Source organism: Neofelis nebulosa, chromosome 3, assembly GCF_028018385.1.
Source record: "Neofelis nebulosa isolate mNeoNeb1 chromosome 3, mNeoNeb1.pri, whole genome shotgun sequence".
NCBI lineage: Eukaryota > Metazoa > Chordata > Mammalia > Carnivora > Felidae > Neofelis > Neofelis nebulosa.
The window spans coordinates 54,160,783-54,304,961 of record NC_080784.1 but is presented as its reverse complement, the minus strand read 5'-3'; the positions used below and the strand labels follow the sequence as shown (position 1 = coordinate 54,304,961).

At 45.0% G+C, this 144,179-nt stretch overlaps 2 protein-coding genes across 6 annotated transcripts; one reads left to right on the top strand and one right to left on the bottom strand.

The window, feature by feature from the left end:
- The first annotated feature begins 80,535 nt into the window (after positions 1–80,535).
- Positions 80,536–101,069, top strand: CTSB (cathepsin B). Of its 3 annotated transcripts, none has more exons than XM_058720859.1 (10): positions 80,536–80,676; positions 92,610–92,760; positions 93,754–93,839; positions 94,616–94,730; positions 96,418–96,536; positions 97,348–97,433; positions 97,689–97,832; positions 98,356–98,472; positions 99,464–99,592; positions 100,084–101,069. In XM_058720859.1, exons 2-10 carry the CDS (start codon positions 92,635–92,637, stop codon positions 100,179–100,181), a joined length of 1,020 nt encoding a protein of 339 aa, XP_058576842.1. In that variant the 5' UTR covers positions 80,536–80,676; positions 92,610–92,634; the 3' UTR covers positions 100,182–101,069. The 3 variants fall into 3 exon arrangements, with proteins under 3 accessions (XP_058576842.1, XP_058576843.1, XP_058576844.1); XM_058720860.1 differs by lacking the exon at positions 80,536–80,676 and adding an exon at positions 84,820–84,980; XM_058720861.1 differs by lacking the exons at positions 80,536–80,676; positions 92,610–92,760; positions 93,754–93,839; positions 96,418–96,536 and having other exon boundaries at positions 94,657–94,730.
- Positions 101,070–102,133: 1,064 nt separating this feature from the next.
- Positions 102,134–143,817, bottom strand: FDFT1 (farnesyl-diphosphate farnesyltransferase 1). 3 transcript variants are annotated; one of them, XM_058720858.1, is made up of 8 exons: positions 143,614–143,817; positions 133,734–133,831; positions 132,712–132,895; positions 126,479–126,607; positions 123,147–123,338; positions 115,214–115,390; positions 113,987–114,139; positions 102,134–105,891 (listed from the first exon to the last, which is right to left on the bottom strand). In XM_058720858.1, exons 1-8 carry the CDS (start codon positions 143,710–143,712, stop codon positions 105,670–105,672), a joined length of 1,254 nt encoding a protein of 417 aa, XP_058576841.1. In that variant the 5' UTR covers positions 143,713–143,817; the 3' UTR covers positions 102,134–105,669. The 3 variants fall into 3 exon arrangements, with proteins under 3 accessions (XP_058576841.1, XP_058576840.1, XP_058576839.1); XM_058720857.1 differs by lacking the exon at positions 143,614–143,817 and having other exon boundaries at positions 102,134–105,232; positions 105,666–105,891; positions 133,734–134,177; XM_058720856.1 differs by lacking the exon at positions 143,614–143,817 and having other exon boundaries at positions 133,734–134,177.
- Positions 143,818–144,179: the final 362 nt, after the last annotated feature.

Below are 144,179 nucleotides of genomic sequence, written 5' to 3'. Positions count from 1 at the left end.
CTAACTAATTTGGATGTAAATTTTAAAAAATAAAAAATAAAATTTTTAAAAATAAAAATAAAAATAAACTAGTCCATGCAGAGACAGCTAACCCAGCCAGAATAATGGTAGAAAGTACATCGCCCATTCTGGCCTCCCACTTGGGCTGTCTCTCCATAAGTCACATTTTTTTTTAATTTTTTAACATTTTATTTATTTTTGAGAGACAGAGAGAGACAGAGCATGAGCAGGGAAGGGGAAGACAGAGATGGAGACCAAATCTGAAGCAGGCTCCAGGCTCTGAGCTGTCAGCACAGAGCCCATTGCGGGGCTCAAACCCACGAACCGTGAGATCATGACCTGAACCGAAGTCAGAGGGTCTCTCTGACCCTCTCCCGCTCATCCTTTCTCTCTCTCTCTCTCAAAATAAATAAACTTTTAAAAATAAATAAATATGCGATAGTTTTATTGATTCAAAAAAAAATCTTCCTTATAAACACTACTCTTGATCATCCTGTGCAATTCTGAGTTATATTTATTTCCTTCAGGGCAAGAACAAAGCATCCCAAAATGCAAAAATCCGTTCATATTTTTTTTGTATTCACTTATTCATCTAACAAGTAGATAATTCATGGCTACTATGTAAACAGGCACCAAAAGCTGTGGGGGGGGGGGGAGAGGAGGATGTAATCTCTGTACTTTTTGAGTCTATAGCATAGTAGAAGTCATAAACCAAAAGTAAATAAACAACCACATCTATAATCACAAACTGGCAACTGCACTGAAGGGAGGGTGGAGGGTTACACTAATATATATGTATATGTGTGTACATGTATACAGACGTGCATATATGTACTACACAGCCCCGAAAACCACACCCGGATCAAGATATAGGATATTTCCATCGCCCCCAGAAGATTCCCACATGCCCCTTCTCAGTCAATTACCCCATCAGGCAGGAGCACCTAGGTGGCTCAGTTAAGCATCTGACTCTTGGTTTCAGCTCAGGTCATGATCTCATGGTTCACGGGATAGAGCTCTGTGTCAGGCTCCACACTGAGAGGAGTCTGCTTGAGATTCTCTCCCTCTCCCTCTGTCCCTCCCCAGCTCCCTCAGGCTCGCCCTCTCTCTCCCTCTCTCTCAAAATAAATAAATACACTTAAAAATAAATAAATAAAATCCAATTGTTCCCACTGTTTCTATCAGACACTCAAGGCCTTGGCCAGCTCTTCTTTCCCCTTTTGCTCTGTTTTTTGGGGGTTTTGTTTTGGTTTGGTTTTGCTTTTTAGGGTTTTTTGGCAGGCACTGCACAAGCCTTCCTTATGGAGTATGACTCTTTTCTGCCACCAGATGGCAGACTTTGTCTGTTTTTGCTTCTCTGCGGCCTTAAAACTGCGCAGTCCGCGGAGATCACTAGCTGACAGCGCCCCCGTGTCTTCTCCAACGTCCAGCTTGACAATCAGTTCTTTCATTTCCTATGAGCCCCTCATGGTCGGCGCACTGCCCGGCACAGAATCCGCATTCAATAAAAAAACCAAGTTAACAAGGCAGAGCCTTGTGCTGTGCTGTGATTTCTCCACGCCCCTGTCCACTCTCCAGACAGTTCTGTAATCTGTGTTTACAGAACATGAGAGTTTACAGAAATAAGGCTGTGGCCTTAGCCTCACAGCAAGTGGAAGTCAGAGACCACAAGAAAAAAACCAAGGACCACAGCAATTAGTGTCCTGAGCCAGGAGTGGAGGAGGGATCCGGAGCCGGGTGTGGCTATCCCGGGAGGATGCTCCAGCTCTGACCCAAGGAAGGCAGCCCCCTGCGTGGGCCAGTGGACAGGCGGGTCTGCTGCTCGAGGCCGCTCATTATTTGAAAATACATACAAACCAATGCCTGTATCTGGAAAGGCCCTCAGAAATCATCTCTACAGATGGGAAAACTGAGGCTCAGAGAGGGGAAGGAACTTGCCCAAAATCATGCTCCTGGAGAGGCCAGAAACCGGGAAAGGCACCAGGTCTCCATGCTCCACACCACGCGTATTTAGGGAAGAGAGACGGCCAAAATGGTGGGCAACAGTTGAATTTTTTTAAACTTTTTTCACCTGTCCCATTTTGCAAAATGCGCATATGATAACTTGTGTAGGACCAGGAAAAAAATGCAAATTAAAAAAAAAATTAAATGCAATCTGATGATTCAAAGGGACTCAGGTCACTGAAAAGCTAAGAGCCTTTGGAAGCTCTCAGGCCTAGCTCTCCCTCACTCGTCAACACTGCACGAAGCAGAACCCGCAGGTGAGAATGTCAGTGGGGAAGGAAGGGAAGGCCAAGTCTCTAAAGCGCCAGTCTAGTGGTTACAGTTCCTGTTTTCACCACCAGAGGGCGCGGCGTGCCTGTTTTTCACGCTACAGCAGGCGGCGAAATTGTCCACTATTCTCTCTCATCCAGTGGCTCTTTACCGGGCCGAGACGACCACTCTCTCCACTTTTCCATTTACAGTTGGCAGTTTTCAACAACATGTGTAAGAGACAGAAACCTGGAAAAATGTGAATGTGGTTATAAACCTCACATCATACACTAGATGAAAATGTACACGGTTTGGGGTGGGGGGGGGGGGACGGGAAGAGGAACATATTTATTTATTCCAGTTTTGTAAAGGAAATCCACTTCTGACTGTTTAAGAGATGGAAACATTAGCAAAGATAAGCTGATAAGATGTATCAATTGGAGGTGAAGGGCTAACCCTTGTACCTAAAAGTATATAAAAGGAAAGAAACTAATTTGGAAAACAAGGGGTGTGAAAAATGAATATAATGGAGAGTCAGTGAATTGAATAGCCCTGAAAAGTTCAGATTTGGATGTAACTTACTAGCTGACGTGTCACTTACCAGCTGAGTGATATGAGGAAAAGCATTCAAGTGCAGTTACTCATCTGTAAATGGAAAATAATAATCACACAAGAGGCCAGAAATAATGTGGTTAGCACAATGTCTGGCACATCACTAGATTTCGAGAGACGTTGGGTACATCTGAATCTCTTAGTTAATAATAAGAATCCAGGGGCGCCTGGGTGGCTCAGTCGGTTGGGCAGCCGACTTCGGCTCAGGTCATGATCTCGCGGTCCGTGAGTTTGAGCCCCGCGTCGGACTCTGTGCTGACAGCTCAGCGCCTGGAGCCTGTTTCGGATTCTGTGTCTCCCTCTCTCTGACCCTCCCACATTCATGCTCTGTCTCTATCTCAAAAATAAATAAACGTTAAGAAAAAAAAAAAATTAAAAAAAAAAAAAGAATCCATGGCAAAAATCAGGTCTATACCCGGATTCTATTTAACAAGAGGTCAAAGGAGACATGTTCCAAGGTACATGGTGAGTGTTTTTCTCCATAATATTTTTTTTAATAAAAACTTTTTTAATGTTTATTTTTGAGACAGAGAGAGAAACAGAGTGAGTGGGAGAGGGGCAGAGAAAGAGGGAGACACAGAATCTGAAGCAGGCTCCAGGCTCTGAGCTGTCAGCACAGAGCCCGATATGGGGCCCAAACTCACAAACTTCGAGATCATAACCTGAGCCGAAGTCAGATGCTTAACTGACTGAACCACCCAGGCAACCCCTCCATAATATTTCTAATCTTCAAAGCAATCTCGTCAGATGGTTATCTTTTTTTTAAGTTTGCCAGTACAAGCAACAACTAGCTAAAAGATAAAATGAAAGAAAAGACTCTACTTAAAATAGCAAACAAAAAGTAAAATATGTAAAAGTCAACTTAACAAGGAATGAGCAAATACTTACATGAAGTTACAATTGACCCTTGAGCAACAGGGGAGGTGTGAGGGGGGGAAGGTAGGGGTGCCCTCCACCGCGCAGCCAAAAATCTTAGTAGAATTTTTGACTTCCCAAAAATTTAACTGCTAATGGCCTACTGTGGCCCCGAAGCCGTGCCGATGACATAAATGGTTGATTAAAACATATTTTGTATGATGTATGTACCATGTACTGTATTCCCAGAATAAACTAAACTAGAGAAAAGATATTGTGAAGAAAATGATAAGAGGGGCACCTGGGTGGCTCAGTGGGTTAAGCATCCGACTTAGGCTCAGGTTATGATCTCACAGCCTGTGAGTTCAAGCCCAAAATTAGGCTCTGAGCTGTCAGTACAGCCTGCTTCAGATTCTGTGTCTCCCTCTCTCTCTGCCCCTCCCTTGCTCACACTCTGTCTCTCTCTCTCAAAAGTAAATAAACATTAAAAAAAAAAAAAGAAAAGAAAATGATAAGAGAGGGGCGCCTGGGTAGTTCATTGGTTGGGCATCGGACTCTTGGTTTTGGCCCAGGTAAGGATCTCACAGTTCATGGGTTCGAGCTCCCCATCGGGCTCTGTGCTGACCGTGTGGAGCCTGCCTGGGATTCTCTGTCTCTCCCTCTCTCTGCCCCTCCCACATTCTCTCTCTCTCTCTCAAAATAAATAAACTTTTTAAAAAATTTTGTTAAAAAAGATAATGATAAGAGAAAATACATTTATAGTTCTGTATTTATGAAAAAAAAAATCCACATCTAGATGGGCCCACTTGGTTCAAATCCGTGTTGTTCAAGATGGGGGGAGGGTCAAGTGCACTTTAAACCTTTGTGGAGGGATCCAGAAGACTTGAACAAATGGGAAGTTTCACCATGTTCTTAGATAAGAAGTTTCAATAGGACAAACATGGCAATTCTCCCTGTTAACCTATAAATTGAGTGTGACCTTTTACAAAATATCCAAAAGCTTAGAATCAGACAAGCTAGTTGCAAGTCTCATAGGAAAACATTTGAAAGTAAGGATCGCATGAGAAACTCTGAAGGTGAAGAGTATTGACAAGTATCCTTTCTGGATGTTAAAACCTATTTATTACTTAGTCTCAATGATTAAAACAGTGTGATAAGGAAACAAATGACTAGACAGATCACTGAAGTCAAGACACAGACCCAATAAAAATGAGCATTTAGAAAGGATACAGAAGCCATCGAATCAACGGTTATTCAATAGTGTTCGGAAAACTCCATCCTTCCTTCATACACTGTACTAGGATAAATTCCAAACGGATCAAACTTTTAAAGATAATAAGAGAAATCTGGGGCTCCCGGGTGGCTCGGATGGTTAAGTGTCCCACTCTTGACTTCGGCTCAGGTCCTGACCTCACGTTTGTGAGATAGAGCCCAGAGTCTGGTTCTGTGCTGGGCTTGGAGAGAGATTCTCTCTCTCTCCCTCTTTCCCTGTCCCTTTCCGTCAAGCACTCTCTCTCTCTCTCTCTCCCTCCCTCCCTCCCTCCCTCCCTCCGTCCCTCTTTCTCAAAAGAAAAAAAGAGAAAGAGAGAGAAATCCGATACAGAATAATCATTTTATAACCTGTCTACCCGTAATAAAACTCCGGTACTGTTATGAGCTGAATGTTGTACCCCGCCCCAAAATTCGTATGTTGAAATCCCAACCCCCAAGGTGATGGTGTCTGGAAATGGGGACTTTGGGGTGATTAACTCATAAAGGTGGAGCCCTCATGAGTGGGATCAGTGCCTTTATGAATGTCGGAGAGAGCTTGCTCCTTTTTCCATGTGAGGTTACGGCTGCCTGCGAGCCCAGACGTGGTCTGTCACCAGATGCACCTCTGCTCTTGACCTTGGACTTACCAGTCTCCAGGACTGTGAGAGACAAATTTCTGTTGTTTAAGCAACCCAGTCTATAGGATCTTGTTATAGCGACACAGGCAAGATAGACACATGAAAAACAGTGTATGAACTGCATGAAACCAATAATTTCTGCCTGTAAAAGTCAAAACACTAAGCACATAAACTGGGAATGTAATTAGAAAACATAATAACTATGAAATTTTTAGAAGCTGGAGTAAAATTTCCAATTAAAATATTTTAAAATTTTAATAAGACCTTTGAAAGTACTTTTCTGAATATATAGTTTTAATGTCTGTTTTCATATTTCAAACAGTCACAGACACTTAATGATGAGATCCTCAAGTTTTTTTAAAGTCATCATCCATGAGAAACCCTGTTCACAACAAGTGGGTGATAAACAATCGATTTAAACCATGTTTACACTCCGTCAGAAATTTGCAACAATCAAAATTGTGCGTGAAGACTGTATCAGCTCTTCTTTTCTTTAGTTGACAAATATGGTGTGTAACTAGTTTGTAACAGTGAGAGTAGATTTTTGAATCCACATGAGACACTCCAAAAGAATGATGCAGGAGTTGCGGGGTTGGGGGGGTGGGGGGAGGGCGGGGTGCCTGGGTGGCTCAGTCAGTTGAGCGTCCAGCTTCCACTCAGGTCATGATCTCACAGTTTGTGTGTTCGAGCCCCGCATCAGGCTCTGTGCTGACAGCTTAGACCCTGGCGCCTGCTTCGAATTCTGTGTCTCCCTCTGTCTCTGCTCCTCCCCAGCTCATGCTCTCTCTCTCTCCTTCAAAAACAAATAAAAACATTTTTAAAAAATTAAAAAAAAAAAAAGAATGATGCTCAGACCTGTTGAACGTGTGTTTCAAAATAATGCTGAAGCTCTAATGAGAGAATAGTCACCATCAGCTGTCCTGATGCCACTTAAAGAGCATGTCAGCCACAACCAGACAAAAGCAGCTAGAAAACGTGAAGACAGTTCCAGAGCCACTCCCCGGAGGACTGTCCCACCGGGAGCCCTCATCTAAAGCCTTGCTGCCTCATCCTTTAGCAGCCACACCTTGACAAAGTCACCTGGTGCTTGGGGTCCACGCAGCAATCAATGCCGACTCCAGACCGGCCTTCTGGATACAAAGCAACCCTGTCCCCTCTGGGGAAGCCTTCTACCATTTGTGTCAAAAACATTGCCTATCTCTGGCCTTGAAATTTTCTTCACCCAAGAGCGCTGAGCTGCCTTTACAATGCAGTGGAATCTTGAGAATTCCTCCTCCCACCCAAAGAATCCCATTCCTCCCCAGTCCTCCTCCATCCAGCTGCTGGTCAGATCTGGGCTTGGAGTCCTGTTGCTGGATGAGGAAGGCTGCCTGCATTGCAGTCTAGGTCCTCCCCTCTTTTTCCTTCAAGGATCTGAACGCCTTCTTCAAATGTGGCTATATGAATAGCTAAGCTTTCAGGTATAAAAAACTACTATTGTCACAATCTACATAATAAATACCTTTGTAGGGGCGCCTGGGGGGCTCAGTCAGTTAAGCATCTGACTCTTGATTTCAGCTCAGGTCATGACCTTGCTGTTTGTGACACTGAACCCAGCATCGCCTCTGCTGAGTGTGAAGCCTGCTTGGGATTCTCTCTCCTCTCTTTCTGCCCTCCCTCACACATGCACGCACTCTCTCTCTCTCTCTCTCTTTCTCAAAATAAATAAACTTTGAAAAACTGTTTTAAATAAATAAATGAATGCTTTTGTAAATTTTGATATCCAAGAAAATTAAATCAATTCCTAAATTTAAAAAATGACCCTGGGAAATGAGCCGGTCAAATGGCATGAGCAGCTCAGATAGCATGAGTAGGTCAGATGGCTGAGACACGCCTGAAGAGATGCTCAACTTCACGAGTGGTCAGGGAAAGGCAGATTAAAAAACCACAGCGCGGTACCAAGGCAAATCCACCAGAATGGATAGAATTTAAAAGACTGAAAATACCAAGCATTGGTGAAGGATGCAGAGCAACTGATTCTCCTAGTTTTTAAGAAAATGCATAAAGGTGAGGCTCCTGGGTGGCTCAGTTGGTTAAGCAACTGGCTTCAGCTCAGGTCATGATCTCACAGTCCGTGGGTTCAAGCCCTGCATCAGGCTCTGTGCTGACAGCTCATGAGCCTGGAGATGCTTCGGATTCTGTGTCTCCCTCTTTCTCTGCACCAGCACCCCCCCCTCCCCCGGCTCACACACTGTCTCTTCTCTCTCTCAAAAATAAATAAATGTTAAAAAAAATTTTTTTCAAAATAATATATAAAAAGAAAATGCATAAAGGTAAAAAAAATAATTATAATAAATAATACATAAGTTTAAAACACATGCGCACAGTAGAAAACTGGCAGCATCTACTAACTCTAAGACTGATTAATAGAGTAACAGAGTAGAGCATAAAGTATATATATATATATATATATATATATATATATATGTATATATAATATGCATATACGTGTGTATGTGTGTGTATGTGTATGACAGAAATTAGGGCATACATCCACCAGAACACATGTATAGGAATGTTCACAGAAGCTTTATTCTTAACCTGCAAGTACCCATCAACAATTAAGTAGACAAATAATTGTGGAATATTAGAATATTTTTACCACAGAATATCCCCAACACTAAAAAGAATGAACCAGGGAAAGATGGATGAACAGGTGGAGCCAGAGAATTTTCAAGGCAGGAAAATACCCTGTATAATACTGTAATGACAGGGGCTCCTGGGTGGCTCAGTCAGTTAAGCATCCGGCTCTTGGTTTCGGCTCAGGTTCTGATCTCGTGGCTTTGTGGGTTCAAGCCCCGCATCAGGCTCTGCGATGGCTGTGCAGAGTCTGCTTAGGATTGTCTCTTTCTCCCTCTCTCTCTGCCCCTCCCCTACTCATGCTGTCTCTGTCTCAAAATAAACTTTAAAAAAAATACTGTAATGACAGATACATACATGTCTTTATAGATTTATCTAAATCCATAGAATGTATAGTACCCAAGGGTAAACTATATTGTAAACTAGGGACTTGGGGTGATGATGATGTATCAAAGTGGGTTTATCAATTGTAACAAATGTATCCGGCTGGTGGGGGGGGGGGGGGGGATGTGCTGATCACCAGGGAGGCTGTGAGTGTGGGGACAGAGTCCTTGGGAACTCTCTGTACCTTCCACTCAATTTTGCTGTTAAAGTAAAACTGCTCTAAAATTGTTCTTAAAGAAAGAAAAGAATGAACTGTTGCTACTTACACAATACAGAGTGAGTCTCCCAGGAGTGAAGGTGGGGAAGGGAACCAGATACAAAAGATCAGTGCTTCATGACTCCATTTGCATGAATTTCAAGGACACAGCAAACTAGGACGGAGGTCCTGGTCACAGTTGGGGCGGACGGAGACTGGGGAAGAGCAGAGGGACAGGTCTGTGTCTGGAGCTGGGTGTTGGTTACAAGGGTATATCCATTAGTAAGACTGCATCCATCTGTACATGTAAGATTTCTGAACTCTGTGCTAAACTTTTAATTTCAAAAAATGTATTTGACAGGGGCATCTGGGTGGCTCAGTCAGTTGAACATCCGGCGTTGGCTCAGGTCATGATGTCGTGGTTCATATGTTCAAGTCCTGCATCGGGCTCTGTGCTGACAGCTCAGAGCCTGGAGCCTGCTTCGGATTCTGTGTCTGCCTCTCTCTGCCCCTCCCCCACTCACACTCTGTGTCTCTCTCTCTCTCTGTCTCTCAAAAATAAATAAGCATTAAAAAAATTTTTTATATGTGTGTGACGTTAGGAAGCGTGCCCACATCTCTTTTCATAAAAATGAATCTGAAACCCAAGCTTTGCTGAAGTCCAGAGACAAACCTCACACACTCCATGGGGCTCCTTCAAAGACAGTGACACAGAGAACAGTGCCTGGAGAGCAGGGCAAAGCGGTTACAGTTTGGAATGTCCTTTTGGTTATTTTTTTCTTCTGTAGAATGGCAGATGGTCAAGAGGAGTGCTCAGATCAGATGATGGATTAAATCATTCACAGTATCAGCTGGACAGAATTTGCAAGAGACTTACAAATTCCCCAATCTCTGACATTCAACCAAACTCTCATTTTCTCTTCCAGATTTGCTAACAATGCACAGACGCTCCTCACCAGTCCTCTGCCCTCCAGGAGGGAGGGAGGACCCTATTCCCACCCCCCCCACCACTCCCCCATAATGGGCACTCCCCAGATAAGACTCAGGCTTTCCAACCTGTGGCGCCAGCCTGGGAAAGGCAGACAGAGCTCGGGCCCTGTGGCCCCTCCGCCAGCTCCCCTCGGCCCTTCCCTTCCCTGGCACCAAAACAGATGACTTCATCTGCGAGACCCAGCTCCTATCTGCTAGTCAGCCTCTCCGGGACCCGAGGGGGGAGGGATCCTGGAGGCAGAGGACAGCCTGAGCTCTGGTTACTTTGGCACAGGCCGGAGCTCTGTGAAGTGTCAGCAGCAGCCTTCCAGTCGGAAGAGCCTCGAACTCATTCTGGGGGTTCCTACAGCTCTGACCAGCAGTCCCGCTGCATACGGACCCCTCTCCCGGCCCAGCCTCTACCCCCTTCTGTGCCACACATGGGTACAAGGCAGCTGCAACGGGAAAGCCACCACTCAGCCAGGCGCAGAAGGGCAGGGGGAGTCCCCCCTTGTCCCTCCATATAAAAGTTCCATTCTGGGGCACCTGAGTGGCTCAGTCAGTTAAGCATCTGACTCTTCATCTGGTCTCAGGTCACGATCTCACGGTTCCTGGGATCCAGCCCCTCATCAGGCTCTGTGTGGTATTCATGCAGCTCAGGAATTAAAGTCTCAGTCACTGTCCAGTCTCAGTGTCTACTCTCCTGCCCCAGGCTTGTGTGAGCCTATGGGGAGAGCTGTGTGGAGCTCAGGGGAGACCTGCCTGGCCCCAGGAAAATGTCTGTGTCCTCCTGGTCATGTCACTGCGTCGGTGGCTTCACTGCTGGGATCACTGGTCCAGTGCCTCATGGTTGATGCTGGGGATGCTGATTACTTCCCCTGCCCGGGTGAGCCTCGTGTTGTCACCCACAAGGACCGACTGTGGAGCTGAGCTGCTGGCTTCCCACAGCCATATGATCTTAAGCAAAGTAAATTACCTCTCTGACCACAGCTGCCTCATCTGTTAAATGGGGATATAATTGCTACCCTCCCTGACCACTGTTGTAAGGACCAAATAAATTAATAAATTAGTGCTTTGTGCTTGGCGTGTAGCAAACATTCAACACAATGTAATGATACGTTATTACTCGAGTCTGTCTGGTGTTGGTGGTCTCTGATGTGGTGGTCAGCTTCTGCCTTGCTCCTTCAGCCCCCAACGGGCTGGGCCATCTTTTAGGTACATAAACAAAGGCTCTATGACCTCTCTAGGGAGCCCCCAGGCTCTCTCTTAGTGGATCGCAGGACCCATGTGAGCCTTATGCTCTCCCGGGTTCCATCCTCTCCTTCCAGACCAGGACACGTTGTGATTTCTGGCATCTCAACCACCTCCTGACTTCAGAAATTGCTAGATGGAGAAGTGGACTTTGTCAGGCAGACATTTGTCACACATCAGGGGACAATGGCATTGTGCCTCTTCCCCACCTCAGAGGGGAGAGTACCAAAGGGTGGGGAACGTGCCGTCTTAGCAGCTCCCAGATAAATGCTGCACCACCAACCTCCCCCCACCCCCCCCAGGCCCTCTCTCGTTCTGCTCACTTCCTATGCCTTTCTGGAAGCACCAGGCCAGTTTACTCTCTTCAATATTTGGGCAGACTCTGAGTGCCTCTTCTTGGCCAGGAGTCACCTCCAGGATAAACCTCCCTCTGAGAGCTTGGATGTGGGACAAGTATCCAGGGACCAGGAAGGGCCTGGGACTGTAGTTCTCATCCCTTGTGCTCCCAGATTCCACATTCTTAGCCCTCTCCCTATAAATACCTCTGATAGCTTCCTGCATTTTTACAAGGCTTTTTTATCTTTCCATTTCTTGACTTTAACAAACTTCATCTCCCCCACCATAGTTCCCAATATTAGAAGGGTAACTTTTATGTCTCCATCTTGTGTTTGGCAACACTGAGAAAGAGGAGGGTTTGTTGTCACACAGCTTGTTCCAGAATAGAACCTGGACCTTTCAGTTCCGGTTCTGGAGAGCAGGGCCTGTGTCCACCTGGCTGCTCCAAGAGAGGAGTCTGTCTCCCCCGTTTAGGGACAGCTGGGCAGGGCCACAGAGGGCTGGCTTCCAGATTCTGTCTCCAGAAGGCCCAATAGGCACATGTTGGGGTGATAACCATATCACCTAATGCCCACGGAGGGTCTGCCCCATGCTGGGCCCTGTGCAAGCCCTGGGAACACCCAGGCACCTAAATTCCCCCAGGCAGTAAGACCCTCCAGGACCACAGCCTTCGATGAGATACATTTTTTAATTATAATGACAAATGTTATCAAAAGTGCTGGTCAACAGGAAGTGTCACTTTGCTGGCTGCAGTGAAACTGAAACAATATTTTACAGGGCCTTTGGACTCCAAGGTTCAAAACACTTTTTTTTTTTTTTTAAGTCAACTCCGTGCCCCGCATGGAGCTCAACATGGGGCTTGAACTCATGACCCTGAGATCAAGACCTGAGCTGAGATCAAGAGTCTGATGCTTAAGGGGCGCCTGGGTGGCTCGTCGGTTAAGCATCCGACTTCCGCTCAGGTCGTGATCTTGTGGTTTGTGGGTTCAAGTTCCGTGTTGAGCTCTGTGCTGACAGCTCAGAGCCTGAAGCCTGGAGCCAGCTTTGGATTCTGTGTTGCCCTCTCTCTCTGCCCCTCCCATGCTTATGCTCCGTCTGTCTCTCAAAAATAAATAAAACGTTAACAAAAAATAAATTAAAAAAAGAGTCTGATGCTTAACCGATTGAGCCACCCAGGCACCCCCAAGGTTCAAAACACTATAAAACCAGGGCCCAAAAACATTCCAGCTATTCTCCTTGAACCTGACCTCTCATTTCAGACCTCACACCTAGCTTATACTTCTTCTGGATCCAACTCGAATCCCCAGCTCTGTGCTTCGGTTTCTCTCCTGACTTTGGCCCCATTGTTTGCATTCGGCTTTCCCAACATTTGATATTTAACCCTGAATTCCTTTACAGAATTCTGCCTCAGACCCACCTCTCTGACTCTTCCCAGTCCAGACAAGCTCTGGTTAGGACACTCCTAAGCTGTGGCCCCTCACCTCTGAGCACAAGGCCCCAATTATGTGAGTGTTACTGTGGTTAGAATATCAGTGTTCAATAAACAAGAAAGTAAAAGAGTCTGAGGGGTTGAGGTCTCAATCTGACTGGAGAACAAAAGACTCAGACTGTTTCTGTGGAAGAATCCAGTAGCTTTGTCAACTAGTGCTGGCAGTATTAGGCCTCTATACACACACCCAACCCTAAACCTGCCTTCTAGACGAGTTACCCCTCAAGTCCACCCTTAATGTTTCTCTTCCTCTTTTTAACCATATTGCACCCAGATGCTCATCTTGGAAGCTGAATAAGGCATAAATGTGATTTTCCCTGCCTATTCCTTCTGAAGGATGCACACAGGGCCTGGGCCCCATGAGAATGCCCCAGAGAACATCTGGTCTCCTCCACCCAAGGGGCTCTGTCATGTGGTGCCAGCTTGCCAAGCTCCCATGGACATGATGTGCCTGAACCCAGATTTCTCAAGTCCAGAGACCTGGGTTCTTCACTTCCCGGCTGTGTAACCTGGGGTGAGTCATTCAACCTTTGTAGGCTTCAGGCTCCTCCCTTGTAATGGGTAGGAGAAGCCTTGCTCCACTCCTTCCCAGGCTATGAGGACCAACAGAGACCATTGGCATGAGCCACCCTCATACCCTGGACAGCCCAACAAGGTCTTCAGGTACCCAGAGTCTCAAAGGCCCCGTCAGGCCTCTCCTCCCCAGCCCTGAATCTGGAGACATGGGGCAGTCTACTACTCTGGCCTCAGGTCAGCATGGAGCTGCCCGCCATCTTGAGGGAACAGGTACCCCCCTCCCATCGCTGCTGGTCTCCCATGTGCTCTTCTTCATGCCTTAATATGGCATACACAAGAAGTGACTAAAAATGTATACCACCAGCAGCCTAGAGCAGCAGCACCCAGACCATAAATGTCAGACACAGCAGCCAGCAGACATGGAACACACTATACTAATTTTATGACTCCCAGTGGGGAGACATGGCCTAGAATTATAAAGATTATTTTTAACCTTTATTTATTTTTGAGAGAGAGAGAGAGAGAGAGCATGAGTCGGGGAGGAGCAGAGAGAGGGAGACACAGAATCCGAAGCAGGCTCCAGGCTCCAAGCTGTCAGCACAGAGCCCGACGCGGGGCTTGAACTCATGAACCGGGAGATCGTGACCTGAGCCAAAGTTGGATGCCCAACCGACAGAGCCACCCAGGCGCCCCATCATGGTCTAGAATTATAATTATAGTGCCGGACGGATGTGGGACACTCCACTAGACCATGAGGTCCTCAAGGGAAGAAACGGGACTAGCAGAGTGCCCAGCACTTACTGGACTGTGGAAGAAGGATGCCACAGTGTAGACCGGAGACGTGGGAGAAGGGGGTCATTGGCAGGGGAGGGAAGCCTTGTTATCAGGCATCCCACCCAGGGTGCCTTGGGCAGAAAAGGTGAAAGGAGGTTTACAAACGTGTATGTCTGCCTCAAGCTAAGCCACATTGCCATCCTCCCTTCCAGGCCACAGTGATAATGTGGTCCCCTGTGGTTGCTCTGATTACTTCGATTTGCTGACTCCATCGCTGGCGATTCTGGGCACCAATGTATCCCCAGCAACCCCGCAATCATGGGCTTGACCCTTCTTCCTAGGTCACTGTCACCGTCTACCCCTCTGATACGCTCAGAGCTGTTCACCCCATCCCTGTCCTGGGCTTGGCCCCAGGCACAGCCATGGAGGCTGAGGCTTCTCCGGAGGGGCGGGGGAGGGCTGTGGAGAAGCTGTCAAGCTGTGTTTTATTGTCCAGATCTAGGAGGCCACTTATCTGGGACACCCACACCGGGAAGTGAGATAGTCCGGCAGCACTTTTCCCACCAATATTCTTATCTTGACTGGAAAGAAGACTGTGTTTGTATGTGAAGACATGTGTTTTTGCAAACTCCAGTGTATGTCTATTGGAGTGTTTTTCACTCCATGACTTCTGACCATATGGATTATGTTTGTGTAATTTTATGACTTGAACACAAAGCACGCGTCCACGAAGTCCATCTGTGTTTGATATGATGGAGAAGTGGATGTCGCAAAGGGAGACGAGAGGTGGGAGACACTAAAGGAGAAAAATGACAGCAGGGGAAAACATTTAAAAGACTGAAAACCAGGGGCAGCTGGGTGGCTCAGTCGGTTAAGCGTCCGACTTCGGCTCAGGTCACAATCTCACGGTATGTGGGTTCGAGCCCCGTGTCGGGCTCTGTGCTGACTGCTCAGAGCCTGGAGCCTGTTTCAGATTCTGTGTCTCCCTCTCTCTCTGACCCTCCCCCATTCATGCTCTGTCTCTCTCTGTCTCAAAAATAAATAAAAACGTTAAAAAAATTTTTTTTTAAAAATAAAAGACTGAAAACCAGTTTTGGTGAAAGACTGAAAAAATGGGTACTTTCATACAATGATTATGTAACTTGTGGATTGGTAATAGCCCTTTTGGAGAGCAATCTCCAAATGTTAAAATGTTGAAAAGTTAAATGTGTCTTCTCGTCACTGCTAAGTCTATTTTCCATATCTACCCAAGAGAAATACTTGCATATGTACCCAACAAGATGTACATGGGGCACCTGGGTGGCTTAGTTGGTTGAGTGTCCAACTTCAGCTCAGGTCATGATGCTGACGTTCACGAGTTTGAGCCCTGCGTTGGGCTCAGTGCTGACAGCTCAGAGCCTGAAGCCTGCTTCAGATTCTGTGTCTCCCTCTCTCTGTACCCTTTCCTCACTCATGCTCTGTCTCTTTCTCTCAAAAATTAAGAAAAAAATTAAAAGAAGTGTAAAAAATATTCGTTGCTGAATTATTGTAGTAGTAAAAATTATAAACAGCCTAAATGTCAATTGACAGGGGAGTGGTTAAACATATTATAGTTGGTATATCAATACTCTGGAATGCTAAGTATCAGTCAGAAAGAATAAGAAAAATCTTTATACCAAAAAATTCCCTCAAATATATGGGTTTAAAATAAAAACAAATTGTGTAATTTATATGGATTATACTATACAAGGAACAAAAAAGAAATATATGTATTTCTAGAGAAATATAGATATCTATCTATATCTATATCTTATATATATGTTTTATATGTATTCATTGTATATATTCATTATTTATATTCATATGTTCTTATATATATTCATATATTTTACAGAGAGAAAGAATGAAAGAGAGAAGGGCCTGGAAGGCATACATACCAAATGACCACAGTGGTTCTTCTAAAGACAGCTGGAATTGGGGTGTCTGGGTGACTCAGTAGACTTGATTTTGGCTCAGGTCATGATCTCATGGTTGGTGGGTCTGAGCCCCTCATCGGGCTCCTTGCTGACAGTGCAGAGCCTATTTGGGAGTCTCTCTCTCCCTCTCTCCCTCTCTCTCTCTCTGCCCATCCCCTGTTCTGTCTGTCTCACTCTCAAAATAAATAAAGACAGCTGGAATTAAATAAACATTATCTGAATTGTCCTAAAAAGGAAGTATGTTTCTGTACAGTTTGTATGATGATGATAAATATTTTTTACTTTTTTTTAAGAAATCAGCAATACTAGGGGCACCTGAGTGGTTCAGTCAATTAAGCATCTGACTCTTGGTTTCAGTTCAAGTCATGATCTCACGGTTCGTGGGATCGAGCCCCACGTCAGGCTCTACACTGTGTGGAGCCTGCTTGGGATTCTCTCTCTCCCCCACCTCTCTCAAAATGAATAAATAAACATTTTAAAAATTCATCTAAAAGAAGAAAAAAAATCAGCAATATGGAATCTACCCACCATAGACCCTATGATCTAAACAAAAGCAAGAAAGAAAATAAATGCCTTGTTCTCTGTGGCAAATGTGTAATTCAGCCTGACCCTCATCCTCCTGCTGTGGTGGAGGAGGGAACACAGCAGCAGGAATGAGCTGGAGGAAAGGCATCTCAGTCATCACCACACCCAGGCCTGCCTAGTGTAGGTGGCATAGGAGGGGGCTATTTTTACCTGTGTTGCTCTGGAAAGTAGTTGCCACTGCAGAAAACCCAGGGAGGGCAGCCAAAAGTTTCTTCCATAGAGTTAGAGTCAGAAAATGATTCAGTTTGAGCCAGTCTTTTTTTCTCCCCTTCATTTTATCAATACAGAAACTGAGGCTGGAGAGGAAGAACACAAATCCCGGCTGTGCTACAATTAATTCTCCTCCTCTCTCCAGGCAGTGGAGACAATGAGGGGAATTCAATCTGTAGACGCAAGTAAGATGTTTGCTCCCCCACCCAAGGAGAAATGAAGGCAAAGCTCGTAAACAATAACACTCACACATAATGCTACCATCATCCAAAATCTCACTACCTGGGGGGGATGGGAGCCAGGGAGCCTCGGACCAAAGGGTGAAGACTGAAGCTTTCAGGCTGTACTAACTCCCTTCCCAAATCTTTTTGCCCAAGATGGAAGCTCTACTTACACAGGAGGTGACAAGACCAAGCAAAACTAGTAAAGAGATCATCTCTACTTCTCCATCTCAGGTCCAAAGCAGTTGTCTCAAATCATAGTTGGCTGGGTATAAAATTCTGGGTTACCAATCATTGTCCTCAGCAACTGATTCCATTGTCTTCTGGCTTGGGGAGCTGTTGAAAAGTCTGCTTTCAGACTCATGGCTATACCTTGGCATATTAATCCATCTTTTCTCCCTGGTTGCTTTAGAAATGCTTCTCCTTATCTTTCATGTTTTATAATGTGTTTTGGAATAGATTGTCTTTAATCCTGTTTAGGACTGTGTTTATCGAATCTAAGAATATTTGTCTTTCGTTAATTCTGGAAAATTCTCAAATATTACCACTTCAAATATGGCCTCTTCAAATGGTGCATCCTTTGTATTCCCCCCTTTTGCCTTAGTTTTAATTCCCTGAAAGGAGAATCTGAAAGAAGAATTTACATGCAAGTGGTTTATTCAGGAAGTGATCCCAATGACCAGCAGTAGTGAGGTATGGAAAGCAAAATAGGAAATTCCATAAAGTTTGCAATATTGAACAGATTACCCCTGTGACTAACTGGGACTCAGTCCTGTGGCAAATTCTTTGGAGAACTCTACAATGCATGCCTCAGATTCTTTCAACAAAGGACATTGAGCTGAGACATTTATTTCCTTACTTCTCTCCTCCACTGGCTGACGGCTGCTGAAAGTTTTAACACCTTCAGTCTTCCCAACTGTGTTTATGTGCAAGCTGAACTGTCTTTTGCAGTGTTGGTGAAAGCCCAGAGTCAGAACAGAGAGACATTGTGGCATGTGGTTACAAAGAGATGTTGACATTTTGCATGGAATGATCCACCACTACTGCACTGAGTCAGGTGGGGTGAGAGGTTACCACGAGACACCACCAACACCGCCTTCTGATTTACAGTGAAACTTCTCGTCCCATCTTTCATGTCTCCTAACCTCACTCTTTTTTTTCCATTTTATTTAATTTGTTTTTTTAATTTGCATCAAGTTAGTTAGCATATAGTGCAACAATGATTTCAGGAGTAGATTCCTTAATGCCCCTTACCCATTTAGCCCATCCCCCCCCCCCATAACCCCTCCAGTAACCCTCTGTTCGTTTTCCGTATTTTAGAGTCTCTTATATTTTGTCTCCCTTCCTGTTTTTATATTATTTTTGCTTCCCTTCCCTTATGTTCATCTGTTCTGTATCTTAAAGTCCTCACATGAGGAAGTCCTATGATGATCTGACTAATTTCACTTAGCATAATACCCTCTGGTTCCATCCACATAGTTGCAAATGGCAAGATTTCATTCTTTTTGATTGCCGAGTAATACTCCATTGTGTGTGTGTGTGTGTGTGTGTGTGTGTGTATCACATTTTCTTTATCCATTCATCCATCAATGGACATTTGGGCTCTTTCCATACTTTGGCTATTGTGGATAGTGCTGCTATAAACATGGGGGTGCATGTGTCCCTTCGAAACAGCACCCCTGTATCCCGTGGATAAATGCCTAGTAGTGCAATTGCTGGGTCGTAGGGTAGTTTTATTTTTGGTTTTTTTGAGGAACCTCCATACTGTTCTCCAGGGTGGCTGCACCAGCTTGCATTCCCACCTCCTAACCTCACTCTTACGTTCTCCATCTCTTTTTTGTTCTGGGCCTCATTTGTGGCAGTTTCTGTGGATCTGTGTTCTCATTGGCTAATTTTCTCTTTAGCCATATCTAAACTGCTATTCTTTTACATGATATGTTATGTCCTTACAATTTCTAGTTCTTCTTTCCTCTCTAACGTATTTTCTGATTGTCTCACTGTCTTGAGACAATGAGTGGGGTGGTACTCCTGCCGCTCATCATGTCTGCTGACTCTTTCATGATAAGCTATTTTCCTATATGTTTTCGAATTTATTACTATGAGTCTATATTCAGTAAGCATTCACACCACCACCCCCACCCTGTCTCAATGCTCCACAGGACACTTTGGGAAGAGGATTGTTCCTCCAAGCAGTATTTTATTTGATTCTGCCAAACATGCCAGGGGCATCATAAACTTGGGGCCAATTTTTCTTATTATGGTAAAATATACATAACATAAAAGCTACCATTTTTACTCATTGTTAAGTGTTTAGTTTAGTGGCATTAAGTCCATTCAACATTGCTGTGTTCATCCCAAACAGAAACACTGCACTGATTAAACACTAACTCCCCACACTCTCCTCCCCTCAGCCCCTGTATAACCACCATTTTATGTCCATGAATTTGAATATTCTTGGTACCTCATACAAGTGGAATCATATAACATCTGTCCTTTTGTGACTAGCTTATTTCACTTAGCATAATACCTTCAGGGTTCATCCATGATGTAGCCTGTGTCCAGATTTTATTCCTTGTACACCTAAAATGAACGCATTGTTATGTCAATTATATCTCAATTCTGAAAATAAATAAAAAGAATTACATTCCTTTTTAAGGACAAATAATATTTTATTGTATGCATATGCCATATTTTGTTTATCCATTAATCCATCGATGGGGCAATTGGGTTGTTTGGGGCCAAATTTTAAGTGAATTTCTCAATGGATTTTTGGGATATCCCGAGAGATGATTTCCCTACTTAATGCCCCAGGCAATAAAGTTTCCCTGCCCTTTCACTGAGCATGTAGCTTTTCAAGGGCCTTGACTTATGCAGGGATCTCAAATCCAACTTCCCTTCTTTACAGGCCTAGGGCCTCATCACATGTCCCTGTGAGAGTGTTAAAACCAAGCCTCTAGCCAAAAGGACCCATTTCCTGGTCAGAATGCACCCTACCCAGACTCCACCCAGCCCACAGTATCAGTTCTCACACTAACTACTCTCGTTTTCAACTCCCTCTTTATCCCCGGAACCTCAGGATTGCTCTTTCTTGCTTTGAAGAACTGGTTCTCAACCTTGGCACGTATTAGAATCAAGTGGGGACATTTTTTAAAAATCCCAGGACACAACCCAGACTGATCACATTCAAAGCTCTGGTAACCAAAAGCAAGTTTATTTAAATAAAAATATATTACATAAATAATCATATTAGAGGTACCTGGATATATTTTTAAAAATATGAAGGTAAACCTGAATTGTCAAAATCGGGTGAGCCCTGCCTTTGTTAGGCAGATTCTGGGTTATAGTCCTAATCAGGTTGATTTCCTAAATTGTGGTCTGTGATCTTTTCTAGGCTACAAACTTAATCTGGAAATAATATTGACTGTCAACTTGAACTATCAGCTGGCTACATGAAACCTTCCTCCCAAAGTCCAGACTCAGTGTGATTAACATTCTGATGTTCCAGGGCACACCTTCTTATGGGGAATAGACCATTTCTCAACAACAGCAAAGAAGTGAGTCTGTCCAGCATCACACTAGCAAGTACATGTAACTTCTTCATCTTGTCACCCCTGCTGAAGAGCACTATTCCTCCTCAGCCCACACGGACGGAGTCTTTGGTTGCCGTTCAGTTACTTGTATCAACTCCGTTAACCTATTAATGACAATAAGGGCAGCTGGCAAGAATTAATAACTTTCATTATTAATTTTTTTATGTTTATTCATTTTGAGAGAGAGAGAGAGAGAGAGAGAGAGACAGAGTGTGAGTGGGGGAGGGGCAGAGAGAGGGGGAGACAGAATCTGAGGCAGGTTCCAGGCCCTGAGCCATTAGCACAGAGCCCTAGGCGGGACTCAAGCTCACGAACCTTGAGATCATGATCTGAGCTGAAGTTGGAGGCTTCACTGACTGAACCACCCAGGGGCCCCCATAATTTTTGTTACTAAATAACTGCTGCCTGATATCAAGGATAAGAACCTGGACTCCAAACTTTACATTCTTATTTTTTATTGTTCTTACATAAATTTAACTACATAATATATATTGAACATATAACTTACACTTATAACTAACATATAGAATAACAAACATGCTATTTAGTAAATATTACATAATAAATATAATTATAATTATCATAACCTATTTTAAACAAAGAGATAAGTCTGATAAATATCAGACTCCAATATTACCACCTCCAAGATTTAATAGGTGTTAATACTTTGTCATATTAGCTTCAGATCTCTTTAAAAGAAAAAGTAATCATTACAGGCAGAGCTAAAACCTTTATCACACTCTCCACCCCTACCCTCCCCAGAAGTTAACTACTAACTTGAAGTTATGTTTATCATTTGCAAGTATATTTTACACTTTTTCTACATGTGCATATATTCATAAATAACATAGAGAATTGCGTACATTTAAAATGTTTACATAAATTGTATTTAAATGAAAAGGATGATTACACATGCAGCATCTACACTCTCCAGTAGATGGCACTAGTGTTCCAGTCCAAGAGGGCTATTGGGGGTTTTGTGGGTTTGTTGCTGTTTTGATGTTTTGTTTTGTTTTGTTTTCCTGTTCTCAGTGACAAATTTAGTATTTCCTTCTCAGAAGTTTTAACTCTTATTTGCAGTTTGTCTACATGCAAGATACCAGAGCTTTATTTCTCAAACTTAAAGCAGTACTGTAGGCAATGATACTTGAGATGATTTCTTTTAGTCCTTTCCCTAGAGGGAAGGCTCATAAAAGCAGGGTATGGACTAAGGCCTGTGCAGAGAGGAGATCTGCATTCTAGCCTGAGAGCCTCAAGTAAGCAGCTGTGACAACCTCATGGGCAGATTCCCTCCCTGGGCCCCAGTGTTCCCCTCTGTGGAATATAGGAGTTGGACTGTTACAGAGACAGCAAATCATAGCATCTCATGTGCCGACTCTAGTCTACTCTAGTCTACTCTGATAGTGGCTCCCTGGGGGCTGCTCTGGGCAGAAAAAAAAAAAAAAAAAAAAAAGGTTCCACAATCTATAAGCAAGAGGGGGAACTGGCAACGTGCATGCCTACTGTTTGCCAACCCTGGAGGACAATCTCCCAAAGGGAAGTCCCTCCCAGTTCTAAATCTGCCTCCTACTCTCCCCTGCGTGGCTGTGTAGCAGCCCCCAGAGATTGGCAGGCCCTGGGGCCATGACCATCATCCCATCTTGGTAACACACGGATGACACTTTATTCATTTTCTTTTTAAGTGGGTGTGGTTTGTTTTAAGTCCCAGGAAGTCTTAGGAGATTAAACCTCATAGGTGGCCAATTCAGGGTCAGAGAGCACAGAAGTAGAGAAACTGTTTGGACAGTGATCAGGCCTTGGCTTTTCCTGAGAGCACTGGACAGATTAACCCTGGCCACCCCAGATCCATAGCAGGGCCCTGAAAACACACATCTCCTACTTCCCCACTCACTAATATTTGCCAACAGATACAGCAAATTTGATGAAATGAGAAAAAGTCCAGAGAAGGAAGTGCTACCAGTTTGATATTTTTCCAGGAGTTAATGGTGGCCAGTGTCCCCCCATTAGACATCTGTTTGTCCTAACAACTCTGGTCTGGGGGCCAGGGCATGGACCAACAGGGTGGGCCATGAGCCCGACGAGATCTGGGTCCCTCTGTAGCAGGCTCCAGGGGCTCAGAGCAACCTCCCAGTCCGAGTTCCTCCCACTGGCCCCTCCCTGACCTGCCCTCTCTCTGGCCTCAGGGCTCTGGGGGAGGCCTGAAGAGGCCGTGGGAGTTTGGCTACCATTATCCGGCCCTTATCTGAGCCCACTTAGTTCAATGACTAGGAGCCGACCTGAGGGTCACGCCTGTCTCCAGAGAGCCAGTGCTATCTCGGTGACCTGTGGAAACCTTGGCATGAGCTCATGTTTTCTGACGAAAGAGAGGACCCCTGCCATATCGCTGCCCTGTGCCCCCACCCCCAGTGTCTGGCATGAGCCCGGTGAAGGCTCCACCATTACTCACGGAAATAGCAACACTGATAACTGCAGCAGACAGAAATACATTGATGAATTTCCATTCAGAAAAGTACGTCCTCCCTCCCTCCCCTCTGACTTCATGTGGTGCTATTAGAATGGACACTCAGGCACACAGGCAGGGCTTTTCTCAGGCACGGCCTCAAAACTGCCACCACCCCCACTGCCCCCACCACGAGGATATAGTGTCACCATAAATCCCTAGAGAAATCTGTACCCGAAAATTCATGCTAAAACATACTTTCTCTTCGTTCAGGAAAATGCTGCAAAGACAGAAACCTTGTTGCACTCATCTATCCATTGCAAAATCTGACACCACCTGACAAACAGTTGGCTGCTCAAAATAAACGGGCCGTATTGAATGGGATCGGGTAGGGTTGACAGAGCACAGGACTAGGAAGCAGGTCACCCAGTTGCTGGCCCTGACTCAACTCCCTAGAGGACCCTGGGCAGGTTACTTCTCTCCAGCCCATACAGAGTTACTTAACACAGTCTTAAAATCTTTGTCTATGGGGCGCCTGGGTGGCTCAGTCGGTTAAGCAACCACCTCTTGATTTCGGCTCAGGTCACAATCTCACGGTTCATGAGATCAAGCCCCACATCGGGCTCTGCTCTGGCAGTGCAGAGCCTGCTTGGGATTCTCTCTTTCCCTCTCTCTGTCTCTCTCTCAAAATAGATGATGATAGATAGATGATAGATAGATAGATAGATAGATAATAGATATCTTTGTTAAGAGAACTCAGTGCATTTATATTTTATGTAATTACTGACATATTTGAGGTTAAGGCTACCACTTTTGTGACTTTCTTGCCCTCTGGTTGCTCTATGTTTGTTTTTCTTTCTCTTCTTGCCATCACTGAACTTGACGAATTTCATCATGCTCTTTTTTTCCTTCTACTACCTTGGAAGTCATAAGCCCTAATTTTATCATGACTACCCCAGAAATCACAACATGCAACATTAACTTTTGTTCAAAGTCTAAGGTTGAATAAATGTTTATCTTGCTCTGAGATAATATAATGATTTATAGAGCTTTAATTCCACTTACCCTCTAGCTTATATGCTATTGCTATATATTTCAATTTTTCCAGTTTCTCTTTTAAAGCCCACAAATTATTATTGTTGTTGTTTCATACTATGTATGGACAAAATTTAAGTATACCCATATATTTACTCATTTTCTTTGATCTTTATTCCTGTATCTCAGTCCATCCATCTGGGATTGTTTTACTATCTGCTTAAAGCACATCCTGTATAATTCTTATACATGTCTCTAATACTATAAAATTCATTCTGGTTCTATTTATCTGAAAATATCTTTATTTTGCTCTTATCCTTAAAAAATATTTCACTGCATAGAATTCTAGATTAAAACTTATTTTCTTTCAACACATTGAAATACTCACCTTTTTGATTCTATTATTATTGGTATTGCCATCTGCCCTCAGCAACTTTTAAGATTCTTTTCTTTGTCTTTGGTTTTCTGCAGTTTTACTAAGATATGCCTAGTGTTTATTTATCTAGAGACTTACTCTATTATACTTGAACTTGTAGATTGGGGTCTTTTATCAAAATTCTGGAAAATTTATAGCTATTATTCCTCAAATATTGTCTCTATTTTAGTATCTCTTATCTCCTCTAGGACTCTAAGTAAACATACATTAGACTTTCTTATTCTATCTTCTCTATTTTGTGTCCTTTCTTCTCCATTTTCTATTGTTTTGTCTCTCTGTGTTGCAATCTGGGAGATCTTTTTCTGGCCAATTTCCTATTTACTAAGTGTTTCTTTAGTTGTATCTAATCTGCTATTAAAGCCAGCCATTGAGCTTTCTAATTTGGGGTTATTATACATTTTATTTCTAAAAGTTTTATTTGTTTTTTTTTTAAGACCTCTCATGTCACTGTGGAAAGTTTCTTGCATATATTTTCAAGCTTCTCTTTTATTTCTTTAAGCATAGTAAGTACATTTTTTTGTGGGGATATGCTCGAAATAATCAGTCAGAGAGGGATCTCTATTTGATTATTCCAATAATCAAAGTATTTGTAAATCTGCATCTATTGTCTGTTCTTTCTGCTTGTTCTTTTCATGGTAGCTTGTTTTCTTTTGCTGCCAGGTTATCTCTTATTGTGAGCTACTCCTTATCCTTGAGAAAAATATTTAAACCAACAACTTCAGATCCAGTATAAAGACACCTTTCTCCAAGGAGGATTTTGCTTGCTTCTATCAGGTATTTAAGGGCTATGCACCCCCAGAGCTGCCTTAAACCAAGTTCAAAGCTTAGGGTTCCTTGGCCTACCCAGGCAATGAAAACTGCCATTGCCAACCCCCAGTACGACAGATGTATAGTTGGTTCACCCTTATTCTAGGGATGTAGTGCTTTGTGATGCCAGCATATTGTGGGAGAAAGTTGCTGTTTGACTTCCCAACCTACATGCTCTTGGACTTTTATGTCTGTCCCCTACCATCCAATTCATGAGGATGTCAAAGGAAAACCCAAATTTGCCAGGATCAGTAAATGCTCTCAATGCAAAAGTGTTTTCTAGATTCTGCCTACATCTCTAGGTACTTGTTTACCCTCCAGTTTTGACCAGATAATTTGATACTGGTATGCCCATACTTAAATACTTTTAACATCTTTTTTTTTTAGTTCCATAATTTCTTCTTTTCTCCAGGGGTTATTTGGTCAAAATAACCTAACCTTCCATGGTCTGATCTCGTGAGCTTATTTAACATTTATGTTGCCAATGGTTTGGTGGTTTCCCTCAACCCAGGAACATTCTGTCTCAGAGGAATAAAGACAGATAACTGTTGCAGCTTTGAAAGGACAGTTTTTGTGACTTCTACCAAGATGTTTAAAACTAAAAGTATTGTGTTTTGATCTTTAACTCACCTGGATAATATAATTCTCATAGTTTTTTATGTTATTTGATGTCCATGTGTATTGGCTACTTACTTCCACATAACAAATTATCACAAACTTAGAGACTTAAAATAACACATCTTTACGATCTTACAGTTTCTGTTGTTTGGAATCCAGGAATGGTTTGTCTGAGTCCTCTGCTTCCTGTTCCCTCAGAATGCTGCCATCAAGATGTCAGCCTGGGCTGGGGACTCATCCGAGGGCTCAACTGGAGCAGCTCACTTCTGTGGTTCTTGGCAGAATGCAGTTCCTTTTGGATGATGGACTGAAGGCCTCATTTCCTAACTGACTGTTGGATAAAGGGTGACCTCATTTCCTTGCCATGTGGGCCTTCCAAACCTGTTTCATCAAAGCCAGCAAGGGCAAGTCAGCTAGCAAGACCACAGTCAAAACCTTTTGTAATCTAATCACAGGAGCGACATCTCCCCCCGTTGAGGTGTTCAGTTAGTGAGAAGAAAGTTATTCAAAGAGAAGGAATTGCAGAAGTGTGAATACCAGGAAGCAGGCATCAATGAGGACCTTCCCAGAAGCTGTCTACCTAAACATCCTGTCAATAGACTTTCACGTGTGGACACAAGCATGGTGCCGGGAAGTGCTCGGGGTGACATCCCCTCTCCATCTAGAAAACACTTTGCTCCAAAGCCCATGCTTCAAAGTCAGCCAGACAGGTGAGAATCCTGGCTCTACCACATAGTAGTTGACTGATCTGGAACAAATTACTTAAGTTCCCTGTACCTTAGTTTCCTAATCTATAAGCTAAGGTAAGGAATATCTTCAAGGGGCTTATGCAATTTAATATTTAGCCAGCATGCCAACCAGGCCTTCAAATACTAAAATACTTCCAACACAGTTTGTAAAATAGCTGTTCTCCTGTACCTCCTGCAGGCCCATTGACCACGCCAGTATTCCTGATGTTTTCCTTGGAAAGTTCTTGAACCGCACCCAATTCGGCAATCATAGGAACAACATCTGGCACGACAGCAGGCCTCTAAGACCATTTTTTATTTTGTCCCATCCTAAATGTAAAATGCTCTTAACATCACCCTTGGTTGTAGGTACTGTATAAATGTTGAGGTCTCTGAGACAAACTCCATACACAGAACCTCACTTTCTTGTTTGTGTTATGAACTCTTTTGAGAAATAAACAAATAAAATGGGAGATCCTGCTCTGAACCTACTCACCCAGTTGATCTGTAAATGGAACTCCAGGTGAGATGGTCTCACCTGTCCCATCCCAGCCAGCAGTGGGCCAGGGCAGGCCCAGGGGTCACTGAGGGAAAAGCTCTCCTTGTGGAAACCAGGTGTGGGAAAACAGCATTCTTGCTTCCCAAGACCATGCAGGTAAACTGCTTGGCACAGCCCAGAGCATGAGGTAGAGAAGGAAGCTTTAGCATTTGCATCTGAAGGAGAGCGTCTGTACCCCAGCCCCGATTCTGCCAATGACACTAAGAGTCCGACTGCCTGGGTTCAAATCCCAGCTCCACGGTGACTAACCATGTGGCTTGGGCTGGATTTTTCAATATGAGTCAGACTACCTGGTGTGAATCCCAGATCTAACGTCCCTGCTCTGGCCTTAGGGGCTTGTTAACCTTCTCTTGGCCCTCATTTTCTCATGTGGGCTCCCTCTTAGGGTTTTCATGGAGACCAAATGAGTTCGTGTATGCACGGAGCTTAGGACAGTATCTGCACATACTAAGTATTCAATAAACAAAAGCCACTGCTATTAAATAAATAATCCAAATAAAGTATTGGTTACTTCATAAGTGTCCAATTATAATTATTAAGCATGCCTCAGTTGACTCACCTGCAAAGTGGGAACAACAATATCTACCTCAAAATGTATGAGAAAATGCTGATGCTACATGCAAGATAGTCAATTTAATTGTCTCATTTTACAAACATCTTTCATCCCTCCCCTGAGTGATGGTGAGGCTGGAGAGATGAGGGCAGTTACAAAACCAGAGAACCTGTCAAAACTGGGGCCCAGAAGATGGAGAAGCAATGGGGAATGGGAGCCAAACTCCTGCTTCCCAGCACCACCTCCTGGCAGCCCCAGCCAGCTCTGTCACACAGACCCCTTCAAAGGGGACCTTTCAAGGGCAGATGTGAAGAGTGCTTTTTACAAGTCTCCTGAAGAGGCCAGAGGTTTGACCACAGAGCTGCAAGAGACCATGGAAAGCACCTGATCCAAACCAGAAGCCCCACCCCTTATGGAAGGCACCAGCTGACACACCCCTGGAGGCCTCCCTGCACCAGCTGGGTCAATATTTGTCTCTGGGAGGAGGCTGTGCAGAGGGACGAGAAGCTGACAAGAAGGCACCAATGGGGTCCAGGGAAACCCAAGACTGAGCTCGACTCTGGCCAAGAGCAAGTAAGTCACCTCTCTGAGCCTCTCAGAGCAAGTAAGTCACCTCTCTGAGCCTCAGTTTCCCCATCTGTAATGAGCACACCGTCCTTGCCCCGCTTACCTCCCAAGTGGACTGGACCTCGGACTAGATGGTAAATTTGAACTCTCTGTATCTAAAGCATTTCACAAACATAATGCAAGCATTCCCCCAGCTCCCTGACTGCTCCCCGCCGACCCAGGCAGCAGGCACACCCTCCTCGGCCTCCAGAGACTGCATGAAAAACACTGGACCCCCAACAAGGGTCTCTTCCCATGGCACCCTCCTTCACCATTAGATGTTTCATCAGACATACTAAATTTCCAACGAGCATATTCCAAGGGTTCACTTTCTACCCGTTCATCCGCCAAACTAACAGTCTGAACACCTACTGCCCATTCCAGCCCATTCCGGCTCCCGGGGACATAGAATAAGAATGGCCTCTGCCACCAAGGAAAGTTAAGGAGCTTTTGGGGGCCAGGCCAGGAGTGATCAAGGAAGCAAAACAAAGAAGTGTGGGGTCTCTAGGAGTACGGGGGGGGGGGGGGGGGGGAGGGGGTGCCCACGCAGCCTCACTGGCCAGGGCCGGCTGCCCAGAGGAGGAAGGCCTGAGCAGAGTCCTCCATGAGTGGGCGGTGCCTGAACAAAGCAGGGAGGGAAGAGCAGGCTCAGAGGAGCAGCCTGTGAGAAGGGAAGCACTGAAGGCAGACCTGGGGGAGGGGTGTCATCTTCGCGGTTTTGAAAGGGAAGCCACAACTCCTTCCCCCCACCTGGAGCTCCTCCATCTCCGGGGACTGAGGATAGAAGCTCAGAGCAGTGGCAGCAAAGCTCAGAAGCCACCAGCTGAAAATCTGAGACCCAGGCTCTATGTTAAGTTAAAACCTCAGGACCTGTCCCTAAAAATAAAAATAAGGGGACTTTTTTTTTTCCTCTTCCTCTTATCATGTAAATACCCACACTTGTTCCCCTGGGCTAAGACCAGGTCAAGCCTCTGACCTCTGAGTCTTTCCTTCCTCGAGCCCTAACCTCATCCCCTCAGCCAGGGGGGCCTTGGCCACACGCCGCCACCACCCGCTGCCCCCACTCAGCTCTGTGTCTGCAGCCGCATCTGAGACATTGGTGTCCCTGAGGACAGGCAGACGTATGGGGACACCATGGGGGGATCAGGGGTGCCGGCTGGGAGAGGAAAACAGGAAGGTGAAAGTGATAAGGAGAGAGTCTGGAAGGAACTGGGAAAAAACTTTTAAGAACAGCAGGTTTGGGAAAATCCTGGCCTGAAGAGTAGCAGTCCCTGGTCATCAGGATATGAGAGCTGGCCCAGAAATACCCTTTGGCAGAGAGCAGGAAAGGAAGATGCATCTGTGTGCTGTTGGGAGAGGCTCCTCAAGGAAGCTGGTCCATTCATTCATTCATTCATTCAACACGACATTTATGGAGGACCTCTTTCTTCTATGTTTTGCACAAACACAAATGTGGCAGGTCCCCAGGGGCTGAGGTGCCTGGGGAACAGCCAGGCTTACTTTTCCTGAGCATATCAGGCACATTCCTGCCACAGGGCCTTTGCACTTACCTTTTATTCTGCATTGAATACTCTTCCGGAGATATTCACATCATGCCTTTCCTCACCTTTCTCTGGTCTTCAGTAAAATGTCACCTCCTCCATGATGCCTTCCTTGATCCATCCTGTTTAACCCAAGAAAAAGTTCCTATCCTTATCCTCTCAGGTCTGCCCTTAACATTTGTGGAGGCTGGAGCAAGAGTAAAACTGATGGTCCCCCAAATATGGCCCACCTCCCTTTTCCAACCAATACCTCAAGGAGCTTCACACATACATGTGAACATCCCAGCTATGTCCCTCAGGCTTAGAGGGCCATACACGTGTGCTCCACTCTACCCTCTAAGATCAGACCCAAGGCAAACCCATGCAAGCCCTGGCCGTGGATTCAGTGCCATGTGAGAAGGAACTTTTGAGGTCCTAAGTAAACAGAGTGTGTGTCTAGGAAGGAGGTTCAGGCTCCCAGGGGCATAGCCCCTCAGCCTGGTAAACTCATCACCCCGGAAGAGGACCAGGGCAGGCCTCTAAAGTGTGGAGCTTAGGGTAGGGGTCCCTCTTGCCCAGGTCTAAGGATGGGACTGTCCCTTCCCTGTGTAATTTTTCTCCATCTGATATACTATGTATTTTCCTTATTTGTTTAACTTATTGCCTGATTCCCTTCAGTAAACTGCAAGCCCTAAAGAAGGCAAGGATCTGTTTTAATTATTGTTATATTCTCTGTACTTATAACAGTATCTGTCACATAGTAGGTGCTCAATAAATATCTGGTGAATAAATACTGGAATTGGGGCATCGAAATGCCAGAATAGAAGCCAGGCCGGGGGGGCGGGGGGGGGGGCGTCCCTTGTCTTCACAAAGTTTCTTTGTTCTACAGACGGCTTCCAGGACCAGGGAGACACGGTGCATGGTGCAAACTCCTTCTTTCCAAACCAACAAACCCTAGAGAGGAACTAAGAGTTTCGCTTTTTTAGAAGAGAGCTAGAAAGATACACTGGTGTATTTTAATTACGTGCTTGACATTCACTTCAGTATATATGCACTCAGTGAATATGTAGTGTGACAAAAACTCCCTCTTTTCCTGACTTCGGTCAGGCTCCTCTGAGTACTCCTTTCAGTGAGGCCTTGACCTTGGCCCCCAGCCTGTCTTCAGACTACCTAGCTCAATTTAGCAAAAATCCTGCTAAGTCAATTTAGCAAGAATTCCCCACCCTTGAGTATCTGATCATCTTGAATATCTGATCAAGTTCCTCACACAGCACCACTGACATCTAAGTCCTTGGCATGCCTTCAGTAAGAATCCTGTTAGATCAGTTCAGCAAGAATCCCCCTACCCTGATGTTTCTTCTTAGTAATTTTCCATCCACTCGCCCCACCCTGCTCCTTGGCTATGAATCCCCACTTGTGCTTGTCATATTCGGAATTTAGCCCCACCTCTCTCCCCTAGTGCCACAGACCCCCACTGCAATACTCTTGAATCGAGTTTTCCTTACCATTTTAACAACTGTCAGGATCATTTCTTTTTAACAGTTAGGAACACAAAAAATCTATCAGAAGGGCCCTCAGCCTCAAAGACTTCCAATCAAATGGGGAATTCAGATGCATAAACCAATAGCTAAATACAAGATAATAAGTATTGATATAAAAGTATGGTCAAGATGTCATGAACACGGAGATAAGCAGTTACCATTGCCTGGGCCAGTCAGAGTCCTGTGGGGAAGAGTGACATGGGCTGGCCTTTGAAGGGGTGAGTAGGAGTTCCTGCTTTCTCAAAGCTCACTAGCCACCGAAGCATCCCTTTTACACATTAAAAGATGTTTAATATATATGATCTTACGTTTGTAAAATACATGTATTTGCAGAGAAAACAAATTATAAGTCTAGAGGCATATATTAATTAAGATTGATTTTAAATAAATAGTAATTATGTAGGGTAATGGACGATTCTTTTTTCTTTAAACTGTTTCTGTGTAAAACAGCATATATGTATATATTGCCCCTCTGGGTAGAAACCAATAGCATAATTAACCAACTGCATCCACAACCCAACCTGTGCTTTGGGTCTTGGAGCTCAGGTGGCAGACTCCTGTTGGATGCCCCTGATGGCTGGCGGAGCAAGCACGGCTTGTAGCTGGGGTCCACGCCTTCCAGGACAAGAAAATGGTACCGCCCGTGGTGTGGAAGCAGGAAATCATGGGGATGGTTTGTGGCCACAGCGAGCCCATCTGCCTGGGTAGAGAGAGAATAGTTACAGTTAGGCTGGAAGAACAGGGGTCTGGAATTGCAGTCTTTTGTCCTCTAATCTATAGGCCACAGCAGGGTCCCGAGTGTAGGAGCCAATCAAGGAGGCTCTGACTTTATTTTATTTTTTAAGTTTATTTATTTTTGAGACAGAGTGAGCAGGGGAGGAGCAGAGACAGAGGGAGAGAGAGAATCCCAAGCTCTGCAGAGCCTGAGGTGGGGCTGGAACTCATGAACTACGAGATCGTGACCCGAGCCAAAATCAAGAATCCGGCGCTTAACCCCCCCATCCACCCAGGCGCCCCAAAGGAGGCTCTGATTTTAATGGTGAGAAGATGTGGCACAGCTGCATCTGAATCCCAAGTCTCCTGACCCCATGCTTGGTCATCCAGACGCCAGACACCTGGCTGTCCAAAAAAAACGAAGGCGTTTAAAGAAAAAGAGGTAGGACGAAGCTGCAGGAGAGGCAGGAGGAGGGAGGAATTCCCAGGGAGACCTGGGGGGGAAGGGGAAGATGGAAACCTGCATGCACCACCCCGTCTGTAAATGTAGGCACGCGCGAGAGCGCTCCCAAAACAGACCTCAGGAGGGGGCTTCCTCCAGGCACAACCCTGTGCACAGATCTCACTCTCGGGAGCACGAGAAAGGGGGGAAAGCTTCAGTCCCAATAGCAGAAACCACAGAGGTGGCTCCAACTAGCATATGTGTTGCCATCCAGCCTCCGAGGGGAGAAGACACCGTCCTGCCCCGGGTGGTTTCCACCGGATCAGAACCAGACCCGCGCCGGGGTCTGCTCACCCTCTCTGCCCTTGAGCATCTTTCACCGGCTCCTGGGGACGGCTGCTTGTTCGTCAGGCTGGCCGCTGGGTGGCGCTGTCCGCAAGAATGGAGGGCGCCGCCGGGCTGCGCAGCCCCGGGTAAGGATGTCTGAGAAGCTCCCTACGGGGGTCAGGGAAAACCAAGGCTCCGTGACTTCAAGGGGCCCAACTGCCGGCCTGAGTTAGAAACAAATTCCGGCCTGGGCCGCCAGCTCTTGGCTGGTTTCGGAGTGGGGCTCCAGAAGAGGGTCTGTCGAATGTACTAAGATGAGAGGGCAGGAATGGTGACTATCCACTATAAAGTGGAGGAAACTGGTCCCTGGGGGTTACAGGACTTACCCAAGTTTCTTTCGCTCGAAGGTGCAGTAAGCACAGGTGCTTCTCTTTCTGTTGTTTGCTCTGTGAACAGGGCACGATTAAGCAATAAATCATAATGGGAGGCGGGGGGATTGACAGGGAAAAGAGAAGATAGGTCTGTTAAAAAGAAAACCATATGCCCCCAAAGGTGTCACTTCAGCCAAGTTCCCAAACCAGAATTGCAGTGTCAGTACCCAGAAAGGTAGTCTTAACCAGACAGTTGGAATTTTTCAATCAGTGCCAATGAGTCCACCACATGGGCTCTGTTTCCCCCAAAGATGAGGTAAGCTGCAAGATGAGACCTCTTGCTTTTTTCCCTGAAGAAAAGCAGCCTTGCCTGGAAGGATTCTTTTCTTTTGCTGGTAACTTTCTTGCCCTGCCCTCCTTCTACAGAAACCTTACATTTTGTTCCCCTCCTCCAAGGACCTCTACTTGCTAGACGGCATGCTGCCTGATTCATGAATTGTTTAAGAAAAGCAATTAAATCTTTGAAATGTACTTGGTTGAGTTTTTGGTATGCAACGGGCCAGATCTGTGATTTCAGAGCTGGTAAACGTGTGGGAGGTCACCACCAGGTGATGCTAGACACTGCCCTGGGGAAAGACTCCACCCAGGTCTCTGGACTGGAGAAGGAGTCCTGGCTCCACTACTCCCAACTTGGCAAAACCTCAGTTAGTTTCACTGTAAAATGGGTGCACTGACCAATGCTCTGCCCATCACAAAAGGAAGAAGTATGCTAGACAAGGGCACACTTTGTAAAACTGTCACATGCACAGTCAGGGTAGAAAAGGGTAGAGCCGCCATCGTAATCATCATTATCGGCAAAGCCATTGCCCAGTGATCTACAAAACCCCTCTGAGGCAGCAAAGACAACCAAACCTGCACTCCCGGCTGCTTCTACTTCACAGAAACACCAGTTTGGAAATGGGATTAATCTATAGTGTTTATACTTTGCAGCCAAATTCCCTGGTAATTTGTGGTATGAAGGATTTTTGACCTGGAGCCATATGGGGCTGAGACCAAAAAGTAGAAAGAGATGCCCAGACCCAATGAACCTCCCAGTCACACAGGCCCCATCTCAAAGGTTACAGTGCCACAGGTTGCCTGCCAACTTCACCTTTCCCCCTCTTCCACCTGCCCTCCTCCTCTGCTATGTGACCCTCTTTGCTGCATTTGCCCAGGACCTTACAATTCCTTTCCAGGTTCCTGGTCATAGCAGGAGCGCAAGCTATAGGCAGAACTCACTGTCCCTGCGCAAATACCTTATGTGTTTATAACTCTATATACTTTGTGTTTTATACACTCAGAAGATGAACAGCCCAATTTCAAAAGTGGGCAAAAGGCCTATATAAACACTTCAGAAAAGAAGATAAATGAATGGCCAATAAGCACGCGAAAAGATGCCCTGCATCATTAGTCATCAAGGAAATGCAAATTAAAACCACAATGAGATACCACTGCACGCCCACTGGAATAATTACACAAAAAGGCTGACCACACCAAGTGTTTGTGAGAATGGGGGACAGCTGGAATTCTTGTACACTGCTGGTGGTGGGGGGGCGGGGGGGGGGGGAGTAAAATGGTGTGACCACTTTAAAACCAGTTCTGACAGTTTTCTTTAAAAGTCACTTACAGATGATCTGGCCATTCCCCTTTAAGGTATTTACCCAAGAGAAATGAAAATATACAGGGGCGCCTGGGTGACTCAGTCTGTTGAGTGTCCAACTTCAGCTCAGGTCATGATCTCGCGGTTTGTGAGTTCGAGCCCCGCATTGGGCTCTGTGCTGACAACTCAGAGCCTGGAGCCTGTTTCAGATTCTGTGTCTCCCTCTCTCCCTGCTCCTCCCCCGCTTGTGCTCGCACTCTCTCTCTCTCTCTCTCAAAAATAAATAAACATTAAAAACAAAATTAAAAAAAAAGAAATGAAAATATACATTCACACAAGGACTGTACTCAAATTCATGGCACCCTTCTTTATAATAGCCCCCAAAATGGAAACAACCCAAATTTTCACTGATAGATGAATGAATGAACAAATTGTGGTCTATTTATTTAACAAAATACTACTCCACAATTTAAAAAAAAAAAAAGTGAAATATTGACACATGCACCTACATAGATGCAGCTCCAAAAAAAAGAGCTCATACTCTATGATTCCATTTATACACAATTCTAGAAAATATAGTCAAATCTGCAGAGAAAGCAAGATTCATGGTTGTTTGGGGATGGAGACAGAAAAGCAGAAGGGAGGGATGACTAAGGGGCACAAGAAAACTTTAGGGAGTGATGTATGCTTTCATTATCTTGATTCCAGTGAGGGTTTTATGGTGTATATTCATGGTTCAAATTTTATCAAAGTGTACATGTTGAATACATGCAGTTTATTGTATGTCAATTATACCTCAGTAAAGCTGCTAAATTTTTTTAGTTTATTTATCTATTTTGAGAGAGAGAGAGAGAGCATGAGCAGGGAAGGGGCAGAGAGAGGGGGAGAGAAAGAATCCCAAACAGGCTCCACACTGTCTGTGTGGAGCCCAATGCAGGGCTCGGACCCACAAACTGTGAGACCATGACCTGAGCTGAAATCAAGAGTCGAACACTCAACTCACTGACCCATCCAGGTGCCCCGCTGTTTAAATTTTTTTAATTTTCAAAAAGAAAAAAACTAGCATGCCTGGATGGCTCAGTTGGTTAAGCGTCCAACTCTTGGTTTTGGCCCAGGTCATGATCTCACAGTTCATGAGTTCAAGCCCTGCCATTAGGCTCTGTGCTGACAGTGTGGAGGCTGCTTGGGATTCTCTCTCTCTCTCCCTGTCCCTCTGCCTACACACACACACACACACTCTCTCTCTCTCTCTCTCTCTCTCTCTCAAAATAAATAAATAAAACATTAAAAAGGAACAAATTATTGATACACATAACAATATGGATGATTGTCAAAATCCTTACATTGAATGAAAGAAGCCAGACATAAACTAGAAGGCACTGTGTGTTTCCAATTATTTACAATTCTTCGAAATGAAAGGTGCTTGGTGGCTCAGTCAGTTAAGCATTGAACTCTTTTTTTTTTTTTTAATTTTTTTTTTTTTAACGTTTATTTATTTTTGAGACAGAGAGAGACAGAGCATGAACAGGGGAGGAGCAGACAGAGAGGGAGACGCAGAATCTGAAACAGGCTCCAGGCTCTGAGCTGTCAGCACAGAGCCCGATGTGGGGCTCGAACTCACGGACCGTGAGATCATGACCTGAGCCGAAGTCAGACGCTTAACCGACCAAGCCACCCAGGCGCCCCAAGCATTGAACTCTTAATTTCAGCTCAGGTCATGATCTCACAGTTCATGAGTTCTAGCCTTGCGTCAGGCTCTATGCTGACAGTGAGGAACCTGCTTGAGATTCTCTCCCTCTCTCTCTGCCCCTCCCCCACTCATGCCCGCACTTACTCTCTCTCAAAATAAATAAATCAACTTCAAAAATAAAATAAAAATAAAATTCTTAGAAATGAAAACAAATAGTAACAGACAGTATATCAGTGGATCACAAAGGGCGTAGTGAAACTTTTGGGGGTGTTGGAAGTATTCATTATCTTCATTTGGTGATGGTTTCATTGATATGGGCATATGTCAAAATTCATCAAATTGTACACTATATATATGTATGTGTAGTTTACCATCACGCAATTATACTTCAAAATAATTGTTTAAAAATGCATTAGAGCATCAAAAAATTATGAATACAGTTGCTTGAAGCACATGAATTAATAAAAATCCACAAATCCATGATGATGATCCAAGAAGAGTAATCCAAGGCAATAAAAAAAAATTCATTTGTTATGATTTGAGAGGACTATAAAACCAACCCCTTACTTTGAAAATGAGTCATTTAAAGGGAAGGAATTAGCCTTGGTTCTACTTTTCCAGTAAGAACTGTATTTCAGTTGATGACAGAAAGTTCTACCCTCCAGAAAAATGCTGGCTTATAAACATAAGAGGATTAATTGATTTGGGAAAATCATTATTTTCCAATCTTAATAAAACTCCTGATGCCACTGAGGTTTATTCCTTAATGTTGAAACTGTGGCGTGAGTTCTAAGCGGGGAACTGGACTTTGTGTGACAAAGTAACACCCAGTCATTACTGCCGAGCCACAAGAGGAATAGCACAGCTGCCCAGCAGAATGACCAGGCTATCAACCCCTAACCCTGCAGTTTATTATGTGTGTATACGGGACAAGTGGGAAGAGAGAGGATTCTTCACACCAACGAATTCTCCAATTCTCTGCAAACACCAACCGGGTGTCCTATGATTTAATTCGATGCTGACCTAACTCCCCAGAGTTAGCCCAGACCCCACAAGTTATACTGTCCCCACTTAAAAACACCAGTCATAAGTCCAAGTCTCCCATACTTCTGACCAACCATCTATACGTCAGGGGTTCCCACAAAACTCCTTCTCAGGTTCAGTAATTTTCTGGAATGGTTCACAAAACTCAGGAAAAGATGGACTTACATTTACTGGTTTAGTGTAAAGGATATTACAAAGAATACAGATGAAAAGCCAAGTGAAGAGGTGCATAGGGTGAGGACCAGAAGGCTCACTAGTACAGGAGCCTCTGTCCCAGTAGAGTTGGGGTGCATCACCCTCCCAGTACCTGGATGTCTTTATCAACCGGGAAGCTCTTCATACCCCTGGAGGCCAGGGAATGGGGCAGAAAGTTCCAACTCTCTGATCGCATGGTTGATCACTGGCAACCAGCCCCTATGCTGAAGCTATCTAAGGGTCCACCAAGAGTCACCTCATTCGTATAAACCCAGGGAAGGTTGAAAGGGGCTTTTTTATTAATAACAAAAGACAATCCTTTTACCCATACCACTCGGGAAATTCCAAGGGTTTAAGAAGCCCTTGTGCCAGGAGCCAGGGAGAAGACCAAAGATATATTTCTTATTTTATCACAGACCAAATATATATTTCTTATTATATTACAATATCATATACACCAATGGAGGAGCAGACAGATTTAATGTGTTTCTTGAAATGCAGAAACACCAAATCTGTCTCCTATGATGTATTCTAGTTAAGAAAGTTAACTTAAACCTATCAAACCTTTAGACCTAACTTTCAATTATGGGAAATTTAGAAGATAGAGAAACAGGCTAACCTTCACAGCAGTGAAGCAATTAGACAAGCCCGGAAAATGGGACTTTCTGCAGAACTATTGGCTCGGGAACTTCCCAAGTCAGGGTCATGATAAAAGGGCCTACGACATTTGGGAGACTACTTGGGTTGGAGATTAGGCAATATTAAGAAATTATTGTTTTTTTAAGTGTGATCATGTTAACTTGAGTATATTGGGAAACGTTCTTTTTTAAAAAACATATATTGAATGTTTAAAAGTTTTAGGGGTGCCCAGGTAGCTCAGTCAGTTAAGCGTCTGACTGCAGCTCAGGTCATGATCTCACGGTCGTGCTGACAGCCCAGAGCCTGCTCTGTATCTCCCTCTCTCTCTGCCCCTCCCCTGCTCACGCTCTGTCTCTCTGTCAAAAAAAATAAATAAACATTTAAAAAAATTCTTTAATTTGTTTTAATTCATCAAATACCCCCTCCCCCCCCAAATACTATCTATGTTTACATTAATCCTTTCCCATGTTTACATTATCGGTGAGCAAAAGCCCTCGAGTCCAATTTTTATCATAAAATCATGGAAACCTAAAAGTTTCATACTGTCAGATTCTGGAACTCAATTAACATTATGAAAATGCTATCTCCATATTGGGTTTTAACCAACACCAACATTCCATGTTTCTGGGCAATGTCATAGCATTGTACCCAGACTCCAAGATGACTCCCAATAATTCCTACCTCCCAGTATTCTCACCCTTGTGTAGTCCCCTCCCACATTGAATATGGCTGGCCTTTGCAACCAATAGTATATTACAGATATGACAGTTGTGGTTTCTGAGGCAAAGTCATAAAAGACATGGAGGCTCTGTCTTGACTCTTTCATGGGTGTCTCACTTGGGGAAGTGGGCCTCTACGTTGTGGGGACACTCCACAGCACAGAGGCAGAGAAAATAGGCCACCTGCCAATTGCCAGCACCAACTTGCCAGCCATGTGAGTTAGCCAGAAAGGCTGGAGATCCTCCAGGAGGGAGATCCTCCAGATCTTGTCAAGTCTTCAAGTGACCCCTCAGGGGACATCCTAACTGGGATTCCACGAGAGCCCCTGAGCCAGCGCAGCCCAGCTACAACAGCTCCCAAATTCCTAAACCATAGAAACTGTGAGATCATAAGTGATTGCTGTTGTTTTAAACTACTAAGTTTTGGGTTAATCAGTTGCTCAGCAAAGAATAACGTGAGCAGTGATGGGCAAAAGCACTGAACAGGAAACAGAGCTGAGTTTCAGTTCCTGCTTTCCCATTATTGCTGTGTCACTTTATTCTTTGAGCCTGGTGATTGTCCTAGTCCACTCGGGCTATTATAACAAGAAGACCATGGACTAGGTGGCCTAAGCAACAAACATTAATTTCTCATAGTTCTAGAGGCTGGAAGCCCAAGACCTAGGTGCCAGCAGATCCAGTGTCTGGTGGGAGCCTGCTTCCTGACTTGTAGAGAGCTGCCTTCTTGCTATATGCTCACGTGGTGGAGAAACTAATCCCATCCTGGGGGCCCCATTTTCATAACCTCCATAAAACTAGTTACCTCGCAAAGGTCCTACCTCCTAATAACATCCTCCTTGGGGGTTAGGGCTTCAACATATGAATGGGGGGCGGGGAGCAAATATGCAATTCATAACAGTTATCTTAAAAAAAAATAGCATGAAAATACTACTTGCCTCCCAAGTTTGTTCAAAGGATCAAATGTGCATAAAGCACCTAGTACAGCAGGAGGCATGGGCAAGAAACGTAGTACGTGCCCATTGCTTCTTTAACCACACTATTCCTCATTCTCTCCGTTAACATCGGATCTTCTCTGTCCAATGGACCTGAACTGCCCACCTCTGGGGAATGTGTACTTGAAGAGGCTTTATAAACTGTCAAGTATTTCACATATGCTATTATTAGCATTTAAGAGCCTATCTCAGGAGAATCTGCTCAGTGGGGCTTCCTCTATCAGAGGGTCAGATCAGGGGTCCACCAGGAGTCATTGGTGTCATGTGGATGTGGATGGAAAGTCACAGAAAGACTTTTGCCAGCTGCTGACATCAGGCCCACAAGCTATCTATTGCCAAAGAGTTGAGGCTTTATAAGGCTCAAACTCCAAAGTAGAGAAAGGCATGTGACTCCACAGTCAGGAGACACTGAGGTCACTGCATGGACCGAAGACCCAGGGAGGAAGCCAAAATGCCAAAAATGAAAGATCCTTCGTAAGGACTTCCAAGAAACCAGCAGAATTTTGCTGCGTTGGGAAGTCTGTGCCTTGTGTTGAGCTGTCAGGTGTCCCTCAAGCAAGGACTGCGCCCCCCCTTCCCCCCCCCCCCCCCCCCCGCCCTCACCACCTCCTGGAATAGGAACTGGCCTGGGGGTGACATAAATCACGCCTGACAGCAGGCGAGGAAATACGTACAGTGGTGAAGAGAAAGAGAGAAAAAAAAAAACCACCATGACTTGCTCAAATCGTGCCGACAAATTCCTATTTGTGAAAGTTTCACTGTCTGAAAACTTTGCCTCACAATGGATTTTCCCCCCTCCTCCTTTATTTAGACAAAGCTATGAACGAATACATATTAAGACCAGGCTATGTACATCAGGGAAACTGAACGAGGTATAACTCTATAGATCAATACGTATAGATGTTATGTATTTAACACTGGATCAAAAAAGCATGTCACAGAACAAGAACATACAACCATTTTTAATAAACCTCAAAATAAGGAGAACCCACTAGTGATTATTTACATGTGCATAACCCACAATAATACTACCTTTTTCAAGGTAAAATAGGTGCACCTGGCTGACTCAGTTGGTGAAGCATGTGACTCTTGACCTCAGGGTGGTAAGTTCCAGCCCCACCTTGGGTGTAGATGATATAGAGAACAAAGGCAAAAGAAATGTAGATAAAATGAAATTTCCTTATAACCTACAGCCCACTGACAGATACTTGAGGCAGGCAGAGAAGGACATTTCTCCAGGAACTCCCAACGGTCTTAATGTGAATGCTTTGCTAGAGGGAAAAATAACCTTACCTTGACAATAGCTAGGCCTCCAGGATCCTGTGGGTCTTTTTTAACATGTGAAAAACCAAAGGTACCTGGGTGGCTCAGTTGGTTAAGTGTCTGACTTCTACTCAGGTCATGATCTCATGGTTCCTGGGTTTGAGTCCTGTGTTAGGCTCAGAGCCTGGAGCCTGCTTCAGATTCTGTGTTTCCCTCTCTCTCTCTCTGCCTCTCCTCCATTCATGCTCTGTCTACCCTTTCTCTCAAAAATAAATAAACATTAAAAAATATATATATGGAAAGACTTTTGGAAATTTCTCCTGGGCCTTATCTCCCCCAACTCCCAAGTATAAAATCAGTCACTCCTCACAACCCCAGTGCAGCTCTTTCTGCCCAGGGGTCCTGTCCCTGTGCTAGAATAAAAACACCTTTTTGCACCAAAACTGTCTCAAGAACTCTTTCTGGCCGATTGCTCTAAACCCAGCACTTCAAACCACATCATTTTGGCACCCAAATGTGTAGCCTGAGTCTTCTTATCTGGACTCTGAGCTTTGGTACAAACTTGGTGAGTAGTTTGTCTCCTTCCCATTTACTTTCATTTCAGGGGCTTTTCAAGGAGTATGGTCTTGGGACACCTGGGTGGCTCAGTCGGTCAAGTCAGTCCGACTTTGGCTCAGGTCATGATCTTGTGGTCCGTGGGTTCGAGCCCCGCACCAGGCTCTGTGCTGACAGCTCAGAGCCTGGAGCCTACTTCTGATGCTGTGTCTCCCTCTCTCTCTGCCCCTCCCCTGCTCATGCTCTGACTCTCTCTCTCTCAAAAATAAACATTAAAAAAATTTTTTTAAGGAGTATGATCTTCTTGGAACACTTTCATGTTGATTGTTCAGCCTCCAATCCTCTGTCCTGTGTTCACTCTATAAGGAGGAGAAAGCATGCCTTTTAGCTGGAAGTCAGTACCTTGGCTGGAATGGTAATAGACCCAGAAACTTGATGTCCTCTCTTCATTTCTGTCCTTATACAAAGTTGCGTGCCTTGGGCATGGGACAGCCACCTAAGTCACCAAGAGGGCTGCTGATCTTAAGACTCCCATCTGAGATTTCCTCCTCATTGATCTAACATGATCCCCTCCACATCTCTGGTCTAGCTGCCTCTGGCCATGAACCCTCCATTGGGAGCCGGCTGAAACCAGTACCTGAGTGAATTAAAACCCAACCAGGGAAATTGGCTATAAAGATTACAGGTGTTGGAATGTCACTTAGATCATGATGGATTTCTATCTTTACTGTTTTCCATCAGTGTCCCCTACTGACCAGTTAAGTTACAAAATTGGGTAATTTCCCCTTGTAAAACTCTTCTATTGTTTTCCATGGATTTAAAATAGTGGGTTCTTACCGCCTCTACGGCAGGGCAAGGCAAGGCAAGGCACAGTATCTCCATCCAAACACAGGCATCCTTTTGTAGTCTAGAATACAATGGAGAATCAGGAAGGGGGGGCATTGCCAGCAATCCCACCTACAGGATTTTACAGCAGGACGGTGATTAAGGACAATTTCTTCAAGGGAAGTCTCTGGTTATTTAAAAAAAAAAAAAAAATTTAACGTTATTCATTTTTGGTAGGGAGAGACAGAGTGTGAGAGGGGGAGGGGCAGAGAGAGAGGGAGTCACAGAATCAGAAGCAGGCTCCTGGCCCTGAGCTGTCAGCACAGAGCCTGATGTGGGGCTTAAACCCACAAGCTGTGAGATCATGACCTGAGCCAAAGTTGGACACTCAACCAACTGGTGCCCCAGGTCATTTTTGACATCCGGAACCTCTGTGTGGGAGGCCAGTCGGGAGTCAAGGGAGATTTTTGGTAATGGACCTTCTCTAGGCTTCTTTGGTTCCCAAGGACTGTCTTTTGGGATGCCTTTTAACCCACCTGAAACAATTCAGATTGCAAAATTTAAAAAAGGACTGATCTCCTGTAGCACTGCTTGGCCTTAGTAGGATCTATCAGTTAGATCTCTTCTGCAGGAAACAGCAAATGGGCAGAGATACTCTAGGCCCAGGCCTTCTCTAAACCAGAACCCAGATCTAGGGGCTTCTAGACAGAATGTGTTTGGCCATTTAACAAGGCCAGTAAACACCCTCCTGATATGTTGGATGATAATGGTCTAAACAGGCCTCTGAATAAACCCAGGTTGCTGAAGGAAACACAGGCTGTCCCTGACAAAGGGGACACTGACTCTCTCTGTCATAGTTCCTCCTCTGAATAGATGTGGGGGTTTCTCCCTCATTCATTTCTCAAGCTAATGGGTATAGTTGGAGTCAACTGTCTTTGGTAAATCTACCTTGGGATGGGGACTTTAAGAAATATTCCCAAGCAGGTGACAAAACTCATTTTGTTTCAGAGAAGTTCTCGGTCTTCTCCAGCCTGACATGGACTGCATATTTCCACTTCGATGGAAAAAACATGGCATCTGTTCATCTGTCCGAGCTATTGAGGTTTATTTTTTTAAGTTTTTTTCTATATATTTATTTTTGAGAGAAAGAGTGTGAGCACGGGAGGGGCAGAGACAGAGGGAGAGAGAGACTCCTAAGCAGGCTCCACACTGTCAGTGCAGACCCCAATGAGGGGCTTGAACTCAGGAACCGTGAGATCATGACCTGAGCTGAAATGAAGAGTCAGACACTTTACCAACTGAGCCACCCAGGTGCCCCCAAGCTGATGAGGTTTAGAACCAGGAACCCTCTTTCCCTGCCTTCTGGTGGCACCTCATTACTTCTGCCTTCCCTTCCCCCTCTTCCTGTTTCTGTACCACCTTGGGTGAGGCCTGCACAATTGGAGCCCCACTGGCTCCTCCTCCAATCTTCACTGTCAAGGGCAAAGAGCACCCCCTCAGACTTAACACCACCCACTTCAGATTTTCCCACCAGTGTCCTGGGTAAAATTGACAATGGGGAACAAATTGATTGACTTTTAAGTGGGCCCAGGTGGAACATAGTCCATATGTAAACTAACTTAAGCTCTTTAGTTTAATTAAGATAGATGTGTCTTTAGAATTATAAGCATTAAATATGAAACTTTTATTCTACCAAGGTTTGCTGAAGGTCAAACAAGCTCGTGTTATCTCTGTTGCAATTTAACAAAAGGATGACTTAAAATGATTGTTAATTTTGTCTGTCTCTAAGTTTTCATAGGTAATTGTTAAGACGGTCTTTGGTAACCTAAAACCGTAAAAATTTTTAAATGTTTTTATGTATTTTTGAGAGAGAGAGAGACAGAGAGAGAGAAGAGACAGAGCATCAGCTTGGGAGGGGCAGAGAGAGGGAGACACAGGATCCTAAGCAAGCTCCAGGCTGTGAACTGAACTGTCAGCACAGAGCCCAATGCAGGGCTTGAACTCACAAACCATGAGACCATGATCTGAGCAGAAGTCTGACACTCAACCAACTGAGCCACCCAGGCACCCCTAAAACCTTAACATTTTGCTTGGATGATAAATTGGGATCGAATTTGTCAGACATCTAGTACTTTTCCAAATATAATGGAGTGCTAAAGCATGGATTACTAAGCACAAGGTTTATCTTCTTTTGACTTTTTTTTTTTTTTAAGTAGGCTTCAATGCTCAGCACAGAGTCCAATATGGGGCTTGAACTCATAACCCTGAGATCAAGACCTGAGCTGAGATCAAGTGTCACACACTTAACTGACTGAGCCACCAAAATGCCCCTGCTTTTGACTTCTTACTGCAGAGAACCTAAGGATGTTTGAGTCTGTTGGTGAAAATGCTTTGTGCTTTATTGAAAGATGACACGATAGAGAAACATGTTTTTAAAATTATGGAATGTATTTATAAATTTCAGATCTAAAGAATTCTGGTATAACAGTTCACAATTGATTGCTACTTAGTTTTCACTGGAGGTGCAACTAGGGTTTCTAAGAGTTAAAATTCTGCTAAATGTAACCAAGACTGATAGAAATAAGGGACGCAATTCAACATGTAGAAAGGTAGGAGATGTGCAAGAAAGATCTAAGGCATAAGAATACATTTTTGTCGAAGGTAAAAGAAAGTAATTTTGTCCCAAAAGGAAACTGGTTGTTTGGAAAGAAATGGCTTGGGACGAAATCTGAATGCAAAGGAAAGTTATGGAGGGCTTATGAAGGAAATCTTTGGAAAGGAATTTTATGTGTGGTCAGGATGGACTAAAGTTGAAACGCATGGATTTTAATTTTTGTTTAATGTTTATTTATTTTTGAGAGAGAAAGAGACGGAGCACAAGCAGGGAAGGGGCAGAGAGGGAGACAGAATTCGAAGCAGGGTCCAGGCTCTAAGTCAGCACACAGCCGACCCAGGGCTCAAACTCTTGGGCCATGAGATCATGACCTGAGCCGAAGTCAATCGCTTAACTGACTGAGCCACCCAGGCATCCCAAAATAATGGATTTTAAAAGTACACTGGTATAAGATTGAAAGTCTGCTTTCTCTCTGTTAAAAAGACAAAGTTTTCTTGGATTGTTGGTGTGCTCTTGATAAGAAAATATAAACAACATTTTTCTTTTCTTTATCTGCCCAGGAGACCAGTTTCTATGTTTTGTCTTTATCAGGTCCTTGACTACTTCTCAATGTTCAAGGAGCTAAGTTTTGCTAACTATATAACCCTACATATTTGCCTTTGGCATCTCTTATTGTTACCTTGGTTAAATAAATAATTGAGTTTTTTTTTTAATGTTTATTTATTTGGGAATGTTTTACAAGAGAATAAGGACAATAAATAGAAATGATAGAAGACTCAAAATGGATATGGTTAAGGATCTGATGAGAGGTCAGAATAATATAGCTGACAAAGAAATCCAGTTACTTGTGACACACTCCAGTAATCTGAATATTGAGCGAAGACCTCATACCAAAATACATTTAAACTTGAGGAATTGCATATAATCTTTAGAATAGTTAACAGCGTTTACCCAAACATGACCTAAGGCTTATTATTTAACTGTAAGTTAAACAAGTAACTTAACATACCAAATAAACAAGCCTAATTGGTCAAAAAGACTTCCTTTGCAATTTGAATCTCCAGAAAGTTGGTTAAAAAAACTTCAGAAAGTTATAAAACACATGCCTAAATAGGATTACAGACTGTTACAAAAGTTAAAACGTAATTATTCCGAGGCTCCTGGGTGGCTCAGTCAGTTAAGCATCCGACTCTTGATTTCAGCTCAGGTCATGATCTCACGGTTCGTGGGTTCGGAGGCCAGAATCAGGCTCAGCGCTGATGGTGTGGGGCTTGCTTGGGATTCTCTCTCTGCCCCTCTCCCCACTGTGTCTTTCTGTACAGACAGATTATATGCAATTCCTCAAGTTTAAATGTATTTTGGCTAACTCTGGAATGAGGGTAATCATAGAGAAAAAATATGTTTCAATAACACATCTTTGTACTTATTACAGTTGAATACTATTTATTATAAACTAGGCTAGATCCTAAATTCTTCTGGTTTCCTCAAATATTTGACCATGGCTTTCCAACTAAGGTTTCCAATCTTCTTCCATTCACTTGACTTAAAGTCATTAAAAACCAAAACTGCCTTTTTCCTAAAAGCCCTATAAAAATTGACACTGACAACTTACGGTAAATGTCAGAGAAATAGATCATGTATAGATAATCTTGTTGCTTGTTATTCTGTGGGGATACTAACAAAGACTCCATGGGCATGTGATTATTTGAGCAACTGGAAAATGGGACGTATTCCCCTAACAATTGTATATGAAAAGCCTTTTCTCACTGTAGACCTATCAATAAATGAAGACTATAGTGCTTTATTAAATTATTCACTTGAGGCCCGGTTAATTCATCAATCTCTAAATGAATATGCAAACCATATCCTCCCTAAACCTGACTTAACATCACTAGCAACCCAGCCCGTATAAACCCAGTTGACATGGTTTATTCAAAGGATTGAAACTCTAGTACAGCAGGGGATTTAACTCCAAAATGGAAAGGCCCCTACCAGATCATATTATGTACCCCCACAGCCATAAAATTAGGACATTCCTCATGGACTCATATATCAAGAATTAAACCTGTACCTTCTGGTGTGAAGATGTTGGGGTTTGGAGCAAATGGTCAAGAAAGAATTCTTGAAATGTCTTTGGTGCAAAAAGGTGATTTTATTAAAGCACAGGGATGGGACCCATGGGCAGAAAGAGCTGCACTGGGGTTGTGACAGGTGACTGATTATACACTTTCAAGTTAGGAAGGGGTTAGAGATAGCATAAAACTCCAAGGTATTTTAGAAATCTTGAGGGGGCTAGCTATTGTTAGAAACAGGTGATTTATCACTATTTAGTAATAACTTAGTCATGAGACTCTTCCTATGTATATCAGTGGGCCATATACTTGGAGGATGATTGCTAGCATGTATCTTGGGGAGAGATAAAGGAGGTTTCCAAAAAAATATCTACTTGTTCAAGTAGATTTACAGGATTTTCGACCTCGGGATATTAAGCTAAGATTGCCTTTTGCCCTTAGCAAAAGTGTTAATTAACATCAAGGTGGCTGAGTTCCTAGGGCAAGGTCACTGCCTATCTCAAGGACTTGTCAATGGGCTGGAAGTACAAGAAAATTTCATTTCTTCTTTTGCCTTTGTTTCCCACATCACCTTCCTCACAGGAACCCAGTGTGCCAGCTAACATGCCTTCTTATTCCTGTGAACCTGAGGAAGACCTCAAACTTCTCTTCGAACAAACATGATGGCTGTACCTCTCTTTTTCATTCTCCTTTCCCCAACTTATACTGGCAATTCCTTCTTACAATGGGCCATTCAGAAAGTTCACCAGAGATACTTGAATTACAAACTGGAAAAACCCATCATATTCCCGAGGCATGATGGATTCTCACTCCACCTGAGCCTGGCATCTAAAACTCTTCTCACTGGCAGCCCTGGAGACTCAGACACTGGGTTTGTGATTTGTTCTAACCATTAACCTATATTTTTTCTTTTGCTTCTATAGAAGTGCCACTTATTAACTACCTGATTGCTTGCTAACTAAAACAGTACATGACGGCTAACACCACTTGCTACACAAGTAAGGCCTTAAATGACTCTCAAAGCGGCATTAGATATTTTAACTGCTGCACAAGGTGGAACATGTGCTATCATAAAAACAGAATGTTGTGGGGCGCCTGGGTGGCTCAGTCGGTTAAGCGGCCGCCTTCGGCTCGGGTCATGATCTCACGGTCCGTGAGTTCGAGCCCCGCATCGGGCTCTGTGCTGACAGCTCAGAGCCTGGAGCCTGTTTCAGATTCTGTGTCTCCCTCTCTCTGACCCTCCCCCATTCATGCTCTGTCTCTCTCTGTCTCAAAAATAAATAAACGTTAAAAAAAAAAATTCAAAACAAAACAGAATGTTGTGCATATATTCCAGATATCACAAAAATGTAACAGGATTGCTAAAAGATATAAACACTCAAATCAGTACTTTAAACGGTCTCTCGCTTTCTTTTAGTGATTGGTTAAATTCCTGGACTGGATGAAATTTTTGGTCAACCTTCAGAAGTCTTTTTTTCAGAGGGCACCTGGGTGGTTCAGTCAATTAGGCATCCGACTCGATTTCAGCTCAGGTCATGATCTCAGGGTCGTGATCAAGTCTGGTGCCAGGCTCTGTGCTAAGCATGCAGCCTGCTTAAGATTCTCTCTCCCTCTGCTCCTCTCCCGTACTCTCATTCTCTCTCTCGTTCGTTCTCTCTCTCTCTCTCTCTCTGTCAAAAAAAAAAAAAAAAGTCTTTTAAGTCTTTTAATCAGACTTCTCTTTCTCATAATAATATTAACCTTGTCTTTTCTGGTGTCTCCCTGCCTGGTGCTAAGACTCCTTTACTGCCGTAACCTCCAGCTGACAGATGATCCTTTCTCCTCACGGATGTTCATATGTGTTGTCTACCTTGGATTGGCTCCCTCTGCCTTTGGTAATTCCTAAATATAAATTCCCCAACTGACCAATGTTGACGCATAGGTAGGGACATCTCTACAACTTTATTCAGCCAACGAGGTTACAGAAGATAAGACCTATCTACCCTCAACAACCTTAAAGAATGGGTCAAAATTGTTTAAGGGGGAATGATCTGGAGGACAAAGGCAAAAGAAACATAGATAAAATTAAATTTCCTTATAACCTGCAGCCCATTGACAAATACTTGAGATAGGCAGAGAAGGACATTTCTCCAGGAACTCCCAACTGTCTTAATGCTTTGCTAGAGGGAAAAACAACCTCAGCTTGATAATATCTAGTCCTCCAGGATCCTGTAGGTCGTCTTTAACATATGAAAAACGTTTTGGAAATTCCCTTTGTCTTTACCACCCCCAACTCCCAAGTATGTAATCAGTCACTCCTCACAGCCCTTTTTGCCTGTGGGTCCTTTCCCTGTGCTATAACAAAAACACCTTTTTGCACCAAATTCTTTCTTGGCCTTTGGCTCCAAACCCCAACACTTCAAACCACATCATAAAGATGACTTAAAAATAATTTTTAAAATATTTACAATAAAGGGGCGCCTGGGTGGCTCAGTCCGTTGAATGTATGACTCTTGATTTTGGCTCAAGTCATGGTCTCACTTATTTTGGCTCATGTCATGATCTCATGGTCATGGGATCCAGCCCTGTGATGGACTCCGTGCTGAACGTGGAGCCTGCTTGGGATTCTCTCTCTGTCTTCCTCTGCCCCTCTCCCCTGCTTGAGCTCTCTCCCTCTCAAAATAAACAAGCAAATAAATAAATAAATATTTGTTTGTTTGTTTGTTTGTTTGTTTGTTTCACAAGGCAAAACAGCAATACATAGTCAATTTTGAATAGGTGTCACCTCTGGAAGTGGGGGGATAGATAGGGAAGGATACAGGTGATACACTTTGGTGACTAGTGTTGTTATTCTTACATTGGATAGCAGTGTTACTTCATTTCATTATCATGGTCCATAACCTGCATATTTTGCAGATTCTCTCTCAAAATCTACATTTCCTTTATTCACTTTTCCTGTAATCTTAGCTGCAAAAGTGAATACAAACACATTAAAGAATTTTGAGGGGCGCCTGGGTGGTTCAGTCAGTCAAGCGTCTGACTTTGGCTCAGGTCATGATCTCAGGGTACATGGGTTCGAGCCCTGTGTCAGGCTCTGTGCTGACAGTGCAGAGACGGCTTGGCTCTCTCTCCCTCTATCCCTGCCCCTCTGCTCATGCTGTCTCTGTCTCTTTCAAAATAAATAAATAAATTTAAAAAAATTTTTTAAGAATTTTGAAAAATTAAAAGGGAAAAATTCCTCCATAGTCCTACCCCTTTATTTGTATTTCAGCTCACAGCCTCCTCTCTTTCCCTATGTACATGGCTTATTTTTTTAACTAGTTGTAATCATACTGTATATACCTCTGCTTCTGCTCTTAACATTGAATTATAAGCAGTTTTCCAAATTTTCTAAAATCTTCAAAATCGTCCTTTTTCATGGCCACATAATGGGAGCTCTATAATTCTTCGTGAAAATTCTAAGAACCCTAGTGATTCTGTATGGTATATGTGAGTTTAAAAGAAAATAAGTAATGCTGTTTTATTAGTCTCCTAATGTTGGCATAACAAATTACCACAAACCAGGTACCTTACAACAATAGAAATTTATTCTCTCACAGTTCTGAAGGTCAGAAGTCTGAATCAAGGTGTTGGCAGGACCACTCTCCTTTCCAAGTTTATCTAGGAAAACTTCCTTCATTGTCTCTCTCCTTGCTTCTGCCGACTCTGGCAATCCTGGGATTCATTGGCCTGTAGCTGGTCACCCTACTCTCACCTCTGTCTTCATATCTCCTTCTTCTCTGTCTCTGTGTGTCCTCTCCTCTTCTTGTGAGTACATCACTTATTGGGTTTAAGGTCCATCCTAGTCCATGGGGCGCCTGGGTGGCTCAGTTGGTTAAGCGCCAACTTCAGCTCTTGTCATGATCTCAGGGTTCGTGGGTTCGAGCCCCGCATCGGGCTCCGTGCTGACAGCTCAGAGCTTGGAGCCTGCTTCCTGTCCTGTGTCTCTGATCTCTGCCCCTCCCCCACTCATGCTCTGCCTCTCTCTCTCAAAAATAAAATAAACATTAAAAAAAAAAAGGTCCATCCTAGTCCAGTATGATCTCAACTTAATTATATCTGCAAAGATCCTACTTGCAAATTAGGTCGCCCTCTGAGGTTCTAGATGGACATGAATTTTGGGAGACACTATTTGACCCGCTCCAGCTGCCTTTTGCAAAAATCTGAAAACAAAAACTGGCTTTTAAATAAGGTGAAAGGGGAAGGGCGCCTGGGTGGCTCAGCTGGTCAAGCATCTGTCTCTTGATTTCTGCTCAGGTCATGATCTCACAGTCTGTGAGTTCAAGCCCCGTGTGGAACTCTGTGCTGGCAGCACGGAGCCTGCCTAATTGGGATTCTCTCTTTCTGTCCCTCCTCTGTACTCTCTCCCTCTCTGTGTCTCAAAATAAATAAATAAACTTTATAAATAAATAATTAAGGCAAAAGGGGCCACAAGGCAACCAATCCAGGTGTACTGGCTGTGGGCTCTTAATCCAAGTTGTAGAGAGTTTGCACTCAAAGAGATCTTGGAGATCTGTGCAAACTTCTCATTTCACCATAAGGAATTTGAGGGAGTTAGTGGTAAGGAGATCTATCCTAGGAGACTCAAATTTCTGGTTACATTCAAGGAGACCATCTCAGGCCAATGCAACTTGAGCCCAAGAGTATATCTTGGGCCCAGTCTATATCTCAAGGACCTTTCCAAGATTATATTATTTCTCTACCACTGAGGAACAAATTAGCACACATTTAACACTTCAAACAGCATACATCTATTATCACACAGCTTCTATGGGCTGAATCTGGACTCAACTTTGCTGTCTTCTGCTTCAACCTCTTTCGAAAAGCTGAACTCAAGGTGTTGGCCAAGACTGTGTTCTTATCTGAAGGCTCAGCTGGGGAAGAATCTACTTCTAAGCTCACTGATGTGGTTGTCAGCGGGATTCAATTCCTTTTGGGCTGTTGGGCTGGGGGCCTCTGTTCCTAGCTGGATTGTGGCTGGAGGTGACCCTCAGTTTCTTGCCTTATGGGCCCCTCTACAGATTGGGTGACTTGAAATGAGGAAATGTATTTTCTTATGGTTTTGGAGGCTGGAACTCCAAGATCAAGGTATTAGAAATGTTGGTTTCTTCTGAGACTTCTCTTTGGTTTGCAGACTGTCACCTTCTCACTGTGTCCTCATATGGTCACCTCTTTGTGTGCTTGTCTGGTATCACATTTCCTCTTATAAAGACAACAGTCAGACTGGATTAGGGCCCACCCTAATGGCTTTATTTAATTCATTCATTCATTCATTCATTCATTCATTGATTTATTTTGCGAGAGAGAGAACACATGAGCAGGGGAGGGGCCGAGGGAGAGGGAGAGAGAGAATCTTAAGCAGGCTCCGTGCCCAGTGCAGAACCTGACACAGGGCTCAATCTCATGATCATGAGATCATGACCTGAACTGAAATCAAGAGTCAGATGCTTAACCAACTGAGCCACCCGGATGTCCCGAGGCTTCATTTTAACTCAATCACCTCTTCAAAGAACTTATCTCCAAATACAGTCATACTCTGAGATACTGGGGGTTAGGGAAACTGGGGTTGGGGAGGGACATAATTAAGCCCATAACATAGACCTGACCTTATTTTAGCAGCTTTTACTCTCCTTGGCTCTCACCATCACACTGGTAGCCTCTGAGTGCATCTGACTGAGGATAGTTCCACCAGCAGCCTCAGAGTTCATTGGAGACCCTTCTTTTTTTTTTTTTTTTTAATTTTTTTTTTTAACGTTTATTTATTTTTGAGACAGAGAGAGACAGAGCATCAACGGGGGAGGGTCAGAGAGAGGGAGACACAGAATCGGAAACAGGCTCCAGGCTCCGAGCTGTCAGCACGGAGCCCGACGCGGGGCTGGAACTCACAGACCGCGAGATCATGACCTGAGCCAAAGTCGGCCGCTCAACCGACTGAGCCACCCAGGTGCCCCCATTGGAGACCCTTCTTACGGGGGGAAGGTCCAGGGCCCTCAGGGATTGCTGTGTTCCCATGTCTTGCCACCAACCCAGTCTCCTTACTCTGGGGCTCAACCTCAGCATCTGGAGCCCACAATGGATGTTTCTGGACAGCTGTTTTTCCCTAATCCATAAATTCTTCTCACTCCTCAAAGCCCTCTAACCCCACACCCTGGCCCTCCCTGAAATGTGCCTCAATCCCCTTTCCTAAATGCTGAGTCATAAACTCCACTCCTTGACCTACCAGTGGCCCTCACACTCAACAAGTTTGTGGACATATCTCATCAAGAACAAACCACCACTGATTCTGCTCCTTGGAGCAGATTCTTCACTAGAATTCCACAAAGATACACTATCCTGGTTGTCCTTCTCTAGCTGCTTCTCTTCATTTTTCCTCTTGACTCCTCCTTGTATCCCTGACCTCCTAACCTTGGAGACTCTTCAAGTTCACTCCCAGGACTTGTTTTTTGGGGCTATTCTTTCCACTTTGGTAAATTCAATCAGTCTATGGCATTAGACACCATCTATACACTGCTCACTTGCAAATCTTGACCTTCAGTTTGGTGGCTGTGAACTCCAGACTCAGCTCTCTATACAACATCTCAGCTTGAACATTTAATAAGGTATCTCATTCTGGACATGTCCGAAAGTGAGCTCCTGATCTCCACCTTCCCCCCCAAACTTCCTCCTCTGAAGTCTTCCCCACCTAACTTTATAGCATATTCCAGCTTTTTTTTTTTAATTTTTTTGAATGTTTATTTATTTTTGAGAGAGAGAGAGAGACAGAGCATGAGCGGGAGAAGGGCAGAGAGAAAGGGAGACACAGAATCTGAAGCAGGCTCCAGGCTCCGAGCTGTCAGCACAGAGCCCAACTTGTCAGCACAGAGCCCGACGTGGGGCTTGAACTCACAAGCCCTGAGATCATGACCTGAGCCGAAGTCGGATGCCCAACCGACTGAGCCACCCAAGAACCCCAACATCTTCCAGCTTTTTAAGCCAAAAAATCTTGCAGTCATCCGTGACTTCTCTTTTTCTCTCATAGTCCACATAAAATCCATCCAAAGTCTTGGGGGCTCTGCCTTGAGAATATTTCCACTTCTCACCACCTCCGCCACAACCACCCTGATTCAAGGCACTGTCTCTCCCACTTAACTAGCCTCCCTGCTTCTGTCCCTCCTCCCCTTCAATCACTCTCAACACAGCGGCCAGATATGCCTGTTGAAACCTAAGTCAAATCACAGCACTTCTGTGTCAAAACCCACCAGTAGTTTGCATAACACTCAAAGTAAAAGCCAAGGTGCAGGAAGTAGAATGGGAGCTGCCAGGAACTGGGTGAAGGGGGAGAGGGACGTAGTGTTTCACGAGTACAGAGTTTCAGTTTGGGATGATTGAAAGTTCTGGAGGTGGATGGTGGTGCTGGTTGCCCAGCGATCTAACAAAAGATAGATAGCCTAAAAAGAAAAAAAGGCAAGGCCCTACACATTCTGACTCCCTTTTATTTTCCTGACTTTATCTCCTACCATTTCCCATCTCATACATTCCACTTTGCTCACATAGACCTCCTGACTGTTCTCCAAACACACAGGGCATTCACCACATTTTGCCCTCATTAATCTCTCCGTCAAAAATGCTCTTCCCTGGGGCGCTTGGCTGGCTCAGTCAGCAGAGCATGAGACTCTTGATCTCGGGGTTGTAAGTTGGAGCCCCACATTGGGCATAGAGACTACTTAAAAATAAAAGCTTAAGGAAAAATGCTTTTCCCCAAATATGTGGATGGCTCAACTTCCCACCTCCTCATCCTCTCGTGGGGAGACAACATTTCCACACCATCCTATCTAAAATTGCAAGCCACACCCTGCACTCCATTGGTACTTACCATCCACCTTCTCTGTTTTATTTTTCTCCATCGCTTATCATCAAGGGACACAATATATCATTATTTATTTGTATTTTTTAGTTTCTGTCTTCTACCGCTGCAGCGTGAGTTTTGCGGGCTTGAGATTTTGGTCTGCTTTCACTTACTCCTGCACCCCCAGCTCCTAGAACAGTGCCTGGCACATAGCAGGTGCCCAATAAAATGTTTGATTTCATATTTATGGTGGCCTTGGCAATATTTTTTAAACCAGAAATATTACAAATTCATGAAAAACTTACGGTCTTTCTCCGCAAATCTTCTGTAAACAGTAACAAAAGTGAGATCATGAAAGCTATATAGAAACAAAGGGAAATGTTTATGATCAAAACGGTGGCTACGCACATTATGACTGCAAGGATCTAGAACATGAATCCACGTGGGCAAGAGTGGAAAGAAAGGTGTAAAATGAGAATTGTTGTTAGACAAATGGGAGCACGTTTTTCCTCAAAAAAACCAAATGGCATTATTATTAATGAGGATATTCAGAACATATCATGTGCCAGATCACACTCGAAGCAAATGACACATGTTGCCTCATTCAATCTTTGCAAAAATAAGCTCTAGGCTATGGTCGTGAGAAGTTAAGTAACTTGGTCAGGATTGCACATGTGGAGGCAGAAGCCAAGCCAAACTCCTGTCTGACTCATGTCAAAATATTAACCAACTCCTGTGTGAGTCACATTTTCTGTATGTCAATACAGTCACAACGATGCCGCATAACAAACCACCCCAAACCTGGGTGACTTGTCACGACCATTTGGTCTCCTGCTTACTGGTTTTCAGGTTGACTACTTTGGCAGGTCTAGACCTGGCAATCCAGAAGTTTCCGCTGGGCGACTTGTTTCAAGGAGCAGGCTGCACGTGTTGTTCAGGTAACCTCCATGTTCATTCGGAGGCCCCTGTGGAAGAGGCAGAGACTCCCAGGGGCATGTTCTTTATCAGGGTCTTACTCTCCTGGAGGCCCTTCTCATGTGCACACCGCGCCCTTTCCGACCTGTGTCCTTTCACTCAGAGCAGTGCTCCTTTGCCTTTTGTGAGGACCTAAGTACTACACTGGTCTTTGAAATTTCAAACGCAAAGCTGTTAAATATCTGAAAGTCATGTGGTCTCTTGAAGAGAGAGCCAAAGTAAGACCCGAACTGATGATCTAGTCCTACCATTCACCAGGCAGGAGGTTATGGGCCACACTGAGAAAACCTCTAGATTTTCCTTCTCAGTCTAAGAATAGAAACCATGTGGATAATATTCAAAATATTTAGTGACCAACATGGTGCCTGGAGGTTTCCTGCTGTGCTAGTTGTTAACTCTTTAGTACTCGTTAGTTTAAAGCATTCCAAACAGACCCTGAAACCTGGGGAGGCACTCCGGGGGACCCTTCACCACTACAATTTATGTCGCTGTTTTATGACCAGTAAGGGCACACCACTCTATCCAAACTGACTGTCATCCCTGGAGATCAAATGTCTCCGCCTTGCCATAATGACAAAGAAGTGTTCATCGGGAAATTATGGAACCAAGGTGAGTGAGGTGCCATCATAAGAGGAAAATCCTGCAGATCCCCAAGGCACTACCCGGTCAGATAGCCTTCAAGACTGCAAAATGCTGCCCAAAAGAAAGTCTCCAGCACTTGAGGCAGAACCTCTGATAACAGTTTTCCTTCTCTGCCATAATTTTGCCTTTTGGGATGCAAAGCAGAAATTACTACTATCTGCAGCCTGTAGGACAAACACAGTTCACAATCGTTTTTGTTTGGTCCCACCTGGTATTGGTTCCTCATTTGAGCCAGCATTTAAAGCTGGAGGATTCCTCTAAAAATTCAGATTTCTCTCACTCTCATGGGCAAAGCAGTTAGCCACACAGCCCAAAGCAGTCAGCACCATATTCTGGGTAAACTGTGCCTCTCCCCCCCACCTCCCCAACTAAAATTTGGGAGCTCTTCCTTTTTCGCCTGGTTGCATCCAAGAAGGGGGGGGGTGGGGTCACCAGCAGCTCTGCTGTAGCCGCATGAGAAAAGTCAGCTAGGGTTGTCGTTCTTGCCTCGTCTGCTCATACCAGCACGGTCTGATCCAGAAATACAGCCTCCACGTATGCCTCTGGTGTTTCTGTCAGTATGCAAAGGATAGAGGCTCCCTTAAGTTGGGCTAAGTGAACTGCCTTCAGTGGGTCATCCAAGATTTCTACCTTAATGCTGATGCCTCTTTGTACATAAAATAAAAATCTTCAATTTAAAAATAAATAAATAAAATAGTAAAAATAGAAAAATCCAGATTTCTTCTTTTTTTTAATTCTGTTTATTTATTTTACATAATGTCTACACCCAGTGTGGGGCTTGAATGCATGACCCAGAGATCAAGAGTCCTAGGCTCTGCCCACTGAGCCAGCCAGGCACCCCTAAAACTCCAGATTTCTACTTCTATCAAATAAACCAGAAGATACAGCAACATTCTGTTGGCATCCCCTGCATGGCAAGAATCTGCTAGAACTGAGTAGAAGTTATCCCTTTATGTAAGGCCTATGTGCTCCATGGTTCTCCTCTCTTCACCATTCCCCAAGCTTCTCCCTAATACTAAGACACACAAAAATTACCATTCATCATAATGAACTTTTTTCCCTGATAATAGAGAAATATTTCTCTGGGCAAGACTCTCAAAAATGGGGAAAGGAACTCAGAGCTGCCGACTCCAGGAAGCCTCTGATGGACTCTGACATGACAAAAGCAGTGTGTGAAGGATGGAGGGGGCCCACGGAGCCGTTTTGTACCATTGTGCAATTCGTCTCATTGCCTCTGTGAATGGTGCCCCCTAAGGTTGTGCAGTGAGCAATCTGCACAGCTGTTCAGTACATTCTGGAGGCATGAGAAAGGTACAGATATGGCACAGACTGGTGAGAATAAGGCAGGCAGGGTATGGCCCCAAATGGGGTGGGAGAGCACACTAAGTCCACAGAAGGAGCCCTTTCAGCTTTACTAAAAGAGAGAAGAGAAATGACGAAGGCTTGGGATTGATTATGATGGCAGACCTCAGAAGAACATGGACACACTTAACTCTTCCTGCTTTCACCTTCAGGAAAGTACATGATCCCCAAAGGCAAGAACACAAAGCAAACATGAGGAGGCCTCTGTAGTCCAAGGTTAGCAATATGCACCTTGCCCTTGTCAGATGGGCTGGAAGCTGGGACTTACAGAGGACTCCCATCTCAGGGGCAAACAAGGCATAACTGACCTCTCTAGATTTGGTCTCAACTTGATGTTTTTTATTGTAGTAAACAAGAAGTTTCTAGACACTAAGAGACAGAGACTAGACAAAATATTTTGTGTTCCTTTTATTTCCTCACCACTGGGCGGCCCTCCCTTAGCCACGGGACCTTTGATGGGTCCTGCAGCCAAGTCTGGGAAAGCCACCAGGTAGTGGCTTTAAGCCTCCTTTTCCCTCCCCTAGGGATGAATGTGGGCTCACAAGACCTGCGATCACAAGTCACTTACTTCATTTATAATAATGAGGGGCAAGTGCTTTGATTTTTTCTAAACACAAACTGCAACATTAAAAAGCAAGCCTACTTTATAGACTCAAAATGTTCTGCAGGTTCAAGACTTTCTCCTTTCTCTACCTGGCATATTTTCTGAGAGAAGGGCATATAAACCTTCGTGAGCGGTCAAGACTAGACTATGGCCCCAGCTTAGTTCCACCTCCTCCCCAGAGTATAATGAATTTATTGCCCAGTGAGTGCCAAGGCCTCTTGAGACTGGCTGAGGGGCTGAGAGGGCAAGACTAAGTATGAATTTAGCAGGAGGGGTCTGGGAAGAAGGACTGAAGCTGGAGGCTGCCATGAGCTGCACTGAGATGCCCATGTGCAAGGTCAGAAACAGGGCCCAGAAAAGGGGCAGAGATGAGCCTCTCCCTCCTGGGGCTCCCCAGGATGCTTACCACCAAATAACCACAAGGCAGCCGGCAAGGTGACTACAGAGAACTGAGAACTGACTCCAGCAGCTGCAGGAGAGGGAGAGTGCACTTCCCGCCACGGTGATCAATAAACATTTCAGGGGAAAGATGCATTTATTCTTAGCCTGGAACTCCAAGGTGGAAGAGGAGAGAAGGAGAGCATATAAAGCACAGGGCACCGCAAAAACAAATTTCACAAGGCTGCAGAGTCTATTATTACCTCTTCCGGGTGCTTAACCCCCTCCCACAGGTCCAACATTCTGGCCACATCCAGCCATCTTCAGGGTTGTGCCTGCCATGTCCTTCCTCCCCAAGTGTTCATGCTGATTCCTGGCTTAGAAGGATCTGAGGCATTTGCTGCCCACTCTTCCTCCTGTTGATATTCTACTGTCTTTAGAGGTCCGAATTCAGAGGTCTTTGGTGAAGCCTCCCCTGATTCTCCAAGTCACAATTCCAATTATGCCTTCTTTCTCCCCATCCTTTGTCTGACGGTGTGTGTGTATTTGTGTGTGTGTGTGTGTGTGCGCGCGCGCGTGCATGTGTGGAGTATGTGTGTCTGTATGTGTGCTGAAGTGTGACTCATGTGGTTCCCCAGGTAGAATACCCCCCTGGGCTGGGCACTGGGGGTCCCTCTGCTTTCTGCACCCCCCCCCCCACAACCCCACTCAGTTGGTCTTGATTACCGCTCCTGACTGATTTGCTGAATCCTGGCCAGATGAACTCCGTCTGTATCCTGGTTTTACTGCTGACTGACTATGGGTGCTTGAACAGATTACCTCAATCCCCATGCCTCAGTTTCCTCATCCATTAAGAGGTCTTGTAAGGTTGATGTAAAGAATGAATGACATTGTACACTGAAAGTAGCATAATGACTATTACTACCATTTACACTTATGTGTTATGTATATATCACATATATTTTTAAATCTCTCTGAGAATTCCAAGGTCCTTTTCACCTTGAGTCCAGAGATAAGAATTTCCTTCAATGACTGAAAATGAGCAAAAGAGACTGACTTGTCCTTGAGCTCACAGCGACCTGGGACTATTATGGAAAGACAAAGGAATTCCTGTCATCCTCTTTGCAGCTCAAACCATGGGTCAGGCTTCTAGAAATCCATCAATATTTAGGACGGGGCTTTTGTGACACCCAACTTTCCCTAGCTGGTCAACATTTTTATAAATAAATGAACACTATTGTTCACAATAATAACGAAGGTGAGAGACAGTGGCTTCGTTATGTTACCCTAATGTGGGGAAGAGAGAAGTCAGGTGATTTAATGAAGAGTCTGAACATTAGAAAACTGAGAAAAAAGACTCTTGCCCTTAGAAAAACTGTCTGTAACTTCACTGCTCCCAGAGGAAGTAGCACTTCGGTCCTAGTGGGGAGTGCTATCCTCATTCCACCCCCAGCTGCTGTACTCTTCCAGGGTTGGGTCCCTTCTAGAGGCTCTGCTTTTAGGAAGATAGGGGCAAATGGTAAGAGGCCCAGCCAGAATGATATCAGGTCTGGGAACTGTATCCCAGGAGCATGAGCTAATGGAACTAAAGCCATTTGGCTCTACACCAAAGGATATGGCAGCCTTGCCTGGGCAGAAAGTGATATCTGAAGCTGAGGAGTAGGGAAGGTAGGGCGGAGATCCAACTTCATGTCAGGAAATTCCACAATCAGAGAGGATTTGTGAGGTTGCAAGGATTCCAGCATCCCATATGTGCAAGCACTGGGCCAGGGATCACTGGCTTGGGTTCATCTTATGTATGGAAAGTGCTACGTAAACTTTTAATAAGCTATGTGTGGGATATTGTTGATCTCTTTGGGGCACATAGATGGCTCAGCTGGTTAAGTGACTGACTCTTGGTTTCAGTTCAGGTCATGATCTCAGGGTTCATGAGTTCGAGTCCTGCATCAGGCTCTATGCTGACATCGGGCTCTATGCCTGCTTGGGATTGCCCCCCCACCCCCTCTGCTCCTCCTGTACGCTCTCTCTCAAAAATAAATAAATGAAAGAAAGAAAGAAAGAAAGAAAGAAAGAAAGAAAGAAAGAAAGAAAGAAAAGTTGATCTCTTTGAGAGCAGAGAGCCTGTCAAGACACAATCTTATCCCCAATATCCAGTATGGTACCTGGCACCTACAATCATGTTTGAAGTACCTTTCAATTTTAAGATTATTTAGATTCTTTCAAGGACTATAACAAAATAATAATGCTACGGAGAGAGACCTTCTCACCAAAGAGGGTCCACTTATGTGGGTATATAAATATCCACTAAACACCCTTTCTTCACTCATGCAGGGAACAAGAGGTGGGTGGTGACCACAATCATGTTTTTGAGCTGGTCACAACACTTCTGAATATTCCAGAACTAGCCAATGATTTCTCAGTAATACATCCCAAGAAAAGTACCTGAGGGTAGACTCTTTGCTTAAAGAGCAATGCTGAATGCTGAGGAGGTTTTTTGTGATTCTCTTCCTGCCACTAATTAGCTTTTACTATTGAACTCTGTGCAAAATATTACTATCACTCCTGCATAATTACCAACTCCCAAACCACAGAAACATTCCAAAACGGGAGCCAGGAGAAAGAGACTGGGAACGAGATGTCGAGTCTCATCACAGTGAGCATCTATGGGAGCTGGTACTTAGCTAGAAGCTTCACCAGGTGTTATGGGCTAAATGTGTCCCCACAAAATTCATAAGTGGAATGAATGAATGAAAATACAGTACCTTAGAATGTGATTGTATTTGGGAGATAGGGTCTTGAAGGAGGTGATCTAGTTAAAATGAGGTCATTAGGGTGAGCCCTGATCCAAGATGGCCAGTGTCCTTATAATCCCAGGAAATTGGAAACTGAGAAACCTCAGTGGTGCTCAAGAACACAAGAGGACAGAGAGAGAACATGGCCATCACAAGCCAAGGAGGGGGATCTCAGGGCAAACCAAACCTGCTGACATCTTGACCTCAGACTTCTAGCTTCCAGGGGCGCCTGGGTGGCGCAGTCGGTTAAGCGTCCGACTTCAGCCAGGTCACGATCTCGCGGTCCGTGAGTTCGAGCCCCGCGTCAGGCTCTGGGCTGATGGCTCGGAGCCTGGATCCTGTTTCCGATTCTGTGTCTCCCTCTCTCTCTGCCCCTCCCCCGTTCATGCTCTGTCTCTCTCTGTCCCAAAAATAAATTAAAAAAAAAAAACGTTGAAAAAAAAAAAAATTTAAAAAAGACTTCTAGCTTCCAGAACTGCGAGAAAAGTAATTTCTGCTCTTTAAGCTCCCCAATCTGCAGTATACTGCTATGGTAGCCCTAGCAAACCATTTGTACCTGGGATATTTCGTTTCACCCTTAGAACTACTCAACTTATTTTCTTTATTTTGCAGAAGAAATCGAGGCTCAGAGAAGTCACTTAATTTTCCCCAATTCTTACAGTGGGTGAGTGGCAGAGCCAGGATTTTGTATCAGGTTTGTGGGTTGCAAAACCCACATTGTCTCTATCGCATCAAGTTGTCTAGTAAAATTAATGTTTTACTGAAAACACTCTACAACCAGTCCTGTAACCAGACCAATCAAAGCAAGATGCTCCGGTGGAAGGGATTTCTTGCCGGTACCATAGGGACATTGGGCTCTCCTCAACTTGACCTCCTGGACGCGCTCTGCCACCACCCATGGCAAAGGTCACGTGCACCCACAGAGCTGAGGACAACCTGACAGGAGAGCTCTGTGGGCTCCTCTCATGGTATTAGAGCCACGTGGTGTCCAACAGGATCTGATGGGAAGCAAGTTGGGAGAGGGGAAGGCTCCTTTGTACTCTCTCAAAGAGACATTATTCTACAAACCCTGACCTCAGCCCCCTTCTCTGATGGGTAGCAGAGTCAGGCCCCTTCCCTACCAATTAGGATGATGACCACCACCTACAACTTCCATCTCCCAAGCACTATGCTAGGCACTTGGCATCCGTATTATGAGGTGAATACTATCCCCTATTACAGAGCGCACAGAGGATGTAACTGAGGCTTAGAAAGCTGAGTAGCTTGCCCAAGGAGGCACCGACTAGAAAGGCACAGAGCCCACGTCACAGTTTCCAAAAACTTGTCCTTCCTCTCCACCACCCTGCCTCATGCTGACAGAAGCCAAAGGACATGTGGAGACACACTTATGCTCCCATGAGTGCTGGTCCCAAGACCCCTAAGAAGACACACTCAAAAGCCCACAGAAGCCTCTTCTTGTAGCCTCACCACAAGAGACAGGAGACCTCCACAGATGGCAACCTCATCATCCACCTAATAAAGTGGGAATTCAGCCAGGAGGAGACCAAAGATGGTTTATAGACAGCACGTTCCCACCAAGCCGTATCCCTAGCTTCTAGCACCCTGTGTCTCTCTGCCCCATGCCCTTGACCCACACTGCAGGAGACAGCCATGAGGGCGGGGAAGCAGCCAGCATCCACACTATAATCTTTGTGTTTGTTAACTCCGGCTCTGGAAACACCAGCACAATGATGATCCCTATCAGGTGAATGCCTACGTCCTGTTTGTTGACATCTGGGTCAAGGGGTGCCATCATCTGTGTGTGTCCGGAAGAATGGACAGCGGATTCACATTCACAGTGCCTCCCAGGAACTCAGGTGCTTATCTGTTCTACCTCGGATAGTTTCATGTCTGTGTTATTTCTCTACATCTTATCCTCCTCAAGCCCCAATTAAGGGGTTAAGCTAAATCATCTCAGAAGATAAATACATACACAAATACATATACATATACATATACATATACATATACATATACATATACATACACATACACATATACATGTACATGTACATATATCTCAGTAGATCATCAAAGCACCAGAGTTTTGGGATTTCATTCCCTGGATTTCATCTCTATCCCAGTCTGGCTGTACCAAGCTCTTTATTATTAGCCAGGATTTTATATATATATATATATATATATATATATATATATATATATATATACATATATATATATATATATAGAGAGAGAGAGAGAGAGAGAGAGATAAAAAGGAGATTTATCCTAGGAGTTGGTTCATGCAGTTATGAAGGACAAAAAGTCTCACAATCTGCTATAAGCTGGATACCCAGGAAATCCTGTGGTATAATTCAGTCCATGTGCAAAAGCCTGAGAACCAGGGGAGCGAGCCTGCAGTATAATTCCTAGTCTGTGGTCAAAGGCCCAAGAATCAAGGAGCTACTGGTATAAGTCCGGGAGTCCAAAGAGTAAGAACCAGTAGCTCTGATGTCTGAGAGCAGGAGAAGATGGTCATCCCGGCTCAACAAGAAAGAAAATATTTACCCTACCTTTGCCTTTTTCTATTTGGGCCCCCAGTGGATTAGATGATACCCACTTGCATTGATGAGGGCTGATCTCCACTCAGTCAACTGAATCAAATGCTAACTGTCTCCAGAAACACCCTCACAGACACACCCAGAAATAATGTTTTGCCAGTTACCTGGACATCCCTCAGGACAGTCCAATTAACACATAAAATTAACCATCACACTCCTAGATAAGAATCAGAGTCAAACTTTATAATCCATACATTTATCCCTTCATTCAATCATTCAAACAACATCTACTAAGTGCTTTCTGTGAGCCATCCGTTGGAATAGCTACAGAAAATCATTGGAAAAGAGTAAAATAGCACTTGGTAACCTGGCTTACCAGACCCCAAAAAATATGCAGCCTCTAGATAAAAACCACAGCCATGGTGTTTTTTTGTTGGGGGACTGACTGATTAACATCTGTTTCTCCACTTAGGTCCTAAGTTATGCACAAGTCATGCTTGCCACTCAATGCCCAATGCCCAGTACAGTGCCTGGCTCATGGTAGGCACAATAAATACCTAATAAACAGTGCAAGCCTGAAGAATACATTTTTTTTTTAATTTTTTTTTTCAACGTTGTTTATTTATTTTTGGGACAGAGAGAGACAGAGCATGAACGGGGGAGGGGCAGAGAGAGAGGGAGACACAGAATCTGAAACAGGCTCCAGGCTCCGAGCCATCAGCCCAGAGCCTGACGCAGGGCTCGAACTCACGGACCGCGAGATCGTGACCTGGCTGAAGTCGGACGCTTAACCGACTGCGCCACCCAGGCGCCCCAAGAATACATTATTTTTATACTAATACAAACATGAATATGAAATTACAGATGCAAGTCAAATTTTACATGCATTTTTTTTTAATATTTTTTTTAACATTTATTTATTTTTGAGACAGAGAGAGACAAAGCATGAACGGGGGAGGGTCAGGGAGAGGGAGACACAGAATCTGAAACAGGCTCCAGGCTCTGAGCTGTCAGCACAGACCCCGGCGCGGGGCTCGAACTCACGGACCGCGAGATCATGACCTGAGCCGAAGTCGGCTGCTTAACCAACTGAGCCACCCAGGCGCCCCTACGTGCATTTTTAAGATGAAAATTTGGGGGCAAAAGTGATGGAGGCACGGACAGGTGGAGCATAGAGTTTTTTTTAGGGCAGCAAAACTCCTCTGTGTAATGGTGGATACATGTCATTGTAAATTTGCCCAAAACCATAAAATGTACAAAGTCAAAAGTAAACCCTAATGTAAATCCTGGAATCTGGGTGATAATGATGTGTCAATGTAGATTCATCGATTGTAACAAATGTACCACTCCGGGGGAGGTGTTGATAGTAGGGGAGGCTGTGCATGTGTGGGAGCAGGGGGTATATGGGAAATGTCTTTATCCTCCTCTCAATTCAGCTGTGAACCCAAAATGGCTCTAAAACACAAACACAAAAAAACTTCCGGGCAAGTCTGTGGTCTGGGTAGGTGTGTCTAGAACATGTTCCCTCTCCCAGGAGAGTTTCTGGAGCACCAGCAAAGCCATTATACCAACTGGGAAGGACTTGCACCCCTACCCCCACCCTCAGCCCAGTGGCTGGGCCCCCTGCTAGCCATCTCGTCCTCTCCATCCTCTCCATAGCCAGACCCCAGAACTGGGAGACCAGCACAACACTGGGTTTCCAGGCACATACAATCCCACCAGCAATCCTGCCCTGACACAGTTAGTTCAACTGAGCAAGTTTGGAGTTTCCTAAAGGAAATTTTGCAGAGAAGTGAAATTGAAAAGATAGCATGAGACTGGTCCCAGAGCTCTAACTGGTACAGGACCTCCTGAGGCCAGGTTGGGGTAGATAAGCCTTGAGGGACTTCAGAGAATGGGGAGGCTGCTGTGCATGAGGAGAGAGGGAAGAAATGAGTTGTTTGGCTACTGAAAGAAAAGGGGAGAGATATGTAAAGGAGCAAGAGAGCCCAAAAGATGGAGAGGTGGGGACTAAATGGAACCCAGCACAGGTGGGGTCACTAAAGAACATTATCTGAAAGGAGATGCCTCATGTTCTGGACACCCTTCTGCAAAGTAATGTTTACTTATTTATGAGAGAGAGAGAGACAGAACATGAGCAGAGGTGGGGCAGAGAGAGAGGAAGACACAGAATCCGAAGCAGGCTCCAGGCTCTGAGATATCAGTACAGAGCCCGACATGGGGCTCGGGCCCACGAACCGTGAGATCATGACCTGAGCTGCAGTCGGGCGCTTAACCGACTGAGCCACCCAGGAGCCCCTCTTCGGCCAAGTAAAACCCTCCTCCACCTCTTGGCCGCCTCTGGCCCACCTCACTGCGCACTCCCAAATCTCCAGGAGGGTCTACGAAACTCCCCAGGATTTGGGCAGATGTGTACGAAAATCAAGCATGGCGTGGAGTTTTATGTCCTCAGAAAGCAAGCACACCCCTCCCCCAGTGTGCTTCCTCCACCCACAGATAGGCAAACATGAAAGGGACAGCTTTAAACATCCAAAGGGCCATGAAAATGGAAGGTTTCCATCCATATTACCTGGCTCTAAAGAAAGGGGAAGCCCCCAGTTGAAAACCTAAAGCAAAAGCACCAAAATAGAAAAGCATAAAAGGAACAAGTTGACAGAACACAGATGTTTTTGCTTTGACTGACTCAGGTTAATCTTAGATACACAGACCATGCTTCCCCTCCTGTCCCATGGTCTTGAGCTGATGTGCTGGTTCACTGTGAAGGCTGGCTTCAGGCTTGAGCAAAGACTGTCCTCCTGCCCTAGGCTACCTGACCCACATCTGGCTCAGTGCTACAAGCACCCTCTGATGACGGGTCTGGTCACGTTACAACCCTGCCTCCTACATGTCAACTCCCCTCTGTTGGCGGGAGGCTCCATTCTTTTACAGATTCACAGCCCATAAGTCCAGATGACCTTCCAGGAAGCTCCTTTCCAGGACCGAAGGCCATGTCTGGCTGAGTGAAAGGCAGCAAATGGAGTTTGGAGTAAGCTGTACCCTGCCTCCATTGAATGTCCAACCCCTTCTCAGCCCTTGGTACAAAATTCACCAACTTCCCCCACCTGATCCATGACTGATCTACCACTTCCCTTCACACACACAAATGAGATGATTAACAATTAAAAAATGCTTTCTACGTTTAGTCACAAACACACACATCAATTAGAGGAGGTCTTCTCATCCACACATAACTCTAGATAAACAAACACAGATGAAAAGCGCACACGCGTAAACATCTGGAGGAAACAAAGGATTTCATGCCTTACCATAGATCTCTAAAATCTGAAGGCGTTCTCAAGCAAATGCAGAATTTATGAAAAATAAAAACACTTCTTTAAAGGTTAGTTAATTTTTGAAAATTGCTCACCGGCTATCGATAGCAAATGAGCCAATGTTTCTAAATTGATAGAGAAATTAGACCATTCTCCATGGCCCATCTCAGTGATATTAAAATGAGCCCGAGCAACGAGTATGCATTTAAATGGGAACAGTTTACTCTTCTCCTTCCCTTCATTTGGATTATGGCCGATGATTGAGAAACCCTAAATTGGGGTATGTCCCTATTGTCACTCTTCCTATTGGACAGTGAGTATTCACTGCTGGTGGCATAGGGCTGCCTTTTCACAGAGACCTAAGTCAGTAAGTCTGCCCGGAGGGGAAATTTAGCACCTAAGACAAAAATGCCCTGAAACATTCCATGAGAGCCCAAAGTCTGAGACCCGAAGTAGACTCATCAATTCTCCTACCTCAGACCCTCTTTGCGAGCTTCTCAGCAGCCTTGGAGTAAGTCCAGGGGACCATGTGGCGCTGAAGGTGATGACTATAATCTCAGAAAACGAGACAGGAAGAACACTGGACTGAGTCAGGAGGCTTAGCTGCTTACGCGCATGTGAGTTTGGAAAACTGCCCAGCCTTTCCTTGGTTTTGTCATCCGGAAAAAGCCTACCTCACAGGGCTGCTAAGAGGCTCCAAGTAGAAAACGTTGAGGGTGAGAATATGTTGTAAACTGTAAGAAGCCATATGAGTGCAAACATGCTTACGTGTATTGCCAGTGCTTTGATTTGGAGCAGGTTGTTTACTGAGCTTGCTCTGTGTTGGGCACTCAATGCTGTACAGGTACTAACTCCCTAACATGGATGGAATTGTGTCCCCCCAAATTTCATACGTTGAAGCCCTAATACCCAGTGGCACAGTATTTGGAGATGGAGCCTTTGGGAAGTAATTAGCTTTAAATGAGGTCACTCATGAAATAAGAAGAGACACTAGTGAGGTTGCCTCTTGTCTCTCTCCACCTGTCCTTACAGAGGAAAGGCCATGTGAGGACACAACAAGAAGGCAAAAGCATTTGCAACCCACTGAGAAAGCCCTCACCAGACGCCAACCCTGCAGGCACCTTGAGCTTGGACTTTCAGCCTCCAGAACTGTGAGAAGCAAAGTCCTGTTCTTTAAGCCACCCTGTCTATCGTGTTTTTTTACGGCAGCTCAAGCTGACTAAGACATTCCCTTGATCTCCTAACAACCCTGAGATCACCTCTATCATCACTGCCATTCTACAGATGAGGGAAAAGGAACCTAGAGAATTGAATAAACTTGTCCAAGGCCAAGGCTACCAACTGGGAAGTGGTGGAACCAGGATTATGAATTCATGGCAGAGACTACCCGGAGCTCACCGAAACCATTTCTTCTTCCTGGGCACACAGCTAAACCATGTTTCCCAGCCTTGGTACCGGGAGAGTTCTCCTCAGTGGAATGTATGTGAAAGCATTGTATACTGCTCATAAGCCAGGGTGGTGTAGAGGACATGGACATTTCCACCATTTTCTCCCTTTCCTTTGGCAGGGAACTCAGAGTCCATGTGTAGGAGATGGCCCTGCGACAAGAAGGGAGCAGCCTGGGTCCCTCAGTGACATCATGGAGAGCACCTTCCCCCAACCAACCCTCACTGGTCTCCAACTGTAATAGGAGATGAACTAATGTTAGAAGAAGAAGAAGAAGAAGAAGAAGAAGAAGAAGAAGAAGAAGAAGAAGAAGAAGGGGAAGACAGGGAAGAAGGGGAAGAAAGAGAAAGAGAGAAAGAGGAAGAAAGAAAGAAAGAAAGAAAGAAAGAAAGAAAGAAAGAAAGAAAGAAAGAAAGAAAGAAAGAAAGAAAGAAAGAAAGAAAGAAAGAAAGAAATGGCTGTTGGGATAGGTCTATTTGTTATAGAAGCTCATATTACCTCAGGTGAATTCTAATTATATAAGGTGAATTCTAAACACCAAGGTAACTAAACCAGTATTTTATATAAAAATGATGAAGATACTCGTTTGTAATGTAAAAACCTGAATACCACCTCTGATTGTAAACCAGGAAACAACACAAAGATACTTTTTTTTTAATATTTAAATTTTATTTAAATCCAAGTTAATTAACACATAGTGTAATAATGATTTCAGGAGTAGAATTTAGTGATTCATCACTTACATATAACACCCAGTGCACATCCCAACAAATGCCCTCCTTAATATCCCTTGCCCATCTAGCCCATCCCCCCAGCCAACACCCCTCCAGCAACCTTCTGTTTGTTCTCTGGGTTTAAAAGCCTCTCATGGTTTGCTCCCTTTCTCTTTATCTTATTTTTCCTTCCCTTCCCCTACGTCCCCATGTTTTGTTCCTTAAATTCTACATATGAGTGAAATCATATGATACTTTTAAAAGGAATATAGGAAAGCTCATTCACTGTGGCATTTGTCTTCAAGGAAATTTATTCTGATTACCAACACTCGTGCAACCTAATCCACTACGCTCTACAGCAAAGTTTCCTTTTAACTTTCAGGAGCCAGCGTAGCCCCTGTCCCTTAAGAGACTGTCAATTAACATTTGTTGAGAATGACTGGCCTTTGCTCCCTCATTGCTTTCTGCTCACTACACATACAGTCCAGAATGTCCCCAGGTTTTTCTCTGGGGACTCTTCTGGGAAAGTCCAAAGCAGCCCTGTACACTACGACAGTGTTACAGGCTGGCCTGTATCCCTCCAAAATTCCTGTGTTGAAGTCCTAACACCCAGGACCTCAGAATGTGACTGTGTTTGGAGACAGGGCCTTTAAAGAGGTGATTATGTTAAATGATTCTATTAGGGAAGGGCCTAATCCAACATGACTGTTGTCCTTGTAAGAAAAGGAGATTAGGACACAAAAAGAGACACCAGGGATTGTGTGTGCAAAGAAAAAAAAAAAAAAAAGATGTATTTGAACCCATTGTTTAAGTATAGTTTTTGTGGAGTTGTTTTCAACTTAGATTATGTTTTGGTTCATATAGTTCTAAGACCAGAACTTTATTCCAATGTGATATTAAGAAAAATTTCAAAAACAACAAAACTGGAAGAATTTTACAGTGAATTTTATGATGAACACTGATATGTATACCCAGTATACTACCATTAATATTTTACTGCATTCACACACGTTTATCCATTTTTGCTCCCCTCCTTCAATTTCTCCATCCTTCCATCATCCTAATGCATTTCAAAGTAAGTTGCAGGTATCTGTAACTTCCCTTTCAGCATCTACATCACTAACCAGAATCCAGTATTTGTTTTCAGTGGTTTCTTTTCATGTAAAATGTATCAACAATGAGGAAACTCACAAAGCTGAAGTGTATATTCCCCCAGTGTTGACAAGGATATACATCTGCTGTTCTGTGAAAAGGAAGTATGTTCAAAAAGACTTCCAAAGGCCAAAGGATCCCCGTGACCAAAGAAAAAGGCTGACAAATTTATTGAGGCAAGAAATGATCTGTTTAGGGAACTTAGGAAAGACACATGTCTTGCGTGGATTCAAGACTAGTAGACTTCTGCAATCCCACCTCCCTGAAAATCTACTTTTTATAGCCCTTAGAAGCTGGGAGCCCTTCCTGGGGGACCACTCAAAAAGAGAATGTTTAGGAATAGGTGTGTGTCACAGTCTTCTCTCCAGAGAAGAACATGGATATTATGCCCTGACGGTGTGCTTGAGGGTGTGCTTAAGGGTGTGGTTAAACAAAAAGAAAAAATGGGGGGAGGGCGGGTTGAGCTCGAGAAGGTTTCAAGGTCAAGAAGGTGGCAGATTTGTCCAAGATGGCGTCAGTCTTGCTCACACACCTGTGTGACCCAAACCCCTCTCAAGCTGTAGAACATAACCATCACTCCAGAAAGTGGTCAAGCCTCTTCTCAGTCAATTCCACTCTCACTATCCCCAGAGGCAACTACTGTAACTTTCATTCCACTATAGATTAGTTTTGCTTGCCTTAGAACTTCATTTGAAAGGAATCATACAGTATGCATTCTTTTGCTTACAGGTTCTTTCAGTCAGCATAATGCTTTCAAGACTGATCCTGTGGTTGGTTGAGTGTAACAATAAGTTGACCTCTTTTTCTGCTTGGGAAGTATGGTTAAATATACTGGGGCTTGTTGATTCATCCTCCTACAGATGCACACTTGGTCTGGTTCCAGTTTGGGGCTATTATGAATAAAACCACTATAAACACTCTTGTATGAGCATTTTTGTGGCCACGTATCTTCATTTCTCTTGAGTAAATACATAAAAATGGAATCATCGGGTCATAGGATTAGGGCATGTTTAGTTTTGTTTAAAAAAAAAAAAAAGTGTCAGAGTGTTTCTTAAACCAAGGTGCCTGCACCGTTTTACCTTCCCACTAACGATGTCCAATTACCCCATTGCTCCGCGTCCTTGCCAACATTTGGTGTTGTCAATGTTTTTGAGAAAACTAGACCTTCCTATATATCTGGCTCTGGACATTAGGACATGGGAGGGGCTTGCCATCCCTAAGTATGTGTCAGTGGGCGCTGGGGTTGGTGCACTGTACAGGATCTAATTTAAATTTACTCCTCATAGCAACTTATTCAGAGGCTGAGAGAAGTGGAATAATTGTAGAACTGGGCTTCAAACCCAGGTTTTTCTGGCTCTTTCCCCGCCCCCACCCCCAAGCTTCGTTAGAAACAAGAAGGTGTTGAAAAGGGAGACTCCTGTGCAAAGGAGTGTTTGTCAACCTTTTCCCATTAGTCAGAGCCCATCAGGAAGCTCAGAAGATTCTGGTTCACGTTGGAAGCTGATGCTTCTGGCCCTGTAGGTTTGGATGACTTGGGGACAGAGAATAAGGGGGGAAAGAAATCCTTCTCCAAACACTCACTTCCTTCCACCTGCTAGAGGTCTTAGGAAATCAAGCTCTCAGGCTCATAAAAGGCCTGAAGGAAGAATAAGGGGCCTAGAGAGACCTTCCAAAAGTCTTTTCTACATCCCTAAGCCTCTGGCAGAAGGAACCTCTGGGGCTACAGGGTTCTGGTTGCAGCTCTAATCCCAGTTAAAGTTCTGCCTTGCTTATATAATATCCTCCAAAATGGACTGGTTGACCCAGTGGGAGCCAATTATGTCCCTGGGGAGCTTCCAGTTTTGAGGAAATATGTCATTGCTGGGATTTGGGATACAAATGGAGAGGAAATGGAATGCATGGAGCCCTGTCTATCCAGTCCCAACAATGGTATGAGGTAAATATAAATATCTTCATTAAGCCAGATGAAAAATCTGAGGGTCAGAGGCTCTGAGTCACTTATCTAAAGTCATACATGGCAGATTCCAAACGTCTTCCACCTCCCAGAGGAAAGGATTGATGCAGGGGCTGTAGAATCACAGATCTGGAGCTGAAGGACTGACAGAACCCTCTCCATAACCCGCCAGACTGCCCATAAGAATCCATACTATGGTGAAATTCTCAACAAGACGGCCTCAGCTTCTGCTGCACCCGCTCTGTGTTGAGACCCCCACCTCTGAGACAGAATGCTGAAGCGTGGGGATCTTGAGGGAAGGCAGTGCCTTCCAAGTGGTCTTAGTAGGGACTAGAGCCTGAAGCTGGCGGGGGAAGGAAGTTCCCCAGCAGACCCAGTAAAGGGAGAGTAATTCTTAGTAGAAAGTGTGCCATGGGATCCTGGGCACTTATTTCTACAGATTACCTATTTGCATTTTAGCAGCAATCTCCTAAGGACACAGTACCTTGGCCAGTAAAAAAGCCACTCTTTGTCCCTTCCTAAAATCCCATCACAGACTCTGTGGCTCACAGGTGTGTGAGTTGTGGCCTCTCTTATTGCCTGTTGAAGCAGGAGAAAGGCTGAGTCTGCGGGTTCACAAAGTGCTGTTATAAATGCTGCTCTGCTCCCAATAAATTGTCTCAAGTTGTCTTTGAGTCCCTTTTTCTTCATCTGTAAAAACTGTTCCTTTCATCACGCGGTGGTTGAGAATATTCTTTAAAAGGCATGTATTGTATAATAGAGTGTACTACAGAATAGACAATTAACTGTTTTTTATTCTCCTTTCCTCTAGTCTTTGGCCAAATAGATGGTTAAAAAGAAAGTTAACTTGTTCTATTGTGTTAAATATGATCCTATTCCTTTGGGGATTGTGAAAAGACTTCCATGCTGTCACACTTTTGCCTTGGGCCTATGACCTTCTTGTCCAGCTGCTCTCCTTTTAAGTCCATTTGGGCAGGAAGGTTGGTCTGATCTTGGAAGACCCTTGCAACTCTAAGCCTGCAGGCGAATTTGAACTAACAGGTTTGAGCACTAACTGGGAGGAAAGGAAAGATAGGGAGGGGATTCACTCATCACTGTTGAGCCAACACCTGGGAGAAGGAACTGAGACCATGACCACTGCTAAAATTGTTACCCGAACCTGGTTTCTCCCCTTGGTGGATTTTGGGCAAGTCACAACCAAGCCAAAGAATAGGAAAAGGAAGGGTCTTGCTTGCAACAAATACAGAAGAACACCTAGGATCTTTCCCAAATCAGTGTCTGCTCGAACAACAGTTCTGGGGAAGTGTTTGTTTTTGTTTTTGGGTTTTTTTTTTTTTTTTTAATGTTTATTTCTTTCTGAGAGAGAGAGAGAGAGAGAGAGAGAGAGAGTGAGAGACAGAGCATGAGCGGGGGAGAGCAGAGAGAGAGAGGGAGACACAGAATCTGAAGCAGCCTCCAGGCTCCGAGCTGTCAGCACAGAGTCCGATGCAGGGCTTGAACTCACAAACCTCAAGATCATGACTTGAGCCAAAGTCAGAGGCTTAACCGACTGAAACACCCAGACACCCCCAGACCTGGGGAAGTTTTAAGCTAAGGGTGCATACATATTCACAAATGGGTTTGTGTAATGGGAATACAGCATGAGGCTGGGCCAAAGGTCATCTTAAAGCTAAGGAGTCCATGTCAAAATCACTAGGGCCAGCAAGGGTCAGCATTATCAGTTCTCTGACTCCAGTTGGTCTGGTATTTGAGTGCTCACAGGGGTTTAGATCCTGTGAAGATAACTCACCAGTGCTCAGTGTGTGTCAGGTCAATTTTCACTTCTGAATATGATTAGGCTACCTGCTGACCTGCCAGTGGCTGTTTGTTCTTACATTCTTTCACAAGACAGCTGGAGGCCTAAAATGATTTTTCTTATGTCAAGAGAGCTATGTCTGTCTTTCTTCTTCTGGGGAACCCTAACTCTTTCTGCTTGCAATACCACCAGAAACCATTGCCAACTACTAAAGAACCCACTGAATAGCAACAGACCATTGGTGAAAAATCTTTCCACTACAGAGTCTAACTCCCCAGGGATTTAGAAGCCGGCAGAGAGAAGCCAGAGGAAAACAAGTTTACAAGCACTTACAAATAAAATGAAAATAAATCAGGCATTTCTTCAGAAAAAGGACTTCTTAAAAGACAGCCCAAAGGGCTGTTAAGCATCCAACTCTTTTTTTTTATGAATATAATTTATCGTCAAATTGGCTTACATACAACACTCAGTGCTCATCCCAAGTGCCCTCCTCCGTGCCCATCACTCATTTTCCCCTCTTTCCCCATCCCCCTCCTATCAGGTTGTTCTCTGTATTTAAGAGTCTCTTGTGGTTTGCCTCCCTCCCTCTCTGTTTGTAACTATTTGTTTCCCCTTCCCCTCCCCCATGGTCTTCTGTTAAATTTCTCAAGATGAATACATGAGTGAAAACATATGCTATCTGTCCTCTGACTGACTTATTTCACTCAGCATAATACCCTCCAGTTCCATTCACGTTGCTGCAAATGGCCAGAGTTCATTCTTTCTCGTTGCTAAGTAGTATTCCATTGTATATATAAACCACATCTTCTTTATCCATTCGTCAGTTGATGGACATTTAGGTTCTTTCCATAACTTGGCTATTGGTGAAAGTGCCGCTATAAACACTGGGGTACATGTGCCCTTAAAGCATCTAACTCTTGATCTCAGATCTGGTCATGATGTCATAGTTTGTGAGACAGATCCCCATGTCAGCACAGGGCTTGTTTGGGAGTCTCTCTCCTTCTCTCTCTGCCCCTTCCCACCCTCAAAATAAAGACATAAATAAAAACATTTTTTAAAAGGGGTGGCACCTGGATGGCTCAGTTGGTTAAGCTTCTAACTTTAGCTCAGGGCATGATCTCACAGATCGTGAGTTCGAGCCCCACATTGGGCTCTGCACTGGCAGTGCAGATCCCGCTTTGGATCCTCTGTACCCCTCTCTCTGCCCCTCCCCTGCTCGCTCTCTCAAAAATAAATAACATTAAAAAAAAAGAATAGGGGCGCCTGGGTGGCTCAGTCGGTTAAGCGCCCGACTTCAGCTCAGGTCATGATCTCGCGGTCCCTGAGTTCGAGTCCCGCATCGGGCTCTGTGCTGACAGCTCAGAGCCTGGAGCCTGTTTCAGATTCTGTGTCTCCCTCTCTCTCTCTGCCCCTTCCCCACTCATGCTCTGTCTCTCTCTGTCTCAAAAATAAATTAAAAAAATTAAAAAAAAGAAATTATTAAAAAAAAAGAATAGTTAAAAAAAAAAAAGGACAGTCCCAAAAAGAAAAAATAAATTATTGCTACCTTAGCCTTTTCCTGTACTTCTCTCCTCAATTTTCTTTTATTTGGTAATAGGTGTACTGAGATATAAGTGACATACTATAATATTTATCCATTTGAAGGGTACAATTCAATAGCTTATATATAATTTTATAAGATATTATAAATATAAATGTAAATTTGTATTTATATATAACATAACTTATATAACATATTTATAAATCACATATATATTTATAAATATATTATTTATTATAATAATATAATAATATAAATAGGGGCACCTGGGTGGCTCAGTCGGTTAAACGTCCAACTCTTGATTTCATCTCAGGTCATGATTTCACGGTTCATGAGCTTGAACCCCATATTGGGCTTCACACTGACAGTGTAGAGCCTGCTTCAGATTCTCTCTCTCTGTCTCTTTCTCTCTCTCTCCCTCTGTCCCTCCTCCACTCACTTTCTCAAAATAAATAAACTTAAAAATGTATAAATACTATCTATAAATAGATAAACATAATAAATAAAAGTATAAAACCATCATGACAATTTTAGAACACTTTTATCACTCTGAAAAGAAATCCTGTATTTTTTATCTTTCACCTCCCAAATCTCCTATTTCAGCCTCAATCACGAATCTGTCTACTCTATATATAGAGTGGCCTATTCTGGACATTTCATATAAATAGAATTAATAACTATGTGGCCTTTGTGACTGGTTTCTTTCACTTAGCATAAATGTTTTGAAAGTTTATTCATGTTGTAGCATACACAAGTGTTTCATTCCTTTTTGTGAATGAAAAATGTTCCATTGTATGTGTGTATGACATTTTGCTCATCAGTGGATGGACATTGGATTTTTCCATCTTTTGACTACTGTATATAATGCCGCAATTAACACCGAGCACAAATTTTTGTGAAGACATATGTTTTCATGTCTTTTGAGTATATACCTAGGCCTCTTTTCCAGAGGTTCAGCAGGCGAATGGCTTCTCCCTATACAGGCCCAGGCCCTTATAAGCTCTGAGGGGTATTCCCTGAGCCTGACCTCAAACCTGGCAGATTAAGATTCAAGGCCCACTTCATTCACTGATATAGTCACTCAGTAAATATTTATTGATTCTGTACCAGGTGCCAGGCACTCTGTGACATGCTGGGGATGCAGAAAGAACAACATAGCATTAAACAGCAAAATTCAACCAAGTTAATGTAAAGATCTAATTGGCTTTATTAAGCAATTTGTGAATTGACCAGCACCCCCCATGTAGCAAGTAAGGAGGGCTCCAAGGAGCTGTACAAAATGGAAAGTGTTTGTGGGAAAGAGGTTGAGGCAAAAAGTTATAGCAAAAGAAGACGGTTCCAGGCACCGCTGCCTTCCCTTAGACCCCCTGCCTTCCCTTAGGCAGGGGGTCTTATTAGGTGGGTAATGTCATCTTCCCAGGGGAGGGGAGGGGGCACGGAAAGGGCCCGTGGGACAGATGACCTCATTGATGCTGACCAGAAATTCCAGATAGATTAGTTTAAAATTCCACTCTTGGGTAGGTGGAACCTGCAGTTAAGTCTTGGTTTGCTGTCCTTGGGGCAAATGACTCCACTGTGGCCCTGTGGCTTTCTTTTTAACTATAGGCAAAAATGTTTGTCCTCATGGAGTTAAGATCCAGTGAGGGCGGCGGGGAGAATAAACAAGTAAGTTATGTGCTGTGCTCCTTTCCCCGTGAAGCATTCCCAGATGTGGTAGGAAGGGTCAAATTCTACTCTGGTAGTCCTTGTTTACCTCTTTTTTATTTCAAAAGTGATTTCTAGCTCTATAATGGCACCATTCAAAACATCATACAAATGAGACAGTGTAAAGAACTGAGCACTCCTGTTACGATGAGAGATTTTTCATATTTATCTGCGTGTCACCCCCATGTGGGCTTCCTTTTATGAGCTCCATTATGGGTTTTGAAAATGACTGACACCATGTGGAAAGTGACATGTCAAAATGATGAGGGAGCATAAAGCAGGCTGAGAGCAAAGCACAAGCCAGCACACCTGCCGCCCCCAGGTGGGATATGTATGATATTCCCTGGACACTCCCAGCTACCCAAAAAGGACAAAAAACAAAAAAAACGACAGCAACAAAAAAACCCTACAAATGGTTAAACTGAAAAAAATCTCCACTAGTTTACCAGAAAAAGGCTATCTCATCAATAGCCTACTGTCCGGAGCGCCTGGGTGGCTCAGTCGGTTGGGCATCCGACTTCGGCTCAGGTCATGATCTCACGGTTTGTGAGTTCGAGTCCTGCGTCCGGCTCTGTGCTGATAGCTCGGAGCCCAGAGCCTGCTTCGGATTCTGTGTCTCCCTCTCCCTCTGCCCCTCCCCTGCTCATGCTCTGTCTCTCTCTGTCTCAAAAAAAAAAAAAAAAAAACCATTAAAAAAAAATTAATAGCCTACTGTCCAGGAACTCCATACTGTCTTGATGTTAATGCTTTGCTAGAGGGAAAAACAACCTTAGCTAGACAATAGCTAGGCCTCCAGTAATCTGTGGGTCTTTAGCATAAGAAAATCTCTTCGGAAACTTCCGTTTTGACTTTGCCCCACCTCCATAGTATATAACCAGCCACTCCTCACAACCCCGGTGCAACTCTTTCTGCCCACAGGTCCTGTCCCTGTGCTTTAATAAAATCACCTTTTTGCACCAAATATGTCTTCAAGAATTCTTTCTTGACCATCAGCTTCAAACAGCACCATCACCCCCAAACCCCATCAAAAACACTGATTTGCAGTCTAGAGTCCCTGGTTCTCAAGATATGACTGGGGAAGCTTGCAGTGGGACCACCTTGGTGGCCAGTCTTCTTCCCCACTATTGTGAGTTCCTCAGCTATCCCACTCAATTGAAGGTTTAGTAACCGTGGGTGGACCCTGAGACTTCCTTCCTTCCACTCCGATCTTTAATGGGGACCAAACAGGTAGAAGTATATGTGTCCAGATGGTTCTCTCTGATGGGCCGTGGCAGGCACAGGGACTGACAGCTGGAGGCCAGGCATCTCCAAGATGCGGCAGCTATCAGCTAGGACCTCTTGGGGACAAGATCTACAGACCTAGAGTTTTCTAATTATCAGAAGCACCTAGATAGCTTTCCTGAGCCTCTCGAATAAAATCGAGACAATACCGACCTAGCAAAGTCATCAAAAGGATGAGAAGCACTGGGATTCATGGAGGGGGTGGGTCTTGAGTCACCCCACCTTCTACATCAGCCTCCCTAGGCACTCTCCAAATAAATTCCAAATAAAATAGCGTACTTGCTGTGCGTGTCCCCTTTAGGAAAGGTCTCCTGGCACCCCTCTTTCAAACATTTCTGCCCCTTCTCTTCCATGGACATCCTGACGCAGGTCCTGAAATTCATACCCATTTATTATTACACAGCCGGAGTATTTTACAGGCACGTTCTCAGAATATCAACGCCAAAAGAGCCTTTTAAGGCTCTTCTGGGAGGCCTACTATCATGATATCCCCCACTCATTCTGAATGAATGAAATGAAGGACAGTTACCCCTCCCCCCAGCGGGGATCCATCAGGCTTTGAATGGCTGCTTTCAGGCTCCGGCGGCCCCTGGGGAGTTTCTCCCGGCTGGATGGAGGCCCTTAGGGCCACCTGCATCTCCCCTCGGCTCCCCACCGGCCCCCATCCGTAAGCTCCCCCTACCCACCAGCCGCGGGATCTCCCGGAGCCGAGTCGGGTGTAGGGCCCACTGGGGGGCGGGGGGGGAGGCGGATGCGGGTGGCTGGCCGGGGTGGGGGAGGCGGTGGGGGAGCAGGCCGGGGTGGGGGAGGGGGTGGAGAGGCGGGCCCGGGGCTCGCAGCGGTCACGTGGCGAGTCAGCTGGGCGCGCAGGGCGTGGCGAGTCAGCCGGGCGCTGTAAATAGGCGCTGGGGCCGGCTCGGGGAAGCTCCGGCGGCGGCTTGGGCATCGGCACCCCAGCTCGCAGGCTGCAGGCCCAGGCTTTCGGCTGCGGAGTCGGTGAGTGCGGGCGGGCGGTGGAGACGCGGCGCCGGCGCGATGGAAGTGACCTTGGCGATGGGACGGGGACACCGGGTCCCTCTGCACCCCCGCCAGGCCCAGGCCGGGTCCCGAGATATCCCGGGGCGGGCGGGAAGTGGAGGGGGGGAACCCTCGGGCTGTCACAGCTGGGCGGGCAGGGATAGCAGCCCGCACACTTCTCAAAGTCCGTGCGGGGAGAGATGCAAAAAATCCCACGAGGGCAACCTGGCACCCGCCCCAACTCCGGCCAGAGAGCACCCGCCGGCCCGTCCCCTAGGACTGTGCTCGCGGCCCCGGGTCGGCTCAGCCAGACCCCACGATCCGCCCGGCTCCAGGGTCGAGCCTGGGGAGCAGCCCGGGCGGAGCTGGGGAGTTTGCGGGGGAGATCCGGGGGAGGAGCTTGCGGGGAAGCGCTTGGCCTGGGTTCTGGTGACTTTCCGGGTAGGATCTACCTCCCCAACCCCTTGTGAGCTTCTGGGCCTCAGTTTCCTCAGGAAATTGCTGATAAAATAGTGTCTCCCTGCAGGTGTTTTCTTGTTCCAAAGGGTTTGCTTGGGCAACTTTTCTGCACAGGACCACACACTATTCCAGGGACCCCAGAAGATAGAAACCAGAACACGAGCCTGGAACTGGGTGGAGTCGGGTGGAGGCCACATGTTGAGCTAATTCCACCATGGAAGGGGACATTAAGCTGAGAGAAGGTTGGGAGACTGGGTGAAGGGCATGGGGGCTCCAGTCCACCTCTCCCTGGGAGGCTGGGGGTGGAGGGGAAGATGCCACTCCCTACTGCAGTGGTGCGAAGGCGGTGCCTTCCACAGGCCAGGGTTGTGTGCAAGAGGAGAAAGCAGGCCAGAGTCTCTGGGGCATCACCTCTTCCCTCAGCTAGTGACCCTGGAGGCCTGGGCGAGGGAGTCGGAGGGTAGCAGCAGCCCGTCCTGGTAGATGTAAATTGGATTTGCCTTCTTAGTGGGCCTAGAGCATTCTCTTCCACAGGCTGGAGGAGGCCAACAGGCTGGGGGTGGGGGGTGGGGGTGGGGAATGGGGACGGGGACAGGACAATTACTTAGGCCCACATCCTACCAGACCCTCATCCCAAGTGGGAGGGGAGGAAGTGGGGTTCAAATGCAGACCTAGCTCCTTTTGTTACCTTGGGAAACAAATCCTCAAGTGCCTCCGCCAGAGGCAAACACAGCTGAGATACATGCGTTCAGTTGACTTTATAATAGATTCAGAACGATAAGAATGTGACAGATGACGAGGCTTAGAAGGGTGTCTGTTTTAGTAAGGGCTGCTTTTCGGCCCTAACATCCTTAATTTAATGGAGAATTGTTTCCTGTTGGCACAGTTGATGGTGACCCAGAGCCCTTGAACTTATGGGAAAAGGGGACTGAGCCACACCCTGCCCCCACCCCCCAGGCAGTGGCTTTCCCAAAGAACAACCCTGAAGGTGCCCTGGGGAAAGGTTCTGCTCAGATCTTTCTGGGCATCTGTCCCACAGCTGGGATACTGCCGCTCAGCAGTGGAAAGCTGTAGATCCCTTATCTGGGGGCTTCGAAGGCCAGTCCAGCCCTGGCTCTAGTAACTAACTGCCCTGCTGTTGGGTCAGGACAACTCTGTTTCTGAACTGGTCAAGCGGTGAGGCCTTTTGGCTCCAGGATGAACCCTCCGGTGTGCTGCTGATTCTGCAGCTTGAGCTGAGGCCTTTTCTTCTAGACTGGCTCTTTCTTTTCCCAGTTACGGGACCTGGGAATTGGAGTAGGAAGCTGCACACATTTTAGGGATAAGAGATTTTGTGTTGCTATTGGCTGTTGGATTGAGAGGCAATGGAGAGCATATCCAGAGGAGCTGTCGAGCATCTGTCGGGTCATTTTCTTAAATGTGGTCATGACTTGTGGTTGTGTAGACTTTCCCTGTCCTAGGGAGAGAAAAACTGAAGTATTTCAGAGGGAGGGCTCATGACATGACGTCTGCCGCCTATTTTAGATAGTTTCACATAAGGAAGGTGTTAAAGAAATGGGAATTTTTCTGGATCAAGAAGGATTGAAATTGGGCACTTTCGCAGGGTTCAGCCTCACCTGCGGAGAGATGGTGGGGGTTGACATGGGGATGAATCTAGGTGAGGCAATGCAGGTATGTATTGTATATACGGGATAGAGAGCAGTGTCTGCGTCTGGTCCCATATATAGCGTCACCTCTTGGTTTAAGCTCAGCACACACTCCCGAGGCTGCCTAAGGAAGGGTGTGTGGGCGATAAAGCCTCCTTCCGTGGTTGTTAATTAATGTTCCTATTCCACCCTCGTTTGGATAGGGAAGGGGACCTAGGAACCAAATGCCATTATATATTTAGACTTCAACTAGTCTCATTTTTAACCTCAAGCCTCATGCCCACACCCTTCCCACAGCCCCTGCGGCCTCCAAGTCTCAGGCTTGTGTGGGGTTCCTAGGGTGAGTGCACTTCTTGGTTACAGCTCCCCTTTGAAGGAGGCAGGTTGCAGCTTGTTGGCTCTGCAAATCCATTACCCACCGGGGCCTGCCTCTGATCTTCCTGGGAGACATCCTGGCTCCTGTCCGTTCTGTTCTTTAGAATTCTCCTGCACACTTTTTTTTTTTTTTTTTTTTGGTAATTTTAATACTTTATATCAATCTGTGAACAATGTTATTAAAAGTGATATTACTGTAGTTGTGCTGCGGTGTATCCCTTCCCGCTAGTGTTTGTGGGATTTATTTATGTTGATACATGAAGATCTAGTTCCTCTCCAAAGCACGGAGTATTTACCAAGGTTACAGTTAGTTTTCACTTTTGCATTATTCACCATTGCACTACAGTAAACCCTCGGCGTCTCAGGCACTTGCAAGAGTTTCTCGAGGGCAAGAGCAGGAGAAGTCGCATTAATTGCTGGGTCATAAGGTGTGTGTGCACTTCCGTTTTGCTAGATGCTGATAGAGAGCGCTGTCCAGTAAGTGTTATCAGTATGTGTTACTAGCGGGGTTGAGAGTTCCTGTTCCTCATTTACCACCACTAGCTATCACCAGACTTTAATTTTTACCAAACTGATGGGCTTGAAATGGTGTCGCTGATTTAATTTTTATTTCCAGGAATTCAAATTAATTCCTTGCCCAAGAAACCATTGACCTAGTGAGGTTTTCTATTTTCGTTGTTGATCCCTGACAGTGTTTGTAGTTTCAGTGTGTCTGTTAACAGCGAGAGCGTACTAAGGTTTCTCTACATCCTAACAGGTATCTGGACTTCTCTGTAATTAGGTAGCATTTTCTAATTTTTTTTTTTTAAACTTTCAGAATGCATGTGTGTTTAGGGTACTGTAGTTTGACGCTTCCCCTTTACAGATGAGAAAACTGAGGCTCCTGCAAGTTGGTGACATGACAGGGGTCACTAAAATAACTGAGGTGGAATTTCTCCTAGAGTTTGATCTCTTGCCAGTTGTCTGTCCCTACTCAGATATACTCCTCAGGGCTTGCTTGTTTTCTCAAGCACCAGTTTCCCTCACATGGGATAAAACAAAGGTTTCATACAAGACCAAAGGTCCCTTTCCAGCGCTACTGTCTTATGAATGCTGGACACCGAGAAAGATGCATGCCTACAGTCTTGACTGTTGTAATCTGTCTCCACCAGGCCAGTAACTCACTTTGGTCTGGTCATCAAGATAACCTAGTTACCAGGAAGGATGAGGGGAGGAGGGTGGGATAGATCCCACCAAAATAGGAAACCGATCCAGTGTAAGGCACCTAGATACTCTGCCAAAAGACCCAGCAGGGGCTGGGCTTCCCCATGACCCTCTGACCTGCTGACCTGGACTTGGGCAGGATGTGCTCACACATGTGTAAGTCACGCGGCTTCCAGGCTTGTGCAAGACCTGGGAAGGCCGTGCCAGCCAAAGGCCTCCGCCACTCCAGAGCGGAGGCCTTGTCAGACATCAGCCGGGAGCCACCTTCTCAGTCACTTAACCTGGTTGGTGTTTGGGAGTGCTTTGTTCTGGTGGTCAAGAGAGCAGAATGAACCAGTGTTTGGGGACCCGTTGCTGCAAGTAGGGCGATCATAATTTTTCATCCCATTTTTTCATTTACTTCTGAGAGTAAAAAGAGTGAGCCTGGGACATCAAGAGTTAACTGGCCTGTGACTAGAGAGATGTGTACTCCCCTCACTAGTGAGCCCACAGCCGTTTCCTGGTGGCAGTTCGTTATAAGGGCTGCCCGCTCCGAGCCAGGCTGCATGGAAGGCGCTTTGAAAAAGACCATCTCCTTACATCTCCCAACAGCCTTGTGAGGTGAGTATGTTTTCCTGGAGCCTTGAGAGAAACCCGGATCAAGCAGAGAGGCAAGACCTTTCTGTCGCTTGTGTTTGGCACTGCCGAAGTCTTAGCCACCTCCGTACCCAGCCGGCAGAGAGATGTGATCTAGCCTGCAATCGAATTACGGAGCTGCTGTGCCCCTGCAGGCTGGGGAGGCACAGAACCCTAATCTCATTTAAATCTCCGAGGATTTCTGAAAGCTTTTGCAAAGCGGTCCTGAGGTCCTTCAGAATCCAGGCAGTATGTCCATGGGAGAAACAGAGACATGAGAATGCAGTGCCCCCTTTAGCATCTCAGCAAGTCAGTATCAGGGCTGTGGAGCAAAGCTGGTGAGCAAAAGCTTCCAGAACTTTCTAGGACTTTGCCCAAACTCTCTTGGTTCTCAGCGATACAAGTTTTTTCAGCTGCTGAGGGCCTTCCTGGGGTCCATTGTTTTAAGCCTAAGGTAGTAATTCTCTTCTTCTGTTTGCAGGATGTGGGCTGCCGTGGCCGATCTTAAGCGATGTTCCATCGTGGGCCGTGTAGCTAGATGGTTTCCAGGCCCTGTGGGAGACTAGCGTTGAGCAGGCCCGCCCTGCTCAACCTGGTGGGAATTAGTCACTGATTTTGGACAGATGGTTGGCAGGTGGGCTGCAAGGGAAGTACCTGTGAGTGGCCTAAACTGTTTAGGTGGGTGAGGCAGCTGGGGCCTTCTCGCTGCTTCCCCTCGACCCTGCAGGGCTGTTAGCTGCACAGCTGGTGGCTGACTGGAATGGACCCCCTTTCTGGGTCACCCAGGAGTTGCTTTGGGGCATTCAGCTACAGAGCCTGGCTCTAGAGGACAGATTGCCAACTGCTGCCTGCTCACCCGCACAGCTTTAAGGAGACGGATGGCGACTAGGAGCCCTTTTTGTTGTGTTATTTTTAATTTAAAGATCGTAAGCCATGAAGTAGTTGACCGTGTTTCCATCAGGAGCAAAGACATGAAACACGAAAGACACATCAAGGCTGTGATTCAGACTCAAAGGCAAGGTCCGAGCGTATCTGAGATGAAGGCACGTTGTGTCAGCATCACAGCCGCTCCAACGCTGAGGTGTGACTGGGCAAGTTGAAGTCAGAGGAAATGAAGAGCTGTCTGGTTTTGATGTGTAGGTGTACCGAAGCGGTCGAAACTTCAGGAACAACCGTCCGTGGTGATGGCAGGAGGCAAGATAAGTCTTTGTGGGAGAGAAAGAAGCTTGACGAAGTTCTCTAGCAAGGTGCCACTCAGTCTTCATATCCCTCCTGCCTGTCCACCTTCCCCCTAATCTGTAGCCAGGGTACAACTTTAGTTTGTGACTGTTGGTAAAATCTAGGCGCACTCAGTTTTTGATTCTTTAGAGCCCACTGTGCAAGAGGTTGGCAGTATACGAACAGCAGCGGTGGTCAGGCACGAGCCACGTATGGGAAGGAAGGCGTGCTAGGCACGCGTTCCTCCTCTGTGTGGCCACAAGATTGCCGCTGGCTTACGTGGAAATTGCAGACCTGTCTCCTTAGATTCAGTACAGATTTCGAATCCAGTCTACCTGAGGGGCTCTACAGTCACATGAGAAAGCTTTTTTAAAAATCAAGCTTGGTGACAATCCAAACTAATTGCATGTCCTTAGGGATATCAGGACTCTCAGCCTTCTGTGACTTGGCATCAGCTCCTCTCCTGTGTTTATTCCAGCACCTTCCAGAGTCCCAAGGTCTGCATTAGTCCCAGGAATGGCTTCAAAGGAGTCTGGGGAATGGTTCTGCTATAAGAGGGTGGGGGGTGGCTAACGGGATCAGCTGGCCCCAGGCCCCTCTGTGCCCATGTCGACATTCTATAGACCCTCAGTGGGATGTGCTTTCATGTAAACCGTTAAGTGCCGCAGGGTTTGGAGAGGAAAGAAATGTGAGAGTCTGCCCTTTTTTAGCCGGAGTTTGTCTTGGCAAAATGGCAGAGGGGTGTAGTGGAACCCCAGGTCTACCCAGGAGGACCAGCCCGCAGCTGTTCCCTCTACCAGCCCACGCCCTGAGAGGGAGTCTGGTGACTTGGAAGTGCTTATCCACTTCGGGCCCCTCTTTTCTCACAGAATAAGGACTTGCTGTTCGTTCTCTGCTGTAATTAAAAAAAAAAAAAAAAAAAAGAAGACCACAGAACTGAGAAATTAAAAGGGAAGTATTTGCCCAAAAGAGGGGAAGTGAAAGCTGGCTCTGTTTCATGCAAAGGCCAGGGAACCCATGACCAACATGTTAACAAGCTTATTTTATTTATTTATGTTTTAATTTTGTTTTAATGTTTATTTTTGAGAGAGAGAGAGAGAGAGAGAGAGAGAGAGAGAGAGAGAGAGAATGAGTGGGGGAGGGGCAGAGAGAGGGGGAGACACAGAATCCGAAGCAGGCTCCAGGCTCCCAGCTGTCAGCACAGAGCCGGACGTTAACAAGCTTATTTTAACCATTTGCACATAGGTTGTCCAGTGTGCATGATTTGTGTGGATGCAGAGAGAGATGCCTGGCGCTCACTGAAGTCAAATCGCCACTGCTCTCAGGACATCTGTGTCCCCTTCAAGGAGGAGAAAGTTGACTTAATGGTCTTTGGGCTCAACACTCTCCAGACTCTCAAAATGGAAACCCACTTGGAGGTTCATTGAGGTTAAAACCTCATTTTAATTCAGACTCTTTGTGATAGAGGGGTATTGTGGACAGGTTTGGAGTGAACCGGAATTCTCTGGCATAGGCTAGAAGTAGGGGGAAGAAGGGAAGACGGAGGAGGGAAGGAAGCAGGGCAGTGAGTTGGACCTGGGCATTAAGCGTGCCCACGTGAGCAGCCCTTTATTGCTTTCTTACCGTAGAGCAGGCGCTGTACCAGGGGCTTCTGCCCACCCTCATGACACTCTTGATTTCCACCTGGAGCAATGAATGGTCATTAGCCCCGTCTTACAGGTGGTGAAACTGAGGCTCAGTACAGGTTGGTACTCAAGGGTGCACAGTTAGTAAGTGGAAGATCTGAATCCAGGTCTCCTGACTCCAAGCCCCGTGCTCCTCCGCCCCACAGGCTACCGCAGCTATTAACCACTTCAACCCCGACTTTCCGCCAAATGCCACAGCCCTGTGCCTGGAGGGCTGGGCTGAAAAGAGGAGTTTCCCAAGTGCTCAGTCCTAGTGGGGCTGGGAATCTGGTTCAAGATGAGCTCCCGCCCTCCAGACTCACATCTCTGAAGTTCACTGGGGCCCCTGGTTCTTCCTGACGCAGGGTTGTGAGTAGGGAGAATGAAGTTAACAGGAAATTTGGAGGAGGGCCTGTGGAACTGAAAGAAAAGGGCAGGTGCACCAAAGCGTCACATCTGGGGGGCCTGGCAGACCTCAGGAATTGGGCCCGGGTATGGCCATGGCAGCCGTCAGTGCAGGAACTGAGAACCGTCCGATAAATGGGTCGTGGCTGTGGTCTCTGCCACCAGAAAAACCAGAGGAATCTTGTGTAAAGTCCAAGCTACCATGGAATTGCTCCCATTCTCCACTTGCCTATGATGCGATATCTCAGCAGATGGCTAAGCCCCGGGGGCCACCTGGAGACATATAGGGAGCATTCACCTGGGCCCGGCTCAGGACCCAGCCACGTTCCCGTCACCCCTGCCTGACAGGTCACGGTGAAAGCCGAGGACAGGGTGTGATTCTGATGGGCTCTTCAGCCAGGTCTCAACCTGCTGGCATGGGTCTCAATGCCCACATGCCCAGAGTGTATACTCCAGTGTTTGTGTGCCAGGTTCTTACATCTGGGGAAAATGTGAAGGTACCGGCTGTAATTCAGAGGGTGCCGTGAAAAAGAAAGGAATCTGACTGCTTTGCTTCTTTGCCCAGAAGTTCTAAAAGAGACCTCAGGGGCGCCTGGGTGGCTCAGTCGGTTAAGCATCCGTCTCTTGATTTTGACTCAGGTCGTGATCTTGAGGTTGGTGTGTCTGAGCCTCGCATCAGGCTCTGAACTGATGGCATGGAGCCTGCTTGCGATTCTCTCTCTCCCTCTCTCTCTTTTTCAAATTAAACTTAAAAAAAAAAAAAATTAAAAAAGACCTCGGCTCCCTTGCCCCTTCCGCCATGTGAGGACATAGACATTCATCTAACAGTTGGAGGTCACGTGGGTCCCTGATGTGGTCTGGTGAACACCAGCCTCCCTGTGAGTCACTGGAAAGAAGGTGTTCTGTGTTTTGAGCAGAAAGTCACTAGGGAGAAGGCCTCACTGTTGACTGGAAATCAACTGGAAGTGCCTTTGGGCTCAGGGGTTTTGGTAGCTCCGGCTACTCTTCCTAAAAGACCAAAACTTTGAATATAATATGTTAATTTAATTTAAAAAAAAAAAGGGGGGGGTTAGTGGAAAATAAATCTCCCCGCCACAGATATTGCTTTCATATGTTTTTCCCTATGTTTTATATGTGGTAACGGTAATGTGAATGTATATTGCTTCATGGTCTCACATGCTTACCATGACTCACCGGCTGCTTGCTTTTTTCCACTTACGGGTATCTTGGGCTTATTTGCTTATCAGTACAATGTGATTCTCGCTTCAGCTAGTTCCTATCTTAATGGTTACTTTGTATTCTATTAATCATTTACTGTAACTTCACAGTTGCGGTTAGTAGACACTTGCTTTGTTTCTGGTCTTCTGTGATACAAAGAATATTCAGTAAACATCTGTATACCTATATCTGTGAATTTGAAGCTCGTAGGATACATTTCTGAATGTCAAATTGTTGAGTCAAAGCGTGTGCAGATCGCCAAATTAATAGAAATGGTCGGGGGTGGGGGCGCCTGGGTGGTATCGCTTAAGCATCGACTTGGGCTCAGGTCATGATCTCATGGCTCATGAGTTCGAGGGCCGCTTCGGGCTCTGTGCTGACAGTTTAGAGACTGGAGTCTGCCTTGGATTCTCTGTCTCCCCTTCTCTGTGTCCCTCTCCTGCTCATGCTCTCTCTCTCAAAAATAAACATTTAAAAAAAACAAAAAGCCAGGCCATCGTCTCCATGGGGTTCATAAGCGCAGCACCTCTGCCTCCCCACACCTAATCCACCCCCCAGGAGCTGTCCAGCTGTCTGCCTTTGCCAGTCCTTAATTTTATCTGTACCTCCCTGTGGTGGAGCATCTTTTAATATCTGCTGGCCATTTGTAGTTCTTTTTCCTATATACTTCATTGTGTGTGTCCATTTGCCACTTTTTTTATTCTGCTTTTTCAGGTTTTTTTTCAAGTTTACTAAGTTTTTTATTTTGTGAGAGACAGAAGCAGAGAAGGAGGGGGAGAGAGGAAGCATGAGCGGGATAGGGGCAGAGAGAGGGAGAGACAGAATCCCCGCGTGGAGCCCAACATGGGGCTCAAACCCACAAAACATGAGATCATGACTTGAGCTGAAGTCAGAGTCAGATGCTCAACCGACTGAGCCATCCCTGTTTTTATTCAGATTTTTAGGCGCCTTTTGCATATTAAGGAAATGAAGCTTTGCGTATATGTAAGTACTATTTTGTAGTTGGTCACTTTTTATTTTGTTTTCTAGAAGAGTGGCTTTATTTTTACGTAAGCAAGCCTTGTCCCTTGGTTTTATGTCAGTCTTAAGTATCTTACTCTGATAATAGGTTGTTTAAACTGCGTTTATTTTCTTCATACAGTTTCTGTTTTAATTCAAGAACTTTGTTCCGTGTAGCGCTTCTCGTGTGTGAGAAACCAAGTGTAAACGTTCAGCCTTACTATTTTTTCCAAGATGCAGATGTGCAAGCACCATTTATGACATGTGCTATTTCCTCACCCACCTATACCACATACGCTGAGCACCCACACATAGGAGATGCTTCTGAATGGTCTGTTTTGTTGACCAGACTGTTCCCAGGCAGGAGTCACCCAGGGTTTTATTATATACCGACTATCTCAGAAAGCAAGCCTCCATCAGTGCTCTTTTCCAGAATCGTTTGCTGCCATCATAGTTATTCGTTGGGATGAATTGTTGCTGAGGCAGCCGTCAAGTTTAAATCTTCCCTCGGACGTACTTCACTGTGGGAGGCGGCATGTTCAGTGCATCTTCCTGTAACCCCATGACCCCGGAGGAGATGGGTCATTCTGGAAGCCCCAGAGGTCAGGGACAGGAAATCCTCCCCCTCTTTCCACCGCTGCCACTCCCCACTGTGTGGGCATCTCACAAGGCCCCATGGTACTGTGACACCCAGAAGAGCATTTCTTGCTTTCATTAGAGCTGCTTGCCTAAGAGCGTGATTCAGAGGTCGAGCGGGAAACTGCCCGTCTCCTGACTTGCAAGCCAGTCCAAGATCTAAGGACTGTGGTTGTAATGGGATGATTTCCCTTCTCAGGAGCTCCCGCTTTGAACCAGGAAATAGAGCCCTTGGCCGACTGGAAAAACCAGAGAAAAATCTCAGACTTGTGCCACTGGCCAAACCAGCCCTGCTTCCCTGGTTCTGCTGAGTTTGGCACACGCTGGGCTTGGCTCGCTTGTGTTTTGCTTGTTCTATATCCAGAATGTGGCTCATGAAATGTATTTTCTTTTGTAGTTTTCTTTTCTCATTGGGCCTCTACTTGGGACCTAATCTCAGAGGCTGTTGACTCTTTCAGAGCACTGACTTGGAAAAAAGTCTCCAAGACTGGGTTCTACAGACCCATGGAGAGGCAGTTTGGCAATAGTAGGGAGGGCACTGAACTCAATTTAGCCTTAATATCTGCGTTCATTGATTTGTTTCGTGGAGTCACCGATCCTGCTTTGTGGCCTGGGCCCCGGGGTTATGACAGGCAGCGGGTCAGTGTGCGCCCCATCCTCTCAGCTCCCAAGCTATCAAGCCACAGACCATCCAGGGAACAGCAGTGACTCAGACACAGCTTGAGGACAGCCCCTGAGACCCAGGCCACATGCATCACCAGGACGCAGCTGCAAAAGGGCCTCGCCGCTTGCAATGCAGCCATGTGGTTTTCTCTGTCCTGTCTCCCAGGCATCTGGAGGAGAAGCAAATACAGTCCGTCTTAGCCCGTGGGCTGCTATGACACATACTGCACGTTGGGTGGCTTCTGAACGGAAATTTGTTTCTTGGTTCTGGATGATGGGGGGATGTCAGGGTTCCGGGATGGTCAGATGAGGGCCCTCTTCCAGGTCACCACACTTCTTGTGGAGTCCTCACATGGCCGAAGGGAAGGGGAGCTCTCTGGGGTGTCTTATAAGAAACTAGTTCCATCACAAGGGTTCCATCCTCCTGACTGATCACCCCCCACAGGCTCTACCTCGTAATCCCACCACATTGGGGTTAGAATTTCACCATGAATTTGGGGGCCTGGGGGGCACGGACGTTCAGTCCACGGCACGGCCCTGTGATGTGGGCATAGGTTGGGATTTTGATGATACGAGGCCTGGGAGCCCATGGGCCTTGAGGGCTGTCTGCCACCACACCCAAGCTTTCCAGGAGAGGACACTGAGGAACAGAAGGGGGCAGAGATGGCAGAGCCAGGGAGGGAACGTGGGTGTTTTGACTACTGGGTTGCTTCTGGCCCTGGAACCATGCCATCAGAGATGGCACCCTTGTGTATGTTAAGCACTTGAACTGAAAGAAGTGTCCTGATGTCTTGTGTGTTTTCTTTTCTAGGTGACTCTAAGATCCAGCATCCAAAATGTGGCAGCTCCTGGCCACTCTTAGCTGCCTGGTGGTGCTGACCAATGCCCAGAGCAGACCGCCTCTCCAGCTCCTGTCGGATGAGCTGGTCGACTATGTTAACAAGCGTAACACTACATGGAAGGTGGGCTGTGGGGACTTCTGTGCATGTCCCTTTTGGGGATCGGTCTGTGCATTCTGACTCCCAAGGGAGGTGGCTGCAGCTGTGGCCCACAGGACACTCTGTCCTGGACAGTTGGTCTGATTGAGAGTCCTGGCCACTCAGGCCCATGCCTACCTGCTCCCTTCCCTCTGTGTATGTGTGTGTGTGTGTGTGTGTGTGTGTGTGCATCCATAGAAGTGCACTGGGTGATAAACGAGCTTTGGAAGGGTTCACAATCAGGAAGACCCTGAACCCCACCGTGGTAGGTGTTAGTGCTCATCAGTAGTGGCAGCACCTCGATTCTTGCCGGTCCGCAGCCCTGGGGCTGCAGGAATTAAGAAATGAGGAATAAGCCACGTTCAGGGCTGCAGAGCATCTCTCTTGACATCGGTAAATGTAGCAGATCAGAGGAGACACCCACTGGCCTCGGAGCTGTGCGCTGCCCGTGTGGCTCGCTCTGGGCTGATCGTGGCCTGCTCGCAGGGTGCCTGTCTTGTCCTTTCAGGCTGCTGTAACAAAATACCACAGACTGGGTGGCTTATAAATAGAAAAGTATTGCTTGTGGTTCTGGAGGCTGGAAGTACAATTTCAGGGCGCCAGCATGGTTGGGCTCTAGGGAGGGCACTCTTATATTGTAGATGGGTGACTGCTCATTGTGTCCTCGCTTAGTGGGAGGGGCAGGCCAGCTCTCTGAGGTCTCCTTTATAAGGACACTAATCTCATTCATGAAGTCTCCACCCTCATGACCTAATCATCTCCCAAAGGCCTCACTTCCAGGTGCCATCAAGGGTTAGGTTTCACCATGAATTTGGGGACACGTGTTGTCTAAGAGGGCCCCAACCCCCCTTGCTCTGCTGAGCTGGATGGGAGCCCTGGCCTTGTCAGGCGTTGCATGTGGGCGGTGTGCATACTTCCATCCACCCGCATCCCTAGACACCCCCTCTGTTAACTGCTGTGGGCGGGGCTCTCTTCCAGGCTGGACACAACTTCTACCATGTGGAGCCGAGCTACCTGAGGAGGCTGTGCGGCACCATCCTGGGTGGGCCCAAGTTGCCCCAGAGGTGAGTGCCTGCTCCCTGGGGGATAGATACTCTGTTGCGCCTGCCCCGCTGCCATGGGAACCGCAGGTGTGTGTTTGGCACATCGGGAAGGAGGGAAGAAAGGAGGCCTTGGCACCCACAGGTCTCCCCCTCCCAGAGCCGCAAGGACGCCACCTGACAGGGCTCAGCCCCCGGTGCCCGTGTTTTGTGCTGCTGCAGGTGTCTCAGGGCCCCAGTGGAAAAGGCCCCACGTCTGGTTCTGCATGACCGGGATGGACCCAGTCTTAAATGGTTTAAGGAGAATTTTTAAAAAGTCATACGATCTCCATTAATGTTCCATTTTTTTCTAGAGAACTCTGCAGTGGGCATTTTCATGTAGACATTACTCTTGTAAGAAGCATTAGAAATCTCTGACAACACAGATGGAATAGCTATGAGACTTAACACGGTGGTGAAGATACTAAAATTGATGCAAGGACCCTGGGCAGACCCTGTGCGGGGTGGGTTAGGGGAGGGCGAAACACAGTTATGTGGACTTTGTGGCCAAAACTCTTGAAAGATACCCCAGAAAATAAGACTGGAAAACAGCATAGGGAATGAGAAGCTGTGTTGAGCAGTAGAATTCCTGGTTTGGTGCTACAGAATTCCCAGGGAACAGCCCTGCAGCCATCATCTTGGGCTTGGCTCCCTTGTGTCTCCTTGCCAGGCGGCGGCCTGGCCCGAAGTCACTGGCCTCTTTAGGGGTGGGGGTGGTTTGTGACATGCGAGCTTGTCACGGAGGCCTTCCTTTTATCTAGAGTTTCGTTTGCCGAGGACATGGTTCTGCCTGAAAACTTCGATGCCCGGGAACACTGGCCTAACTGCCCGACCATCAAAGAGATCCGAGACCAGGGTTCCTGTGGTTCCTGCTGGGTGAGAGGGGCTGGAGTGAGGCGGGGGGACAGCTGTCAGATCAGCCGTGACTAGGCAAGTTATGGGAACTTGCTGAGCCTTCGTTTCTGTCAACATAAAAGTTACGAAGATCTGTGGTGGAAGAATAGATAGATAGATACGCAAAGTGCCCTGGGTGGCCCGTGTGTGTGCTGTGAGGCTGTCTGTTTTTCTGTTTGATGCGCTGTCCCAGGCCATCAGCAAGCACCATTAGACTCCTACTCTGCTTCGTGGAGAAACATCCATCTCTGTCAATGAGCTGTCTTAATTTTGTTTAACTGTGGTAAAGTGCACGTGGTATATTAACCATCTTAGGCATTTTTGGTCGGCAATTTTTTTTAACGCTTATTCATTTTTGAGAGACAGAGACAGAGCACAAGCCAGCAAGGGGCAGAGAGACACAGAGTCCAAAGCAGGTTCCAGGCACTGAGCCGTCAGCACAGAGCCTGAGCTGGGGCTCAAAACCATGAACTGTGAGATCATGACCTGAGCTACCTTAGCCATTTTTTTAATTAAAAATTTTTTTCTTTTAATCATTTATTTTTTAGAGAGAGAGAGTGTGAGCAGGGGAGGGGCAGAGAGAGAGGGAGACACAGAATCTGAAGCAGGCTCCAGGCTCTGAGCTGTCAGCACAGAGCCCAATGTGGGGCTTGAACTCACAGACCGCGAGATCATGACCTGAGCTGAAGCAGATGCTTAACTGAGCCACCCAGGCGCCCCTATCCTAGCCATTTTTTTTTTTTTAATGTTTTTTATTTATTTTTGGGACAGAGAGAGACAGAGCATGAACGGGGGAGGGGCAGAGAGAGAGGGAGACACAGAATCGGAAACAGGCTCCAGGCTCCGAGCCATCAGCCCAGAGCCTGACGCGGGGCTCGAACTCACGGACCGCGAGATCGTGACCTGGCTGAAGTCGGACGCTTAACCGACTGCGCCACCCAGGCGCCCCTATCCTAGCCATTTTTAAGTGTACTGTTCACTGGCGTTAAGTACATTCACGTTATTGTGAACGCATCACCATCGTCCATCCATAGAACTCTTGTCATCTGTAAGCGTGGAAATTAAACACTGCCCCTCCGTTCCCTGCCCCCCAACAACCACCCCTCTACTTTCTGTCTCTTACTGACCAGCCTAGATACCTTGTATTAGTGAAATCATACAGTATTTGTCCTTTGTGTGAGCTGTTTTTTCTGTTAACAGAAACCACATTTTAGGGGCGCCTGGGTGGCTCAGTCGGTTAAGCGGCCGACTTCGGCTCAGGTCACGATCTCGTGGTCCGTGAGTTCGAGCCCCGCGTCGGGCTCTGTGCTGACTGCTCAGAGCCTGGAGCCTGTTTAAGATTCTGTGTCTCCCTCTCTCTCTGACCCTCCCCCGTTCATGCTCTGTCTCTCTCTGTCTCAAAAATAAATAAACGTTAAAAAAAAAAAAAAATTAAAAAAAAAAAAAAAAGAAACCACATTTTAGAAATGAGCTGAGTGACCAGATAGAGATGTGGGGTGGATGGGTCTCCTAACTTTAAAGACCAGCTTGAGCACCAAGACCCTCACTGACCTTGGGAGAGACTAGTCAGCAAGGTCTGAGCCTCCTGCTGTGGTCCTCTGACGCGGTGGCCGGTGGGGCCCACAGTCCAGGAGTGGGGCTCACCTGCGTGGGGCTTGTTTTCCTGCAGGCATTTGGGGCTGTGGAAGCCATTTCTGACCGGATCTGCATCCTCACCAATGGCCACGTCAATGTGGAGGTGTCCGCCGAGGACATGCTCACCTGCTGTGGTGACCAGTGTGGGGATGGGTGAGTCTGAAGCAGCATCCTCCACTGTGGGAGCCGGGCCCCTGGGAATGGCACTGGGAGCCCCCAGGCCGAGGCCTCCTGGACGGCGGCTGAGGGCTCCCTGAGGACAGGAGTGGTACTTCCAGGTCAGATAACGGTCCTTTGCTGGGACATCTTGGGGACCTGGGGAGTCCAGAAGCAGGCCTGGCGTGACTGCTCTTTTCTGGGAGCCGCCTAAGACCAGGCTGACCCCACAGTGCTGGGTGTGGGTGGTGGGGTCCAGGCACAACACAGATGGTCTTGGAATATGTGATTAAGTTTCAGATCTCAGGCCTGGTTTTTGTCGTCTTTGTTCCCTCTTCTTGCTGAAGGAAATGTAATAGCCTTGGGGTCTGTTTTCTGTAATTAAGAATGATGGGTGCCTGCCTTTTTGCCAGCTCTGGCCTTGGTTTTATAACGTGGTTCTCAGATGTGGCTGCAGATTAGAAATACCTGGGAGTTTAAAAAACAGTGCCAAGGCCTCACCTCACACCAGTCCTTGGCCTTCGCATTTTCTGTATTAAAACACCAGGGAATTGCAATGTGCATTCCGTGTTCCAGGAAGGACACAGCCTGGTTTGGGGTAGACAGGAAGAAGAGAGTCGTTCCGACTTGTGGAGGATGGTGGTGGTGATTCCCTGGAAGAAGTGACTAGCCAAGGAGGGGATGAAGTGGGGTTGGCTGGGACCCAGGAGAGCTGCTGGGCCAGTTGCAACCCTGGGGCCCCAGGCAGTGGTCTGGGAGCAGCTACAACTTCTCTCACAGTGAATTTAATGAATGGCTCTTTTCTCAGCTGTAATGGGGGCTTTCCTGCCGAAGCTTGGAACTTCTGGACAAAACAAGGCCTGGTCTCTGGTGGCCTCTATGATTCCCATGTAGGTGAGTGTCTGCCATCAGCGTGTATCTGGCTAGATGGATTTTATATCAAAGAACAATAACAGGCTCATTGTGCATTACAAAGTGACGGTTGAGGGTGGAGGGCAGGAGGATGGAGAAGAAGGCAGAGTTAGCACAGTGTGGGGAGTGCTGTGTATTTGACCTACTGCTCCTGTCGCCCCAGCTCTGCCCTCTGCTTCAAGGGGCTTCTGAAGAAGCTGTCGGCTGACACCCTCCTTTCCACTTGGTCCCCCCCAGGCTGCAGACCCTACTCCATCCCTCCCTGTGAGCACCACGTGAATGGCTCCCGGCCCCCATGCACAGGAGAGGGGGACACCCCCAAGTGCAGCAAGATCTGTGAGCCCGGCTACACCCCATCCTACAAAGAAGACAAGCACTACGGTAAGGTGGGGCCCGGGCTACTACCCAGCACCCCGGGCCCGGGGACCTGCCGACACCCTTCCCAGGCCGGAGAAAGGGAGAGGCCAGGGCAAGTGAGTCTGAGTCAGGAACGCAGGATGGAGAAAGGAAAGTTAGGAAGGACTCTCCTGTCAGAGGGAGCAGCATGCTGCATTTCTGCATGTCTCCACCCTGAATTTGGCCTCAGGATCCCTGTTGTTTGAGAGTCACAGACCCTCTGAGTGGGGAGGGACCAGACCCCTAGCTTTACAGAGGAGTAATCTGGCCAAGAATCTTTCTGGGTGCCACTCTACCTTTCTTCCAGGGTCTCCTGCTCACTGCCCCTCCCGATACAGAGCTCTGCTCTCCCACTTCTTGGCTTCCGGGTCCAATTCCATCATTCTCCCCTGCAGAAGCCTTCCCTAACCCCCCGGGCTGGGCGAATCCCCCTTTAAGTCAGTGCATAGTTGACTGAGGGAACCGTGGGAAGCACGCCTCACCCCCACTCGGCTGATTCATTTGCCAGGATGCAATTCCTACAGCGTGTCCAACAATGAGAAAGAGATCATGGCGGAGATCTACAAAAATGGCCCTGTAGAGGCGGCCTTCTCTGTGTTTTCGGACTTCTTGCTGTACAAGTCTGGTATGTATTGGTCCCTCTGATGACAGTGGGAGCAGAGGAGGTCTGGGTTCCGGGGGACCACCAGGACTCTATCAAGGAAGAAGACCTCGTTTTGACCTGGCCACGTCCCAGATCATGCCTCACATTCAGTGGATGAAAAGACAGGAAGCACCTGGCCATGTGGGAGGCTGTGGGGATTCACCTGGGGCATGAGGACAGCCCCTGGCCCAAGAGCCCTCTTAGAAACCCCCCATTCTAGATGAACGGTCTATAGCTGACCACTTCGGTCTCATTTACATTGTGCCAGATGGAAAACTTCAAACCTCTCAACTTTTATGAAACCTCATTGGATAAAGATGATTCTGGCAAGGAAAAAGTTATAAAGCTGGCAGTTTTTAACAGTCCCCACCCATATTACAAAAGGATGCATTTTCATTTGACAAAGTGATTCACCAATGAGGGGATGGCCTGCTTGACAGGCCCATGGGCACCTCCGCCTGTATCTTTCTTCATCCATCAGTGCTCGCCGCCACCGATCCGGCCTGTCTCCTACTTCTCCTCTGCGTGTATCCCAGGGCAGCAGTTAAAACTCTTTTAAGTTTTACAGAACCCTTTTGACAAATAAACCCTTACGTGGAGTCCCAGTATGTAGAACAGATAACTGGTTTGTTAACATTCCATTTTTTCCTTAAATTAGAATTTGTAACTTTAGTTTTAAAGGTGACCAAGAAGTGTATTTTGTTGGGACCCCCATTTTAATATTTTTTCAACATATTTGAGTGTTGGGCTTTCAAAAACCTATATAAATACTTCCCGAACGTTGTGGGAGTCCCTGGAGCCTTCTGGGAGAACACCAGGCCTCTTGTACTGCCCTGTTTGCAAGCAGTTCTTTGGGAGGGCTCGTTGGGCCCTCTGGACCCCATTTGTCCTGACAGGTAGCTGGCTGAGGTGCAGGGATGCCGTGGGAAATGGGGCATCAGCCTGGTCTCCACCTGAATGGGCTTTCCCTTAGGCGTGTACCAGCACGTCACCGGAGAAATGATGGGAGGCCATGCTGTCCGCATCCTGGGCTGGGGCGTGGAGAATGACACACCTTACTGGCTGGTTGGCAACTCCTGGAACACTGACTGGGGCGACAATGGTGAGTGGCAGCCCTCTTCCTGCTAAGAGGGTGTGGTGAGCCAGGACGTAGTGGTCCTCTTGTCCTTTTCTGCTCTACCTGCTGCACAGCTCCTAACACTAGGCCCAGGGCTCAGCTGTGAGCCTCCAGGTTTCTGGGTGCTAGTGAGCTGGGGGTTCCCTTGCCATAAGGGTAGACTCTGATCCTGAGAGGGTGGTGTGAAGCAGGTGACAGCTTCAGGTCGCTGGTGCCCTCACAGTTCCCCCATCGCCCCAGGCGCAGAGCCGGTTTATGTGGGGTCCACTGGAAGTGGTGTCCAGAGGCCTCACGACGTGGTGCCAGGCTCCTGGGCAAACAGTAGACATCGATAGGGCCTCGATGCCGATTTGATGCTTGCTTTAGGGCTGGGTTGGGGTCTGCCGCTCCTAGGTGTTTCTGGGGTGAGTCTGAGTATGTTGACAAGGACCAAAACCCAAGGCACACTTTAAAGGCATATTACTTTTGCTTTCCAGGCTTCTTTAAAATCCTCCGGGGACGGGATCACTGTGGAATCGAATCGGAAGTTGTGGCTGGAATCCCATGCACTGAGCAGTACTGGAAAAGGATCTAATCTGTGGCACTGGTCTTGCCAGCCCCGGGGCAGTTTTTCCCTAAATCGAGCCAATTGGGCTGGTAATGGAGGGTAGGAATGTCTTTTATTCTTTGCATTCAGTTGAGATACAAGAGGTTTTGGACAGGGCCTGAAGGATTGGGCCAAACCTCGTGTCTACCGTCAGACTGTCTTCCAAGGAGACACATCCGAAGCCTGCCACCTTCCGGCCCGTTCAGTGGACCTGCTGTCACAGTGCACACTTAGCCCACGTCAGCGCCCGCTGCAGGCACGGCGAGGCCTCCCCCGTAGACTAGTGCTGCGCGTAGTGCCTGCTGCTCCGACTCCTGCGGCCACCACCTCCACGCCGCCCCCCGACCCCCCCCCCAACCCACGTGCACCAGGGAGCGAGACAAACATCCACATGGGCCTGTAGGCCTTCCACAGGAATAGGAAGTGGAGTTCCTCACAAGACAGATTGCCACCAGCAGCAATACTTCTGACAAAGGAACTTTCTAGATTTGGAATAAGTTGAGGAGGAAAATAGTGCGGCAGCTCTCTGGAGAAAGCTGTTCTCCCAGGGCCCTGCATCCCTTGAGCTTTGCAGTGCTGCACCCCCTCTGGTCTTCTCCGTGGCATGGCTCCTTTTTAAATAGGGGTTTTTAATTTTTTTGTGCACCTCAGCTTGTCATACGGACGAACGAGGAAACTTTTTGGAAGAGCTGGCCTGCTTCACAGGCTGTCTCCTTACAACAAAACCGGGTGGTCGTGAGCAAACAGGCCTATCAGCCTGACACAGTGGAGCTCGTTTGGGAGAAGCCAGCTTTAACCATTTAAAAAATCACTGCTTCACTCTGTTAATTTAACGAGGAAAGGAATGACGGTGCCAATAAAAGTTTGCTCCCTTAACGCGAAGCCTTGTGTTCTGGTGGGGATCCCGCTGTCTGTAGACTCGGAGCTGCTGTCTGTCCTTATCCCGTGGAATCAACATTTTCCTGCATCTGCGGGGTCCTTGAAACTCTAACCGGGGGTCTCTTGCCTCAATTAGGGGGAACTAAATAAATGCCTACTTTAACTCCTCGCTGCCCCAGCCGCACTTTCAAACCAGTTTCTCTCTTCTTAGGCCTCTGCCATTTTCATCCACCCTGTTCTGTAAATTCATCCCCTAAACTGCCTCAAGCCCTGATGAACTCTGCCCCTGCTTAAAGAGCTAAGAACAAAGCCATACTCCGCATTTTACCAGCTACAGGCCAGCAGTGACCTGTGTGAGGATTCACACAAACAATGGCGTATTGGTGATGCCATGACCCAGGTGTCCTAGTGGAGGACCGGCTTTCCCTGGTCCCCTCCAATGTTGGAACGGGATGGAGTGCTCGCTTCGGCAGCACATATACTAAAATTGGAACGATACAGGGAACGGGATGGAGGCAGAGCCTGTGTGTCGTATTCTCAGTTCCCTAGGTCTCTGATTTACACTGCTGGTTAAGAACCGTGGCTTTGCATGGGCCTAGTTAAGAATCCTAAGCAAAGACGCGTACCAGTTCTTGGGAACGGGGGAAACTGCAGCCATCCCACTGGCCTATCAATGCGTGACTTCTTTCCCTGAGAGGTAGACTCGCTCCAGAAGCATGGCAAGTGTGACTTTTGATGTGAATTGCAAGTTAGGAATCAGAGGGGCACCTGGGTACCTCAGTCAGCTAAGCCTCTGACTCTTGATTTTGGCTCAGGTCATGACCTCATCTCTCGGGATCGAGCCCCTTACCGGGCTCTGCACTGATGGCGCAGAGCCTGGTTGGGATGCTCTCTCTGCCCCTCCCCAGCTTGTGCACTCTCTCTCAAAATAAATGAACATTAAAAACAAGGAATCCGAAACTGCATCATCAAATAAGCTCTTACACCCGGTGAATACTGAAGGAAAATTTATGAAACCCGACATATTTCAGAAGTGTTTAACAAAGGCTACCAAAGCCACAAATTTTGCAATCGCTTTATTCTTAAAATTGCAATCAGAAGACATTCATAACCTCAATGTAGTTCTAACAAATTCGACCTGCTCTCCAAATGGAGTTGAATGATCCCGTTTCCATCCTGTCTGCCATGTGCCCACCTGCAGCCCATCCTCCCCCCTGGAAGGTGAAAGAGCTGCCCTAAAACGAAGTACCCAAATGAAATTCACCGCATCCTCAGGGTCAGCTTGAGTCTTTGTTAGAAAATAAAACAATGTCTATTTAGGATTGGAATCGATGTCAATTCTTTCATAAACCTCAAATTACCCCACTGACCACCACCCTGTCACCTCAGTTCAATTGGTGCCATGTTTTCCTGGGGTGCCTGTCCTGATAGATGGAAGTGACCGTCTGTGCCTTTTCGTTTATTCCCTGGAGAAGGGCGTGATTTTAGTTTAGACTTAGCACCTGAGCACACAGTTGAACCTGTCCCACTCTTCACATACATCAGATAGCTACACTTGAAAAGCATGGCCATCACCTAGCTTGTCAGAAATGGAGAATTTGGGCCAGACCTCAGTCTGCGTTTGCAACTTAACAAGACTCCTGGTAGTTCAATATGTTCACTCAAGTTTGAAGAATAAGGCCTTAGAGCAGTGGTTCTCAAACTGGGCTCCCGTCCAGCAGCAGTATTTGTATCACCTGAGAACTTAACATGCAAGTTTTGGGGTACCTCCCCAGACCTGAGAGACAAATGGTCCTAGCAATCTGGGACCTTCAGGCAACTCTGATGCTAAAGGCTGAGAACCACAGCCTTAGAGCTCTGCTTCCAAAGCTGCTAAGAATTAACAAATGGCTAGCCATGTCTCCTCCCCTATGCACATGTGCATGCCGGACCCAGAGAAATGGTTCTGATAGAATGGGCTTCTGGGTAATTGCTCCAAGCACTTTCCCAAAGGGAGATAGGTGGCTCTGTGTGTCTGCACAGGCTTTACCTGGAGCTCTAGAAGCTCCCAGAATGTGGAGAGCAGGTTCCTGCTCAGGTCTGTTATAATGGAATTTTAGATACAGATGGGTCAGATCCTCCTCTGAGGAAAAGCTAGAAATACTCCACTGTAAGTAGAAATCAAGTAGACTATGGGCCAGAGATGCTAAATATTTGATGAATAATTAAAGTGTGGAACAGAGTGAGGTGGCCAGATTTAACAAAAATAAAGGATGCTTAATTAGATTTGAATTTCAGATCAAGTAATTTTTTAGTAGAAATATATCCTGTGCAGGGCACCTGCATGGCTCAGTCGGTTTAAGCGTCTGACTCTTGATTTCGGCTCTCATGATCTCAAGGTCTGTGAGATGGAGCCCTGTGTCTGGCTCTGCGCACTGAGCACAGGACCCTCTTGGGATTCTCTCTCTCCTCTCTCTGCCCTTCCCCCTCTCGCTCACATGCTCTCTCAAAATAAACATTAAAAAAAAAAAAAAAAGTATGTCCCATACAATTTGGGGGACATAATTCTACTAAAAAACACTATTATGTCTGCAATTCAAGTTTAACTGCGTATCCTGTATTTTACGTGGCAATTTAAGTAGAGAAACAGAAGGGCAATTGTCTTCCAAAGCACTCAGGAGTGGACAGTAGAGCTAAGACCTTGGCACAAGTCAGCGATAGGAAAAATTCCACAGCTTTACAGTTGGGAGGGACCTAGAAGGTCATCTAATAAACCTTACAGAAGCTTAGAAAGTCGCACAGGTCACAAGTGAGCCAGGAGGAAAACTTCCGGTACATCCACCTCCGACCAAGGCTCTCCACCAAGTTGTCCTGTGTTCTACACAGGACAGAACTAATCTGATACTTCAACGCACAAATTTATAACAACCTACCTTGGAATCTTTAACCAAATTCCGATGTTTAAATTACTTGGGAAATTACTGTTGAGTGTGGCTCACAGCTGTACTCCAGGTGGCAAAGGACTTTGGCTTCAGCGTGGTGACAAGTTTGTCCAGGACTGAGCCCCAAACCAATCCACCAACTGCACCTCCCACAGACCAAAACTAAGCCATTGTGTCAGGCGGCAGCAGTCACAGGACGAAAATCAGTGTGGGTGTGCGTATAACAACGCAAGGCCAATATTATTGCTGGGGAAAACCCTCAACTTCAGTGATTAAGTCACCATCCACAAAGGACAGCAGCAAAAGAGTAGACTATATACTATGTACATGGAGAGCATTAATGGCTTCTAGAAAGCACTTTAATGCCCTACGACAGTGATTGCTCAGCTTGAGGGGCTTTTTCAAATACCCCTAGAGAGGGGTCCTCCCTGGTCCAGGCTGAGATTCTCGGTGAGTCACTGGGTGAGAACGCATCACCAACCCCGGCTGCGTGGGAGTAAAGAAGAAGGCAAACAGCGATGCTAGAAGAATTAGGCTAAGTACATTCGGCTTCCCAGCCCATCACCTGAAAACATTTTTGTCTTTGTTGAAACTTCAGTGTATAAACGTGATTTTTTTTAAAAACAGAAACAAAGGACAAAACAATAACAACAACCACCACAACCACAAGCCCCCTGGATGTAATAAAATCTGCTGCGGCTAAGAGAATCTGCCCACTTTAGAGTAGGCTGGCAGAGTCAATGCAGGTTACGGGCTGGGCAGTGAGGCAATGCTGTCACTTGCTCATCTCCGGTGGGCGCCGTGGAGCCGGGGCCAGGCAGCTGGATCCTCGTTCTTGGTACCGCTCTGGTCCGCTCTGTGGGCAGCAGCGGGCCAGGCCCCCTGGCCCTCGATCACTAACTCCGCTCTTGACTTCTTATTTGCCATGTGCCTGCAGGCTTTCAAGTGAACTGCCCTTGACAAATGCAGAGTAATTCCATTCTTTTTTACAAACGTATCTTTACATATGGTGTCTTCTCAAAAAGTCAGCCTTGACTGGAGGCCAGTCTTCTACAACGGGGCCAAAGGCAATCCTGCAGTTTCTCTGGGAAAGCTAATCTCCTTTTAAATGAGGAAACGATTCCAGAACACCCAGAAGTGAATCCTTAGCCTTCACGTGCAGAAGACAGTTGCATTCTTAGAAAACATGGGACCACCACCTAGAGCTACAAACACTGACATCTGCCACATTCAAATCAACTGAAGAGAAAACAAAATGAGAAAAATCAGAACCAAACCGAGAAAAATTCACTTCCTGCTAGGACATGTATTCCGAGGTTGCTTCAAATTAAATACATTTCATTAGAATTCTAGCCAGGACTCACATGAAATAAGATCTCTCAGCAACCCCATACACAACCATTTCCTCTGCCCTGCAGCGAGGAGCACCCGGCTGTTGGCCACCTTGCGCAGATGTGAGCACGCCCACAAGTACCTGCTAGCCGAGGGTGAGCTATCCTTCCCTTTTAGCCTCATCTTCTCAACTGCGTGTCACAGTTTCTAAAGGTCCAAGTCCACAGAGTTCTCTTAGGAATTAGAGCAGGAGGGAAATGGAGGGGGAGGGGGAAACCAACACCCTTCCTTGAAGGAAAGGTCAGTCTATTCCACGGCGAGCGTTAGCTCCCACTCTTACCCAATCAGTGCTCTCCAGTCTGAACATAGTCTTCTGTGACCTGGGACAGGGTGCTCAGATACTGCCAGCTCAGGGCAGCCAAGAGCATGACAAATGACAGGTAAATAGGGGAGTAGTGACTTCGGGAGATCAGCTGACAATTGGGAAGATTCTGTGTCCTGATGGTGGAGATGATCTGTCTTGTTTTACTAGAAGATGGGTCTGAGCTGGGGATTCTATGATAAATCTGTTAAAGAAAGGAAAAAAAAATAGTTAAGTGCCACTTATGGAGTCCTAGGAACTTTATCTTCTGTGTCTACTTCTTACAATAACCCTAAACAGGTAGGTATTTTATAGCCACGTTTCTCTTACAAGGAAACAGATTCAGAGAACATGAAAGAAAACTCCAAGTCACTCCACTAACAAGGCAGGATGTCAACCGAGGCCCGGTAATCCCACAGCTTGTCCTAGGGAGCAAGCAAGGAGGCCTATACTTGGGGAGCCACCCAGGTCCTCCCTGGTCTTCGCATCCCCAACGCCTCAGAGCCAGGAACAGAGTGGAGCTTGGTAACGTCAGCATAGTTTGGGCTGGAGGAGAGCAACACAGAAAAGGGGAAATGATATCGCAAAGACTGGGCGAACACAGCCAAACAAGATGGAATCTGTGGTGTGGGCAACAGGCTAGATGAAGAAAAGTGAGAGCAGAAGCAGGGCACCAGAGAGTTATCCTCGAGTCTTCCCGGTGCCTTCACCCTCCTCCACCTCCACAGACCTGACACCGTTGCTGCCTCCAGGCCTCGCCTCCATGCTTACAGCCACTGCTGCCGGCTATGCCCTCAATGCCTCTCATCTGAGCTGTCACCAACCTCCAACCTGAGCTCCTGACTCTCCTTCTGCCTGAACCCTGAAGTCCACTCACCTGCTCTCCACGCTGTCACCAAAGAAACTTAAAAACCTCTGCCTGACACCCTCAGTGGCTACCTATCACCAGCTGAATAAGCTCTGAGTTCCATGATGTGGAACGTGAGGCCACCCATGACCTGGGCCCACTGGGCCTCTCCGGCCTCGCCTGCCGCTCCCCACCTGTCTCTTCTCACTCTAGAACAACTACCCGCTGTCGTCTTCTACTTCTTTTTTTTTTTTTTTTTTTAATTTTTTTTTTTTCAACGTTTATTTATTTTTGGGACAGAGAGAGACAGAGCATGAACGGGGGAGGGACAGAGAGAGAGGGAGACACAGAATCAGAAACAGGCTCCAGGCTCCGAGCCATCAGCCCAGAGCCTGACGCGGGGCTCGAACTCACGGACCGTGAGATCGTGACCTGGCTGAAGTCGGACGCTTAACCGACTGCGCCACCCAGGCGCCCCTGTCGTCTTCTACTTCTGATGCTCTGCATGCGTCTGTTCCCCTTTGCTCACACTGTTCCCTCTGCCCGGAATGCCCCTGTCACACTCCTTCACCTGGCTAACTCACCTGGCTAACTTGACCTGGCTAACTTGACCTGTTGCCCAAGTCTTAGGTATTAGTCTTTTAGAAAACCTGCCTTGAACTCTCAGGTTGGGCCACATGCCACTCTCCTACACAGACTCCTACCTTATCAATTAGCACTGAATTCATCTATGTCTATGCATCTCCCTCACTAGACTGCGAGCCTCTAAGGCACCACGTCTTACCTTTCTGCCTCCAGCCCAGCACTGAGCCTGGCACACAGGAGGCCCTCACTAAGCTGACAAAGCAGTTAAGAGATGACTGAGGGGGAAAGGGACAATGATGTGAGCCCAGAGACAAAAAGGAGGAAGATTACAAAGCGGGCATATTTTTTAAATAATTTTTTCCCCCAAACTTTCATTATATAATGAGTATTAAAAAAATATTTTTTTAATTTTATGAGAGAGAGAGAGAGAGAGAGAGAGAGAGCGCACAAGCAGGAGAGGGGTAGAGAGCAAGGGAGACACAGAATGTGAAACAGGCTTCAGGCTCCGAGCTGTCAGCCCAGAGCCCAATGTGGGGCTCGAACCCACAAACTGTGAGATCATGACCTGAGCTGAAGTCAGACGCTTAACCGACTGAACGATATAATGGGTATTTTTTCCAGAGACAGATTATATTCTTGCCACCCTCCCACCTCACCACTGAAAGGGCACAGCTGCGATTTAGTATGACAAGAAAATAAATGAATATGTCCACAGGTGTGCCTGGCTGGCTCAGTCAGTAGAGCATGTGACTCTTGACCTCTGGATCATGAGTTCAAGCCCCACAATGGGCAGAGAGCTCACTGGGAAAAAAATGCCTACAGAAATATGCTAATGATATCTGATACCTAATATTATGATACCAAGAATAGCTCTAGAAAGAAGAAGAAAAAGGTTTCATTTAAACTACAATTTCCTCTTTCTTTTCAAAAAAAATTTAGATAATGGAGTTAAGCTTATAAAAACAAGCAATACAAAAATAAAGTTAAAAAAGGAGCCAAAATTCCCTTACTTGCCCCTCAGCCACAGGCCAGTATAGTTACTTTTATACTTTTCCTCACTATGCCCTTATAACCTCAGATAAAAATGTATGAAATGTCATACACAATACAGTATTATCATATACTGGTGTAGTTACTTTTATACCTCTTGCCATGTGCATATAAGCCAATATAAAAACATATAAAAGGTCATATATATGTATTATATAGTCTATACACTATATAGAATGGCTGTTCTATATAATGTATAAATGACTATATTGTGTATATGAAATTATACACAACTATTTTTAAGATAAGTTATAAACATATTATGCTGTAATTTGACTTTTTTCACTCACATAATTTCTTTAATCTTTTTTGAAAATTTTCTTTCATGTTTATTTATTTTTGAGAGAGACAGAGACACAGTGGGGGTGGGGCAGAAAGAAAGGGAGACACAGAATCCGAAGCAGGCTCCAGGCTCTGAGCTGTCAGCACAGAGCCGGACGAGGGGCTTGAATTCATGAACTGCAAGATCATGACCTGAGCTGAAGTTGTATGCTTAACCGACTGAGCCACCCCTAGGTGTCTCACTCACATAATATTTTATGGATATTTCTTTCTTCTTCTTTTTCTTTCTTTCTTTCTTTCTTTCTTTCTTTCTTTCTTTCTTTCTTTCTTTCTTTCTTTCTTTCTTTCTTTCTCTCTCTCTCTCTCTCTCTCTTCTCTCTCTCTCTCTCTCTCTCTCTCTCTCTCTCTCTCTCTCTTTCTTTCTTTCTTGGTAAGTTCCTTGACCACTGTGGAGCCTAATGAGGGGTTGAACTCATGACCCTTGAGCTGAGATCAAGAGTCAGACGCTTAACTGAGCCAGGAGCTTCTATGGACATTTCTTAATGCCAGAACCTAGAAAAAGAGGTCATTCCTTTTAAACACAACCTACGTAATGTGAACACACTATAATTTATAATCAACCCCCTCCCAATAAGGACCGAGGACAAAATGCTACAATCAGCGTCTCTGTACATTTTCTAGTTAATTGTGTAGGTAAAGTCCTAGAATTGCGTGGTCAAAGGCTAATGCACACAAAATTCTGACAAGTATGAACAGCTAATGTCATTAACCAAAAGAAAAAAGAAAAAAGGTTTAGAAGCATCTGGGTCGTTCAGTTAGTTGAGCATCCAACTTAGGCTCAGGTCATGATCTCGTGGTTTGTGGGTTCAAGCCCCACATGGGGCTCTGTACTTACAGCTCAGAGCCTGAAGCCTACTTCATATTCTGTGTCTCCTTCTCTTTTTGACCCTCCCCTGCTTGCTCTCTCTCTCTCTCTCTCAAAAATGAATAAACGTCAAAAAAAAAAAAAGGTTTATGACCAAGGACTGAACTGGAATAATCAAGTCTGGAGTGAAAAGCATGGGGTGGAGGAAACAGCCTGGCCATAGAAGAGAATGCCAGGAAGATTTTGTGCAGCCAGAAGAAACGAAAATGAAGACAATTCTGGGAGATAAAGAGCCAGAAAGGCAAAGAAGGAGACAGATGGGTAAGAGGTTAAACGTGAGGTAAGCGGCACAGAAGCCAAGACAGGGAAGGGCTTTCATGGTGAGAAAGATCCAGTGTCGAATTTTTAAAAAATTTGTCACTAGAGCACTGCCTTGGTGGCTCAGTCTTGGTGGCTCAGTCGGCTCAGCGCCCAACTCTTGATCTTGGCTCAGGTCATGATCTCACAGTTGGGGAGACTGAGCCCCGTGTTGGGCTCTGAGCTGATAACGCAGAGCCTACTTGGGGTTCTCTCTCTTCCTCTCTTTCTGCCCCTACTCTCTCTCTCAAGATAAATAAATAAACTTTAAACGAACAAACAAAAACTGGTCCTTAGAAGGTCATTAAATCACCTCAGTAAGAAAAGTTCTGACAAGGAATGAACAAAAGCTAGGATGAGGTGGGTTGAGAAAAAAATGGGAATCAATAACATGAAGTACATGAATCCTTCGAGAAGCTTAACTGTGAGGGAGAGGAGGATGGGGACGAGGTAGAGAGGAGCAAAGTCAAGCCAAGTATTGATCTGTTTACTTTTTGTAGCCGAGTGGCCAGAGTGCAAATACAAACTAGAGGAGGGACCCAAAAAGGAGGGGGCTTTAGATAAAGAGGAGGCGGATCTCGAGGGGGCGAGAGGCAGGAGCAGGAGTGCATACCTGCAGGGGTTAGGCTCACACAGGAGAGACGGACAGAGAAGTGGAGACAGTTCACAACATATAATCTCGTACTTCCTCCTGTGGTTAAAGGCAGAGCCAGCGGAGAAGGAAAGGATGGATGTACAGCAGTACTTTTCTTGTTTTGAGACAGAGAGAGAGTGAGCGAGCACACGACAGGGGAAGGGGCAGAGGGGGAGACAGAGAATCTTAAGCAGGATCCTGGACCAGTGAGGCCGGCAGGACTCAGGGATCATGACCTGAACCGAAATCAAGAGTCGGACACTCAACCGAGTCACCAGGCGCCCCCAGCAGTGCTTTTCAAACTTTATGTTCACAGGAATCACCTGGGGATCTTTGGTAAAGGCAGATTCTGAGTCAACAGGTTTGAGTAGGGGTGAGGCTCTAGCAAGTGCCCAAGGGCCGCCGATGCTGCACAACACTTGTGAGTTGTGAGCACAAAAAGGGCCTGGAGAGCAGGACGATGCTCTAGAGGAAGCACAACGTAGCGTGAAATGGGAAGGTGTGCCCGCTTAAGAGAGGTTGCCCTCACCGAGGAGTGAGCATTGGCACAGAAGGAAACAACAGCTTCTGTCCGTTTGCCTGAGTATTTGTTTCTGTCCCAAAATAGCTGGTTAAGCTTCTCGCCAGCTGACAGGTATCCAGACTGGTTTGCAGCTGAGGCTGCTCCAGAGGACAGAGGGTGTGGAAGAGCAGTGCCCACCTCCTCAGGAAGGTTCAGTGTCCCTCTAACTCCTCCTTTAAACATTAGAGTCCCATGAGGAGACCTTTACACGCCCCTGCGAGTGCATTCTTGTTACCACCAGTTAAGCCCAGGGAACTGACAGAACCTTTTGTTTTTAATCTGAGAAGCTTTTTTTTTTTTTAAATAATGTTTGTTTATTTTTGAGAGAGAGAGAGAGAGAGGGGGGGGGGGGGAGGGGCAGAGAGAGAGGGAGACACAGAATCCAAAGCAGGCTCCAGGATCTGAGCTGTCAGCACAGAGCCCGATGTGGGGCTCGAACTCAATCTAACCATGAGATCATGTCCTGAGCCAAAGTCGGACGCTTAACCAACTGAGCCACCCAGGCTCCCCAAGCTGACAGAAGACTTGCAGTCTTCCTGCAAAGGACAGACTTGGTCAGTGAGAAGTAGGATCAGGGTTAATATCTGGACACCAGCAAATAGACAGCTTGCGGTCTTCAAAAAGTTTTAACTTGAAATTTCATTCATGAGGACATTAAAACCATTATCACATTTTATTCCTTTGGACTTGAAAGACTTGAGATTTTTCTGAATCAAATCAAGTATTAATGTTTCCTCCAAATCACGCTGGGTTTCACCAGAGTAGCTTTAAAAACTGATGACCTCAATCAGTGTTCCTTAAAGGGCCAGAAATTCTTTTCAGCTTGGTGGGTCACCCTCTGTTGCAGCTTCTCAACTCTGCTACTGTATTTTGAGGCTGCCTCAGACAAGACATATGCGAATGGGCGTGGCTGTGTTTTAATAAAAAGTTATTTACAAAAGCAGTGGGGGTGGGGAGGTCAGTCAGCTGTAGTGTGGGTACCCATGCCCCAAATCAAACTGTTGATCACAACCAGGATTTAATTCCAATGGGTAAGGAAAACACCAGATAAAATCTGAATGTTAATATAGTAACAGAACTAGCAAACAACATTTTTAAAAAATGGCTTTTTGAAATCGGTGGTCAGTATTAAAACTAAAATATTCTCTGAACTACACACTACATAAAAGGATTCTAATTGATACAAAACAGAGAAAAAGTGCCTAATAAAGTACTACTCAATTTAGAAAGGATAATCCAACCCCCTTAGAATTGTAGTGAACAGCATACGGTCTGAAGTCAGCCAGATCTGGGTCCAAATCATGGCACCAGCCTCAAGTTTCCTTGATATTAATAGCACCCACCTTTTTGGTTGCTATGCCAGGCACACAGTAAGCTCAGAGTAAGTGCTGGCTATATGGTGAACCAGACCGTCCCAAATCTCATAAGGAGCAATTTTTTGGTCAATGGCTGAACACTTAAGTCACTAAAAGAATTTTAGGATTAAAAAAATTTTTCTTTAGTTTTCTCTTACGCCTTCTACAGGTACCTCTGGTAGAAATGCTGAAGTCCAAAGCTCGTCAGAAGACAGGGCGTAACTCCAAGGAGAATGTGCAATATGCCATAGAAATCAGAGGAAATAACTGTTTTTGCAGAATTCTATTTAGAGGAAACCACTATTACCAAGTGCATCCCTGTAAAGGCATAGCCAGAGGACTGGAAGGAGGCAGAAAACTATTGACAGCAATAGTTACCTCTGGGGGGGAGGGGGGGGGGGAAGATCTTATTATGTTTTCATGTATTTCTGTAGTATTTCAATCTTCAGTAAGAACATACCTAAGGTGTAAAAAAAAAAAAAAAAAAAAAAAGAACATACCTAAGGATCTCAGAGCCACCCAGCTCCCTAGTGTGACAGTCAAAAAAAAAAAAAAAATCTCTAGACATTGCCAAATGTCCCCTGCAGGGAAGGGGGTACTAAAGTTATCTCCAATTAAGAACCACTGCTAGGGCGCCTGGGTGGCTCAGTTAAGCATCCAACTTCAGCTTGGGTCATGATCTTGTGGTTTGTAGGTTCAGGCCCCACATCAGGCTCTGTACTGACAGCTCAGAGCCTGGAGCCCGCTTCTGATTCTGTGTCTCCCTTTCTCTCTGCCCACTCCCTGCTCACACTCTCTCTCAAAAATAAACAAACATTATTAAAAAAAAAAAAACAAAAAAAAAAAACCAAAGGAACCACTGATCTAGGACCTAGAGTTTTAGCCTCTAAGAAAAGGCTTTTTTGAACCTAGTCATATATTATACCCTCCACAGAAAGATATTTGACTTGAACAAGTATGTTCTGTTTTATAGGATGGTTTTGGTACTTGAAATGAGATTTGCATTAGAAAATTTAGAAATCGAGGCGCCTGGGTGGCTCAGATGGTTAAGCATCCGAGTTTAGCTCAGGTCATGATCTCGCAGTTTGTGGGTTTAATCCCCACGTCGAGCTCTGTGCTGACAGCTCAGAGCCTGGAGCCTGCTTCGGATTCTGCGTCTCCCTCTCTCTCTGCCCCTCCCCCACTTGCATGCACACTCTCTCTCTCAAAAATAAATAAAAACATTAAAAGAATTATAAAAAAAGAAAAAAAAATTTAGATATCATTGCAACTTGATGGTTTTCCTTTGCCAAAATTCCCTACTGTGGTTTCTCAGTTGAGGCCTATGAAGTCATAGAAAGTACTGGATTGGGTGTGAGGCAGTGTGGATGGACTGGGGTCCCAGATCTACTCAGTCAGATACTGCATTTGCATCCACAAGACTTAGCCTCATTTTTCTCACCCATAAAACAAAAAGCCTGACTGGCCTCTAACATCAGCTTCCAGCTCAAAACCTATGATTCTGCTTAGGAGCTCCACCCTAAAGGCTTGCTGCCTTTATACTCTCTCACCAGGGTGCTGTGCAACTCTGAACAATCAGTAACTCATGCATACACGAACTTTCCAAATAAAGGAGACCAACTCCTGTCCTGTCTCTTTATACCATAACACAATAAGTTGTTAGGATCATCTAATATTCAAATATAAACTATTTGAACAATGACATTATTTAAATACTATAAAAAATAGCTAGAAATTATCCAGGTAGTTAAATAGAAACCCACCTCTTCCATATACTGGTATATTATAGCTTTGACAGCTGGCATATTGGTGGCATCCATCATTAGAGTTACTGCTTGTCCTTTTCGGATCTTCACTACGCCTTTGAACACCTGCTGGTTATTGTAACAGGCAGCCAAAGTGGCAATGGCCATTACCTACAGATATTAGGTGGGGGAGACGAAAGAAAATGCTAATTCATTTCATTTCATGAAAGAAAAGAAATGGTACTATAGGCAATCACCATTGTGAAAATGTAAAAAAAAAAATCTTCTATAGAATAAGAAAGTGCCAAAGAGCTAAGATGTAACTGACCAAGAAAAAGTACCCATGAAGAAAGCATATCAAAACTTGTACCTTTCCCACTCCTCCCTTCCTCAACAACAGCCTCAAGTGATCTTTGCAGTCTTAAATGATTCTTTGGTTTGACCATGAAAACTTTTTATTTGGAAAAAACAAACACGAGCCAATACAACATTTTCTATGCTAGAATAATGAGTCATAGAGCTGAAAAATGTATCTCAAAATAATATCTGCAAATAATTTTCTATTTTTCCTACAACAAACAAACCATCATATGTGAAAAAAACCAGCATGGAGGAGGGGGTAGGGCACAAATGGGAAGGAGGGATAGTTCCCAAGCTCAAAGGTGTACTATTTCTAGGATAAACGGAAACCTATGTCAGGCCTACAGATTTTAGCTCCAACAACAATTCAAGATTGGCCATTAAAAGATTAAATCGAGTTTCCAAATCAGTTAAATCCTAGAACTTTCATTTACTGGAGTTAAAGTAATTAGTAAGGCATTTAAAAAGTGTAAGCTCCTAGGATATTGAGGGGCTAGGTCCATAGGGCCAGGTTCTGTTCTCATGAGTCTAGGAAAAGCACAGCAAAAACTAGGCGCTTAAGACTTTGTAATGACAACACCTTCACCTACATTTTACCCAGCACTCCCCATAAATCTAAGCCAAAGCCCTAGATTTAACTGTGAGAATAAGGATCTAGCGAGGCTGAGCTGAGGGTGGTGGTCATAGAGCAAAGGGGAGGTATGGTGAGACACTGCCTCTTCTCCAGCAAAAGAAAACAGACCAGAGTCCTCTTTTTAAGGACCCATATTCCGAATACAGCAAACCAAAATAGTAAATGCATTCTATCCACCCCCATCACCACCACCACACCACTGCCTGTAGCTTCCACCTCTCTTCTACAACAAGAACAGCAGCACTGCATACCTGTGGAATAGCACAGAAGTTAAACACACTTTGGTTTCTAAGTCTTGAAAGGTAAGTGATGACATCTGGGATGTGGTGTAGTGCATTGGTTATAAGTTCGTTCAGGCACTGCACAGCTGAGTCAATATTCTGTGGCTTAGCAAAATCACCCAACTTCTTAACATACTTGCTCCAAACCTTAAAAAAGAAGTCAGAATGTGCATAAGGGAAGAAGGTTTCCAAGCAACATGAAAGAATCTTCGTGAATAAGAACTATGATAGACAGTAAAGTTTTTCTTAGCTGCGGACTCCTCTTTCACCAAGATCAAGTCTGTTTTAAGCTCCACACAGGGGCTATTTGTGACAATCAGTCAGGGTCTGATCACAACCTGGGAGTCAGTTAAGTTTCTGGGAAATTGTCCTTTTGGGAAGATTAGTACAGCATGTACTACAGCAATACTTTAATGACTTCAGATAAAGAAAACTCGTGTTATTCAGAAGGCATTAGTCTACTCCTGAAAAAAATAACCAGATATATACAAAACCAGCTACAACAATACTGTAGGCTAAACAGTAAAATTCTGATGATGGTCAGGTCTCCAAGTAATTAGTGATTAACATCACGTACCCAATTCCGAGAATTCAGAATGCTGCCAAACAATCGTATTTGGGGAAAATGAGCTAAGTCTGTACTATGAGAACATTACCTCCTTGGATCTTAGTAACTCAAAAGTGAAATAACATCTTCAACTCCAATGGTGGGACTGATTTGACAATTTTTAATGTTAATATTTAAAGGAATCTCTACGGGCACCGGGTGGCTCAGTCGGTTCAGTGTCTGACTCTTGATTTCGGCTCAGGTCATGATCCCAGGATCGTGGGATTGAGTCCCGAATCGGGCTCTGTGCTGAGTGTGGAACCTGCTTAAGAGTCTCTCTTTCTCTCCTTCAATCCCTCTCCCCTGCTCGTATTCTCCAAACACACACACACACACACACACACACACACACACACACACACACAAATTAAACATCAGAAAAAAAATAAAGTAGTTTCTGAAGCTAACATAAAACTTACTTTCATCTTTGGTAACCATTTTTTTTAAGTATTTTTTTTTTAATTTTAAGTTTATTTATTTATTTTGAGAGAGAAAGTGAGAGCAGGGAAGGGGGGGAGAGAGAGAGAGAGAGAGAGAGAGAGAGAGAGAGAGAGAGAGAGAGAATTCCAAGCAGGCTCCATATTGTCAGCACAGAGCCCGACGTGGGGCTTAAACTTACAAACTGTGAGATCGTGACTTTAGCTGAAATCAAGAGTCAGACACATAACCAACTGAGCCACCCAGGCACCCCATTTTTGAAAACTCTTAAGCCGCCCAAAGAATGACACTCATTGTAACCTTATGCACTCCCCCAAATACATGACTGGCCTAAGAGGACTAGGAGATTCTATGGAAAGTCAAATTTGTTATCCGTTCTTAATTTGCACCTTAAACACACTCAGATTGATGGTACTAGATCAATGATGGTACAAGATCTGCAGAACTTGGAGAAAATAGTTAATAAACCCCTATGTATACATCCACCGGCCTCAACAATTATTGACATTTGGCCCGTCTTGTTCCATCATGCAGGTTCTATCTGTGGCGTTGGCATCTCGCCTGTGCCCACTTTTGTCTTGGAGCTCCTGGGGGTGCTTTGTACAGGTTATCCACGGGCTGGGTTTTGGGTGTTTGTTCGGATTTTTTTGTCGAGTTGTTTCATCTCTTTTTGAGAATTTGGGAAAAATCCCCAAACCATGCTGCTGCCACCATCACTACCATTTTTACAAAATCCAAACTTCCTGCTAACAGATGCAGAAAGGATGACAGAATTAGGATAGCACCTTTTGGCCTCTTCACTGATAATAAGTCTAGGGAGCAACCACCACGAAGAAAAAGAACCCGCAACTTACAAGGAAAAGAAAACGATCATTAGATTTTCAACAGCCAGTCTGTAAAAGCAGAAGAAAATGGGAGTAACACATTTAAGGTACTCAAAACTATGAGCTAAAAACTTCATAGCTAGAAAAAACTGACTTTCAAATATCAAGGACACAAATTATCTTCAATATGTATAAACATGGAGAATTATTATTCTCATGGCTCTTTCCTATCTACCAGAGTGCGACCTCCGGACAACCAAAATGGTTAGAGACATCAACATAAAGGCTGGTGGTGAGCATAAACCAAGACAAAATAAAGGAGAAAAGGGAGATATTACGGTAGTAACGGCTATCTGATCTGACGATTCAGATATAAATGTAATCATAAAAAACTGAGAATTAGGATATCATATGCAAAAAAAATTTTTTTGAATTCTTTTCCGTAAGCATATTTGGTGGTAGTAGCATCAGTATCACTATTCAGAGACTGCAAGATCTGTAATGTGGAAAAAAAGCAGATGAGTAGTTATGGCATATACTAATTCTGGCATCTCTTATTTCCCTGAGAAATATGAATCTCAATGAGGAAAAAATGAGGTGGAGATATAATATAGAGGAGACGATTATATAACCATTCTATTGTCCTGCGTTTGAATTGGAAATATCAATACAAATTTACAAGGTATTTGTAAATTTACCAATATAAATTACAAGGTATTTTAGCTTTAAAACTAGACACACACACACACACACACACACACACACACACACACACAGGGCTACCCCAAGAGCAATGACTATCCTGCCCAAGTGTGGTGTTGGCTATTATTTTCCATTAGCCCAGGTGTCTTCCCTGAGCTTCTTGAATAGCTGGAGGAGTCCAGATCTTAGACAGTAAATGTACAAAATGAGTTTAGAACATCTTCACGTATCAAATGGCAAGGAAGCTATCATAGACTATTAAGGGACATGAGGACTCAAGAGCCAACCTGAATCTATTCCCGACCAAAGAAGGGAAATTTTAAGCTTTAATAATGAGAATAATTACAACCAATTAAACCCAAATATGTTTTAATCTGTAAGTTTATAATGACAGCAAAAGATAACTAATTGGTCACCTTCTGAGGGTGACAGAAAATTATCTTAAAAGCTAGGTAAAGGAAAGAATCAAATATATGTACTGCCTTCCATACGTGATTTGTACCACTCAATAAGCAAATAATAAAGGAGAGAACATATCTCCTATAAAATCAGCCCAGCTAATAAAGGAAGGCACAAATATAGAATTAAAAAGTTCTTATTTTATGGCATAAAATTGAAAGTCCTGAAATGAACCCTCATATTTAGGGTCAACTGATTTTCAACAGGGGTGCTAAAATAATTCAATGGGGGAAAGAACAATCTTTTCAACAAATAGTACTGGGACAGCTGGACATTTGTGCAAAATGATAAGCTGGACCCCTACCTCACACCACATACAAAAACTAACTCAAAATGGATCAAAGCACTCAATTAAGAGCTAAAACTATAAAACTCTTAGAAGAAAATATAGGCATAAATCTTCATGACCTTAGATTAGGCAATGGTTTCTTACATAAGCACAATACAAAAGAGAAAATTGGATAAACTGGACCTCATCAAAATTAAAAACTTTTACACTCCAAAAGACATCAAGAAAGGAAGAAGATAACCCACAGACTGGGAGAAGATATTTGTAAATCATGTATCTGATAAGGGACTTGTATTCAGAGCATAGAAAGAACCCTTACAACTCAATAATAAAAACAAACAATACCATTAAAATATCTGAAAATATTTTAGTAGTTTTCAGAAAAAGTACCTGAATAGATATTTCTCCAAAGAAAATATACAGATGGCCAACCACATGAAATGCTCCACATCATTAGCTATCAGATTGCATATCAAAACCACAATGAGAAACCACTTCACACCCACGAGGAGGGGTATAATACAAAAAGATAGATAATATGGAGAAGTAGGGAGTTATTGTTTAAAGGGTACAGAACTATACACTTAAAAAATAGTTCGAATGGTAAATCTTATATTACATAAACTTTACCACAATAAAAAAAAGATGTTAAACACATACATAAAAAAAAGGTGAGAACTGTTGGCAAAGCTGTGGAGAAACTGGAACCCTCATATACTGCTGATAGGACTGGTACAAGGGTGTAGTCACTGTGGAAAACAGTCTGGCAGTTCCTCAAAGGTTAGTAGCTGTATGAAGCAGCAATTCCTCTCCAAGCTATATGTATATATATGCAAGAGAAATGGAAACACATGTCCACTCAAAACCTTGTATACAAATGTTCACAGCATATTAATAATAGCCAAAAAGTGGGGGCACCTGAGTTGGTTGAGCATCCGACTTCAGCTCAGGTCATGATCTCATGGTTCATGAGTTCAAGCCCCACATCGGGCTCTCTGCTGTCAGCACAGACCCCGCTTCAGATCCTCTGTCTCCCTCTCTCTCTGTCCCTCCCCTGCTTTCTCTCTCTCTCAAAAATAAACAAACATTAAAAAATAATAAAAGCCAAAAAAAAAAAAAAAAAAAATTAAAAAAAAAAAAAATTAGGGGCGCCTGGGTGGCTCAGTCGGTTAAGCGTCCGACTTCAGCCAGGTCACGATCTCGCGGTCCGTGAGTTCGAACCCCACGTCAGGCTCTGGGCTGATGGCTCGGAGCCTGGAGCCTGTTTCCGATTCTGTGTCTCCCTCTCTCTCTGCCCCTCCCCCGTTCATGCTCTGTCTCTCTCTGTCCCAAAAATAAATTAAAAACGTTGAAAAAAAAAAAAATTTTTTAAAAAATAAATAAATAAAAGCCAAAAAGTGGAAACAACCCAAATATCCCTCAACTGATAAACAAATGAAATGTGGCATATCTATATAAGTGAATATTGTTTGACTATAAGAAGGAATAATGTGTTGATAACATACTACCCTCCTGGATGAACCTTAAAAGCATCACACTAAGGGAAAGAAGTCAGTCACATATTATAGGATTCCATTTATATGAAAGGTCCAAAACAGGCCAATGTACAGAGACAGAAAGAAGATGGTTGGTTGCCAAGGGCTGGGGAGTGGGCATCAGCGGAAAACAGATCATGACTGCTCGAAGGCATGTGGTTTCTTTCTGGGGTAATGAAAATGTTCTAAAATTAATTGTGATTGTTGCACAACTCTGTGAACATACTAAAAAAACACTAAAATCTTTAGAAGGATGAACTGCATATAGTAAGTGAACTCTGTCTCAATAAAGCTGTGATAAAAATACTATTTTGCAACCCTAATAAATTAACAGAACTAGGGATGAAGCCTGATTGCTAACATCAAAAGTGGGCAAAGATCAGACATTACGTGCCTCTTGATAAAAGAGCACACCAACATCTTTCATCAAGAGGTGCATGCTCATTTTTATTTAAACACATTTGATGTGTTTTAATCCATTGCCATTTTTATTCTTTTTTGGTACTCGAAGTGTTCCATATGTGGCCAGTGAAAGCCCCTTCAAACTGGATTGTGTGCCTCTTTACCCTGTACTTTTTACTTTGATAGTTCCCTTACTTTCTGGCATGACAGTATATTTCAAGCTCCTTTTATGTATTTTCTGCCCTTACTGTTCCTTATACTGGGAAATGGTATTAAAAGAGCAAATTGGAACACCAGAGGCACATATTACTACTGGTTTGGTCATTGTTGCTAAACAGAGGTAGACTTTTTTTTTTTAAAGAATCTGTATCATGAGTTCATACTGATATTTCCAATTCAGTTCAGGATTATGGGAGTTTTGCTTGTTTCCTATTTGTATCTTGTATTTTAGACTGAAAAACCTTGGTTCTTAGACTGATAAGAACACAATTGCCTATTTACTTTATGTTACCAAGTTTCTGTAATAGTTTCAGTATTTCAACAAAAATATTCACAGTATGATTACTGAAAACCTTTTATTACTTTTGGTTTATCCTTCCATTTAAACTCTGCTGTTGAGATAAGTCAGAGAAAGACAAATACCATAGGATTGCACGCATATGTGGAATTTGACAAAACAGATGAACATACGGGAAAAGGAGGAAAAAAAGGAAACAAACCACAAGAGACGTTTAATGATTGAGAACTGGAATGTTGGTGGAAGGAGGTGGGTGGGAGATGGGCTAGATGGGTGATGGGAACTAAGGAGGGCACTTATGATGAGTACTGGTAAGTGATCAGTCACTAAATTCTACTGAAACCAATACTGCACTGTATGTTCACTAACTAAAATTTTAATAAAAAGTAAAAAACAAAAACACAAAACTATGGTATTGTGCACCTGTTTTTTTCATTTAATAATATAGCCTGGAGAGTACTCCGTAATAGTATAGTTCTTCTTGCGCTCCACCGGGTGAATATACCATAGGTTCATTCAACCAGTCCTGTATAGAGGGACATCCAAGTTGTTAATAAATTGTAACTATTACAAACAACACTGAATCCATATGCTCCCATATGAGTCATTTGCCAAACTGCCAGGCCTCAGGGCTGTACCAGTATACGCTCACCGGCCACACAAGAGTGCCTGGTTCCCCAATCTTGCTTCATTCAGGCCTATCAAACTTTTGACTGTCTGCCAGTCCAATGCAAGAAATAGTATCTCAGGATTCTTTTATATCTTTTTTGGGTTAGGCTATTTGAACTGACATTCATTAAGCACCCTGGGCTGCAGTTTATCTCACTTCATGCACACCACCACCCTGTGGTATAAACTATTCAATTTTACAGAAAGAGGGAAGTGAAATGTGTGCAGGACTGCAGAGCTGGGACTCATGAACCACACTTGGGTGATGCGCTTGTGTGAGAAGCAGCGTCATACGGTGGGTCAGGCCCTGGCAGGGATCTAGGAGACTGGGGCGTCCCTTCTAGCGGCCACTGACTCATTCACCGTAGGTCCTCACACGAATCGCTTCCCTTCTCTGAGGATTGGTTTCAAAGGAAGGGTGCATAAGAGCTGCTTCCCAACCCTGCCTGCACAGTAGTCCCCTGGGAAGCTTGACAAACTACGGCGTCTCAGCCCAGGGTAGTTTTAATGTGAGTTTTTCTCATTAGGAGTAAGATTGATCATCTTTTCAGCTGTTTAATGATCTTTCTTTCCTTGATCTGTTCTCATCTCTTTGTCCATTTTCCTATAGGGTAACTGGTCTTAACTTTTAGCAGTTTTTATTTGCGGCATAAGTTGCAAATATTTTCCCTACTTTGTCACCTTTTTTTCCACTTTAAAACCACTTGGTTTTAGGAAACCATTTTATGGAAATCAATAGGCAAATGTAGGAAATAGTCGTAAGATTTTCTAGCTTTCCAGGGTGCCTGGGTGGCTCAGTTAGAAGACTCTTGATCTTGAGGTCGTGAGTCTGAGCCCCACATTGGGTGTAGAGATCACTTAAATTAAAAAAAAATAAGGAAAAATATTTTATAGCTTTCTTTCTGAATAAAACCAATGTCCAAGTCTTTCCCTATTTTTTAAAAATTGAGTCAAAGATCAACTCTGGTCTCTTATAATGAACATCTGTAGTTTCTGTCTATTTAGCATCTTTCTTCCTGGGGTGGGTGGGGGGAATCCATCTATGTGTGTTGGGCAGAGATAATCCAGGTCTGGCCAAAGTATTCAGCCCTCTGGCTACAGCAGCTGATTATGGGATGGGCACAGGAACCAAGCCCCACCAAGCAGGCCTTCACAAGCTAATAAGTTGTGAGTCATGGGTTGTTACACTTACTACTTGGGAGAAAGCCTGTCCAAGAGATAGAAAGAAGGGGGAAAAGCCACACACACACACACACACACACACACACACACACACACGACTGAACCTGTGGATTTGGCCAGTCCACCCTGAAGCAAACTAAATCTTAACCTGTTTTATACACTCTCTTCCGTTGTCTCAGGCAGTTTGATTCATGTTTCTATCACTTGCAACCAAAAGATTTGTTTTGCGTTCAGAAAAGTATTTGACATTATTTTTCCCAAATCCCCTAACTCTGTTACCTCTTGAGGCCAAAACTCTCTTCCTTCTCGTTGGTCTTCCAGATAATCACGAATGATGTTTGTTTTCTGCAGAAACAGGCCCATAGAATTGGCACGTTCTACATCTTCACCAACTAGGGGGTCCTCTAACTCTGAGGCTGAGAACAGACGGGAAAGGCCAATTCCCACCAGCCCGGCGACATAGTGACAGTACTGTAAAAGATTATTTTTAAAGTACTTTAATATGTATTTACTGACATGAAAACAGTAAAGATCATTAACTACAAAACAAAAGCAAAAACAGGTTCCAAACAGAAAGTACAACATCTCATTTTGATTCAGACACAAATATACACTATGGACATATAAGGAATAAAAAAACATCCAAAAAGGATGTGCACAAAAGATTTAACCAAAGCGATCTCTGATCTCTGGCTGGTGTGATGTTTTTATTTGTTTCACCTGCATTTTCTGTATTGCTACTGTGAACATGCATTACTTCTAGAATAAAAGGTTACTGAAAAAATAAACTAGTACAGTAAACTTTTTGAGATCTAAAATTGAGAGTGAAGGCCATAGGGAATTAGGAATATTCTAATAGAAATTAGAATACTAAGTAGAGTTTAATCTTGAAGACACTTAGAGATCTGGCAGTGTCTCAAAATCTTCATTATACAGAAGAACAAAGTACAACCACTATGTTCTCGACACTGTTTTAAGCACTCTGCATATTCAGTCCTCACAAACACCTTTATGAGGCACGTATTATTTTTAAAAATTTTTTAATGTTTATTTTTGAGAGAAGACAGAAGAGCGGGGGAGGGGCAGAGAGAGAGAAAGAAAAGATCCAAAGCAGGCTCTGTGCTGACAGCAGAGCCCAATGCAGGGCTTGAACTCACGAACTGTGAAATCATGACCTAAGCTGAAGTCAGACACTGAACTGACTGAGCCACCCAGCACCCTGAGGCATGTGTTATTATTACCACCATTTTAGGAAGCTGGGACAGAAAAGAAGTCAGTTAATTGTCCAAGATCACTCATCTGAGAAGTCAGAGGCCAGGGACTCAAAGCCAGGTGGTCTGGCTTAAAGGCAGGCTTTAACAATTTCGATAAAACTGCCTCTCCTCAAAAGAGATCTTGGCAAACGTCATTCTTAGTCGTCAAAGACTTTTTCTCCATAAAAGTGGCTTGTCAAAGCTATCCTCTCCTGAGAAGAGTATTGCAAGACAACTTAATGCAATACTCTTATGAAATGAATGTCCATTAGACAATTTTAGAAGTGGAGAGCAGTTAAAGGTACACTCTGGAGAGGACATTAGGAAGGGTAAACGTTAGGGAAAGACCACAGAGGAGGGTCTTTGGTTGAAAGTAACACAAAGCCAGAGACCAATCAAGGGGCACAATGAAACGGCAAAAAGAATGCACTCGGAATACAGTCTAGGAAAGGAAGAATCTGGAAAGAGTAAAGATATGCTAAAATTAGACAGAAATGAGCTGTGGGAAACTATAAGAAATTTCCAAAGAACTACTAGAAATTTAAAAACATGAGTACATCCATAGAGCTGTCCAAGGAAAAGTATATTTTAAGATAATGGTTCTTTGGATAGAAATATTCCTAGAATGGAGGTAGTCCTCCTCCTCCACAGTTAAAGAGAGAGGGGGAAATCATTAAAAGTACTGATCTAATCAGAACTTGTATTCAACAACCGATCATTAGGTTCCTTGTGTAGGTCTGCAGGGCAGAAAAGGAAGTTACCATGCAGCTAATGAGTGCTGATTCTTGGCCAGGAGTTGTTTCAGCTTTAACTTTAAATTGATCAACTGATAGCCCAGCAGCACTCACACGCATGCTCATCTGGTTCCAAAGACGTTGCCAACAAGTTTTGACGACTGAAGGATTAAGAGGCTGGACTTTGGACCTACACTCACCCAATGCATATGTATGCAGTAGTGTCTCTTCTGAGATCCCAACCTAAATACCATTAAAGATGCAAAATACATACACAATTCAGATGATTAAAATGTCTTTGCCTCCACTAGGGTGACGAAGAAGGCTCACAAACACCATGCCTATGGAAAATGGGCAAGACCTCTCCCTTCTATCCTGTATTCTGATGTTTACTTTAGTCCCCAGAGTCAATTAGGTCACTTTGTCTAGAAAAGCACTCTCTCCCTGCCCCCTACTCCTACCCTGGCTAATATCCTACTCAGCTGCTGCTCAGGAATAAACTCAGGCCAAATAAAAGCCATTATAATTTTATCTGCCACATCATCTGCTCTCATAGCCCTTTCCAGCTACTCTGTCTCCTGAAGAAGATAACCTCATCCATGTGAGGTCTCCCACCGCTAATCCCCGCACATACCCATTTATAACCGCCATAGGAATTGGGGGAGGGAGGTCAAGAAACTTGGAACATCTCATACTGTGTTAATTCTGTAAGGAGATGATGGGAAAGAAAAAGGTAAGGTGTTGGAGAGGTGCTCACTCCTCAGCACAACACACCCAAGATCCAAAGTCACTATCTTTGGCTTCTCATTAAACTTGTTTTTGTTTCTAAGGAAACACACATACAATTTAACAGTTTGAGGGATGCCTACTTCTCCCAAACATAATGGGATCAAGTTGGCACCGAGTATAAAAGTAATCTTGGGTAGGGGCACTTGGATGACTCAGTACGTGAAGCATCTGACTCTGGATTTCGGTTCAGGTCATAAGCTCACAGTTTGCGAGATTGAGCCCAACAGTTCGTGAGATCGAGCCTCTGGGTATCAGCATAGAGCCTGCTTGGGATTCTCTCCCCGCCCCCATCCCTCCCCCTCCTCATGCTCTCTCTCTCTCGAAATACATAAACTTTAAATAAATGAATAAACAAATAAATATAAGCTTGTGTTAAGATGGAACTGGAGAAAGGATTCAGATACTAAGGTGTGTACACATACACATGTACTCAGAAACGGAAAAGAAGAAAATAATAAAAAAAAAAAACATTTTTAAGATATGAAAACCACTGATATCTTTATACTACATGAAGCAATTTGGCCATTTATCTAAAATATCACAGCGAGTCAGAGACACTTTTAGAAGCTTAACATCTGTACTCCTGGGGCAAGTTGTATCTACTTTGGCCTGACTTACTGGTAAACTCCTTCTAGGGCATGGATTAGTTCAAGTATTCAAGGATAAGCCCCTATATTAAGTGTTTATGGTGAGCCATTCAAACTAAACAGATGGGTTGTAAAAGCAGAAAACCTGGACCGGGTAGACAACTTTATCCCTCTTTCTGAACTTGACAGTGAACACCCTCAGCTCTGTCTCACGTACCACACACCAACACTGCTTTGTAACCGCTCACCTTGTCCCACTCCTGTTCAGATGTCACGTGTTTATCCAAAAACTCCGCCATCCCAAATCCCATTTTCCGGCAAATGTCAACAATCACCGTTTGATATTTCTCAGCCAGATTTCTAAACTCGAGGGAGATCTGAAATAGAAATCGCACAAAAAACAGAGAAAATATGAAACATGTAGGTACATTGGGAACCAACATGGTTACCTATAGATTGTAAAACAAAGCAATAGTGGAACCCATTAAGGCTCCCAAATGATTCATCTATAAGCCTAACATCTAGGTTATGCTAGTCTATATACTGAATAATAAACTCAGAAATTTTATAATTATTAAAATAGAAGGGTCTAAAAATGCTAAGATTTCTACACTCAAAAGAAAATTCAAAATCTCACAATATGTTCATCTTTCCAATATATAATAAATAAGATGCCTCAACATAGAGTAGGCATAAACATAAGAATTTTAGGAAGAATGCCCCATTTTAGACAAACCTCATGGGATGGGAGACTCATTCCTGCAAACATGTATCAAGCACTTCCCCCACAACAAGCATTGTTCTAGGCAATGGGGATACACAGCCTTGGAAAGGACCAGAAACTCATGCCCCTGTACAGTTTACTGAGGAGATCAGCCAATCATTTTCTGTCATCAATTCCCAAATTTCTATCTTGAAGTTATAGTGTCTCCCCTCTAGAAGGCTATACATTTTAATTCCTCAAACAACTCAATTTAGCCCAACCTGAGGCATGCTACCCAACAATTTTTTCCATAGCCCAAACTCTAATGTAGATATCATACTGATATTTTTTAAATTCATTGCTATTATACAAACATCCTAAGTTCAAAGAAGTGTTTATAGGTGATCAAAACACAATATGGAAACACCATGAAACTTCATAAAATGCTACAAAATATTAATAGAGGCAACACACAATACTGAAAACAGTTAACAGACTTTATTAATCATCAGAAGTGTGAGAATTACTTGGTCTGCGTTTGCAGAAATGTTAGAAAAACTTGTTCAAGAAACACCTATACGTAAGGACCTGAGGGAAAACCAGCTGGTGGCACAGCACGGGATTCAGAGGCCTAAGATACTTTACCATTACTCTGAATAACATAAACTGTTAAACCCCATAAGTCCGGGGTGCCTGGGTGGCTCAGTTGGTTGAGCTCAGGTCATCATCTCTCGGTTTGTGACTTCAAGCCCCACATCAGGCTCGTCACTGTCAGTGCAAAAAAACCTCCCTCTCCCCCCCAAAATTAAAATCGAAATTAAAAACAATCCCAAAAGTCCATAAAATCAATCCAATCTTTCCAGAACACTGTTCTTTCCAGAACAGCTGGAAGACAAAGCCAAAAAGTCATTTCTATTACGGACTGAAACAAATGAGCAACTCTATCAAAGGGCATTTGAATCCCTGAATCTCCTTAGGACCCCATTCTTTCAACAGATCCTTGACTAGGTCATTCTGTTTATGAGAACAAAGACCAGTGAGGTGAGGAAAGAGGAGCGGCTTAGATTCCTTAAAATCAAGCACACCAAAAAAAACACTTCACTGCTGACTGTGAACCATCCCCTTCAACAACTTTTTGGGACTTACCATTATCTAATTATAGAATTCAAAAAATGAAAAAAATATCTAGGAGGGCGCACGGGTGGCTCAGTGGGTTAAGGGTACAACTTCAGCTCAGGTCATGATCGCACAGTTCATGAGTTCAAGCCCCGCTTTCCGGCTCTGTGCTGACAGCTCAGAGCCTGGAGCCTGCTCCGGATTCTGTGTCTCCCTCTCTGTCTCTGCCCCTCCCCTGCTCAGGTGCAGGTCTGTCTCTCTCTCTCTCTCTCAAAAATAAACAAACATTAACGACAACAAAAAAAAGGGTGACAGTGAAGAGCCCTATGTTTTCCCAGACACCTGAGGGAGGGAGAGCACTGAGGGGCTCCTCCGTGCTTGGCACCCAGTTTCACATACTCTCTAGGAGCAACAGCAAGCTCTGTTGAGTGAAATGAGCCACAGGACGGTTTTTGTTTAAATATTTATTCATTTCTGGGAGAGCACAAGCGGGGGAGGGGCAGAGAGGCGGTCAGAAGATTTGAAGCAGGCTCTGTGCTGACAGCACAGAGCTCGAGACGGGGCTCAAACTCATGAACTGTGAGATCATCAATTTTTAAACAATGAGATCTGACCAATTTTTAAAAAGGCAGTAAATGGGGCGCCTGGTGGCTCAGTCGGTTAAGCGTCTGACTTCAGCTCAGGTCAGGATCTCACGGATCACTGAGTTTGAGCCCCACATCGGGCTCTCCGCTGTCAGCCCAGAGCCTGCTTCGGATCCTCTGTCTCCCTCTCTCTGCCCCTCCCCTCTCTTGCATGTTTTCTCTCTCTCTCAAAAATAAAATAAATATTAAAATATATAATAAAAAAATAAAAGGGCAGTGAAATATGCCAGTGATTAAATATTAAAACTACATTAACACAAAATCATACAAATAGTAAATCACTAATGAAATATACTTTGTAACTAATTCACAGCTCAATAAATATTATTGCTATTATCATTTAAAAATAACCCCATGTTATCTTGAAGACTGCTAGTTTCCACTAGTACCAGGTGAAAAAGATATCTCATCCATAATGTACAATGAGAGTTCTAGAAAGCCTGACTTTCAAATATTGACCACTAAAGCATAAAATACCAGGTTCAATCTCAAGGCACACACATTGAGGAAGTGTGCACTTAGAACTGTCTAGGCTTATGCCTAAAATCCACACGGCCTGGGATGAAAGTTATCTTAAAATTATCAGTCACTTGTTAAACGAGTAACTTGTGAAACAGTACAGTACGTTCTGTTCTCCTGCCTTGACAGAGATACCTCCACAACAGCCTGAAGGCCTCAGGTGTGAATTTACAATTCCCTCAGGACTTGGTTCCGAAATGCAGCAGGGCAGACCGCTGATCCCACTCCCAGGCTGCACCCACTCTGCCCAGCACGAGGAGGCCTAGGGGTGCGGTGGCTCAGGGAATTGAGGGTAGGGAATTCCAGATACTCAGAGCATAGTCTAGAAGGGGAGCTGCATCAGTTCTTGGCACCCCCTCCACCCCTTTGAGAGTGAGGAGCCCCCCTTTTGCCTCAGAGTAGGGCCCTCCTTGCTTCAGTCTAAGAGCAGTACTGTACGGGGCACCTGGGTGCCTCAGTCGGTTAAGCGTCCGACTTTGGCTCAGGTCATGATCCCACAGTTTGTGAGTTTGAGCCCCGCATCCGGCTCTCTGCTATCAACTTGGAGCCCGCTTGAGATCCTCTGTCTCCCTCTCTCTCTACCCCTCCCCTACACCCTCTCTCTCAAAAGTAAATAATAAAACATAAAAAAAGAAATGGCTGTGTGCCATGTCTAAGAAAGAGCAGTACTGTGTGAGTGAGGCCAAGTTATCTATTCTGCCTTTAGGCCCTTGCCCAAAACTGACTGTCCGCCTAACCAGACGGCTTTACCTTTCAAATTGTGCATCTTATTTCAAGGAGATGGTGGGAGAGATCAGCATGTGCACAAACCTTTCCTTAAGAAAGTAAGGCACCGTGGATTTCCATATATTTCTATCTCAATCGAACAAAAGGCTGAAAGGACCTCCAATTCAAAATTACACTCTCACAGGGCGTCTGGGCAGCTCAGTCGGTTAAGCGTCTGACTCTTGGTTTCAGCTTAGGTCACGATCTCATGGTTCATGAGTTCGAGTCCCGCATCAGGCTCTAGGCTGACAGCACGGAGCTTGCTTGGGATTCTCTCTCTCTGCCCCTCCCCTGTTCACTCCCTCTCTTTCTCTCAAAATAAATAAACCAAAAAAAAATTAAAAAACAAAACAAAACACAGTTACACTCTCACAAAACACCTAGCTCCCATAGATTTCACATTCATAAGGATATAAAGGGTTAACAACAGCAAAATAATGATGCCTGGCCTGTACTCTCTGCTCCCTTCTCCTCTTCCAGGGCTAGTCTCTGCTTTCAGGACAGTAGTGCCTGTCAGCTCTCACTCTACTCCCCAACACAGGAAAAGATAGATTTAATGGTGCAATTTTCTTGAACAAACTGTCGTTTTTCCATTGCAATGCAGTATTTATAAAGGAGAAGATTTTGGTTTTCTAAGCATATTGGAATTATCTAAGCATTTATCAGCTCTACCCCCCCAAAATTATTCTAGCATTCACACATTTTCATATCCATTTTTGCTGAGTGGATAGGGGCACCTTGATTTTTAAAATACCTATGACATTTTCCCATGACTAGAAATTATTTGTTATGAATTTACTCAAGTCAAAAGTAGTTTGGAAGGTTTTTTTGGTTTTGGAGGCTCTAGCTACAATATCACTTTTTAAAGTGAGAATACACATCAATAATAAAGGCTCTGGGAGCAGGGCGCCTGGGTGGTTCAGTTGGTTAAGCATCTGACTTCGGCTCAGGTCATGATCTCACAGTTTGTGGGTTCGAGCCCCACATCAGGTTCTGTGCTGACAGCTCGGGGCCTGGAGCCTGCTTCGGATTCTGTGTCTCCCTCTCTCTCTGCCCCTTCCCTGCTCGCACTCTCTCTCTCTCTCTCAAAAATAAACAAATAAATAAATAAAGGCTCTGGGACTCTGTCTGCAGCACTTTCTCTGCATTAGTGGAGTGTCACAAGCTCATCAGTGAATGTCTGTGGATTTCCAGTCAGAGGAAACCAGCTCTGCTCATGTGAGAGGTATCCTGGGAGAGTCAAATCACTGGTACCCTCTCTAGGTGAGAGCTCTAATTCCTCACCTAATTATGCGTCCCAGGTTCTTCTTCCTCTCTAGTATCATAGCAGTGCACTGGATCAGCTCCACCTAATAATTCCTCACAGACTTTCTCTTTTGGTTTGAATCATACCGTATTTTATTTTTGTCTTTGACAGTGAAGGTATGGTCTCAGTACTCTGAAATAGCCCTTCCTCACCCAAGGAGTGTCTCAAACATTCTTCTGTAATGGGTGGATTCCTCGCCTCCCCACTGGAATATAGACCTATTTCAGTGGCAACAGCCACGTGAGGACTATTCTTCCCCCCAGATTCTAGAAATTGTGCATAAAAAGAAGGGCTTCTTTGGGCTCTTAGAGAACATGAGACTTTGCTAAATCAAACCTTTATTTAAAAGATATGAAAGAAACACTTATTTGTGTGATAAGACATGCAAATTCCAGAAAAGACCTAATGACACGTGTAACATAAACTTGTCAATTTTCTAAAGCTCAAGAGTTTAATTATAACCCACTTTACTCCAACAGAATGGACTAAACACCTAGTATTTATAGAATACTTAGTATGCAGCAAGCAATCTTCTAAGTACTTTATTTTCATTTATTTATTTTATTTTAGAGAGGGAGCATGAGTGGGAGACAGGGGCAGAGGGAGAGTAGGAGAGATAGATAGAGAGAGACAATCTGAAGTAGGCTCCACCCTCAGCATGGAGCCCAATGCTGGGCTCTGTCTCATGACCCTGGGATCATGACCTGAGCTGAAACCAAGAGGTGGACACTCAACCAACTGAGCCATCCGGGTGTCCCTAAGTACTTTATACATATGCACTTATCAATTCTGAGAGCTCTTAACTTTACAAATGAGGAAACCAAGGCACAGACAAAGGCCATAAGTGGCAGGGCATCATTGTGCTTGTCAGTCCTCACCCCAGCTGCTAAGAGCCTGCTCCCTACCCCATGGCGACTACCCATCAAGAACAACATCAAGAACAACACATCCACACTACCAGGTTAAGGGTACCAGAAGCCTTCGGCTGTATTACATGGCAACGGGTTTTGTGAACGAGCCTGAGAATCCATCTTTTACCACACTGGATTTAGAATGTACCTTTCTGAAGAAGGAAATACTGGACTTCCGAGCAACATACTGGTAACAATAATAGAAGCTAACACCATTCTAACCTGTGTTAAATCTTAGAAATCTCACAGCAATACTATGGGTAGGTAGTATTATTATCTCTATAGATGAAGACACTGACGTTTAGACAGGCTATATCACTAAGCACCGGATACTAAGTGGAAGAGGTGGCAGTCTGGCTTCAGAGTCTTGGCTACCAGAGTTCTTACCCAGCACAGTATATGACACTGTCCTCAGACTGCTTATTTCACTGCTCTCTCCAGGTATGGGGGCTAGCCGCCAACTATATCATCAGTTATCAACACAACCATAGGCAGAAGACATTTGTAATTCCACTACCGTTGGGAAGTCCTCTAGCACTTGTCGATCCTTCTCCTTGCTCTCCATATACCGCCAGTCTGGTTCATAAAGGTAAGAGTGGAAGTTGTGCAACAGTGGGACCTTTTTTTCTACACTGATGGTCATGTCATCTTCCAGAGTGTCCAGAGCCCGGAGGACCAGGTAAAATATGCATACCGCATGGCTGTAAAAAATGGAAGAACTATTAATGTAACAGATAAACATCCAAAGATACGTATTTTAAAATAACATGTCATGAATGCAAACCTCCTATAGCCTTACCTCTAAAGAACTCTGAAAGGAGAGCCAAACCCTTTTGTACTTAATGAGCCATCTCAGCTTTCTTTTCTTAGATGGGAGCAATGGACTTCAGTGGTTTATTTATAAAACACGAAATAAAAAACCTAGCAGCTGGATGTCACAACTACTCCCAGAATGAGTTACATTTAACTACTGTAGAACAACCATACAAAGATCAGCAAACCAAGTGTTTACATGGAGCAAATATTTTGCAGATTAAAATGTCAAAAGACGCTGTAACTTCTAGGTATAAATGCTATCATACACCAAGGCAGTTGGTCTAGGTTCATGTATGCAGCCTGCACAGCAGCAACTTGGGAAGAATTAATCCCATATACTAGAATTGCAAAGCAGCATAAGGGAAGCCAAGAAAAAAAAAATGCATGACCTCCTCAGAGACAGGTTCGGCTGCCAGGACTAAAAAAAGTTAATAAACACCACCATCCACTCCCCCCCCCTCTTCCTCCCCGCTTCCCTGAAGCTGGGCCCACAGGGCAACTACTGGATGGCTAACTGCCTGGAAGGGCATTCTAAAGTAAATACATGGGTGTTCCAACGAGACACTGCCTTCACTCAGGTGGGGCATGAGTGGGGCACGTTCTAGCTGAGCCACAAGCGGAGACTGCAATGATAGGGACTGTCAGAAAGTAGCTTCGAGTGGCTCAAAGTCCCCTGGAAAAGCCTTCTTGCCCCAAGCAAAAAGGAGCTGTCTGGCCACTCACCGCATTTCCCCATCCAGCGCCTCGATGACAGCTGCGAAACTGCGACTAGTCTGATTGAGATACTTGTAGCAAGTTTTCAAGCTGCTGCTGAGCGAATCCTGCGGGCAGAGAAGACACACGGCGGTGGGAGACGCGGCGGAGCAGGAGTGGGAATGGGGTAGGCGGCCGGCCACCGGCGGGCTCCGCAGCCTGCCGCAGACGCCCTCTCCGCGCGGCCAGTCCTTGGAGGGCCAGGCGGCGGGAGGCAAGGGGCAGCCGCGTGGCGGGGAGCCCGCGCCCGTACCCCGGGGCGCCGCGGCGGGGCTCAGCACCAAGGTCCGCTTGAACAGGGACATGGCCTTGGTGCCGCAGGCGGCTGCGGCCATGGAAATCGCAGGGCTGGCGTAGAATTTTTCCTCCATAGACCCAGCCGATCCGGGAGGCGCGCCCCAGAGGGCGGGGCGGGCTCTCTCTCCACCCGACCTGGCCAGCACGGTAGGCCCAGCGGCTGCGCGCCTCCGCCCGCCCCGCCCACCCAGTCGGGGGGCCACCGCCCTCCTGAGGTCAGCCCCGCCCCCGAGGCCCCAGGCGGAAGACCCCTCCACCACCCCCACCTTCCTCCCGGTCTTCCCCGAGTCCGCAGAACCCTCTGATGGCTGGCGGAGCCCTGTCCCCTCTGCCAAGCTGGCTTTTCCTCCTGATGACAGAACCTCTCCTTGACCAAACTTAAGTCGGGCTCTCTGAACCTTACATTTCTGTGCTTGTGCCTATCCCCGCAACGCCCAATTTTAGCAATAATCCTGCTACCGATCACCTTGACCGTCCTGCAGGGTTCCTCATCTCCCATCATCCCATCGCCCTGGCCTGCCTCCAGCAAGAAACCCTTTAGGTTAGATCCTTTAGCTAGAACGCCCCTCACCCCAGATGTTTCATCTCAGTCATTTTCCATCCACCGACCCCTTCACTCTGCTCCTTGGCTAGAAATTCCCACTCTTCCTTGTCGTATTCGAAATTGAGCCCAAGTCTATACTGGGGTCTCTTTTCCCCTTTAGTTTTTCTGAATAAAACCTGTTTCTCCCACTTTACTGTCCACCTCTGGCTTTTAACACCTGTTGAACGTCTTCTATCCCCTGGAAAGCTAGCTGTTACTTTTAATATTTCTAATCCTCTTTCTCTTTCAAACTAGTGAGCTGTAATGAGCTGCTTCCTGAACTTTACTCTTCCCTAAGGAAAACGAGAATCATTTCTCCAGGAAAAAAAAAGCCATGTTTTCAATTCAAGCACATCTCAAAGAATTGCTGACTGTGTATGTATGTGTGTGTTTTACAGACTTTAATTTTAGAGCTATTTTACGTTCACAAGAGAATTCAGTGTGAAGTACAGAGTTTCCATATACTTACTCTCCCCCCAGCCCCAGTCTCCTCACTGTCTTTGTAAGAGAAGGGAACATTTGAAATATCAAACAGGACAGTGGTTAAAAATATACATATGGCATATCACTAGTTGGATATACCACTTTGGAATGTTAACAATGAACCCTGAACCCCAGTGGACCCATGTCCTTTTCATATGTGTATATTAACTAAATTTCCTATCATGGATGCATATCATACTGTCAAGAGAGTTAACCTTTAAAAAAAATATCATATACTCATGAGAATTTCATTTCAGTTCAATTAAAAAAATGTTCAATTAAAAAAATTATTAGTAAAGGGGTGCCTGGGTGGCTCAATTGGTTAGGCCTCCGACTTTGGCTCAGGTGGTTTGTGGTTTGAGCCCTGTGTGGGGCTCTGTGCTGATGGCTCAGAGCCTGGAGCCTGCTTTGGATTCTGTGTCTCCCTCTCTCTCTATGCTCCTCCCCTGCTCACACTCTCTCTCTCTCTCTGTCTCTCTTTCTCTCAAAAATAAATAAACATTTTTTAAAAACTTTAATTATTAATAAAAATTAATATTTACTGAGTACTGTATATTAGTAAAATCATTTAGTGCAGTGTCTGGCATATAAAAATACTCAGTGAAGGTTTGATGAATAAATGAATACATTCAGAGTATTTAAAAACCATTCACCAACTCCTTCCCTCTCAAGTGTGGAGAGGCAAGGCTTCACAATGAAACAAAAGAAACAGAACAACAGCTATTACTGATCTCCATGGCAAGCTCTCCACATAAACTGTTGTTACCAGGCCACAATGATGCCTTTCTCCGCACTGCCAAATGTTTTAATCCTCAGCTATACCTAATGGCTTTGGGGCTGATTTCCAACCATGAGTTCCATTAAAAAGCTAGACAGCAGCAACCTTAAAGAATACTACCCACCCCTCCTTACCAACACCTCCTCCACTCTTATAACAAAGTCAATAACTCCCTTCCCTATCTCCTTCCATCACTCTTTTTTGGCCACCTATTTGTTTCAGTTCCTCGCTCTGAACAGTAAGTTCTTCAAATTATCAAGAAGATATAGGAAGCTCTAACTACTAAACACTGGAAAAAACTCTGCTCACTATAAAAATTTCCACTGCTTGATTCGCATGAGTTGGCAGGCAGGGGAGGGTGGGAAAAAAGTCTAGGGCTAACTGCTGCCTGTCCCTAGAGCCTCCTGACATTGTCCATTGCTGTCTGAGATGAAGTACACTCCAGAGAACTCTCAAGTAAGAGAAAACAGGGATGAAGGGCATTTGGAAGAAGAGTGTGCAGTGGCCAGAAGTGCAAGACTGAGCTTCCAGGACTGGGGCTCCAGCCTCCTCAAGTTCCACAAGCTACCAACCTTTCTGACAGCTTTCCTTAAGACTTTAACACAGATCGCTCAGAATAGGGAGAAACCCTACACACGGAGCCAAATTTATGTAACAATAAGATTAATAACTACCATATGTTGGGCAGATATTACGTGCTAAGCACAATACAGACATTACCTTTTACCCGTACAAAACGCTTTAAGGAAGATATTACAGACTTACACCCACCTACATCGAATCTTCATGGCCAGATGTGTGCAGAATTCAGAATTTTTAGTGTTGTAGAAAGCAGGCAATAAGACACATATACAGCCTCGGTTGTTATGGAGTAACGTCCCATAATTAATTGTTAATATTTCTTCTGCATAGCAGTGTGAATATACTAAGCCAGGATCATTTTGATTCAGGGCAGGTTTGCTGCCAAATGATTTTGAGCCACATTTATGAAAACGCTCCTCATTTTCAGATCATTTGCCAGTTGGGAAATTGTGGCCAACGGCCTGTGATCAATATTTCTACTTTATAGATGAAGAAACTGCTGCCTGGAGCTTAAGTTACCAACAGTTATTTAGCTAAGAGTCAGGATTTAGACTTGATAGAAGCCAGAAATGAATCATTATGAAACATCTGCTTTTTCCACTATGTGCCCCTCTGAGTGATGTCACACAACTTGCAGGTGGCAGCAAGTCCCTATTTACTGAAATGCTCCTAAAAATTCAGTATAAATTAAGTTTACTGAACTCTGAATCCTACAGCCAAATCCTTTTGTGACAGAAATAGTCAGCCTTCAATATCTATGAAGTGTACACTTCCCCCCAGTTTCTTTGTTAATTAAGAGAGAAACTAAGATCATGTTAAGCTAAAGAAAACGTATGGTCCTATGTTTCCTCTATTTAACTATTTTCTTTTTTTTTTTTTAATTTTTTTTTTTCAACGTTTTTAATTTATTTTTGGGACAGAGAGAGACAGAGCATGAACGGGGGAGGGGCAGAGAGAGAGGGAGACACAGAATCGGAAACAGGCTCCAGGCTCCGAGCCATCAGCCCAGAGCCTGACGCGGGGCTCGAACTCACGGACCGCGAGATCGTGACCTGGCTGAAGTCGGCCGCTTAACCGACTGCGCCACCCAGGCGCCCCAATTAACTATTTTCTTTTTTAATGGCTCTTTGGGCTTAAAAAGGACTCAGAAAAGCTGCAGGCAACAAAACAAATAATATTATACTGTATTGTTCATCAAATCTTGGAGCTAGAAGAGTCTCACTTAAAAAGAAAATCAAGAGATAATAGCGTGGAAGGTCTTTCTCCTACCTCCTTATCACTTCTCTCTCTAGGAATAACCAAGGCTACCATTTTCTCCAACACTCTTATTTTATAGAGGAGACTTGAGAATGAGAGAAGTCAAGTCTCTAGACTCTGGGGTAAGGGGTGCTAACCCCCACATTGTAGAAAATCTGCATATAACTTTTGATTCCCCAAAATCTTAACTACTATTAACCTACTGATGACCAAAAGCCTTACTGATAGCATGAAGTCAGTTAACAAATAATTTCGTATGTCATATGTGTAAGTTTGAGAAAAGAAAATGTTATTAAGAAAATCCTAAGGTCGGGGGGGACACCTGAGTGGCTCAGTTGGTTAAGCATCGGACTTCAGCTCAGGTCATGACCTCAGTTTGTGAGTTCGAGCCCCACACTGGACTCTCTGCTGTCAGCACAGCAGAGCCTGCTTGAGATCCTCTGTCCCCCTCTCTGCCCCTCCTCCACTAGTGCTATCTCTCTCTCTCAAAAATAAACAAACTTAATGGGACGCCTGGGTGGCTCAGTCGGTTAACCGTCCGACTTCGGCTCAGGTCATGATATCATGGTTTGTGAGTTCGAGCCCAGCTTTGGCCTCTGTGCTGACAGCTCGGAGCCTGGAACCTGCTTCGGATTCTGTGTCTCTCCATCTCTTGGCCCCTCCCCTGCTCATGCTCTGTGTCTCTCTGTCTCTCAATAATAAATAAATGTGTAAAATAAATAAATAAACAAACAAAGGAAATCATAAGAGAAAATACAATTATAGTACTGCACTGCATTTATCAAAAAAATCCATGAATAAGTAAATCTGTGCAGTTCAAACTCATGTAGTTCAAGGGTGAACTGTATTTGCTTTTTTTCATTCTCTCTCTCTTCCTCTAGCATGTAAGTAAGGCTCATAAAAGCAAGGTCTTCACCTATCTTGTTTGCTGTTATATCTTCAGCACCTAAAATGATATCTGACATGCAACTGGTGGTCACATATTTGGGAAGGAAGAGAGGGAGAGAGGGAAAGAGAGAGGGACAGAAGGAAAGAGGGGGAAAGGAAAGGAAAGGAAAGGAAAGGAAAGGAAAGGAAAGGAAAGGAAAGGAAAGGAAGCTAATCTACATCAGATTAAGAAGGGAAGAAAGAAACTAGGAATTATAGAGTATCTGGGACGTGCCAGGAGTGACAGTGGTGGGATCTAATCAGTTATCTGAGGCCAGTCAAACCTAAGCTCTTCATCCAGGGCAAACTAGAAGCATGGAGGTTTTCAGACTAGCCTGAGTTGGCATCCTGGATCCACTTCTTGCAAGCCAGGTGACTTTGAATTTATCTGATTGCTTTATGCCACTGTTTCCTAATCTGTAAAATAGCAATAATAATAATACTTCTCACTTTAGGGCTGTTGTCAAGATTGACTAAGTGTGATGAGTTACAAACTGGCCACAGGAGTTTATGGCTCTTTCCATCAGGGGATACGGTTTTTCTCCACATCCTTGAATCTGGGTTCCCTTGTGACTATTTTTGGTCAATAAAACAGTAGCAAATGTGATTCCAACAGAGGCTTGAAAACTCCAGCTGCCATGCGGAAGCCAAGGGCTAGCCTGCTGGATGATGAGACACATATGGCCTGGTCTCCCCTTAACACTGCAGCCTACAGCCTGCTAACCACCAGATGGCCCAGCCATAAGCCAGCCAGCCAGCCGAGCAAGCCCAGAAGAAATCAACCAAACTGGCCTGGACTAGTAGAACTCCCGAGCTCTCCCAGATGACTATGAACTAAAGTTGTTGATATTTTGAGTCACTGAGTTTTTTTGTAAATTGTGGTAAAATATACATAAAGTTTATCACCTTAACCATTTTTAAGTGTTCAGTTCAGCAGTGTTAAATACATTCACATTGGTGTGTAACCAGTCTCCAGAATTAAGTCCCTCAGTTTTGGAATGGTTTGTTACTCAGCGAAAGCTAACCTAATACACTGAGATAACAGACTTGAAGAGCTCAGCGTAGTGCCTGGCAAACATAAGAACACAATAAATGATGTCCATTGTTATTATTAGGTAATTATTATCATTATTAATTTGCATTATTCTAACTCACAATATAATTTCTTCCCAATCCCACCCACTTGTCAAATTTGTGTTCCAAAAATGTTGCTTTCATTGTGTCACAGTTCTGCTCTTAACCATCACCTGCTTTACTGATCACAGCTCAGCTTTTGGACTCCCACATGCACTTAATGAATTTTATACTTCTAGCTTTCACTCTTTCATTTCAGCCAAGTTGGTTTCCTCATCATCCCACACACATCATGCTTAGTCCTATATAACCTGGCCCATGGTAGTTTTTACTGAAGATCCTCCCCACTAAACTAAATCTAACACTTTACAAAGTACTTTTCCTGTGTTTTCTGAAAACTTTTCCCTCTAAAACATTTCTAATTTCACTAAAATTTCCTGAAATCAAAATGTACTTAAGAATACTTGGCACTCCCTAGGCTATCTTACTTTTGTACACCTATTCTCCATTAGATTGTGAACACATCAGAGTGGGCATTTTCCACCCTGTGTCCATCACACTCAAGTGGGTCAATTTTTAAATTTTTTTTTTTTTTAACGTTTATTTATTTTTGAGACAGAGAGAGACAGAGCATGAACGGGGGAGGGGCAGAGAGAGAGGGAGACACAGAATCGGAAGCAGGCTCCAGGCTCTGAGCCATCAGCCCAGAGCCCGACGCGGGGCTCGAACTCACAGACCGCGAGATCGTGACCTGGCTGAAGTCGGACGCTTAACCGACTGAGCCACCCAGGCGCCCCTCAAGTGGGTCAATTTTAGCTGAATCTGGATAATCCTCTGTTTGAGGCGTCTCTGTGGTCCATCACCTGACTGATAAGCAGCATGGCGGGGTTTAGAGAATGAGCTCTGCAGTCAGACAGCCAGAGTCAAAGACAGGCTCCACCCCTGAATAACTAGACCTCGGCAATTAATTAACCTCTCTATGTCTCTGCTCTTCATCTATAAAACAGTAAAAATAACAGTACCTTCCTCATAAGATTACTGGAAGGTTTAAAAAATAGATGCAAGGAGGTGTATAAAATAATGCTTGGCACACACAAAGAGCTCAATAAACGTTAGCCATTATTATGAAACCCTTTATCTAAAAGGTAAAGATCGAGGTTTAAAAAGTGTTTCAGCACAGGGGCACCTGGGTGGCTCAGTCGGTTAAGCATCGGACCCCAGCTCAGGTCGCGAGCCCCATATTGGGCTCTCTGCTGTCAGCACAGAGCCCACTACAGATTCTGTGTCTCCCTCTCTCTCTGCTCCTCCACCACCTCTCAAAAATGAATAAATAAAACATTATATATATATATATATATATATATATATATATATATATATATATACACGCGTGTATATATATATGTATTTTTTTGAAGTGTTTCATCAGGGCATCAAGATGGAATAAAAGGTCTTGAACAAGTGCAGTTAGGAATCTGACTGACCCCAATTCTAAGCCCACAGCATGATGAGACTGCCTAAAAAAGACAGTGAATGTGACAGGGAGGTAAGATGGAGAAAAGGACTTTAGTTGTATATGGCCCTTTTATTTCTTAAGAAAAAAAAGATGAAGCAAATATAGCAAACACTTACTATACGATATAGTTAATCTTGGAAATAGAAAATGGTTTGTTAGAGTTTTTTCAGTATGTTTCTACTTGCTTGAAATATTTTATAATTAAAATACATTTTTTAAAGTGAAAGCAGTCAACTATGTTACATAGAAATACTGCATCCATAAAGAAGGAATTTAAAGTTCTGAAATGTGCAGACCAACCCGAAAGAGTACTGTTCAACTTTGGACACTAGACTTTAAAGGGAGAGAGAACAGGCTGGTAAGTGATCTGGAAAGAAAAACATATAATGAATAACTAAAGGAAGAACATAGAATATTTGGCCTGGCTATCAGTGTTCCTACTAAGAACAGGAGAGTTCTCTTAAAATATGTCAAGTGCTGGATTACAAACATGGATTAGACCCTGGCTCCAGGGGGAGAACAGAGTGAAAACAATCCTGCTTACTGTACTAGAAGGTAGCACTTCCTAAAATCGAAAAATGTCTGGGGGGTGAAGTGGGCAAGTCTCCAGAGGCAGTGAACTACTTGTCACAGGTAGTGCCCAGGAGACTGTACAAACTGGTTTGTAAAGCAGTGACTATGCGTTTTGGGTCACAGATCCCAGAAGGATAGGATAATAGTGGACACTGTTCTCTCAAAACACACAAATGTACAATAACATAAATATTTGCAAATAATTTCAGGAAAGCTCCAAAAACTCTCAGTAAGAATCTCTAATTAAATACCTACTGAACAAGGCACAGGAGCATCCCTCAAAAAAGGACTCCCCTGTCCCAGCCAGAAGTGATTTTTCCCTTTTATAAATGTCCTTATGCATTTACTATATTCTGCCACATTTACTTAAGTTTATCTTGTTTAAAACGCTAGAGGTTTCTTGGGGGTAGTGTACCCACCTTTTATTCATTAATTCACCAAAGGTACATCGAACAAGATTTCTACATCCAAATAGCTTAAAAATCCAGAATCAAATATAGAATCTTGGATCTGAAAGGGATTTGGGGGCCACCATACAAGACCGTGGGGCCGATATAAGGTAAGCAGTACTAGAGAAAATGGTTGAGGGAGTTTCACAGGTAACTTGTTGTGGTGCTTTTCTAAATTTTCTGTGAACAGTCTTCCAATGTCTTATTCACTTGACAAGATGGGGAGCATTTTGTGTGTCCTATTTGTCTGTGCATGACATCCTGCCACGGTGCACCCACCATAACATCTAGCACAAAACAGGTGTTTAAAAATGTCTGCTGAATGGTCACTAGGGGTGGCACTGACTGAAGCTAGACCCTGAAGGATGACATGGATCCTGAGTTATGAAAAAAAAATTTCTGATGGGAAATTTAAAGTGTTTACTTAATAAAGGACACCAATTAAGAGTGCATTTAAGCAAAAAATAGTAATGTGTGATGTTTCCATTGGCAAAAAGAATTTAAAACGTTTGATACAACCCACTAATTCGGCTGAATGTATTTATTCATCCACTAATCACTTAAGAGTAAGTTTCTTGTTGGAATAAATACCTTTGTAAGCATTCAGTTAACAAAGGATACAAGAATGAGGCAGATGAAATCTAAATAAATAAAACCAAGTCTGGCCTTCAAGCAACCAACAATGTTGCTAAACGACAGACATGCAGGTAACTAAAGAGCTTGGAAGAGTAAATATGTGTTATAAAAAAAAACCTAAGAAGCACTGGAGAATAAGGGATTGATCAGACCCGAGGAAAGTGAGGGAAGCTTATAGAAGAAGTGATGTAACCGAAAACTGGAAGGATGAGCAAGGTTTCATTCCAGAAAAGGTACTGGGACAATATCTGCATAGCTTTTTACATTCACCAAATTCTCTCACAGGTCCTCCCCCACTTAATCTACCCACACAATCTCAATTTTGCAATCACCAGTTAAGACACAGATAACATCAATGCTCAAGGACAGACGGAAAAGTGAAGAAAAACGACCTGGCAAGCAATGTCTTGAAAGAGCAGAAACATCAAGACAACCTGGGGTAGGGTTGGAGAGGGAAGAGGAGGCCTACCACCTGGGCCCCATTTGGGGTTAGGAAAGCAGAGTTAGGCTGGGCCGGTGGGGCCGCCAGAAGGGGCGGGGGTCTGCCGCCCCGAGGGAAGAAGGGCGCCTGAGGCGTTTGGCACCCGCTCGCCGCACCCTCCGCCCAGGATTTTGGGCCGGGTCGGCCAGGCCTCAGGCCCGGCGCCGCGCGCAGCCGCCCCGCCCCAGCCAGGATGCAGGGATGCTCGGCCCACCTGGTCCATCTTGGGTATCACCTTCCGCCGGCCCCCCATCTGGAAGCGCAATAGGTTGTAGAACTCCTCGGGGCGCCCCAAGCACTTCACGAACTCCATTCTGGCGGCGGGCGGCGGGTCCGGGGGATCGGTGCTCACCTCCCGGTATACCTCCGGTGGACACCCGCCCGCACACAGCAAAAGATTAAAGCCAAGAGGCGCGGCGGGTGGGGCGGGGCGTAGGCGGGCCCAGTTCATGATGCCACGCCCACATCCCGCCCATCTCAACGGGTCCCTGGCTCTCGCGCCGCTTCTCGTGGGCTCGCGGGGTGGACTGACGGTCTCTGATTGGCTAGGACCACTCGCACCAGGCAGACGCCGGCCAATCGACGGTAGGATGAGGCTGGCGTGACGACCACACCCTCTAAGCTAATTGGAGATGAGAAAGGAACAGGCGAACGGGATTGGTGCTTCTATGGGGGCGGGCCTTTTCCCTCTCTCTAGGTGGAGCTTGGGGCTCGAGCACAGAGGGAACCAAACTAGGACGCTGCGGCCTAGGTGCAGTGGATTCTGGCTCAGGCGCGGGT

What these genes read in the sequence shown, in the direction of transcription:
- CTSB (XM_058720859.1), top strand. Translation starts at nt 92,635, where the DNA reads ATGTGGCAGCTCCTGGCCACTCTTAGCTGCCTGGTGGTGCTGACCAAT. An exon ending in AGCGTAACACTACATGGAAG is followed by an intron (nt 92,761 to 93,753) that starts GTGGGCTGTGGG and finishes GCTCTCTTCCAG; the next exon opens with GCTGGACACAACTTCTACCA. An exon ending in GGGCCCAAGTTGCCCCAGAG is followed by an intron (nt 93,840 to 94,615) that starts GTGAGTGCCTGC and finishes CCTTTTATCTAG; the next exon opens with AGTTTCGTTTGCCGAGGACA.
- FDFT1 (XM_058720856.1), bottom strand. Translation starts at nt 134,134, where the DNA reads ATGGAGGAAAAATTCTACGCCAGCCCTGCGATTTCCATGGCCGCAGCC. An exon ending in GCGCTGGATGGGGAAATGCG is followed by an intron (nt 132,896 to 133,733) that starts GTGAGTGGCCAG and finishes CATTTTTTACAG; the next exon opens with CCATGCGGTATGCATATTTT. An exon ending in TATACCAGTATATGGAAGAG is followed by an intron (nt 105,892 to 113,986) that starts GTGGGTTTCTAT and finishes TTTCTTTAACAG; the next exon opens with ATTTATCATAGAATCCCCAG.